The 117,686-nt window shown below is 39.4% G+C and overlaps 1 protein-coding gene across 5 annotated transcripts; it reads left to right on the top strand.

Moving 5' to 3' along the window:
* Nucleotides 1-11,606: 11,606 nt before the first annotated feature.
* Nucleotides 11,607-117,332, top strand: DNAAF11 (dynein axonemal assembly factor 11). 5 transcript variants are annotated; one of them, XM_063606908.1, is made up of 13 exons: nt 11,607-11,731; nt 25,712-25,879; nt 30,339-30,416; nt 49,070-49,242; nt 54,182-54,405; nt 61,704-61,886; nt 64,453-64,530; nt 72,042-72,101; nt 73,998-74,114; nt 75,775-75,844; nt 76,857-76,952; nt 103,947-104,032; nt 115,271-117,332. In XM_063606908.1, the coding sequence occupies exons 1-13, from the start codon at nt 11,722-11,724 to the stop codon at nt 115,443-115,445; spliced, it is 1,518 nt and encodes a 505-aa protein (XP_063462978.1). In that variant the 5' UTR covers nt 11,607-11,721; the 3' UTR covers nt 115,446-117,332. The 5 variants fall into 5 exon arrangements, with proteins under 5 accessions (XP_063462978.1, XP_008953714.1, XP_003830141.1 ...); XM_008955466.4 differs by lacking the exon at nt 73,998-74,114 and adding an exon at nt 109,262-109,356 and having other exon boundaries at nt 115,271-115,324; XM_003830093.6 differs by lacking the exon at nt 73,998-74,114.
* The last annotated feature ends 354 nt before the right edge of the window (nt 117,333-117,686 follow it).

Genomic DNA, 117,686 nt, shown 5'->3' with positions numbered 1-117,686 from the left:
CCAAAATCTAAATATATTGTCAGTATATTATCCTTTGTAATTTTTATTAGCTTTCCCTTCTTGACATCTGCTTTGCAACAGTTAGACTACAACTGGGAGTAGACTCCTTCATGTATTCTTTTATTTAATTATTCATTCAGCAAATGTTTCCTGGTTCATTGAGTGTCTTCTATGGGTGAGGCACTGTGCATGGTGCTGGGAAAGTGAAAATGGAAAAAGCAAAGTTTTCTGTCATCATGAAGTTCACAGTTCAGCAGAGACAGACTAGTGATGGGATAGTTAATAAGCCAAATGTGATCAATGCTACATATAATAGTAGCAATACAGGAGCCAGTGGGAGGACAGAGGCAGGCATCAAAAACTTAACATGTTCCAAATCTTTATTTACACACCTTCAAATCCATTCCTTCTCCATTCTTCCCCTTCAATCTTCATTTCAGGAAACACAGTCAGCAAGAAAGTAGGAGGCTTCATTGATTCCTCCTCTTTTCTCAAAGTAAGTTCCAGGGTCTCTTCTCTCAAAACTGTCCTAAACATCCCCACTTCCCTCTATCACCACTGCTATCCTCCTAGTCCGGCTGACTCATGATCTACCTGGGTGTCTGCTGCAGAAGCTTCTTTCTTGCTCTCACTCCTCCCAGCCTTTCCACTCATACCCACCACCATAGCATAATCCAGTTTCCACAATGCAGTAGTGTTGGAATACTGCACTCCACAATCCAGTATTGTGGAAATACTGCATTGTGTAGTAAAACAATATTTTAAAGATGTGAATGAGAACAAATCATCTCTAAACCATGTAAAGATGTCCCATCCCATTTGGAATGACACCTTGTCTCCTTACAAACATGATTATTTGCTTCCTGCCCAACCCTTCCATTCCTCCCTGCTCCCCTGCCTCACCATGTTGGGCTCCTTTTTCTGTTCTTTGAGCAAACCAGGCTCTCCCAGTCTAATAATTTTTTGCATTTTTCTCTCTCTGGGAAAAGTCTTCCTTTGTTCTTCACATAACTGTTTCCTTCTCCTTCTCAGGTCTCACTCCAATTGTCATCCGTTCAGAGATGACATTTGATGACCTTCTTTGACTACCCAAATAAGCTCTTCACTCTCGTTCTATCATCACTCCACTTTTCTTTCATAGCCCATATCATCATCTTCAGTCTTTTCTTGTGGTATTTATTTGTTGACTCGTTCATTTTATGTTCACTCTGAATGAGTATAGAAATTTCAGGATGATCAAAATCTTTTCAATCTTGGCTACCACTTTATTCCCAGCCCCCAGGGACTCAATACTATTTGCTGGGGAAAAAAATGGGTCATTGGATTAATGGGACCCTTATGCCCACCCAAATTAGAAATCTTTACACTAACTACACCATGTTCTTGAAACACAATTATTTGGACACACACACATATTCAAGTAGGAGAGATACAGCGCAGGTGGAAAATTAGATTAAAAGTAGAGCTCAGAATAAATATTGTCAGTCTTCTTCATTAAGGCAATGAAAGCCTTGAAAATACGATTCTCTCTAAGCTGGAAGGGGCAAGTGTGAACTGTAGAAGATTCTGGCTAAGACCTCTCTCTGCTTTTGGACAAATGGTGCCTAACAGAGCTGTGTGACAGAAAAAGGTGAGATCATTTTTAGCAGATGCCAGCCAACGTGAGAAGGGTTGACTGATATGACAAAGTCTTTTCATAAAAAACTCAAATCAAAGAAGACAACTGACAGTGAAGTAAACATTTTAAAACTAGAGTAATTAGAAATATATTAGCAATTAAAATAAACTCATTATCATTAGCAAAATTGGCAGTTACTGGTAATTTCCCCAGGGGCCTCATTTCAAGTTTATCTTGGTTGATTATATTAAAATGGATTAATGTGTTCAGAGATATGGTTTTAATTTTTGTGGATTTCATGTACTCACATCCCTATGTATAATTAGTTGAACTTAATGGTTCTGAAATAATAATCTTGTGGATACCACGTTTTCTATGAGCTGGACCCAGGTGTTCTAACACTAAAACTGAATAAAGCTATTGTTTACTCACTTCTCAGAGAAAATTAAATTAGTGGATATGTTTCTTAGTTTTTTTCTGTTATAATTTCTTTAGGCCTTTAGCACCTGCTACCACTTGTCTGCTAGGAAGTACCAGAAAATGACAAAAACCTCGGACTTGAAGCAAATAAACTAACTAAGTAAAAACTCTGAACACCACCCTTCTCGGATTAATAGGGTCTTCATCATGTGGAAATGTGTGTAATGGATGAGACACCACATAGTAAGAGGGAAAGGATTGAACTCTCCATTTCCTTCACCCTTTGGTTCTTCTCTTCTCACAATGGGGGTGCTACTTTTTAGCATCATAGGACATCAATGTTTTATCACTTAGCATTCTTTGTTGTTAGCAATGAAAATGACCCTGGCAACAGAATCAAAAGGATTAGAAGAATACTGGGGAGCTCATATGAATTATGGAAATCTGAGTAGGTTTGTAACAAAGAATTTGTCCTTCACCAAAGAGAAAGACTGGCCTTTGTCATCAGTTTCTAGGAGGCAATCTCTAGTGTCTTTATTTATCTGGGTACATTGGGTCACAGTGGTTAGTCCAACAATGTGATCTAGGGCAGGTGCTAAGCAGACTCATGTAGTCTTAGGTTGGGGATTTTCCATGCCAGAAAGACCAATCATGTAACTTAGTGTGGGGGGGGTGAGGGCTTTGGATCACATGATATCAATCAACCAAGAGATTGAGATTAACTACATGGACTATCAATCAGTCAATCAATTATGCCTATGTGATGAAACCCCAGTAAAAAGTCTGGACAATGAAACTCAGGTATGCTCTCTTGGTTGGCAGTGCTCCATACATGTGATCAAACATTGGTGCTAGGAGAGTAATGTGGACTCTATCCCATGTATCTCTTCATTTGGCTGATTTAATCTACATCCTTTTTCTTTAATAAACTGTAGCTGTTTCTGTAACAACTTCCAGGAAGTTCTGTGAGTTCATCTAGTGAACTGATGAAACTGAGGGTGGCTTTTCAAAACCCCTGAAACTGCAGTTGGTGTCAGAAGTGAGGGAAGTGTTGTATGGAGAAAGTGCCCTCTAAAACTTTGTAGTTGGTCTTAAAAATTTGCTGTAGCTGCACCAAACCTTGCAATAGGCAAAAACAGGGGGTGCCATGGAGTGCCAAGAAGGTAGAATCAAGAGGCATATCAACCAGGTAAAACAGTCTGGCCAGGATGCCATGGGGATGACTCCACTAATCTTTCTGTCTACAGGTGTTCCCTAAAGAGAAGACCTACATGACCTCACCATATGAGCAAAGTAAGGTCATGTATTCTCACACTGGCCATTCTTCCAGGGGTGGGAGGAAAATAGGAGGGGTCACTTGAGCTTCTCCAGCAGAAAACTGGCACCTGGACTTGCCCTCCAAAGAGATCCAGGAGAAAAGATGCTGGGTACCAAACATGGCAAATTTCTACTTCAAAAGTAACACATGAGAAACTATCAATAGCAGCAAGATTTCATTTTGTGTTAGAGATACTCTATGCAGAAGAACCTGAAGGCTTGGTCTCCTCCCACTGAGGCTGTGTAGAGGCCAGAAACAACAGCTGCCTTGACCCCCAGGGGCACTGGCAGGATGGAGCTGGGAGGCAAAGGAGAAGGCTAAACTGAGGGGCAAATAAGAAAACAGGCCAGGAGACCAAAAAGGAAGAGGGAGGGCATGTTATTCCAGGTGCCCATACAAGAGCAGCTGACCTGGTGGGAGGCTGTGCTGGCTGGGTCGTTCTGGTCACATTGAGGACGTGCCTCAATGGGCTCAGAGGGGGCCAAGGGGAGTCTTTAGCTCAATGATTTTCCAACCCTATTTTTGTGGAGTATCTCATGGGCTGGGTTCATGTGTTCCCCCTTCAACATCAAACAAAATCCAATACTTCTCTTTTCCCAGGTCTACATAGACAAGTCATTGATTAGATTGTCTCAGTTCTCCTCAGGTTGGTCCTCATGGTCATTGACCCCTGCTTTAACTGGAAAAGATCCTTTTTTATTTGTCCTATATATTAGGATTTGAATAGAAGACTTAGGCTGCTAAATCAAAGCTCAAATACCATGGAATCCAGCTGCTATTATGTGGATTTGATTTTTTCCCCTCCAAACCTCATTTTTAAAATTTGATTCCCATTGTTGGAGGTGGGGCCTAATGGGTGGTGTTTGAGTTATGGGAGCAGATCCCTCATAAATAGGTGAGTGCCTTCCCTTGGGGGTGAGTGAGTTCTTACTCTGTTAATACCAGAGAGAGCTGGTTGTTAAAAAAAGCCTTGTCTCTCTTGCTTCCTCTCTTGCCTTGTGGTCACTGCACATGCTAGCTCCCCGTCATCTTCTGCCATAAGTGGAAGCGGCCTGAAGCCCTCACCAGATGCAGATGCCCAACCCTGAACTTTTCAGCCATCAGAATCATGAACCAAACAAGTATTTTTTCTTTATAAATTACACAGCCTCATGTATTACTTTATAGCAACACAAAATAACTAAGACACTAGTTTGTTACCTAAAGTGTCACCTTCTACTGGAAGAGTAATGTGTCCACACTACTGACCCATCCTATTAAACACAGTAGTGAAAGGTGCTTGTTCACTTCCCAAGTCAGTGAGTGTATTAAAATTAGTCCCATATTTAAAACAGATATTTGACTACATCTCATGATTCTGTGGGTCAGAAATACTAGCAGGAATCAGCTGGATGATTTTTCTGTTCCTTGTGGCATTGACAGTGGTCAGTCATTCAGGGATATTCAGCTGATGGATGAAATGGTTCAGAGAGTCCAAGACAGCATCACTGATGTGTCTGGTGCCTTGGCAGGAAGGGCTGAAAGGCTGGGGCTGGGCTGGAGGGGGCATCTACATTGGCTTCTCCAGCACGGCGGCCTCAGGGTGGTTAGACTTTAACATGGAGGCTCAGGGGTCCAAGAACCAGAGTTAATTAAAGTGGAAGCTGCAAGGATTTTTATGAACTAGTTTGGCAGATGACTTGGTGTTTCTTCCCTTGTACTCTATTGGTCAAAGTGGTCAGAAGCACATCCAGATTCAAGGGAAGGGGAACAGGCACCATCTTTCAATTGAAAAGAATGTATAATAATTTGCTGTCATGTTTTAAAACCTTCACATCTCAAACTGAGATGTATCAAGCACTTACTAAGGGCAAACATTTTACACACCATCCCTTTAAATCTTGGTAAAATTCAATCAACTAAACACTTTAGTGTTACCCATTTTATAGATGAGGAAACTGAAAAACAATGAGGGTAAGCAATTTGCTTGAGACTCCTATACTTAAGCCCTCAGTGGTGGAGTAGGATATCCTAGTTACTCTCTTCTGAGTATATTCAAATCAGTAAAGTCCTAACTAAAACATCAACTCTTGCCTTTCTTAAACTAATGGAGATGGGCAGAAGTTTGCACAAATAAATTAAGACAATCATTTAAAATTAATTTCATCTTCGATTTTGAGACATGCTTTTCTACTTCCACTTGATTACTAGAATGTCTGATGTTTGGAGAATTCATATCCAACAATACAAATTTATACCTATAGATATGGGTAAAGAAAGCACTGGAATTTTCCAGTGCTTTCTTTATATTCCACTTCTCTTCCAGATGGAAAAAGAAGTTACCCCTTATGTTGGATGCAGTAGATCAACTTAAGTATTGCTGCCCTCCTCCAGTCTTCTCTGTCACAAGCGATACAGTTAAGTTTGATTTTTTCAGATCTTTTTCACTAGGTTGGTAGAAAGCAGACTGAATTTCTTTATCTGTAAGATGGAGACAGTAATTGTACCCACTTTTTAGGGTAACCATCTATGGATTGCTTTGTTTGCAAAAAAAAAAAAAAAAAAAAGGAATGGTTGGCTGGGTGTGATGGCTCACGCCTGTAATCCCAGCACTTTGGGAGACCAAGGCAGGTGGATAACCTGAGGTCAGGAGTTCAAGACCAGCCTAACCAACATGGAGAAACCCCATATCTACTAAAAATACAAAATTAGCCAGGCGTGGTCATGCATGCCTGTAATCCCAGCTACTTGGGAGGCTGAGGCAGGAGAATCACTTGAACCCAGAAAGTGGAGGTTCCAGTGAGCCGAGATTGCACCATTATACTCCAGCCTGGGCAACAAGAGTGAAATTCTGTCTCAAAAAAAAAAAAAAAAAAAAAGGAATAGTTATTGGGTGCAAAAGTAATTGCGGTTTTTGCCATTACTTTTAAATGGCAAAAACTGCAATTACTTTTGCACCAACCTAATAGCTCATACTGAGTACTTTCTACATGTCAAATACTCTTCTAAGGGTTTTACATGTAACGTGTCAATTAGTCCTCAAGGTGCCTGGTATATGGAAGGTACTCAATAAATACATGCTGATGGAAATAAAGAAGGAAGGAGGGAAGAAATGAACCAAGGAGAGAAGGAAAGAAGGGAGGGTAAAAACGAAAGGAAGGAAGGGAAGAGAGGAGGGGGAAAGGGGTAAGGAAAAAGGGACAAGGGAACAGGACAATGAAAGGAAGGAACTGAGACTTGCAGTGGTGCTGGTAAACTTGGCAGCTTGGTTTACCTTTCATAAAGTTGCAATGTAGAAACTTTTCTGAAGAAAAATAAATGCAAAGTATGGTGGAATTCTAGTCACAATATTGGTTACATATCATAAAAAAATACGAAATTATATCAGTTAAAATGAAAATAAAAAGAACTAAATTGCTTTCTAGGCAAATGTCCCTAGAATTTATCCAGCATAAAAGAAGTAGGAGGACTATTTTGCTGTTACTGGAATAAAAAGAACACACACACACTCTCTTTAAGATTTATTTTTTCTACTTGTATACACAAAATGTCACACCTGTTTTTTCAGGAAGCATAGCTCATCTTGCTATAGTTCCAGCAGCCAAAGAAATAAGTCTATTTGGAACAATGATTTGCATAAACAGACACACACCACAACTCTTTAAACTCTTTCATTCACTTTGAGTGAAATGAACTTGACTTTACTTAGAGCTGTCACATAGTGATTTCCCAATTGTCCTCCCTGTCAGTGGACTGTGACAATCACAGCACATTGTACACATGTCCTTCATACCCCCTGGGTCCTCTGTTTCTAAGAAACACAGTGACTGTGATGTTGGGTTGAGGAAGGACACATCATAACCAGCCAGCCTGGCCTATGATAAACTGCAAAGAAGATATTGCTGATTTCCCTGCTTTATCATCCAAAGCTTTTCTCTGCTTGTATTAGTCTGTTTTCATGCTGCTGACAAAGACATACCTGAGACTGGGCAATGTGCAAAAGAAAGAGGTTTAACTGGACTTACAGCTCCACGTGGCTGGGGAGGCCTCACAATCATGGCAGAAGGCAAGGAAGAGCAAGTCATGTCTTACCTGGATGTCAGCAGGCAAAGAGAAAAGCTTGTGCAGAGAAACTCCCACTTTTAAAACCATCTGGTCTTGTGAGATCCATTTACTATCACGAGAACAGCAAGGGAAAGACCCACCCCCTGGTTTAATTACCTCCCACCAGGTCCCTCCCACAACACGTGGGAATTATGGGCACTACAAGATGAGAATTGGGTGGGAACACAGAGCCAAACACTGCTCCACCAGAGTGTCAGGACAATCTGTCAAGACCTTGCCCCTGGAACCAGATCTTATCCTAGATTTTGGTGAAAAGATCCCAAGAAAAAGAACAGTCCAATAACCAGAGAATGAGGTACACTTCCTGGTAAGCCTGCTAGATTCCTTTACAACAAGGACACCTCTGTGGTTGGTGATCCTACTGAAGTGACAAGATGTAGGCCTTACACCCAAGACAGCCAAGCTCTTGAAGAAATTGGCTCACTGACTCCTCCATTCAATCATTCAACAAATATTTACTGAGCACCCAATAAGTGTCAGGAATTTTGCTGAGAGCTAGGATTCAGGGATGGAAACAAACAAACAACAATAACAAAATTCCCTCTCTGCCCTCGAGTAGCTCTCGGTCTAAAAAAATGATGCAGTATAGAATTAAGGTTTAGGCACAAAATTCTGATTCACTATGCTTTAGTAAAATAATATCACTGGGCTTCAGTTTCCTAATCTGTAATATATTCATGACAATATGACCTGCTTGAGGGTTACTGTGAGAATTGAGTTAGTAATTTCAAAGTACATGGGCAGTGTTGAGCGCACAGTGCTTAAAAATATCTTAGAGATTTTTCTCCAGTAGAATGACGGCCCAATTGTTTATTCACTTATGAATGAATGAACAGAATACTTGAGTCCCACAGATATAACATTTCACAGGAAATATCCAAGGCACATGTCCTAGTCTGTTGGTACTTCTATAATGAAATATCTAAGACTAAGTCATTTATCAAGAATAAAAATTTATTTTTATTCTTATAAATTCTTATAAATATTAATAAATTATAAATTTATTCTTATAAAAATTTATTTTTATTCTTGATAAAAGTCCAGTATTGGAAGTTCAATATAAGGGCACTAGGCACCAGTCGCGGTAGCTCACACCTGTAATCTCAGCACTTTAAGATGCCCAGGCAAGAGGATCTCTTGAGGCCAGGAGTTCAAGACCAGCCTGGGCAACACAGTGAGACCTTATCTCTATAAAAAAATCTAAAAAAAAATTAGCCAGGCATGATGGTGCACACACATAGTCCCAAGGTTGAGGACTGAAACCTGGGAAACGCTGGGAAGTGCTCTGGAGAACAAAGTTGAGGTTCCAGTTTTAAAGAAAAAAGGACTAATCAGGAAACGGGTGACTACGAAAGTTGCTTGTTAGGAATTCTCACTGGTTTACAGAAATAACATTGATTAGTTATTGGTTGTACATTGTTAAACTATAGGGAATGAGTTATGATGTCCAGTGTACAGCATTGTTAGGTTTATTTATAGCCATTGGTGGCAACACGCAGTCTAGGGTCCATACGGCAGGCAGCTTTGAAACGATTACTTAGCTTAAGGGGATGGGGGACTGGAACTTGACTGCTGTCACATTTCAGTGCCTCTCTGGGCCTGATAATTTAAAGGGTGCTCCCATTCCTCAGATAGAAAGTTTCTTTTCTTTCTCATCACTCTTAAACTCTCAATCTTACTCTTGAACTCTCTAGTTGTCAAAGGGGCTGCTGTGGTTTGAATGTTTTTGTCCCCTCCAAAATTCATGTTGAAATTTAATCCCCAATGTAGCAGTATTAAGAGGCATAGCCTTAAGGAGGTGATTGAGTCATAGGGGCTCCACCCTCATGAATAGGATTAGATGCCCTTATAAAAGGGATTGCCAGATGGAGTTCACCCCTTTTCACCTTTTCTATCCCTTCTGTCATGTGAGGACAGAGGGCTCCTTTCCTCAGAAGAATGCAGCAATGAGGCACCATCTTGGAAGTGGAGACCAGGCTCTCATCAGGCACCCAACGCACCAGCACCCCGATTTTTTTAGACACAGAGTCTCACTATGTCGCCCAGGATGGAGTGCAGTGATCATGGCTCACTGCAGCCTCGAACTCCTGGGCTCAAGCAGTACTCCCACCTCAGCCTCCCAAGTAGCTGGGACTATATATATTAATTTTACCTCAGTTTCTTTTTTTAAGTCAACAGTGAGTAGGTCTGAGAGTGAGGATAGAAGCTTAGAGCCAACATGTCAAATACCTGGGTTGCAATTGCTCTTGAGAACTTTCTGCGGTTCTGGAGTGGCTCCCTTTGTCTCCTGATCCAGAGGCTGAGATCCTTTATTATTTTTTTTTAATTTTTATTAAGAGACATCGTTTCTTTGTGTCACCTAGGCTAGAGAGCAATGGCGCAATCCTAGTTCACTGCAAGCTGAGATCCTTTATAGTAGGCCTGACCTCATGCTTTTGTCAGCTTAGAAACTAATCTTTCTGCCCAGTAGTAGCTTCCTTCTAGAAGCTAGATCCTTTTTAGCCTTGATGAACCCCTTGTTGTTAAAATGCACAATTCAAGCACAGGCGAATTTGCTAAACTTGCCTGCTGCTAATAGCATTTCATCTCCTTTGTGAGTAATCAGACATCAGCGCTCAGTGTCACGTGTCAGTGTCAGCGTGTCAGTGGCACGACCACAGATGTTTACCCATATTGTCATCATCATGTGGAAATAGAGAAGTTTCAGCTTTCAAAGGTGAAGTCATCTGTCTGATGCCACACAGTAATAAGTCTGTGTATTTAATCTATGTTTCCAATGCCAGAGCTAATACTGTTCACCTCACACTAACCTGCTTTCAGAAAAATAATAGTGGATGTCAGGTAAGTTTATAGTTTGAGTGCCTTTTGAGAGGCCTCCTTGGAAATCCAAATATTCAGGGAAATAGTGCCTGAAATCCCACTCTTCCAGTTCAGTTCCTTTGGCCTGGCATTTAAGGCCCCCATTACCCCCGATCTAATCTCTCATTCTTACTGTTCGAAGATCCCTTCTATCTAGCTCTCTTTATTGCCGAACTGATGTTTCTGCTTCCCCCCATCACCTCACTCTGTTAGACTTTCCTGCCTCTATCCAAGTTCATGACCTTGTCTCTACCTGGCAAAATCTAATAATTGCCAGCTGTAAATGCTTAACAGCTATTTGCTAGAAAAATTAATTTCTTTGCACTCAGCATTGCTCTAGGAATCTTCTTTTAAAATGCAAACATAATACACACATTAAGATAAGAAGCACGCACTCCATACTGTTTAAAACGACTGGGATGGGAGAAGGTTTTACCTTTTACATATTGCCCCCCTCCTTTTTCTGCAAATGGAGTAAAGAATAATAATTACTTTCATAATAATGGTACCTTTTAAAAATTCTTGGGAAGCTAACGCATTAAAGTGCTAACACTAAGATCTGAGGATGAATGAGCTTGCTGATGTGCTTCCTAGTTTAGAATGGGAGAAGGCGCGTTGCACACTTTTGGAGAAGGGTCTGGGGAAACGTGAGGGGAGTGTGGGGCTGTAGGAGATATACTTCCTACATTTTACAATTAAGAGAGTGGAGAATAGGGAAATTGATGGAGGGGGTAATGGGTGGCGTTTTTGGAAAGCTTGTTAGCCGGAAACGAGTGTTGGGGAGTGACTTTAAAAAGCTGGAATATGACAACGACAACGAACCTTTATAGTGAGCCTGTTGTTTTCATAGTGTCTTTCATTCACTCAAATTATCTAATTAAAGCTTCACAGTGATCCTCTTAGGTTATTTCTCATCTTACAGATGTGCAAACTGAGGAGAAGGAAGTGTAAGGTCACGCCGCTGGTAGAGTTGGGGGCCAAATCCAGATCTGTTGGCTCTGGAAGCTGTAAATCAAACACAAAAAGGAAAAAGTCAAGGCGGTCTGGAAGGCAAGCCTGGAAGGCACAGAAAAGAGAAGCGTCCTCATACTTTGTTCAGTCTAAACCATTGATTCAGGGAGAGGGAAGCAGTCTGTGGCAAGTCGGAAGTGCGACGAGGACGAAGACTGGGTTTGGGTTGGGGAACCCCTGTCTGCTGAGCCCCTTCACTGCGGTCTCCTCTGCTTGCTCCGCGGAGCTCAGGAAACGCGGCTTGTTTTGGTCCCGCGCGGCCGCCGTAGAGTCCCCGTTGCCATGGCTCCTGAATTCCGACGGGGACGCGCTGAGGAGCAGGGGTGAAGGGTGAAAAGCGTCATTCGAGGTCCGGGTCCGGCTTGCGGGGTCAGCGAACTGGAGAGGCGCCATGGGCTGGAGTAAGCCCCCCTCCACCTTCCGTCCTCGATCGTTCCTCTTGTGGAAGTAGTCCCGGGTCTCGTGGGATCCTCGCCGCCCGCTCCCGCCCTGCGCTGTCGGTTCCCCAGCGCCTGGGCGGACCCCAACCCCACCCGGCCCTCCGCCCCGCAGCCCCGGCTGCACCAGGTCCTCTGCAGACGGGCCGGACAGCCTGGCCTTTTCCAGCTCAGGTTCCTAATCTGTAAAATGGGCGGGGCCGTGGGAAGGGGAGGAAGAGGCAGAAAGGCACTGGACTCCAGGAAAGGGGTCGGGGAACGTGCAGGGGTTTTGGCGCCAGACACACCAGGTTCCGGCCAAGTGGCTCCTTACTGGCTGTGAACGTGGGCCAGTCACTGTCTCCAAGCCGCAATCTTCGGACTCATTCCGGAAGGCAGTGTAGCCTAATGGTGGAAGGTTCCGACTCTGGAGCCAGGGTTGAAGTCCTCCCTCTTCCTGTGACTTTGAGCGAGTGACTTCACCCCTTGGGCCTCAGCTTCTTCATCTCCAAAATAATGGCAATCATACTACTGTTTTAGACACAGTAAATGTTATAAACGTGTTTTTGTTTGTTTGTTTGTTTGTTTGAGACAAGAGTTTTGCTCTGTCGCCCAGGCTGGAGTGCAGCGGCGCGATCTCGGCCCACTGCAGCCTCCGCCTCCCGGGTTCAAGCAATTCTCCTGCCTCAGCCTCCTGAGTAGCTGGGATTACAGCGTGCACCACCACGCCAGGCTAATTTTTGTATTCTTAGTAGAGACGGGGTTTTGCCATGTTGGCCAGGCTGGTCTCGAACTCCTGACCTCAAGTGATCTGCCTGCCTCGGCCTCCCAAAGTGCTGCGATTACAGGCGTGAGCCACTGCGCCTGGTAGTAAACGTGTTTCTTTAAAAATATACTAACAATCACATGGACACAGGAAGGGGAATACCATACTCTGGGGACTGTGGTGGGGAGGGGGGAGGGGGGAGGGATAGCATTGGGAGATATACCTAATGCTAGATGACGAGTTAGTGGGTGCAGCGCACCAGCATGGCACATGTATACATATGTAACTAACCTGCACAATGTGCACATGTACCCTAAAACTTAAAGTATAATAAAAAAAATATATATATATACTAACAAACTGCAAGGTGATGCGGGTAAGTTATTTATATTCTATGAACCATTTTGATATCGACAACGTTTTTGAGCTCCCCATATGGCAGTTTTGTACAGCTCTACCTAATTGATCACTTATCATTGTAAAAATGTCATAATTAACTTTTTTTAAATCAAGAGACTGCTCCAGATGATGAGCTTTCTGCCCTGGAAGACCTGACAGCCTGCAAGTGGGAGAGGTGGGGGTCGGGGGGGAGTGATTTGTAAATGTTGAAACTCCTTTCCTAAATCAGCTACTGATATTTCTTCCTCTCTTCTCAGGGCTGTTTCCCCATCCCCTGGTCTCACCCTAGTTGGTTTTTTTCTTCTTCTCCTTCTCCTTCTCCTTCTCCTCCTTCTCTTCCTCCTCCTTCTCCTCCTCCTCCTGCTCCTGCTCCTCCTGCTCCTTCTCCTCCTTCTCCTTCTCCTTCACTTTTTTATGTCGTGAATTTTCCTTTGCCCTCTTTCTCTGAGTCGTGCCCACTTTGATTTGTTAAATCATTAACTTGTCAGACTTGCATCGGAGTGTCTACCTTGAATCAGGTATTGAATGCAGGATACAGTGAGGAAGGAGGCAGATGTGGGCCTACCCTCCTAGGGAGGGAGAAGACAAACAGAAGTATAGTGGTTACAGCCAGGAGAGAGAGGGGTGCCTGTGCCCTGAGGGTGTGGGCAGGGGACCTAACCCCAAGGTGGGTGGAGGTTTCTCTGAGGAAGCAGTGCTGTCTGGAAAGGAAACAGGAAAGCTCAGTGAATTGTCCAGAGGTGAGAAAGAGCAGGGCTTCTTGGTGGCTAATTGTCACTGACAGGAACTGGTGTGAGACAGAAAGAAGGAGTGGAGAGCAAAGAGATAAGGAAGGCCTGACAGGTAGGCAGGGATCCGCTCATACAGGTTTTGTACTTAGGATTTAGAAATTTATCAAAAGAGCCACAGAGAAACCAAAAGGTTTTGTTCACGGGCATAGCTTGGCCCTGTAGGAGTTCGAGTGGGAGATAGTAGGCTGAACTGAGGTCGTGGCAGCAGGACAGATGACAAGCACTCCTCCAATGAGTAGCTCTGATGTGCCAGGCTTGGTTAACATGCTTTACCTGCATTCTCTTGTTTGATCTTCCCAGCAGCCTTTTAAGGCAGGGAAGGATTACTGACATCTCCATTTCTTTGGTGAGGCACAGAGAGTAAATCACACAGTAACTATCAGGGCTGGGAACAGAACCCACGAAGATTTCCTCTGGGTCCTGCATTACACCGCACTGCCGCCCATAGGACTGAGGCGAGTGGACAGATTTGAAAGATGTGGGTGGAGAAAGTGGTCCTCTTCTGCTGTGCCACAAACCCTTTTTACATGTTCTCTCTCCCCCGTGCTTCCCAATAAATGGCCTTCTGCCTCTTGCTAACATCTCCTGACTGCTCCTGTGTGCCCTTTTTTCCTCTGCCTTTCCTGTGTTTTCCAAAAAAAGACGCAGGGATGTCATTAGTACAGGTTTTAGAGAGACCGTGCTCGAGAGTTCATCCAGTGTACCTGTTCATTTTAGAGATGACGAGGGGAACATTGATTCAGCCAGTGTCACATCCCGTCAGTCAGGAGAGACGTCGAACCTAGGATACGAGCTTCCCGGCTTTCGCGGCTCTTTCCACAATTCTCAACCTCCTACAACTAAAGGAGAAATTTGGGCTCCTGAGAAAGGATGATAATAATAGCTCACTCACACTTATTGAGCTGCTTGTTGCCTTCTAGTCAGTGTTCTGAAAGTTTCTCTGTGTGTGTACTCATTGAATTCTCACAAAAATCTTTTGAGGTAGACACTAGTATCATCACCTCCATTTTGCAGATGAGGAATCTGGAGCACAAAGAGGTTAAGCAGCGTGCCCAGTGCCACACAGTAAGTGGTATGTCTGGGATGGTAAGCAGAGCCCGCACTCTTGTGTATGTTTGCTATATTGTCTGTTAGGAGTAAGAGACAGTTTGGTGAGAAAAGGAGAGGTCATGGTGCAAATTCTCATGTAAAGTTGAAGAGACCACTATTTTTGATGTTTGTGTCTGCTCAGGAGGACCAATATTGAGCCTGGGGATGGTGGCAAGAGGAAAATGAATTAGTTCCTCTCTGTGCATTTAATCTGGTGTATGTTGTGATTTAGAGAAGATCTAGTGTCTTTATTCTTAAATTTTATACTATTGAATGCATTTTGTATTACTGGGACACATTTGTCATCTATAGATCTTCTTTGGTGAAATGTCTTCAGATATTTTGCCCATTTTATACATTGATTTGTTTTCTTATCTTTGAGTTTTAAGAGTCTTCTATATATTCTGGATATAGGTCATCAGATACATGATTTGCAAGTATTTTCTCCCCATCTATGGCTTATATTTTCCTTCTCTTAATTATTTTGAAAGAGAAGTTTTAAATTTTGAAGTTTAATTTATTATTTTATAGATCTTGCTTTTGATGTCATATCCAAGAAATCTTTGCTAAGTTTACATAGATTTTTCTCTTTTTTTCTAGAAATTTTATAATTTTTGGTTTTATGCTATTCCATCATTCATTTGACTCAATTTTTGTATATGATGTGAGATGTAGATTACATTGTTGTTGTGTGTGTGTTTTTTTTTTTTTTAATATGGAAATCCAGTAGTACCAGCCTCACTTGTTGAGGACTATGCTCTCTCCATTGAATTGAACCTTTGGATAAACCAGTGGCATGTATATGTATGTTCTCGACTTTCTTTTCTGATTCATTGATTTATTTGTCTTCCTCTGTGCCAATTTCACACTCTCTTGATTACTGGAGCTTTGTAATAAGTAGTCTTGAAATCCGGTAGTGTTTTTCCTCTAAATTTTTTAATCTTTTAAAGTTGTATTCAGATCCTTTACATTTCTATATGAATTTCAGTAGTATCTTGTCAATTTGTACAAAAATAAGTCTGCTGGGATTTTGACCTGAATTGTGTTAAATCTGTAGCTCGATTTGGGGAGAATGAGTATCTTAACAATATTGAATCTTCTGACCCAAAAACAAGGGATACATCTTCATTTATTTAGATCTTACAAAATGTCTACAATATTTTTGAAGTTTTCAATGGACAGACTTTGCACATATTTTTCTGATTTATCTCTAAGTACTTCATATTTTTGATGCCATTATAAGTGTTTAGCATATAGAAGTATACTTGATTTTTTCATATAGATCTTATATTCTGCAATCTTTTCAAACTTTCTTATTCAATTAGCTTTTTATGTGAATTCCATTTGATATTCTCTGTAGACAGTCATATCATCTGCAAATAGAAATAATTCTACTTCTCCACCACCTGGATGCCTTTTTTTTCCTTGCCTATTGCTAGAACCTTCAGTATAATGTTGAAGTGGTGAGAACAGATTTCCTGGCCTTTTTTTCTGATTCTTACGGGAAGAGTCTTTCTCTGCTCGATATAATGTTGATTATAGGTGTTTTGTGGATACTCCTTGTCAAGTTGAGTTCCTTTTTATTTCTGGTTTTCCGAGTTGTTGTCTTTTTAAAATTGGGAATGGATGGTGGATTTTGTCAACTGCCTCTACTGACATTATCACTTTGTTAGTTTATTAATATTGTATGTTACTTGGATTTCTGAGCATTATATCAACCTTGTATACATTGGATATATCAACCTTGTATACATTGGATAACCCCCCCCCCTTAGTTATAATGTATAATCTTTTTATTATGTTGTTGGATTTGATTTGCTAAATTTTTTGCTTAGGATTTTTACATATGTGTTCATGAGGTACATGGATCTGTAGTTTTCTTTTCTTGTAATGCATTTGATTGGTTGTAATTCTGACCTTATAGAATATAATGGGAAGTATTATTTCCTCTTCAATTTTCTACAAGAGTTTGTGTATATGGGGTATTATTTTCCCTTACGTTTTTGGTAGAATTAATCAAAGGAGACATCTGTGCCATAGTTTTATTTGTGGAAAGAAAGGTTTTTAACTACATATCCAGTAGATATAGGGCTGTTCAGCTCATCTATATATTCTTGAGTGAGCTTTTGTAATTTGTGTCTTTTAAGGGATTCACCCGTTTAATTGACGTTCTTGAATTTATTGGCATAAAGTTACTTATAATATCTGTAGAATACATATGATGTCACCTCTCTCACTCCTAATATTGGCAGTTTGTGTCTTCTCTCTTTTTTGCTGGTAAGTCTGACTGAAAGTTTACCAATTTTATTTTCTTAAAGAGCCAGCTTTAATTTTTATTAATTTTTCTCTATTTTTTTCTGCTTTTCATTTCATTGATTTCTGTTATAATCTTCATTATTTACTTTCTTCTGCTTATTTTGGGTTTAATTTGTTCTTTTTCTAGATCCTTAAAGTGGAAGCCAATATTTGAGACCTTTCTTTATTCCTACTATAAGTATTTAATGCTATAAATTTACCTCTAAGTAATGTTTTAGCTGTATCCTGCAAATTTTGATATGTTGCTTTTCTGTGTAATTTTTTTTTTTTTTTTTTTTGAGACTGAGTCTTGCTCTGTCGCCCAGGCTGGAGTGCAGTGGCACGATCTCGGCTTACTGCAAGCTCTGCCTCCCGGGTTCACGCCATTCTCCTGCCTCAGCCTCCTTGTAATTTTTAACTCTGTTCAAAATGCTTTCTAATTTTCCTTTTTATTTTCTTATGCCCAAGTTTAAAAAATTACTTTTGTATGTTTTGTATAGATTTTTAGGCTAGAGGGTAAACCCTGTTTTATTACTCTATTATGTCCAGAACCTGATGTCACTGCTAATCTTATGATGAAGTACTGGTCCTAGCCCTCAGCTTTCTCTGTCCTCTGGTTTCAGGAAATGAAAACCTCTTCATAGTGCTCCCAGTCCAGTCCTCTGGTTTCACACTTCCTCTCTCAGCCTTTCCTGATCAGTTGTGTTTAGCAGCAGCCTTTATACAATACAATATAATTGTCCTTTAAGTTACAGTTTCTCTCACATTTCTCTAACACCTGACATGTTACACTTACTAGTACATTCCCTTCCACTTGTATCCTATCTCTGTTCAACACCAGTGCAAGTCTTTACAATTGCATAACTGCCTTGGGCCAGGCACTATCTATGTTCTGCCTACCAGGAATAACAGTGTCCTTGCCACTGTGGCAACATGTAGTCTGACTCCAAAATCCTATCTTAGCTAGCATCTGCTTTCATGCACCACTTCTGGTATCAACTCTTCCAGGTTAGGCTCCTCAGGAAGCTGATATCTAGGTGGGAATTAGCATGCAGGAGGTTTATTAGGGAGCATTGTTGGGGTGGGTAGGAAAGAAATCAAAATTGAGCAGAGGGGGAAGTTGGGCTGTGATGTGTCTAACAAAGGCCTTAGGAAACCAACCAGGAGATCTAAACTTGGAATGAACCTTCTGAGTTGCCCAAGTTGGGGTGAAGAACTGGGCCTTTATGGCCCCTACATCAACCAGTCATTGAATGTGGACTTTCCCAGGAAAGGAAAGGCCATGACCTTGGCTGAACAATCTCTTCGCTGAGACAGCTCATGAAGAAGGTGGGCAGCGGAGGGCTGTCTGTCAACAGAGCCCCCAGCAGCTAGAGGAATTAATCCTTCAGTTTTGAAGAGAGACCTGAGAAGTGCATCATGTCATCCACGATGGCCTAAGGTGCCCTTTCCTGGTTTATCTAACAAACATCTACTCACATTTCAAGATTCAGCTCAGTGCCGGGTGCGGTGGCTCAAGCCTGTAATTCCAGCCCTTTGGGAGGCTGAGGCGGGTGGAACATGAGGTCAAGAGATCGAGACCATCCTGGCTAACACGGTGAAACCCCGTCTCTACTAAAAATACAAAAAAAAAAAAATTAGCCAGGCGTGGTGGCAGGTGCTTGTAGTCCCAGCTACTGGGGAGTCTGAGGCAGGAGAATGGCGTGAACCCGGGAGGCGGAGCTTGCAGTGAGCCGAGATCGCGCCACTGGGCGACAGAGCGAGACTCTGTCTCAAAGAAAAAAAAAAAAGATTCAGCTCAGACTCCTCCTCCATGAAGCTTCTTCTGACTTCCCTTTTCTCAGTAGCACCGATCACTGTCTCCTGTCCGCCCATCATACTTTCTATGTGCTTCTCTCAGTGCCCCATAGCACTTAGTGCTTTTCAGTAGCACACTCCACTAAGTAGTCCCTAAACATATCAGTAGATTGGGGTATAATACGGCTGTTGCCGCTCATTGTGATGAGCCTGGGTCAGCAAGAAAAGACAGGCAAGTGTACAATCCTGCTTTTAAGAGTTTCCATTGAAAATGATTAAAAAATATTTTAGATGCTGCAAGAGGTGACCTTCACCTGTTCGTAACCCCTTTATTTCTATTAACTCTCAATTTCATATACATATCTGATAGGTCTTTCAAGATGTCTGAAAATGCTACAAAATCTTCAATAAATACATATTAGTTGATTTTATTCTAATCTAGTAGGAAAAAAAGAGTTGTTTACAAAACATGATGTAAAGCCTGAAGGAATGAACACTAAATTATTGGCTTTGGGAGTTTTGAGAACTTTGCTCAATGTAATGAAAAACTTTAGAAACAAACACAGCAGGACAGCCTCCAGTATCCCAGAAACCTCCTCACCATGCCCTCTGTCCCTGCTCCCTGCAAAGTCATTTTGCTGATACACCCTCAAATTTTGGAGAACTCATTCATATTAAGGAATTGGAAAGAAACTTAGGTAAGCTGATGTGTTTTGATTAAACCCTCGGATTCCTCCACAGCATCTTTTAGTGAGGGGAGTATGTATCTGTGGTTGAAGCTGTCAGTATCCTTCATCAAGAGCTTATTTCTCCAGTCAGACAGATATTGGTTAGCACTCAACCATCTGCATCTTGTATTTTGCTATTTGAAATTTCCTAAAATAAGGAAGTGAAAGCAATATGTTTTATATTGTGCCTTGGCATATTTTTCTTCTATACCGCATAGTAGGTACTATAATACCATTTCTCTTGAAATAGTCTTATGATAACATATTAATGCTTCCAAAGCATTTTATTATTTATTTCTTTACTTATTTATAGAAGGAAGGGAACTGACATTTATTGACCAATGACTGTATACCAGGCACTGTGCTAAGGGCTTTACTTAATTATTTAATCCTCAAAAAAATTTTAAGAAGTAATGCTAACATTATCTCCAGTTTACAGATGAGAAACTGAAAATAGATGAACAGTTTTGCCCAAATCTATGTATCATAAACAGGTAGAGAATGGTGGGGCAAAGATTTGACATCGTCTTTTCATGACAACACTACACATCCCATCCCTTAGGTTATGTTCCAGTTCTAAATAATAGTACAAGTTCATTCTAAGTCCTTAGCTCTCCAGGACTCTTTACAATGGACTCAAACTTGCCTAGCTTTTTTATATCTCCCAATTCCTTCAATGCTGTGCTGTAGCCATAATGAATGCCGCATAATTTATAGAATCTTCTATGGCCTCTCTCCTTCTGAGCTTGCTTCTTGGAATTGTCTTTTATCTGCTCCATTCTCTTGAATAATCTTAATCATCCTCTGTGTCTCAGCTGAAGATAGGAAGCTTTCCATCTTCTCCGAAGTCTTGATTAGAAGCTCTGGGTATCCCTGACCACCCACATGACCCGAGTGGTATGCACACTGTGCTTCTTTCCTGCCTCTTCTACCAGGCAACCTCCATGAAAGCAAGGACTGTCTGCCGTTGTGTCTACAACATCATTACTATATTGTTGCTGCAAAGTGAAAGAAGATACACTTGCTTCCTGGCCTTTGCACTGTGCTGTTTCTTCTGCTCCATTCTCTTCTTTTTTTTCTGGTTAATTCTCATGTGTGCTCTGTATCTCTGTCGACATTGCCTGCTTCTGAAGCCGCAGCTGGGTTGGGTGCTTCTCCTAGATGCTTCATGGTATCCAGCTCTTCTCTCAAGGTCATCATGCACTGTTGTCACTGCCTCTCCTTAATTCTGGACTGAAAATTCCTTGAGGGCAGAGTTTGTATCTTTTTTTTTTACTTTTTAATTTAATTTTGTTTTTATTTGACATAATTGTACATATTTATGGGATACATAGTGATGTTTCAATACATATACTCTATAGTAATCAGATCAGGGTAATTAGCATATCCATTATCTAAAACATTTATCATTTCTTTGTGTTGGAAACTTTCAATATCGTCCTTCTAGCTATTTCAAACTATATATTATTGTTTTTAATTTTATATTCAGAGGGTACATGTGCAGGTTTGTTACATGGGTATATTGGATGATGCTGGGGTCTGAGCTTCAAGTGAACCCCTAACCCAAATAGTGAGCATAGTAGCCAGTAGGTCGTTTTTCAACCCTTGCCTCCCCTCCTTCCCCCATTTTGGAGTCCTCAGGGTCTATTGTTTCCATCTTTATGTCCTTGTGTACCCACAGTTTAGCTCCCACTTATAAGTGAGAACATGCAGTATTTGATTTTCTGTTCGTGCATGAATTCACTTGGGATAATGGCCTCCAGCTGCATCCATGTTACTGCAAAGGACATGATTTTTTTTCTTTTTATGGCTGCATAGTATTCCATGGTATATGTGTACCAAATTTTCTCTATCCAATCCGCTGTTGATGGGGACTTGGGTTGAATACATTACTTTGATATTGTGAATAGTGCTGCAGTAGCACACGAGTACAGGTGTCTTTTTGATTGAATGATTTATTTTCCTTTGGGTAGATACCCAGTAGTGAGATTGCTAGGTTGATTGTTCATTCTATTTTTAATTCTTTGAGAAATCTCTATTCTGTTTTCCATAGGGATTGAACTAATTTGCATTCCCACCAACAGAGTATAAGTGTTCCCTTTTCTCTGCATCCTTGCCAACATCTATTATTTTATGACTTTCATAATAATAGCCATTCTGACTGATATGAGATGGTATCTCATTGTAGTTTTAATTTGCATTTCTCTGATGACTAGTGATGTGGAGCTTTTTTTTTTTAAGTTTGCTGGGCACTTGTATGCCTTCCCAAAGCATTTTAAAATCTCTAGAATAATCTCACGTAAGTGCAGTGCTATATTATTTGGAGTAGAAATTTCTAAAGGTGAATAATGCTCCTTGGACTTAAAGAATGTTTGCTCTAAATTAGACAGTATATAAAACCGAAAATGCTTTCCTGTTCAAAAGCATGAAACACTATAATCTCCATGCACCATGAAGATATCTTTACACATTTCTTCTTGGGGGCTCTGGTTTTTGTTCTGATGTTTGCCATTACAGGTGAAGCAGCACTGTGTAACAACAATTTCCTCAGCGCTATAAAATGGTAAGCCACACGGCAGTTTGCTTGTCATAGGAGAGTTTAGAAAAGATCTGCTGGGAAATTCCACATCTTCACAGTTCTATCCTCCTCTGCGATTATGCATTGTCTTTTAATGTATCCTAATTGTATATAATCATTGCTGTCCAGGCAAACTTCTCTGTTGTGTCCCTTCTTTCCTTTGTGTGTGTGTGTAATTTAGTTATTCATGCTAAGGGAGGCTCCCTAAACTCCACCTCTTTAAATTAATAGGGATTTTTCTCATCTTAATTCTCATGGTTAGAAGATATGAATCAATATAATTCTTTCCTAATACTTACATGCCTTCGAAAGAGAAGATTTGACAGTTGCATGAAGTGATTGGTTTTACACACGTAATACCTTGATGAAGAGAGTTTCTTGGTTGGTCGCAGTGGCTCACACCTGTAATCCCAGTACTTTGGGAAGCCAAGGTGGGTGGATCGCTTGAGTCCAGGAGTCTGAGACCAATGTGGGCACCATGGTGAAACCCTGTCTTTACAAAAAAAAAAAAAATTAGCTGGGTGTGGTGGCGCATGCTTGTAGTTCCAGCTACTCAGAAGGCTGACGTAGGAGGATCCCTTGATCCTGGGCTGCAGCAAACTGTAATCGTGCCACTGCACTCCAGCCTGGGTGACAGAGTGAGACCGTGTCTCAAAGGAAGAAAGAGTTTCTTAAATGTTCAGAGGTATAGCAAAATAATACTACAAGGATATTTGGTACCAGTAGAAACTTTGTCAACCCTGGAAATCTTTAAGAGTGGGCAATTTAGAAAAGCCTTTCACAGTGTAGACTAGAGGCACCTGTGATACCTTGAGCAGCCCTGAGAGTCAGAAAGTCCCACATGGCAGTATGAGGCCAGAGACCAAGTGATGCTTAAGATTCTATCAGAAGTCCCCTGAACACATTCAACTTAACCATGGATGGCATCTCCTTTGGAGTTCAAATTATATCTTCAATATGGATACAAAACTAAGCCTTCAACTAGAATCTGGGGCAAGAGTATAAGTAAAGGCCTATGTATCAAGTTATAAACCAAACTGCTAAATAAAATACATCTTCTTCCCTTGACAAGTATACTTTCCTAACAACCTGAGGGCTGCATTTCCTATGCTGGAGTTCTATGACAGAGCATGGTGGATTGGGGAAATCTTGCCCTCTGGCCCACTCTTCCCTTTTCTTCCCATCTCTGACTCTATGCTGGCCCCTAACACCCATGTATGAGCATGGACACTCCAGCCTATACATCCATGCCATCCACCTCCCTGACAAACAGCTGACCCTTGGACATCCCTTAGGCGTTGGGATATGTACCTGATGTCATGGTCTGTCTTCAGGAACGAACCTGGAGAAGCTGCCATTGCAAGGTTTAGAGTAAGGCTTGGAGCCCCTTGAACAGAGAATCCCATTGTTCCCTCCATGGGCCATGGTCTAGAGAGGAAGACTTGGGCTCTGGATGGGCACGTACTCCTGGCCCCATGGACTCCAGTTCTAATAGTAGCAAGGCCTCCAACAATCCACCCCCTTGCTCTATGGATTTTGAGTAGCTTAAGTTACAGATATACCATTAGTCATTGAGGGTCTTATTACTAGTGGTCAGTAATTTCCACATTTTGTTAAATGTACAGATAACAAGGTTGTGCAATCTCAACCCCTTGACCCATGTTGCATCCTTGCTAAGGTAATTCTTATAGGTAAATTACAGATCTAGATCATACATTTAGTTTACACAGGAGCATTGCTCTATCCTCTGGCTGTACCCATTTATTCATTATCAGTTGATTTAAGCTGTTAGAACCAACTTTGGTTAGGAGGATAGAGAGTAGTTTTAATGCTCTTCTCTTACAGGTTTGGTTTTTCTCTTTTCCTTGATTATAGCACCCTATTTAAGCTGGTTCACAAGCCATTATTGGAATTCCAGGGACAGCTGAATGGTGCTGGCAGCATTCAGGGGTCCCAGTGAGCCAGGCTGGTGGTGGTGTACTGTTAGCCTCCTTCCTGGACGCTTTGGGCTGTCCCTTACCAGGATCTGGTTTGTGACCATCTCTGCCTGTTAGTTGAGCCAAAGCTTAGAGCAGCAAGGACTTTCCCCATGTATGGTATTTTAATCTCTCAACCTCTACATTACTCTGGTCCTTCTTATAAAGAACTGTCATTGCAAGCACCCGTATCTCCTACCACTAGAAGTAGCAGAGAGTTTAGCTAACTCCACATGAATGATAAGTTCGTACATGTTTTTACATTTAATAAAAAGGCAAATTCCACTTTTAAGGATGTGACATAGAGGTGTGGTAGCAGAAGTTGCTGTGAAGAACTCTGTCTCAGCTAGAGGAGTCTGCACCTTCAGGAAACCTGGAATTTCTAGAGGCTGTTATTTGCTTATGCTTGAGACAGTGGAGCATAGTGGTTAAGAGCAGGTGGTCTGGCACTGAACCGTGAATTTAAAACCTGGCTCTAGCACTTATCACCAAGACCCAGGTAAGTTATTTAAACTCTCTGTGCTTTACTTCCTCATCTGACAAATGGCAGTAATAACTCCAGATAGTCATATATTAATACATGCAAAGCATTTAGAATACTACCTGGCACCTTGTAAGTGACAGTGAGTCTTTATTATCTCCTGGGGTAGACATACAATATTTCCACATCCTACAGAAGATGTGAGGGTTCAACAAATACCAGTTTTAGTGGCAGTGGGAAATGCCTGATTCCTCCTTGTCATTACCTTTTTGGTTTCAATGCGTCTTTACAAAGATGATTCATGGTCTTGTGCTTGGCTCTGACTGTGGACCATAGATAGTGCTATGTCCAGTCTCCTGGCGCCATCTTCCTCACGTACTGCTGACCTTCTGTGGCAGGTGAACCCAGCACTACACATCACTCTTGTCAGAGGGATGGGAGCTCCCATTACACCTCCTTCTGTGAGCAGCTTTCAAAAATACTTCTCCTGGAAACAAAACAAGTGGTGGCTGCTTTATAAGAATGCAGTGCAAGATCTAAAGTGTTCCTTTTCTTTCTTTTAAGCTTTAGTTAAATTAATAAACATTGGTTAAATGAATGACCTGTGACCTTTATTTTCTGAATGGTGGAAGATGCTTTCATATTTCTGCCCTCTGACAGCCCAACTGTGCCTCTCAGTAGCAAGTTGCTCTGTCTCAGATTAGTTAGTGGATCTCATCCATTTTAACATGGTACCACCATAAGATTCCATGTAAACGTTTTTATAGCCATTAACTCTCAACTCCATCTCCATCCATACAGCAAAATGTATGTAGACCCTTCACATTCAAAGGCAAATACAATATCATCATGTCTTCTTCTTCCCTCCAGCTCACATCATGGCATCACAAAAACTCCAGGAGGAGGTACCATTTTCTCTCTCACTTTGAAAATCGCTTGGGCCTGGAAAATTGACATTCAACTGCAGAAACAAACAAACAAAAAAAAACAAATGCGTTAACAACACAATAATCTTATATTGAACAATGGGGACAGAAATGTAATATGTAACACATTTTCTTCCAGTCACAGAAGATCTTATTAGACGGAATGCTGAGCACAACGACTGTGTCATTTTTTCCCTGGAGGAACTCTCGTTGCATCAGCAAGAAATAGAAAGACTAGAACACATTGATAAATGGTGCCGGGATTTAAAAATTCTCTATCTTCAAAATAATCTTATTGGGAAAATTGGTAAGTTTCAGTACTTAGTTCTCATGGTTTCTTTAACATTGTGAATGAGAGAACTTTGGAAAGTGCTGTGTTATTTTTAGAAGACAATCACTGAAAAATAATTCCATGGGAAAACAGACACAGCCATCTCTCAGTGGTTGTGTGGGGGGCATTTCCCTGAACATTTCTGTGTGTAGTGAAAATAATTTCCAGCAAGGAGTTGGGAGAGCAGGTAAAGGTGAGGAACACATTAGTTGACCTGATCATCTAAAAAGACAGAGAACACATCAGACCTGATTTTTTTTTTTTAAGTTTGAAAGGGAGGAGGCATTTGTCATCATTTTACATCACACTGCAAAACAAATTTATATGAGAATTGAGGGAGTCCTTGTCAGGTTACTGCAGAATTCAATAGCTAGTTTTGCTATATTTATTGTGACCATATATGTGCAAGGCATTGGGCTCAGTATTGGGTATTGAGGGGCTTCCGATTTGGAATGGAAATTAGAGGTAAATGCAGGAATCAGGTCAATGAAGATAAAAATATCAGTATTATAACTGATAAAGCTCTTCTAAGAAAGTGGCATAGACTTGCAGCCAAGTGGGCTTGCTAATATTGCCCTCAGAATTAACCTGCCCACCCAGTTACATGCAGAATTGAACAACCGCAAGTTTCTCTTCCCCAGGTGGGCCTTTGCTTTATGTCGGGAGGTAGGTTGAGACCATGTGCTCTCTGCTGGCAGGAAGATCCCAGAAACCAGGAAAGAGGGTAGGACTGGGCATGCTCAGTTTCTTCTCCTGATTAACCTATCAGATAAATTGGTCTTCCTTCCCCCACCACACTTGACTTCTCTCACAGAAGAATGATGAATTAAAGGGAAGAGGGAAGGGAGGCCTGTGGAGTTACTCTAATGGAGGTCCTGCCACATGGACACAGAAGGAGAATCCCCAGCACCCGGAAAGAGAAAGCACAGGCTCTGGCATCAGGTAGACCTGGGTCAGAACACTGCCTCTCCCGCCTCCCTCTATGCAGTGTGATATTTGACAAGTCAGTTACTTGCCCAAGTCTTAGTTTTGCCATCTGTAAAATGGCTAATAATGCCTAATATGTAAATTGGCATAGGGATTACATGAAATGATATGCTTAGTGCTTGCTCACCATAAGATAAGTACTCATTACAGGATAGCTGCTGTGCTGCTGCTGTTACCAATTTGATCATTTACCTCCTTGTGCCCCAGGCTAGCCAAATGAAGGTAGGAGCAGAAAGAAGCCAGTGGAGTTGGAGGAAAAGGGATGGAGTCAGGGCTGAGGAGGCAGAGTGAGTGCCAACCCCTGTGTGCCCTGGCACGAGAACCCAGAGGTCAGCTTGCAGGATTATATTTAACTTCCCGTGGTGATGTGCAGTGGTTCACAACAGGGGCATTTGGCAATGTCTGGAGATATTTTTGGTTGTCGCATGTGTATGGGAGGATGGGGAGAGGATGCTGTTGGCATCTAGTGTATAGAGGCCAGGAATACTGCAAACCATCCTACAGTGCTCAGGATGCCCCCCAACCCCCCGCAAGAAAGAATATCCAGCCCAAAATGTTAGTATTGCTGAGGTTGAGAAACCCTGGTGATGTGGTTGCTTCTAGTTTCGTGGATAATTGAAAATTAGCCTCAGGCTTGCAAAAAGCCTAGGTTTGCATCATTTTTGGAAGATATACTAAAATTCTCTGTATTTTTTCAGTTAATTATTTTTGGCATCTTTAACTTGACCAGAAATTAGAAACTCTGGCACATTGTTCAATTAAAAAGGCTATTACAGAAAACCACCAGCTTTTATGCATGGGGGCATGAAAGAATGGTTCTAATTGTACAGATCTAAAAGAGTTCCCAAAATTTTAATCTCCACAGCTGGGTCCATCACAATTACTAATTAGGAGCATGGTATTTCGGTCCTTTTCAAAACTGTGAGAAAGCTTAAATTTTTGCTTCCAAAGTACTCTTAAATTAAACACTCTTTTAAATCCTAATAATGGGATTTTTCAGTGCTACTCCACCCATGGGCATTTAGGCACTTATTTAGCAAGTAAAACCACCCCTCTAGGATTCAGACTTGCTCTTGTGCCATTGAGGTAGAAGTTTGTGAAGCAATTGCCTTTCCTAAAGCCCTGTTGCCCATGGGAAGACACAGATGGTCTGCAGAGGAAGGCACTGCTTAGAGGTGACCCAAGAGGGAGCCCAGGGGCTGTGTGGGGTCTTGTCAAGTGCCCCGTCCCCAGACCTACTGAATCAGAACCTGTGGGCTCCTGGAATCAACCCTTTCAACAGCTTCCCAGTGGGCTGCATGCCTGGGCCAAGCTGAGGGCTACAGAGCTGCTTAAATCCGAGAAGGCAGAGGGTCTACTCCAAGTCGGTGGGCCTGCTTAGTTGATGAGAACTGTTACTAGAATGGTCTGGCTAGAACTCAGACTCCCTTTTCCCTACCCAAGAGGCTCTTCCATTTTGACTTACAGAGGCTTTTTTTTAACCCGCTGTGTCCAAGTTGGGCCCTGGGGTTTTGAGGAGTTAGCTTAGGAAACCGTCCCTGAGCAAATTCTTACTTTCCTATCATATGACTCCTTTAGCGTTTAGAGGGTGATGCGTATAACAAAGGTGGGGAAGGGAAATCCTGTTTTGAAGAGGTATTTTATTGTGGGCTGGCCATTTTAACAATAATAAAGTATTTTGTTCAGGATGTGGACGAGACTCTCATAGTTCTTAGCACATAGAAACCTCCTAATCTGCTGGGAGCGGTGGCTCATGCCTGTAATCCCAACATTTTGGGAGGCTGAGGCGGGTGGATCACGAGGTCAGGAGATCGAGACCATCCTGGCTAACACAGTGAAACCCCATCTCTACTAAAAATACAAAAATTAGCCAGGCATGGTGGCGGGCGCCTGTAGTCCCAGCTACTCAGGAGGCTGAGGCAGGAGAATGGTGTGAACCCGGGAGGCGGAGCTTGCAGTGAGCTGAGATTGGGCCACTGCACTGCAGCCTGGGCGACAGAGTGAGACTCTGTCTCTTAAAAAAAGAAAAAAGAAACCTCCAAATATTTGACTATTGAATGCTCAGATGTTTCTAAAGAGCTTTTTCAAACATTAGGATTACTTAGAATAATTTAAATTCTGAGAGAAATGTTTGTAATTTTTTCCCCCAAATCCTCCATTTAAACAATGCATAAATTGAGATTCAGAGATGTGAACTGTTATGTTCAGGTCTATGGAAACAAATATATGATGTTTTGTACATTTTAGATTAACTATTAGTGGTGATAAGGGTGATGATTATAAATCACCATCTTTGAGCTTCATGGTGTACCTGAGAAATGGGCAGAGGAGGCACTAATTGAATGAGGCTGCCCCCAGTGCACATTCCTTAGCAAAGTTTTCTACATTCCTGTCATCTTAGAAAGGACTGTTCTTTTAAGGTGTACTATAATGATTTAGTTCCAGGTTCTGGAGTCAACTTTCCTAGCTCTACCACTTAACCTTGGACAAGTGAATTAATTCTCTGTACCTTGGTATTCTGATTTGTAAAAAGGAGACAATAGTTTTGACCTCATAGGGTTATTATGAGGATTAAATAAGGTAATATATACTAAATGCTGAGAACATTGTGTGACATGTGATAAGCACTCAGCAATAGTTGCTATGGTATTATTAACTATTTTTCAAAGGCCCCATTCTGCAGCAATTCTGTGACTTGTTTATGCTTGTTGTTTTGCGTGTATTGGCTTTCATGTTTATTAAATAAGATAATCCTGTATCAGGTTGATTTTGGCTTCAAGTCAAAGAAACCCAACTAAATGTGGTAGAACAGTAAGGAAATCAATTATCTTACCCAACTTTAAGTCTACAGGTGGAGCAGACTGCAGAATCAGTCAGGGTTGGTTGATTCCTTCTCTCTGCTCTACCAGCTCTCAGGCTTTGTCCTGCAGCTGTTTCCCTTATGATTGAGTATAAGTATCAATAGAGATAGTAATTCCTTAGTAACATCCAGCAGGAAAAAGAGATAAGAACCCCTCAAGCATGGAATATAGATCCTTCCCTTTTATCTGATTAGGAGGACTGGGTGTGCATGTCCTCTCCTGTATCACACGGTTGCCAAAAGACTGCCATGGCTTTTTGGCTTAAACCTAGGTTCCTGAGCCACCACTAGCAAGAGAGATTGGATTGTCATGCACTGGCCCAGCTTGGCTAAACCTAACTGCCTGGAGTTAGGGCTAGGTAAAGACATGAGCAAAACTGGGTGTCATTAGGAAGGATGGAGGGAGAAATGGGTCCTCCTTAGGCAGCCACCATGTCTGATGTACAGGTATAGATTTGGAAAAGCGACATGGTTTTGATAACCATAATAATAATCTTTAGATTTTCTTTATTATTTTAGTAATAGATTACATAAAAGTGTCTTTATTTTGAAGATTAATTATCTTAACTACATTATCTTATATTTCAGAAAATGTTAGCAAACTCAAGAAACTTGAATATTTGAATTTAGCTTTAAACAACATTGAAAAAATAGAAAACTTGGAAGGTAAGACTGTTTCTTCTATTATGCTATTATGAATTAAAATTGAGATTTTAAGTTAGAAGGCCAGGTGCGGTGGCTCACGCCTGTAATCCCAGCACTTTGGGAGGCCAAGGCGGGCAGATCACCTGAGGTCAGGAGTTCAAGACCAGCCTGACCAATATGATTAAACCCCGTCTCTACTAAAAATACAAAAATTAGCCAGGCGTGGTGGCATGCACCTGTAATCCCAGCTACTCAGGAGGCTGAGACAGGAGAATCACTTGAACCCAGGAGGCGGAGGTTGCAGTGAGCTGAGATTGCGCCATTGCACTCCAGCCTGAGCAACAAGAGCGAAACTCCGTCCTCCCAAAAAAGAAAAAAGTTAGATTTAAACAGTCTTGTATAAAAATAGCTATGCTTTTAAAATTCACATTTTACATACATCTTATAGTTATTCTTCTTATAAAAATTCAAGCAATAAGGTGATACATAAATTCAAAAATGGAAGTCCATTTCACTCTTTCCTAACCTAGCCTCCTCAGAGGTAGCCAGAATTAACACTTGGGTATATACAAAGTGGTTTTGTTTCATTTTGCTTTCTATTAATGGAATCATACTATGAGTATTGTTTTGAAAATTAGTTTCTTCCCTACAATTACCTTGCTTTTTTGATATCCAGGAAAGGGGGCGTGGGGCTACGTACTGGAATCATTGTAGACTGATTTATCTAACCATCTGTCTGCAGGTGGACATTTGGGTGCGTCCCGGCATTTTGCTATAATAAGCATGGCTACAGTAAGCCTCCTTCTGCATTTTACTTTGTGTACATGTGCCCAGTTTTTTCTAGGACAGACACTTAGAAATGGAATTCCTGCATTTAAATCACCATATTTGGAAAGATACTGCCAAGTTGTTCTCCAAAATATTTATTGTATCGATTTGTACTTATACTGATAGTCCATGTGAGTACTGATTTCTACACAACTTCACTAATACTTTCTATAAACAATATTTTTTAAGATAGGAAGATATTTTTGTTTGTTTATTTTTATAGTAGCCATCCTACCCTAATAGGTGTGAAGTGGTATGTTATTGTGCTTCTGATTTGCGTTTACCTAATGATTAATGATGTTGAGCATTTTTTATGTGCCTACTGGCCACTTGCATATCTTCTTTGGAAAAATGTTTATTCAAAGGTTTGGCCCATTTTTAAATTAGTTATATTATTTGTCTTTTTACTGTTAAGTTGCAAGTGTTCTTTATATATTCTAGATGCTAGACTTCGATCAGATATTTGATTTGCAGATATATTCTTCCAATTTGTGGGTTTTCTTTTCAACTTTCATGATGGTGGCCTCTGAGGCACAGTTGTTCTTAGTTTTGTCTATAGTTTGTTTGTTTGTTTTCCCTATAGGTGTCTTTGGTTTTACTGTCTGGATAGTAGGGGCCTTTATAGAATGAATTGAGAAGTGCTTCTTGTTCGATTTTTTTCAGAGAGCTTGTAAAAAATTTGTGTTAATTCTTCTTTAAATATTTGTTAGAATACACCAGGAAAGCCATCTGGTCCTGGATTTTCTTTGGGAAAGTTTATTGATTATTAATTTAATCTCTTTACTTATTATAGGTCTATTCAGATTTTCTATTTCTTCTTGACTCAGTTTTGGAAGGTTATGTCTTTCTAGAATTTATCTATTTCACTTAGGTTATATCATTCTTTACCATACAGTTGTTTTTACTGATCCCTTATTATCTTTTTCATTTTTTTAAATGTCAATAGTAAAGTCTCATCTTTCATTCCTGATTTACTAAATTTGAGTGTTGTTTTTTTTCTGGTTAATGTGCAGCTAACGGTTTGTCAATTTGGTCAATCTTTTCAAAGAACCAACTTTTGATTTTGTTGATTTTGTCTATTGTGTTTGTTTCCCCTGTAATCCTTATTATTTCTTTCTCTTTGTGTTTTCTCTTTTTTCTAGTTTCTTAAGACAGACAATTAGGTTATTGATATGAGTCGTTGTTTTTTATGGAGGCATAAATAAAATTCTATGAGTTTTCCTATGAGCATTACTTTTTTGCATCTAAGTTTTGATATGTTGTGCTTTTGTTTTAATTCATCTCAAAGTATTTTCTGATTTTTTTTTGCAATTTTTTTCTTTAACGTATTGCTTATATAGCAGTGTTGTTTAATTTCCACATCTTTGTGACTTTCCCACATTTTCTCATTTTACTGATTTCTAGTTTCACTCCATTGAAGTCAAAGAAAGAAATACTTTCTTTGATTTTAATTACTTTAAGCTTATTGAGACTTGTTTTATGGCCCAACATTTGATCTATCCTAGAGGCTGTTCCATGTACATTTGGGAAGATTGTACATGCTGCCATTCTTGGGTTTATTGTTCTGAATATGCCTGTTAGGTCTAGCCTTTTGTTTCTTTCTTTCCTACTCTTCTATTTCCTTGCTGATATTCTAATTGTTTTATCTATTATTAAAAGCAGGTTATTGCTGTCTCCAAGTATTATTGTTGAATTGTCCCTAGCTCCCGTCAATAATGTCAGTTTTTGCTTTAGATATTTTGGGACTCTGCTCTTAGGTGCATATATGTTTATAATATTTTATCTTTTTGATGAATTGATGTTATTATTATTATAAAATGTCCTTTTTTGTCTATAGTTACAATGTTTGCCTTAAAGTCTATTTTGTCCGGTATTAATATAGTCACTCCAGCTCTCTCTTTTTCTTTTTGGTTACCATTTGTATGGTATAACTTTTCCTGTCTTTTACCTTTCCAACTATTTCTATCTTTGAATCTAAAATGCTTCTCTTTAAAAGGCATATAGATGAATCGTGTTTTGATTTTTAATCTATCCTGTCAATCTCTGCCTTTTAATTTGGGAGATTAACCCATTTACACCTAATGTAATTAGCAATAAGGCAGAATTTGTGTCTGTTATCTGCAATGTGTTTTCTATATATCTTATGTCTACCTTGTTCTGTTTTTGGATTACTCTTTTCATTTTTGTTATTTTTGTGTGTACTGTTTTAATTCCCCTATTATTTTACTGTATATTTTTGAGTTATTTTCTTAGTGGTTTCCCTGGGAATTACAATTAATATCTTAATTTATAACAATCTAGTTCAAATTCATACCAACTTCATTTCAATAGTATACAGACTTTGCTCCTGTATAGTTTAGTTTTCCTCCCTTCGTTTATGCTGTTATTGTCACATATCACATCTTTATATATTATGTGCCTATTTACATAGATTTATAATTATTTCTTTTTGCAGCCATCTTTTAAATAATTTAGGAGAAGAAAATAGGTACAAACAAAAATAAATTTATATTGTCTTTTATATTTACCTATATAGTTACCTTTAGTAATTGTTCCTATTTTATCAAATGCATTTGAGTTTCTCCCTAGTGTCTTTTCATTTCAGCCTAAAAAACACTCTTTACTATTTCTTGTAGCATAGATCTGTTAGTGAAAAACTCTCATTTTTGTCTATCTAAAAAATCTTAATTTATTTTCCATTTTTGAAGGAGAGTTTTCCCAGATAGAGAATTATTCGTTGACAACTACATTTTTACCATTTCTTCTTTCCTTCCTCCCTTCCTTCTTCCATCTATCCATCCATCTATCTACCTGTTATCTTTTCCAATAACTTTCTTTTGTGTTTTTTAAATCTCCCCAAGAACTTCTTTCAATTGGATTTTAGTAGTATTATACTGATCTTTTGTGCCTTTTAACCTGCATCTTTTATTTAAATCCATTTTTCTTGATATTGTACATTTTGAAATATTTCACCAGATTCAAATTCCAAATAATCATTTTCTTTTCATCCCTGTTCATTTTATAGTTCAGTCCATCTACAATTAACTCTTTATTTTGGCTGTACTTTTTTTTAATTATACTTGAAGTTCTGGGTACATGCACAGAACATGCAGGCTTGTTACCTAGGTATACATGTGCCATGGTGGTTTGCTGCACCCATCAACCCGTCATCTACATTAGGTACTTCTCCTAATGCTATCCCTCCCCTAGCTCCCCAACCCCCGACAGGCCCTGGTGTGTGATGTTTCCCTCCCTGTGTCCATGTGTTCTTATTGTTCAATTCCCACTTATGAGTGAGAACGTGTGGTGTTTGGTTTTCTGTTCTTGTGTTAATTTGCTGAGAATGATGGTTTCCAGCGTCATCCATGTCCCTGCAAAGGACATGAACTCACCCTTTTTTATGGATGCATAGTATTCCATGGTGTATGTGTGAATTTTGGCCATACTTTTTATTCTTCTAAACTTCTATGTTCTGATTGCTTCATTCCTGTGGTGTGTATTCTTATTTTATGGATGAGATATCTTCGAAATCTCTTTGGAGATAATTGTTAGAACTTTTTGCTGTCAATTTTTTTCATCCCCTGAATTATCTTCTTCATCTGAGGTTTCTGTTTTATTTTGCAGGCTTCTATCGTGTGCTATTTTTCTCTAAATGTCTGGTAACACTTGGTGTCTGATTACAGTCACAAAGGATTTGGTGTATTAGGTGGCTTGTGTGACTTATTCCACAGTTGTGAGGTTCTGCTTGCCTATCCAGCCTCAGCCTGCCTGGCAGAGCCACTGTGTACTCTGCGAGTGGGTGGGGCGTGCTGACTAGCAGACTTCACTTTAGAGTGCAGGGCCATGGAATAGAGGCAGACAAGCTGCTCTCCCCACCCCAATGCCATCTGCTAATAGCTGAAATTAGGAGGACTTTACTTAGGTCATGGTGGATTTTAGCCTATTTGCCTACTAGGGTAAAAATGGATATTCCAGTGACTATTAAGATTCTTTATTAACAATTACATAACTCTACATCATGTATTTTTATTTTTCATTCTCAAAAATTACCATTACCAAAGTCATCAAACCTGGCCTCAGTCCTGGGATCAAGATGATGCTTTTCATCATTGGCATTTTTCTGCATTAGAAATGGAGTCATTACTCTCTCCCAGCTAACATTTTACGGCCCTGTTCTCCTGTGAACAAATGGAATAATAAAATTTACTGTATGTCCATGTTTTGTGGTAATGAAGTTTCTATCTAAAATGCCAAAGAAATAATTAAAACTGGGACTCTTGGCTGGGTTGTCCAGCGCTTGTTAATTTTGTGAAGTAAGTATTCTTACACCGTATGAGTTCTGTTTGTGTGATTTGTTTTATTTATGTACCACTAGAGGGCAGCATCGTCACTATTGTCTTTTTGAGCTTGGCAAACTGCAGGCCAACCCCCCTCCTGCCTTTTACCTGAACAGGTCTTTTTTTGCTCTGCTTTCCAGCTTTAACACGGATGAACTGGGTGTAGGGTAGCCTGAGAATTGTTTGGTAAGGGCGGTGGTGGGGGATAGTGGGAATGGAGAATGCATCCTATCTGCTGGCAAATATGTACTTTTGTTTAATTTTAAGGGATTGAGGTGACAGAGGAGGAAGATGGGGGTACACCTTCAACCCACCTGCTTAAGTAAAAATAAATCGTTTTGCTTTTTACTGTTTTTCCTTGGATGGCAAAAAAAAAAATAGCTAGTATCCTTTTTTTTTTCTTTTTCTCCTGTTGAAGATTCACCAGGGTAGAATAAAGTGCTTTTGTTTTCCATCCCTTACCCTAACCTGGAAGGAGAGGTGGAATTTCCCATAGCATGAACTCCCCTACCCGCCTTTGGCAGTCAGTGTTGGTGATTTCCAAGATTTTTAGACCCCAGAGGGTCACTGAGCTGGATCTCCACAGAACAGGAGATAGAGGCTGGGACTCCACTGAAGGAAGCAGTGCCAAACTCCAGAGATGAGATTTTCTCAAGCTTGGCCAGTTTGGCAAGAATTGTTCATATTTGGGATGACAAATGTAGTTTAATTTCTTAATTGTAGGCCAAGTAGACATTAAGATTTGACACTTTGAAAAATATAATGAACATTTGGAGGGTTTTTTATCTACAAAATTATAGCAACATCCAAAGATATATGACATTTTCACCTCATTGGAGGCTTTCAAATGTCAGTCTTTTCTTATATGAAAGAAAAATGTAATTAAAATGTCTTCCGGAGCCTCCTAAATTAAACTTAAGAAATGCCACCTAACCTATCTTAAGTCAGATTACCCCAAATATATCTTCTACGTTTATAAAATTCATCTGTCATTTTTGCCAATGTAAAATAAACATAGAAACATAGAGATATAGACTGTTTTATTTGTAGACGTAGTTTTGTACACATCCTTCATATAGTGCCTGAGCCTACATTTTTATAATTTAACAACTGCATTGTCAAGTTTATTAATGTGTTTTATTTTTTATTTTTATTTTTTATTGTACTTTAAGTTCTAGGGTACATGTGCACAATGTGCAGGTTTGTTACATATGTATACATGTGCCATGTTGGTGTGCTGCACCCATTAACTCATCATTTACATTAGCTATATCTCCTAATGCTATCCCTCCGCCCTCCCCCCACCTCATGACAGGCCCTGGTGTGTGATGTTCCCCACCCTGTGTCCATGTGTTCTCATTGTTCAATTCCCACCTGTGAGTGAGAACATGCGGTGTTTGGTTTTCTGTCTTTGCAGTAGTTTGCTCAGAATGATGGTTTCCAGCTTCATCCATGTCCCTACAAAAGACATGAACTCATCCATTTTTATGGCTACATAGTATTCCATGGTGTCGATGTGCCACATTTTCTTAATCCAGTCTATCATTGATGGACATTTGGGTTGGTTCCAAGTCTTTGCTATTGTGAATAGTGCTGCAATAAATATACGTATGCATGTGTCTTTATAGCAGCATGATTTATAATCCTTTGGGTATATACCCAGTAATGGGATGGCTGGGTCAAATGGTATTTCTAGTTCTAGATCCTTGAGGAATCACCACACTGTCTTCCACAATGGTTGAACTAGTTTACCGTCCCACTAACAGTGTAGAAGTGTTCCTATTTCTCCACATCCTCTCCAGCACCTGTTGTTTCTTGATGTTTTAATGATTGCCATTCTAACTGGTTTGAGATGGTATCTCATTGTGGTTTTGATTTGCATTTCTCTGATGGCCAGTGATGATGAGCATTTTTTCATGCATCTGTTGGCTGCACAAATGTCTTCTTTTGAGAAGTGTCTGTTCATATCCTTCACCCACTTGTTGATGGGGTTATTTGATTTTTTCTTGTAAATTTCTTTAAGTTCTTTGTAGATTCTGGATATTATCCCTTTGTCAGATGGGTAGATTGTAAAAATTTTCTCCCATTTTGTAGGTTGCCTGTTCACTCTGATGGTAGTTTCTTTTGCTGTGCAAAAGCTCTTTAGTTTAATTAGATCCCATTTGTCAATTTTGGCTTTGGTTGCCATTGCTTTTGGTGTTTTAGTCATAAAGTCCTTGCCCATTCCTATGTCCTGAATGGTATTGCCTAGGTTTTCTTCTAGGGTTTTTATGGTTTTAGGTCTAACATTTAAGTCTTTAATCCATCTCAAATTAATTTTTGTTAAGGTGTAAGGAAGGGATCCAGTTTCAGCTTTCTACATATGGCTAGCCAGTTTTCCCAGCAGCATTTATTAAACAGGGAATCCTTTCACCATTTCTTGTTTTTGTCAGGTTTGTCAAAGATCAGATGGTTGTAGATGTGTGGTGTTATTTCTGAGGACTCTGTTGTGTTCCATTGGTCTATATCTCTGTTTTGGTACCAGTACCATGCTGTTTTGGTTACTGTAGCCTTGTAGTATAGTTTGAAGTCAGGTAGCATGATGCCTCCAGCTTTGTTCTTTTTGCTTAGGCTTGTCTTGGCAATGCGGGCTCTTTTTTGGTTCCATTAAAAAGTTCCATAAAAAAGTAGTTTTTTCCAATTCTGTGAAGAAAGTCATTGGTAGCTTGATGGGGATGGCATTGAATCTATAAATTGCCTTGGGCAGTATGGCCATTTTCATGATATCGACTCTTCCTATCCATGAGCATGGAATGTTCTTCCATTTGTTTATGTCCTCTTTTATTTCGTTGAGCAGTGGTTTGTAGTTCTCCTTGAAGAGGTCCTTCACATCCCTTGTAAGTTGGATTCCTAGGTATTTTATTCTCTTTGAAGCAATTGTGAATGGGAGTTCACTCATGATTTGGCTCTCTGTTTGTCTGTTATTGGTGTATAAGAATGCTTGTGATTTTTGCGCATTGATTTTTTATCCTGACACTTTGCTGAAGTTGCTTACCAGCTTAAGGAGATTTTTGGCTGAGACAATGGGGTTTTCTAAATATACAATCATGTCATCTGCACACAGGGACAATTTGACTTCCTCTTTTCCTAATTGAATACCCTTTATTTCTTTCTCCTACCTGATGCCCTGGCCAGAACTTCTAACACTATATTGAATAGGAGTGGTGAGAGAGGACATCCCTGTCTTGTGCCAGTTTTCAAAGGGAATGCTTCCAGTTTTTGCCCATTCAGTATGATATTGGCTGTGCGTGTGTCATAAATAGCTCTTATTATTTTGAGATACGTCTCATCAATACCTAGTTTATTGAGAGTTTTTCGCGTGAAGGGCTGTTGAATTTTGTCAAAGGCCTTTTCTGCATCTATTGAGATAATCATGTGGTTTTTGTCTTTGGTTGTGTTTATATGCTGGATTATATTTATTGACTTGCATATGTTGAACCAGGCTTGCATCCCAGGGATGAAGCCCACTTGATCATGGTGGATAAGCTTTTTGATGTGCTGCTGGATTCGGTTTGCCAGTATTTTATTGAGGATTTTTGCATCGGTATTAATCAAGGATATTGGCCTGAAACTCTCTTTTTTTGTTGTGTCTCTGCCAGGCTTTGGTATCAGGATGATTCTGGCCTCATAAAATGAGTTAGGGAGGATTCCCTCTTTTTCTGTTGATTGGAATAGTTTCAGAAGGAACGGTACCAGCTCCTCTTTGTACCTCTGGTAGAATTCAGCTGTGAATCCATCTGGTCCTGGACTTTTTTTGGTTTTTAGGCTATTATTGCCTCAATTTCAGAGCCTGTTATTGGTCTATTCAGGGATTCAACTTCTTCCTGGGTTAGTCTTGGGATGGTGTATATGTCCAGGAATTCATCCATTTCTTCTAGATTTTCTAGTTTATTTGCGTAGAGGTGTTTATAGTATTCTCTGATGGTAGTTTGAATTTCTGTGGGATCGGTGGTGATATCCCCTTTATCATTTTTTATTGCATCTGTTTGATTCTTCTCTCTTTTCTTCTGTATTAGTGTTGCTAGCGGTCTATCAATGTTGTTGATCTTTTCAAAAAACCAGCTCCTGGATTCATTGATTTTTTGAAGGGTTTTTTGTGTTTCTGTCTCCTTCAGTTCTGCTCTGATCTAAGTTATTTCTTGCCTTCTGCTAGCTTTTGAATTTGCTCTTGCTTCTCTAGTTCTTTTAATTGTGATGTTAGGGTGTCAATTTTAGATCTTCCTGCTTTCTCTTGTGGTCATTTAGTGCTATAAATTTCCCTCTACACACTGCTTTAAATGTGTCCCAGAGATTCTGTTATGTTGTGTCTTTGTTCTCATTGGTTTTTTTGTTCTCATTGGTTCTCATTGGTTTCTCATCTTTATTTCTGCCTTCATTTCGTTATGTACCCAGTAGTCATTCAGGAGCAGGTTGTTCAGTTTCCATGTAGTTGAGCTGTTTTGAGTGAGTTTCTTAATCTTGAGTTCGAGTTTGATTGCACTGTGGTCTGAGAGACAGTTTGTTATAATTTCTGTTCTTTTACATTTGCTGAGGAGTGCTTTACTTCCAACTATGTGGTCAATTTTGGAATAAGGGTGATGTGGTGCTGAGAAGAATGTATATTCTGTCGATTTGGGGTGGAGAGTTGTGTAGATGTCTATTAGGTCCACTTGGTGCAGAGCTGAGTTGAATTCCTGGATATCCTTGTTAACTTTCTGTCTCATTGATCTGTCTAATGTTGACAGTGGGGTGTTAAAGTCTCCCATTATTATTGTGTGGGAGTCTAAGTCTCTTTGTAGGTCTCTAAGGACTTGCTTTGTGAGTCTGGGTGCTCCTGTATTGGGTGCATATATATTTAGGATAGTTAGCTCTTCTTGTTGAATTGATCCCTTTACCATTATGTAATGGCCTTCTTTGTCTCTTTTGATCTTTGTTGGTTTAAAGTCTGTTTTATCAGAGACTAGGATTGCAACCCTTGCTTTTTGTTTTGTTTTGTTTTCCATTTGCTTGGTAGATCTTCCTCCATCCCTTTATTTTGAGCCAATGTGTGTCTCTGCACGTGAGATGGGTCTCCTGAATACAGCACACTGATGGGTCTTGACTCTTTATCCAATTTGCCAGTCTGTGTCTTTTAGTTGGAGAATTTAGCCTATTTACATTTAAGGCTAATATTGTTGTGTGAGAATTTGATCCTGTCATTATAATGTTAGCTGGTTATTTTGCTTGTTAGTTGACATAGTTTCTTCCTAGCATTGGTTGTCTTTACAATTTGGCATGTTTTTGCAGTGGCTGGTACCGGTTGTTCCTTTCCATGTTTAGTGCTTCCTTCAGGAGCTCTTGTAAGGCAGGCCTGGTGGTGACAAAATCTCTCAGCATTTGCTTGTCTGTAAAGGATTTTATTTCTCCTTCACTTATGAAGCTTAGTTTGGCTGGATATGAAATTCTGGGTTGAAAATTCTTTTCTTTAAGAATGTTGAATATTGGCCCCCACTCTTTTCTGGCTTGTAGAGTTTCTACTGAGAGATCTGCTGTTAGTCTGATGGGTTCCCTTTGTGGGTAACCCAACCTTTCTCTCTGGCTGCCCTTAACAATTTTTCCTTCATTTCTACTTTGGTGAATCTGACAATTATGTATCCTGGAGTTGCTCTTCTCAAGGAGTATCTTTGTGGCATTCTCTGTATTTCCTGGATTTGAATGTTGTCCTACCTTGCTAGGTTGGGGAAGTTCTCCCGGATAATATTCTGAAAAGTGTTTTCCAACTTGGTTCCATTCTCCCCATTACTTTCAGGTACACCAATCAGATGTAGATTTGGTCTTTTCACATAGTCCCATATTTCTTGGAGGATTTGTTCATTTCTTTTTACTCTTTTTTTTCGAAACTTCTCGCTTCATTTCATTCATTTGATCTTCAGTCACTGATACCCCTTCTTCCACTTGATCGGCTACTGAAGCTTGTACATGCATCACTTAGTTCTCATGCCATGGTTGTCAGCTCCATCAGCATTTAAGGTCTTCTCTACGCTGTTTATTCTAGTTAGCCATTTGTCTAATTTTTTTCAAGGTTTTTAGCTTCTTTGCGATAGGTTCAAACATCCTCCTTTAGCTCAGAGAAGTTTGTTATTACCGATCATCTGAAGCCTTCTTCTCTCCACTTTGCCTAAAATCATTCTCCGTCCAGCTTTGTTCCGTTGCTGGCGACGAGCTGCGTTCCTTTGGAGGAGAAGAGGTGCTCTGATTTTTAGAATTTTCAGCTTTTCTGCCCTGGTTTCTCCCCATCTTTGTGGTTTTATCTACCTTTGGTCTTTGATGATGGTAACGTACAGATGGGGTTTTGGTGTGGATGTCCTTTCTGTTTGTTAGCTTTCCTTCTAACAGTCAGGACCCTCAGCTGCAGGTCTGTTGGAGTTTGCTGGAGGTCCACTCCAGACCCTGTTTGCCTGGGTATCACCAGCAGAGGCTGCAAAACAGCAAATACTGCAGAACAGCAAATGTTGCTGCCTGATCCTACCTCTGGAAGCTTTGTCTCAGAGGGGCACCTGGCTGTATGAGGTGTCAGTCGGCCCCCACTGGGAGGTGCCTCCCAGTTGGGCTCCCCGGGGGTCAGGGACCCACTTGAGGAGGCAGATTGTCCATTCTCAGATCTCAAACTCCATGCTGGGAGGACCACTACTCTCTTCAAAGCTGTCAGACAGGGACGTTTAAGTCCACAGAAGTTTCTCCTGCCTTTTGTTCAACTATGCCCTGCCCCCAGAGGTGGAGTCTACAGAGGCAGGCAGGCCTCCTTGAGCTGTGGTGGGCTCCACCCAGTTGGAGCTTCCCGGCTGCTTTGTTTACCTACTCAAGCCTCAGCAATGGCGGACGTCCCTCCCCCAGCCTTGCTGCAGCCTTGCAGTTCGATCTCAGACTGCTGTGCTAGCAGTGAGGGAGGCTCCATCGGCGTGGGACCCTCCAAGTCAGGCATGGGATATAATCTCCTGGTGTGCTGTTTGCTAAGACTGTTGGAATAGCACAGTATTAGGGTGGGATTGTCCCAATTTTCCAGGTACCATTGGTCATGGCTTCCCTTGCCTAGGAAAGGGAATTCCCTGACCCCTTGTGCTTCCTGAGTGAGGTGATGGCCCCCCTTGCTTTGGCTAATGCTCCGTGGGCTGCACCCATTGTCCAACAAGCCCCAGTGAGATGAACCCGGTACCTCAGTTGGAAATGCAGAAATCACCTGTCTTCTGTGTCGCTCACGCTGGGAGCTGTAGACTGGAGCTGTTCCTATTTGGCCATCTTGAAACCTCCTCCTATTGATGTGTTTTAAATGCAACCTTATTGTTTGGTGCTGGAGGTGTTTTTAATTATGTTTGTTATTATGAATATAACTGTTCTGAGCAGATTTGTATGAGTTACCTCTGTTTCCAGTTGAGATATTTGGCTGGGACTTTTTTTTCCCCAGATGAAATTCTAGCAATGGAGGAAAGAAGAATTTAAAAGCCTATTTTATGTATTGACAGACTGCATGCTGAAAGGTATAACTCTTATGTCACAGGCTTGCTGATATATGTATTTAATATTATCCATGTTTTTATTAATTTAATAGAAATAATTATTTTGTTTCCCCTTTTCATTTATATAATTATTTTTAAAGATGTGAGGTTAATGAATTTCTTTCACCTATATAGTAAAATCTAGAATATATAAAAGCATTTATTTGTTCTTGTAAATTCTGGATATTTATCTGTTACACAATTTATATTTTTAGCATAGTAATATAATAGTTCAAAAGGTCACAGTGCTATACTTATGTCCCTTGTCAATCCCCTCAGACCTCTAAGTCCTACTGCCTAGAGGTAGCTACTCACAATTCCCTTTGCTTCTTCTATTACAAGTGCCTAACGAATGCACTCAATATTATGCTTGTCTCCAAGTATTGCACTTACATCATGCTTATCTGCTGTTTCTTGATATTCCTATTTTAGATGTCATCTATTGACTTCCTGATGTGGACGATGCAGATTTTGTTCTCTCACACCATCTGCAAGGTTCTCAATTTTCTCCTACCCACCCTCCGTGTATTTTCATATGACATTGACAGGATATCATAATGAAATATGGCATATGGACCCATTTACGGGGACTGGTCTTTTGAATTAACTGTGTTGGGAGAGGATATTACACTTGCTCCCCAACTCTCCCACATCTAATCTCTGGCCTTTCTTATCCTACCTGCCTCCTCCTGCCTTCTTCCAAGCTGGTCTCTCCATCTCCACCTGTGTCATGAATTCCAGGCAGGTCAGTCCTGGGCTACACCTCTGCTGGGTGGTGACAACTACTTTTACTTACAGACTCAAGTATGTGTTCCATAGAATTGTAGCGTGAGAATTTTAAGGTGAAGATGATGATGATATTTTAATAATAAATGGCTAACGCTGGCAAAGAGACTCTCTAGCACAGGGGTCCCCAAACCCTGGGTAGAGGACCGATACCTCTGGCCTGTTAGGAACCGGCTGACAGCAGGAGGTGAGCAGTGGGCCAAGAGGGTGTTAGTGCCTAAGCTCTGCCTCCTGTCCAAACAGCTGCTGCTTTAGATCCTCATAGGAGCGGAGCCCTATTGTGAACTGATCTTGCGAGGGATGTAGGTTGCGTGCTCGTATGAGAACTAATGCCTGATGATCTGAGGTGAAACAGTTTCATCCCGAAACCATCCCACCCCACCATCCGTGGAAAAATGGTCTTCCATGAAACCAGTCCCTGGTGCCAAAAAGGTTGGAGACCGCTGCTCTAACATATCAGTTCAGAGAATCTTTTCAGGTGGGCCAACCTGGGTCAAAATCCCAACTCATCCATTTAGGAGCTGTGTAAACTTTGGTAATTCCTTAGCTCATTTGCGTTGCAGTTGCAAGTATCTATTGCCAGATAGATTCCGGAAGCAGCCGTTGCTGGAGGATCCACCTCCAAGATGGTTGCTTCAGTTACCATCTGGAGCTGCTTCTGGGCGTGTTTCTTTCCACAGAAGCAGATTTTGTTCTCTCTCACTGCCTTTACGATTCTCCAGGTGGCTTAGGGTCTCTGAGCGTGGTGGAGTCAAGGTAGCCAGACACTTGATCTGGCTTCTGACATGTCCCAGAGCAATTATTTGCAGGGCAATCCTTCCAGTGTGAGCATTTCAGACATCTAGGCAGCCCCAGAGCTTCACTGGTTCCACAGTCTGTTGGTCAGGCAAGTCCCTGGGGCCAGCCCCAATGCAGAGAGAAGGAGAAGGATTCAATGCCATCTCTCCATGAGAAATAGCATGAGTGCACATGATGGGCATCTCAGAGCCAAGTGCCCACGCTGAGCTATCTGACCTTCAAATAAAGATAGTAATTGTGATATTTCTCTCATAAGCATGATGTTAGGATTGAATAAAATAATGTGTATGGAAGAGCTGAATATAGTAAACAGCAAATAAATTTTAGCCGTGTAGTTAATAAGCATATTATATACCTGGAGCATACTTATGACATTTGAGAAAACTATGCTAACTTATTTCTTAGTTTTCTATCAGTTTCATGTATTTTCTCTATTTGTATACTTTAAAAAATTCTCAACTCTAACCATGTTGCAAAATTTTGAAAAATAGAATGATGTTTAATCTTAATTCCACCATTGCTATTATCATTTTGCTATATTTATTTTTTCTGTCTTTTACATTGTCGTAATTTTAGCACATGGGTGATGTTATATCTTACTTTTTCCATTTTCATTATATCATAAGCTCTCCTCCTCCATGCTGTGATCGTTTTCATAACCATCATTTTAAATGTCCTTATAACATTAAACATTGAATAGATGTATTAGAGTTTGCTTAACCATTTTTCTACATTGAGTCTCTTCCTACATGTGCTTATTTATTTTATATCATGTAATTATACTTACTAGAATTTAATGTCCAACTATAATAGTCACCTATACTCAGTCTTGTCAATTCCATTTTTTCCCTCAGTTGCTCAATTATCTTTAAAGTTGTCTGTCCTTTAGTTTTCACCTGAGCCAACTAACTAATCTACCTGTTGACTTATCTGCTGCACTTACCCATTTTCCTTCTTTGTCTTTCTCCCTCATTCTTTCTTTTCTCCTTCCCTCTCTTCCTCCTCCCATCTCTTCATTTCTTCAACAAGTATTTCTTGACCTTCTATCTTACGCCAAGGAATCTTTTACGTGTGGGAGATAAAGTAATTAACAAGCCAATCTTCCCCTCTTCATGGAGCTTAAGTTCTAATGGGGAAGACAGGTCATAAACACTCAAACAAAAAAAGAAAAACATCAAGTATGACAAAGGATGTACACAAAATTAAAATGAAACAGTATGTATGTTAGAGAGTATCTGATGACCGTAAAAGGAATCAAAGAAAAGACAGTGTCTACCAGGTTTCTCTACTGTAACATTACTATATTTCACTTTTAACTAATGAGTAATTTGTGGGAAGATACTTGAACATTATGTAAATATCCTATTCCTCATCATACTTCCATGCACTGGTTTTAACATTCTAATGACTTGTTTTCATTCCATCATTCTTTTTATATTTATTAGATGACATTCTACTTTAAGAAAAAACTTTGCCTTCTCCCCCAATTTATTTGTATTTCTTATATTGGCATGAACTCATGGATTCTTGTTTTATTCAATGAATAATGTTACCACTATTATTTAGTTTAATGATCAAAGTGTCCCAGGTTTGGCTACAGAAGCCCTTCCAAGTAGACTCTTCCGATGTTTTAAAATGTTCTTATCTTTCTTTGAGTACTTTCTTGCTTAGTGGTACATCAAGAAGTTCCAGACTCCTCTTTTCTTTTCCTACTTTTATCTATTCTTTCCTTCTTTCAAACTGTTTATATTCTTGGATATCAGTTTATAAGGAGATTATTAATGTATTTTGTTGCAAAAGGTGATAAGAACCTGGGGTATGGATAATAGGATTATAGTAGACAGGAAGTATATGATAAAATTTAGGAGTTAAGGTCTCTGGGGCTTGGTTAATGACATGAAGAAGTTAAGAGAGTAATTTAACTTTTAAATTTATGACTTCACCCTTAGATGTATCAAATTCATGTCTAAAACCAAAATAATGATGGTATTGAGAGAGTTTAGACATAAACAAGGCAGAGAAGCTGTGTTGAGGAATGGAGAATAAGAGGAAATAGGGAGAATTCCATTTTGAACATGTTGAATGTAATATGGCTTGCAGACATTTGGAAATAGGAGTACGATATTCAGATAGTGGGTTATCATTTGGAAATCATCAGAATCTGGGGTTAGTTAAACCAATAACCATGACTGTTGTCATCAAGAAGATGATGACAGAAAATACTGGGCCAAGGGTGGAACTCTGGGATATATCACCATTGAAGGGATAGAGAAGTTTATAAAAAGATGAAGAGGAACAGACTACAGTATAAGGAGAACAAGGAGAGAGTAGTATCACTGTTACCAAGATGGCTGAGAATTTTAAGAGATAGTTCATGATAAATTGTGCCATATGCAGCAGATTGCTAATATCATGGTTTTTGGTAACCTTTAGAGAAGCAAATCTTGTAGAATGCCAGAAACAATGGGTTGAATGAATATAGGTTTAGGGTAGCTTACAGTGTCTAATGGGCATTGCCTACTTCTGGATTCTGTGTTTGCACATTTAATTTTCTTTTCCTTGTATTTTTTTCTCGTTTTATCTTTTCTCTATGTTAGACATAAATGTGAACTCAGGGACCATGATTTTTTTTTTTTTATCAGTTTATCCTAAAGAGCTTGCTCAGCAACATCTGTGTAGCAGGCAACCTGTAACTCCTATGTGGGTGGATGAATGGATGGATGGATATAGAGAGGTCCTATATCTGGAAGTTCTAAGATAGAGGTAACTTATTTGGAGGAGATTGGCTTGGGATCTGACTTAATAAGAAGAAAACGTGGAATTCTGGACAAGATTGAGTCAGGTGATAGGATCTAGGAACACGGAGAGAACACCATCATTTAGTGAAGTTGGTTCCATTATACAGCCTTCAGAATTGAGGAAACCTCACCAAAGGTGATACAGTTGCATAGCTATGAACCAATCTGAATCAAATTCATATTGGTGACGTTAATCTATCAGGAACCGAAATTCACTCTAAATTTATATAGCCACAGAAAAATTACAAAAAAGTATATAATAAGAAATGATAATGGAAGGGTGTGTAGAACTTTGAAGAAATAAATGCAGAACAAGGTGGACCTGGGGTATTAGCTGGGGAAGGCTTTCTAGACATTGGAGGTTGCAAAATCTGCCATGTTAATCCCACAAGCATGAGGCAGTCATAGGGAGAGATAATCTTATATTGAACCAAGCCCCGAAAGGCTGCTGCATAAACTAGGTCAACTCTTCTTAGTTCACAGAAAGAAACTGCAAGGTTTCTGCTCATGAGACAGCTGTGCTTACTTCTTTCCACGTAGGTACATTGTCCGAGGAGAAGTCATATGATAATTAGAGTGCTCATTGAGCTATTCTAATCATAGCTCATGTTTACCGACACTCTAGGTGGCAAGCATTATGCTAAGCGCTTTACATGAGTCATCGTATATTATCTTCGCAACTTCTGATACCAATACTATTATAATTCTATAGATGAGCAGGCTGAAGCTTGTAACTTACCCAAGGTCACATTAGCAAGGATGAGGTAGAGGAAGCACTTGAACTCATATCTGTCTAATTCCCAAGTCTGGACTCCTAGCCTCCAAATTTGCATGGAATGTGAATGAGGGGATTAATTCAAATTCAAATTTAGATTCAATTCAAGTTTCTATAGCATCTGGCTATCTCTGTAATGAAGGTGGATGGGTCAGATTTACTATAAAACCCTACTTCAGTGACTCACCCTTTTTCTATTATTCCTTTGAACATCAAAACGTCTTATTCTTCACTTTTGTTAATACCTTCAGTTCAGTTCTTGGTGGCCTTAGAGCCATTCTCTCTCTGCTAGGTGACTTTGCAAATATTGGTTTGGATGCACTGGTTTTATGAAATGCCTTTCTTTTTGGAGAATCTTTCCACTATCACCCTCCAAGATGAAATATGTCCTACCGACCTGCTAAAACTCAAGAGGACAGGTTCCAGGTGCCCTCTGTAGTAGGAGTTTTGTTCTGAGGTAGCATCCACTGTAGTAGCAGCTTATACTTTTCCTTTTTTCATACCAGATAGTGACCAAATCAAAAAAAATTAACCAGCCTTGTAAGTGTGAGCAGGAAAAGTGATTTCCCCTGGCTGGAAGGACTCAGAGGGTGAAAATAAGGAGAGACAGAGATAGAAAAATGAGTTAAGATGAAGCCTTTGAGTTGACATTTCTGAAGAATCACTTCATGGTGAGCAATGCAATAAATCAGCAGACTGAAAATACTACAACTGTTACTTCTGTTATGTGATGTTACACACGTTTTGTTACCAGTGTGATTTTTCTTTGTTTGCTTTGTTTTCACTTTATTTTTCTCAACAGGATGTGAAGAGCTGGCAAAACTTGACTTGACTGTAAATTTCATTGGAGAGCTGAGCAGCATTAAAACCTTGCAGCACAATATCCATCTGAAGGAGCTCTTTCTCATGGGGAACCCATGTGCTTCCTTTGACCACTATAGGGAGTTCGTGGTAGCAACTCTTCCACAATTAAAGGTATGGTTCTTTTAATGGTGCAGAAATCACAGATAAATGAGAATGAGCAACTACAATAATTCCTGCTTTACTGGCAGCAACAGTGAATGTGTTGCTTCAGATAATGGAATATTCCACAGAGCCCAAAGTAATTATTTGAATGGCTAGACCTTTAATATTGTTTGAATAGTTTTAATAAATCCCTGAAAAATAAATTGCATACTTTTCACCTTTCTCATCCAAAACACACAGAACTTAATTTGACTTTTTCTCAATGAGTTCAAATCACAGTTACGAAGAACATTCATCATTACTGATAAGAATTCATTATTACTTGTTTTTTTTTTTTTTTTGAGACAGAGTCTTGCTCTGTCACCCAGGCTGGAGTGCAGTGGCACGATCTCGGCTCACTGCAAACTCTGCTTCCCAGGTTCAAGTGATTCTCCTGCCTCAGCTTCCCAAGTAGCTGGGATTACAGGCATGTGCCACCATGTCCGCCTACTTTTGTATTTTTAGTAGAGATGAGGTTTCACCATGTTGGACAGGCTGGTCTTGAACTCCTGACCTCAGGTGATCCACCTGCCTCGGCCTCCCAAAGTGCTGGGATTACAGGCATGAGCCACCGCGCCCGGCAGGTTCACAGTCTTTGGTGTGCATCAGAACACGTGGAGGCCTTTTCAAAACACAGACTGCTGTGCTCCTCCCCCAGGGTTTCTGGGTCAGGTCTGACATGGGGCCTGAGATTTCACATTTCTAACAAAATCTGGTAATTCTGCTGCTGGTGCAGGAACCTCATTTGACAACCACTACTGCGTATGTTACTCTTATACCATATCCCCCCAATCGAGTAATTTTAGAACTGAGGAAAAAATATTATTTCTTGAGAAATCATACAACAGAGAATATTAAGATAGCAATGTTCAGTTTCATGTAATTCTAAGAGTTCCCAGCCTGCATGTGGCTCCATGTTCCTGGAAAGAGAATGCACGGATACATCGCCTGTGCAATAGGCATTTTTTCAGTTCTCAAAGGACGTTTGTTTCTTAGACTTCTGTGTTCTCTGCAGTCAAGAGACTGCTGACTGCTGGATTAATGGAACACATTTCTTCTAATGTAAAATTTCTCAGATTAAGAGAATGAGTGATTCAGGTAATTGAATATAGAATAAATGATAAATTGTCTCATACATAACCTAAACTGATCATTATTATACAGTGATTTCCTAGAAAATGAACTGATGAGACCCAGACTATCATAGAACTAGATCTTGTAGTGTAATGCTGTGAGCCATTCCCTTGGAAGGGCTAAGGGTCCAGGAGTCCTCATGGCCACCGCAGCTGAGCCTGGTCAGGCTAGAGGTGTGAGAGCCATCATATGGCTGCAGCAGACAGGGTCAGAGGTTGTGCCAGGTACTTTGGGCACAGTGTTTTTGATCCTCCCAGACCCATTCAGGGAGACAATTAGGTACATTCAGAGATGAGGAAGTCAGGGCTCAGGGAATGAACGCTGCTTGTTTAGGCTGACATATCTGGCAAGTGACACAGGTGGGATCTGAACCTATGTGAGTTGGACCTTGATGCCTCCACCATTCACACTATACCCACACTCACTGCTTCTCTCCGGGTTAAATTATAGGCTTTGGATCAAGTCTTTCCTTTCAGAAAGACTTCTCCAAATTAACTGCTTCAATAGAAAACAGCCCCTTTTTGAAAAATTGTATTCATATGTTTACTACTATGTAAAAATAGGTTGATATGCTTTAGAGTCTTAATTACCATTTCATTGAAAGCTTGTGAGCTGCTTGAAAGGAATTGTGTTAATAAATGTATTATTTTCCTAGGGCTGCTGTAACAAAGTACTGCAAACTAGATGGCTTAGACAACAGAAATGTATCATCTTGTAGTTCTGAAGGCCAGACGTTCAAGTTCAAGATGTTGACAGGACTGGTTCCTTCCAGGGGCTGCGAGGGAGAATCTGCTTCATGCCCTCCCTCCTAGCTTCTGCTGATTTGCTGGCCAATCTTTGGCATTCTTGAGCTTGTAGACACATTACCCTGAGGGTCTCTGCCTTCCTCTTCACAAGACTGTCTCTTTATAAAGACACCAGTCATAGTGGCTTGGGGCCCGCCTGCTCCAGGATAATTTAGTCTCAGTGAATTATATCCATAATGACCCTGTTTCCAAAAAGTCCCTGATTTGAGCTACTGGGGGTTAGGACTTCAACATCTTTTTTTGTCAGGGGACATCTATAATAACCCTATTTCCCAAAAGTCCATGATTTGAGCTACTGGGGATTAGGACTTCAACATCTTTTTTTTGTCAATTCAACCCAAAACAACAGAGTAGTTATTTTAGATAGTCACATAGAAGAGGTGTGAGGAGAGTCAGCCCTTTTCAAGGTTTTTCTTCCCAGTGTCTGAGCCACTCCAGAAGTAGGTAGGCCCTGCAGTATAGTGGGAAACAGATTTGTTAGCAGACAAACCAAGGTCTGACACCTGCTTCCACTGCCTGTGAATTGTGTGCCTCATTTTACTCATGTATAGTAGGATCATAATTCCTACTTCAAGGGAGTTCTGTGAGGCCTTCAGTACATCTTAGTGTCCCTCTTTCTGCTTCAGCACTTGCACAGTTATTATCAATAAGTGTGGACACTCCACCTTTGTGCTGCAGGAATCCTGGGTGAAGAAAGATCAAGAAACGCTTAGCTTAAAACTGGATCTCTGATTCTTAGGCCTTCTAAACTCAGACATGATTTTGGATTGAAGGAAATGTGGGCCAATTTCAAAGACTGACAGAAATCACTAAAAAAGTGAGGTTCCTAGAATAGGTGCTGGGGTACAGTCCCAAATTTGTCATCAGTTATTAATATGAGGTCTTTTGCCTCCTGTCAGTAAAGTGACAGAGGGTTCAGTTGTCATAGCCTTTTAGGAATGTAGTTCTAATTAAATCAAAATAGACTTACATCATTTATAAGACAGAAATCAATCAATCAATCAATCAATGTACTTCAATTACAAGGAAGAAAAGATCACCTTGCTCCCCAGGGTTCTGTTGGGAAGAAATCCCAGTTGAAAGAAATTATCTTTATCTAGAGTTTTCTAGCTTGTTATAATATACAGTTATATATAATGTATTTATGTTAATATATATTTATATATAAATTATACTATATAAATTAATATAACAAAGTACCGCAAACTGGATGACTTAACAGAAATTTATGAAAGTGCTTTATTTATATAGTATTAGTTATATATAAATATATTTACTTTTATGTTGATTCATATATTTATATCAGTGTATTTACTTATATATACTTACAAAATAAGTAAATTTCATTTATCCAAAAATTTCCAAATTGATTTGATCCCAATCCTGTATTAAATTAGATCAAATTAAGTATGTGGACCACAATTACTTAACGCCTTAAATAATAGGTTTTATTGCATTGAATTTATCATTATGGTCTCATAAGTAATGGTATGAAGATACCTTTATTGAAGGATACTACAAGAAACAGCCTTATGAAACCTGTGACTGTATGGCCATATTTCTACAGAAACAATGCTTGACATCTCTCAATATCTCCATTATGAAACTCTGCGCTAGAAATGTGTTTTAGAGCTGCATGTTAGAGGAAAGCTACAAACTGTATTTTTTCCTTAAAGACCATGAAAATTGTGTAACTAATTATGTTCTTCTATTTCGCTTTGGCTGCCAAGAAGCTCAGAACCAAATCTGCAGCCCATCTATAGCAACCATATGAGTCCTTATGACCAGAGCATATGTGGCATTATCTTTTTTCCAAATCTCTACATAATTTTGTCTTATAATTCAGCTGATTCTAATAATTTTTTAATTTATATTTGACTAAATCTTTGTGTGTTTTTTTTTTCCTTTTTTATGTTTCTTATTGCTGCTGTAACAAATTGAGACAAACTTAGTGACTTCAAACAACACAAATGTATCACCTTATGATTCTGGAGATCAAAAGCCTGAAATGGTTTCACTGGGCTAAAATGAAGGTGTTGGCAGGGTTATTCTTTCTTCAGGCTCTAGGAGAGAATCCCTTACTTTGCCCCTTTCAGCTTCTAGAGGATACCTGCATTTTTAGGCTCATGGCCTCAACTTTACCTCTCTCCCTAATGCTGACACTCATGTCTTTCTCTTTTACTTATAAGGACCTCGGTGGTCCTTATAAGAATCATCCTGATCATTCAAGATCCTTAACCTAATCACACCTGTAAAGCCCCTTTTGCCATGTAAGGTAACATTCATGGAGATTAGAACATGGACATTCTTGGGGAACCATTATCTTCCAACCACCCCTTCCTAAATACCTCGCCTCATTTTGCAGAATAAGGCAGGGTAGATAAATAGGTATCTTTAAACTGTTAGCTTTAACATTTTAGAACTTTAGTTGATGCTTTTATTTTAATATTTTACTTTGGAAAATCATAATTGAAGTATCAGATGTAAACAATGCTGTAACAATAGCCTGTTTGTCTTGTTGTTAAGGGTGAAACATGGGCTCATTTGTATTAGAGCCCAATCATGTGTAATATTCAAGGCCTTTTTTTTCTGTAGAGAGCTTTTGGGAAGTGCCATTGTTGTACTTTGAAGCTATGATTTGACTTAAGCATTGACATTTTTGACATAGTGAGCAATTATAAAATTAATATAAAATATTTTGAGAGCTTGTATTAATTATCAGTTTTAACAGACCTAATTATTATTATTACTAGTAAAGGTATTTTTTAAACTGTGTAAATTGTATGAAATAAACATTGATTTAGAACAATGTTCTGATATTTCCCATTAATTATATTGTTTTAATTCTCTATCACTATCGGGTATATTATTATTTCTAAGTTTAAAAAGTTCTAATCAAAATCAACCTGGGGCTGATTCACACTGCTACTTTTGAACAATTGTACTATATTTATTGTTTTTTGTTTAAGTGGTTGGATGGTAAAGAAATAGAGCCTTCAGAAAGGATTAAGGCATTGCAGGACTATTCAGTAATTGAACCACAAATCAGAGAGCAGGAAAAAGATCACTGTCTTAAACGAGCCAAACTCAAGGAAGAGGCTCAGAGGAAACACCAAGAAGAGGATAAAAATGAAGACAAGAGAAGTAACGCAGGCTTTGATGGACGTTGGTACACAGACATCAATGCTACTCTGTATGTAAATTATTAGTTTACTTTCTAGTTAACTTTTGTTAAAAGCAGCAAACTATATTCTCTTTCCAAGTTGTTTGCAATACACTTATATTCCAGATTAATTTGAAGAATGAAATATGATGTGAATTTTGGATGGAAGAATATGAGCATCCCATTGCTTGTGACAATTCTGTAAGGCTTTCTTTCCTTGGGGGAAAAATTCCTTTTTAAACTAGCAACTTTAATTTGCATCTAAAATTATTCTCAGAGAAATCCATAAAATGTGTACAGAAAAGATGAATTAACAGGTGTACTTTGATTTACGAACTAGGAATATTTTAGAAAAGTTAAATACAAATCACATTATTATAATTTGAATAATTCTAATTGCATCATAAAACATTCTATTTTCTGAATTGGAATAGATTTCGGAAAAATACTGAATACATTTTTAATGTGATTAATAACTCTCTAATTGGCTTTTTAAAAATTAAATTTTTCATGTTTGTTTATTTTAAGTGAATTGCAACTATAGTCAGTTGATTTGATTCCATACAGTGAAAGTATTAAGTATTTAGATAACAGAATCCCTTAAAATTGAGAAAATAATAATTATAAAATATTTCAGACATACATAAATGTTTGAAAATAGTTATATAGGCAGCTTGTAGTTCTACCACCTAGATTTAATAAATGACAATAGTTTGTATGTTTGCTTTGGATCTTTTTTTTTTTTTTTACTTTTTTTTAAATTATACTTTAAGTTTTAGAGTACATGTGCACAACGTGCAGGTTTGTTACATATGTATACATGTGCCATGTTGGTGTGCTGCACCCATTAACTCTTCATTTAACATTAGGTATATCTCCTAATGCTATCCCTCCTCCCTCCCCCCACCCCACAACAGGCCCCGGTGTGTGATGTTCCCCTTCCTGTGTCCATGTGTTCTCATTGTTCAATTCCCACCTATGAGTGAGAACATGCGGTGTTTGGTTTTTTGTCCTTGCAATAGTTTGCTGAGAATGATGGATCTTTTTTTAAATAAGAAATAAAATATCATTAAGAGAGCAGACACTCCTTAAAGACTTCCCCTTCATCCCATTCCTCTCTTCATCCCAGTGGCGTCTGCTATCCTGAAGCTGGTGTGCGTTTGATATATGTTGATCCCATCCATATTTTTAATACCCTTATTTCACAAGTATGCCTCCTTAAACAATAGTAGTTTGAGTATGTGTGTTTAGCATGAATGATACCTTTCTATAGCTTTGCTTTTCATGCAACATTATGTTTTTGAGATTTACGCACATGAAGACATGCAAAACTAATTCATTGTAAGTATAGAATAATATCCTGTTGGATGAATATATTACAATTTATCCCAGAGGTAATATTCAAAGTAGTTAATGACCAGTGTTTCATTTGCCCTGACCCATCAGAATGTGCAGCGGCTCTAACAACACATGTGGTCTTCCTAGTGGTGCCAGCTGGTCAGCCTGGACACAGCCATCCCTCTTTGGATGGCCATGCACGTTGTTTTCCCTATTCCCATTTCCTATTCTCACAGGAATAGAATCTCCTGAAAGTAGCATCATGGTCTCTCTTGGCCAGGGCTGTATCTCTGGTGCCTGGCACAACAGAAGATGCCCAATAAATATTTATTGAATCCATGTTGAACATTTGTTGAGATATTCAAGCAATGTTGCCCTTGTCTCCTTGTTCAGGTATGAAAGTTTCTCCAGGGTATTTAGCAATGGCATTGCTACAATCATGACATCTTTTCAACTTTTTACATATTGCCAAATTGTTTTCTAGAGTAGTTGTAATAATTTATACTCATATATCAACAATATACAAGAGTTTTCAGTCTTTGCCAATACTGGATAATATGATATTTAAAAATATTGGCCAATCAAGTGTGTTGTGTAGTATATAGTATCCTCTATTTTAAAAAAAATTAATTTGCATTTCTGTAGTTACTAGTGAATTTGAATATTTTAAATATCTTTTATATGTTTATTGGTTATTCAGATATCCTCTATTCAAGTCCCCTACTTATTTTAAATAAGTAGTTAAGTTTTTTTTCTTATTGATAGTTCTTTTAGATTCTGGATACAAATAAAAAAATACATTCTTTGGTGGTTTTGTGCTTTACAAGTGTCTTCTACCAGTCTGTGACTTGTCTTTAATTATAAATGCTTATGTTTTATGAAGTTTAAAAATATTAATGTAGTTAAACTTATTTGTACATTTTTGTCTTGTTTATGGAATTCTTCTTTATCCCAGTGCCATATCTGTTTGTATCTTTTCATCTGGAATTAACCTTTGCCAATGTATAGGGTAGGGTACTAATTGTTTTTTCATATGGGTAGCTAATTGTCTGCACCATTGATTAAGGTGCTATTCTTTTCCCACTGATCTGAAATGCTACCCTTACTATATCCCTTCTAACCATGTATTCATGGGTTCATCTCTGAGTTCTCTAGACTGTTTCATAGGAGTACATCTGCCTGGTTTTAATTTATATAGATTTATAGCATATCTTGATATTTGGTAGGAGATATTCTCATTTTTCAAAGTTGTCTTGGCTATTTTTAGTTCTTTACTTGTCTGTATGAGTTTTAGAATCCGCTGCTAATCAAATTCCTTAAAAATCCCTAGTGGAATTTTGATTGAAATTACATTTAATTTATATGTTAATTGGGGGAAAGTTGACATCTTCATGACATTGATTCTTTCCTTGCTGAACCTTGGAAGAGCTCTATTTATTTAGATCTTCTTCTGAGTCCTTCAATGAGGTTTTAAATTTTCTCTATAAAAGTCTTAAACCATCTTTCATTGTATTTATTTCTAAGTATCTTGTAGAATGAGATTTTAAAAATAGATGTAATTGGTTTTGCTGATATTTAAAGGGACAAATTATTTCTGTATACTGATATTGTGTTAATCTTGCTAACCTTTATAAAAGAGGCAATCCTGCATTTTCTAGTTGGAAAAACAATTGTTTGTAAGGAGTAACTTGAAAAATTTTTTCCTATCCCTCTCCTTCTACTTTATTTTCTTCATGGTGCCTGCAAAGGCCTCCAGTATGGAGTGGAATAGTAGCGTTAAGAATGGGTATCTGGGCCGGGCGCAGTGGCTCATGCCTGTAATCTCAGCACTTTGGGAGGCTGAGACGGGCAGATCACGAGGTCAGGAGATCGAGACCATCCTGGCTAACATGGTGAAACCCCATCTCTACTAAAAATACAAAAAATTAGCCGGGTGTGGTGGCAGGCGCCTGTAGTCCCAGCTACTCGGGAGGCTGAGGCCGGAGAATGGCGTGAACCCAGGAAGTGGAGCTTGCAGTGAGCCGAGATTGGGCCACTGCACTCCAGCCTGGGCAACAGGGCGAGACTCCGTCTTAAAAAAAAAAAAAAAAAAAGGAATGGGTACCTGTATCTTGTTATCTTCTTTCTGACTTTAAAAAGAATGTTTGCAATTTCTCATCATTAAGTATAATGTTTGCTATGGGATTTTGGGTCATGTTAAGTAAGCTTCCTTCTATTCTCAGTTGATGAAGAGCTTTTATCATCACATGCATTATATTGATTTTTATTAAATGCTTTCCTTTAATCTATGGAGACAATAGTGTTTTTCTGTTACTGTGTTGAATTACATTAATAGAATTTCTAATATTAAACCATCCTTGAGTTTCTAGGATAAGCATCCTTTGTCCATGATTATTTGCTAATGCATTGCTCCATTGATTTTGCTAATATCTTATTTATAATATTTGAACCTGTGTTCATCAGTGAGTTTATGCTATAATATCCTTGTCTGATTGTATTTTTTCCTGGTGTTTTGCATCAAAGTTATGTAATAGGCACATACAATATCTTGGAGATAATTTACTATCCTTGGTTTATAAAAATTTACAAAAGTTAAAATGGTCTGTTCCTTGTACTTTAGTAGAAGCTTACAGTGGGGTTTCTTGCAGGTGCCTTCTTGCCTCCCCTATAGGCCTGGCTGATCCTTGAGTCTTCATCATTCTCACTCTATTTAGCCTATTTGAACAGAAAGGTAGACATTCTGGAGGAGAATCATTGAAATCCTGAATCATTGAATTAGTTGGGGAGGAGTAGGAGGTTATTCCCCTCTCAAGGCTTCAAGAAGAAACACTACAGAGAATTAGAGGCTGCAAGAAAGGGAGATGAACATCTACCTCTTGACTAGGTAGAGCCTGCCTCCAGCCTGGAGAATTGAAAAGATAGAAAGTGGCCTGGAGCAGCCTAAAGCAGAGGGATCAGGGAAGAAGGTATTAATGGAAACAGCTCACACTTCACATGGCAAGGATTTGTGAATATCTTTTTTTTTTTGAGACGGAGTCTCACTCTGTCACCCAGGCTGGAGTGCAATGGCGCGATCTCGGCTCACCGCAATCTCTGCCCCCTGGGTTCAAGCGATTCTTCTGCCTCAGCCTCCTGAGTAGCTGGGATTACAGGTGTGTGCCACCATGCCCGAGTAATTTTTGTATCTTTAGTAGAGATGGGGTTTCACCATGTTGGTCAGGCTGGTCTCTAACTTCTGACCTCATGATTTGCCCACCTCAGCCTCCCAAAGTGCTGGGATTACAGGCATGAGCCACCCCACCCAGCCAGATTTGTGAATATTTTATAGACCAAGTAGACATGGTAGAAGGGGCTGGGTTTGAGCTGTCTTGAAGAGATGCTGTCCAAGAGGACAGCAGCAATAAGACACTAGGGGGTGGATTATCAGTGGCAGAAGCTGGGGATTTATCACAAAAGGAGCCAGGAAGTATATTGACCACCTCTACAGTGAACAGTACACTTGGAGGGCTCTTGTAGTGTCTCCAAGAATGACAAAGGTGCTTGCAGGAAGAGAAACCAGTATCTGGATATTGGTCCCAGTGAGGGTAGCAGCAGCCAGGTTATAATAGGAGTGGTCATATAAGCATGTTCACATTCTTCTCCTCATTCATCTTCCCAAGCCCCAAATTCTCAAGGCAGGAAGACTCTGAACCTAAGAGGCCCAGTGGTATGGGATTCAGAGGAAGGAATGGATGACAATGAAAAGTAGAACGAGAGGGTGTCCCTCTTCCCGTGCACACCCCAATCTGGAACAGGGCCAGGAGAGAGAATGGGTTGGAGAGGGAGGGAATGGCTTCGATTTGAAATTTAGGTCTGAACTTTTATTTAAACTTTAGACCCTTTAGTACCTGAAAATGAATGTTTAGCTGAGATCATGCTGTTCTTAAAAGTGACTACAGAGCTGTGGGATCTGCTCATGGATGGGAAGAGAGTTCTGAGAGAGCAGGTTTGAAGGCAATGGTTGAAGAGAAAGTTTTTTTGATCATACACTAATGAGCTCACTCTGTTTCATCAACCAGTTACACACATTTATATGCATTTTTCCTTGGAGACTTATGTTATTTAGCTCATATCTCTGATAAATTTCTTAAGTACTGTTATTTTTATGTTTTTATAATTATTATTTTGGATTACAAAAGGCCAGATTGAACCAATTAGTCACTTTCCAGGAAAAATATAATTTAAATGGTTAAATGAGAATGGAACCAATTATTTCAGTGGCAATTATCTAGAATATTGTAGAATATTATAGATACCCTTCATAGATTATTCTTTCAATACCATAAAGAACTGTAGCTGTATAGCAAAGCAATTTATTTATTTTCAGCAATTTGCATTATTTTGCTTATTAAAATATTTAGTTGCATTGTATCTGTAAAGAATCTAAGCAGAATTTTACTCTATATTCTATTGATGCTACTTAAATTTCATGTTCTAGTATTTTCAGTTCATCCCTTTGAAAAGTATCTTTCACAATATTTTCAAAATAAAGAAAATATATTTGAAAAGATACTTTCAAAATGAAGAAAATATCTTTAGTTTGAAGATCAACTAAAGAAGCCTTTCTTGTCACCTCATTCATTAACAAAACCCAACATGTATTGAGTACCTATTATTTGCTGTAGTTGTATTAAAGGCTTCATGTAATTTTTTCATTTAATGTCATCTAATAAAGTGTCTATTCTAGGGAGAGGTGAGGGGAGAGAGACTGTACCTAATGTTTATTGCTTAAATGATGTCATTTTCTTGCCACAAGAATAGAATCTCCTGAAAGTAGCATCGTGGTTTATGTAGGCCAGGGTTGTATCTCTGGTGTCTGGCACAACAGAAGATGCTTAATAAATATATTTTGGATCCATGTTGAACAAATACTGAATATCTCATATAATACCCATTTGATGACATACAGAGACGTTGTTTAATTCTCTGACAGTCCACAAAACATGAATAAAAGGGAAGAGAGAACTGTTACCATGTAAAGCTACATAATCAGAAGTTATCCATGAAAAATAAACTAGACACAGGCCATACTATAAAAAGTGCCGGCCGGGTGTGGTGGCTCATGCCTGTAATCCCAGCGCTTTGGGAGGCCGAGGTGGGTGGATCATGAGGTCAGGAGATCGAGACCATCCTGGCTAACACGGTGAAACCTCATCTCTACTAAAAATGCAAAAAATTAGCCGGGTGTGGTGGCGGGCACCTGTAGTCCCAGCTACTCGGGAGGCTGAGGCAGGAGAATGGCGTGAACCCGAGAGGCGGAGCTTGCAGTGAGCAGAGACCGCTCGCCACTGCACAACAGCCTGGACGACAGAGGGAGACTCCGTCTCAAAAAAAAAAGAAAAAAAAGAAGCTGCCATAGGTCCCACAAGCGAATTTTGGAGATAAGAGAATCATTTAAAAACCTGGAAATAACATGATCCAATTTGCCTGCTAGAAAAGTCCCTCTGGGAGTAGTGTGGAGAGTGTAATTGACAGGTACAAGATTAGAAGTGGGGTGATTTCTTGTCTGATCATCAGAATCTCTTGCAAAATATTATAAAACACAGATTCCCAGGCTTCAGATCTACTACTTCAGATCTACTTCAGATCTACTGAATAGGCTTTCTGATGAGAGCTCAGGAATCTGTACTTTTTATAAAGCTCCCCAGGTGATTCTTAGCAGTCAGGTCTGTGAACCCTGGAATCTGATTACAGCAATATTCCTGATGATAGAAGATGAAGGCCTGCCCTATTCAACCTTTCAATGTAATGAATGCTAACAGCCTTGGGTTGATCTCACTACATATCCATGCAGGGTAACCAGGCCTGGTTAAACTGTCTTTCAGAGTCACTTTGTCATTCGAAGGTAAGAAGATAACATAAGAAAAGTGTATAGATATTAAAGGGCCAGCATTAAGGATGAAGCTCATGAATCCATTATTGTTCTTAAGTGCTCTATTTGTTTTTCCTAGTTCCTCTTTAGAGAGCAAAGACCACCTACAGGCACCAGACATAGAGGAACACAACACAAAGAAATTAGACAACAGTGAAGATGACTTGGAATTCTGGAATAAGCCCTGTTTGTTTACTCCTGAATCAAGATTGGAAACTCTTAGACACATGGAAAAACAACGGAAAAATCAGGAAAAATTAAGGTATTTCATTCTTTCCTAGGAGAGGGAAGCAGTAGCCACTTATGAACTATATTTTCATGATTGCCCATTTTTTGACCCATTATTTGTGTTAAACCTTTAGCACTCATATATAGATTTTGTTTTTTCTAAGTATAGCTTTTTGTTGAATTGTATTGGCTAACATTCATTAATATCAAAGTACCTTCTTTAGAACATCATGAATTATGACATTTTAGGTAGAGCTTTGTTTGTATATCTTTAGCTTTTTACCACTTTTAATATGCCTAATAACAGTGTATTAGGTTACACTAATACATTAGTATTTCTAGCCTAGAAAAAGGTCATTTTGTGGAATGGATGGGCTCCTTTTTGAGTCTGTTCTATTAATTTGCAAAGTGAAGAATTGGAAACTAGTTTCATTAGACATTTTATTTTCCTAATACAACTTTCTTGGACATTTAACAGTGTGATTTCACTTTTGAGTTGTTTACATATAATTTGATGATTTGTTAGAAGCTAGGATTTTTATGCTATTATCTTCAGAGTAGCTTTTTCAGAAATAGATTTTGTGTCATTCCATTTCATGTCATTGCTTAAGTCTAGTATGTAAAATATATAACTTATGGGAATACTTATTATTCATGAGCTTGAGAATGTGATAAATTAGCCCTGAAATATAGTAATCTACATGGCAATGACTCAAGTGAAACAAAACACAATATCTCTCCTTGTGATTAACAACTAAAAGCAAGAAACTAGAAGTAAAAAAGATTTGAAATCTCAGCTGCTTTCATGAAGTTTTAGGGAGGTATAACAATCAATGCTAAGGGAGTTCCCTTAGCATTTGCACACTAAGGGACCACACAGTCCATTGGGAAGAGCATTGAATAAGATTATGTATGCATGTCTTGACTCCACTATTACCCTCTGTGTGATGTTGGCAAGTACCTAACTTCTCCTCATCTGTTTCTTCATCTGCTAAACAGGGATTATCATACCTGTCTTACCTACCCCACTGTACTGTTAAGAAAATCAGATGAGCCTATACATGTGAAAGTGCTTTGCAGACTCAAGAGCCCTTTGAAATGGAAGTTCTACATGTTTATAGAATGTAAAATATTTCTTACATATATACCCATACACACATATGTTATATTTATATATCTGTGGGTATGTATAAATAATATCTAATCTATTATGAATTGAGCCTGAAATAAGGAGAAATTTTTTTTTTACTCCCTGTTACCTAATAAAGTAAGGCTGAATTGGATGGAGATCTGAGTCACTATGTTTTGGACACCTTAGATTTCCCAATCCAGTGAGTCCGTGAGATGTTTGCCTCTGATTGTGTTGCCATTTTTATTAACTCGGTGTAAGCAGGGACAAAAGAAATCTTTTGTTCCTAACTCTGATCTGCTTTACACTGAGTAGGGTGAAGCCAAGGGCTTGTGGATGCCCCTTAATTGTCCTGGGTCATTGAAATATTAACTCCATTGGATCTGGAGGCCCAGTTTAAAATGCAGAAGAGTATGAATGATTTTTTCCAAAGTAAAGTTAACTGACACAAAATCTGTATTAAAAGTACAATAGAAATTTAAGGCAAAGAATTGCCAACAGTTCCATCATCTAAACAGATTTGTTCATCTGATCTAGATATTGGCCATATTTGCCTATTTAAGGTTCTATATACTTTCAGTAATCTTTTAAATAGAATTTACATACTGAATTTTAATTTCCTATTACTCCATTAATCTTCTATTATTTGCTTCCTTTATTCACCTCCTATCCAACCCTTCAATGTAATGAGTGTTAACAGGCTTGGGTTGATCTCACTACCTTTTTTTTTTTTTTGCCCTTTGTAATTGTATAACTTATCTCTGCAAATGTAGGATTTGGGGTCTTTTTGTAAAACAAAAATGGATTTATATTTTATATATTTTTTCTCACTAAATACATCATCAACACTTTTCTAAATCAATAGGTAATGAGCAAACACATTTTTTAATAGCTGCAAAATATTTTATAGCATGAATGAAGCACAGTTGATCCAACCATTTTTCCACTGATGGACATTCACAACAGTTCCAGGGGTTTGCCACTGTAAATAATGCTGTGAGAAATATCCTTTTATATAGATTCTTCTGTGCTGGTATTTTTATTTCTATTGAATAGATTCTACTTGGTATGCTAAATGTTGTACTTTAGCTAAAGCAGAAGCTCTGTACACAAATGGAGAGTTGACAGTTATCTGGGTAAATCATGTATAAAGTAGACTTATTTAAATATTAATAGACAGTCATGAAAAGGAATTTTCTTCCCTCATTCAAATTATCTGGCAAATTGTCTTGGTCATTTTTTTGCTGTACAGATACAGATACAACCATATAAAAAATCTGGCTTGATTATCAGTTCCCAGCATAGAATTAAAGGAATGGACTTAAGAACAAGGAATTGTTGATGTGTTCATAAAAGTCCAATTAATTTTTTTAAAACTGTTTCACAAAAATGTATTAATTGCTTTTATATTCTCTTTGCTTGTTTTTTCTTTCCATGCTGCCCATTGTTCTCATCCACCACCAATCTTAAGTGAAAAAAAGAAGAAAGTGAAACCACCCAGGACTTTGATCGCTGAAGATGGGAAAGCCCTAAATGTGAATGAGCCCAAGTATGTGAGGCCAAATAGAGCGTTAAAGACCCAAAAGTGTCAATCAATGGTGTTGGTCAATCATTGTTTCAATTCCAGGTTTGCTCTGCAAAGAATATTTCTGACTGCTCTTAACAAGTTTGATGAGTCTAAAAATAATGTCATTTGGTGCATATTTAAAGGCAAAACATCTATTATGTTTTCAAATGCATAATTTTCTTGGCATCTAGCAAATGATCTTGACATATGGAGATCTTAGTTATTTATGTACCCCATGAAACTTTGGACCATATACAGTTTTATGCCTGAAAATTGCCATCACATTATTGTTGTATTTATGAATTTTTAAAACTCTGCCATGAGCAAGCTGCTTGAGAATACTGATGTACCTTCTATACATCTACTTTATACTCTGGAGCACATCTACAAAGCACTGGAGAGCTAGGGAAGGAAATCAATATAATACCCTCAATGAATTTAATGAGAGGACGGATACTCAAACTGGAAATCTTCAAGTATAATAACATCTGATCTACCCTCTTTGTCTGTCTTAAAATTTGAAATTAGAAAGCAGGACAGAAAAGCCTTTTGTAGCCAAAATACAGCCCAGAGAACCTACAGACTAAATCTCATTTACTTCATTTTATTACTCAAACGTATTTTCTGTCATCATTTCATTTGCTCTGTCATGACCATGGTGAAGGTACAATCTAGAATTATTCCTGGGCATCATTTATCTTCACAGCAATCACAGGTGGTAAACAGTATTTCTTTTTTACATGTCCAGAACCTGGGCCTGAGAGAGGTGGAGTGACTTGCCCGAGGTCACACAGCTAATAGGTGGTGTTTCTGAGTTGCTCATGCTAACCTAGTTCTAGTGACTTCCATGATAAACTTTATAATTCCTTCCCCTTACCCACATTCAGCAGACAGGAATGCAAGACAGAACACTAGGCTAGGCCCTGGGGATAGAGCAATGACTGTAACAGGTTTCTTTCTCACCTCATGGAGTTCAGAAATCGACTTTAGGCGGTCTCTATTTAGCCTACAACAGAACTCAAGGGAAACTCTCAGAACTCCATGTGTCTCTGGTAAGACCACCACTCTTCCCACACACTGCAGCCTCACCTGCCCCGAAAACCAGTTCTACTGAGATTGATTGTATGAAGAACTGATTACCCACCACCTCCTCACTAGCACTGCCTCCCGACATGTGATCATCCCCTGTTCCTCCCCTCCCAGGTCATGCACCACTGGCCAGAATCTTATACCCAAATGGCGCTGATCCACTTCAACTCATTGTCACCCCTTTTGGACCCCTGTGCCCTCTGGAGCTTGAGCTTGGACAGCAAAGCCTGAAGCTTCCACCGTTTCTCCTCTTTCACTAACTGAAGTGGAGGGTTCACTTCTGTGGCTGACCGCTGTTCTTCCTCACCACATACACCACAGGGGCAGTTACAGCCCATCGCCACTTTCAGGCCATCTTTCTCCCTTTCTCTGTTGAAGCACAAGCCATCTAGATATAGCACCCCTGCTCCTTCTTCCCACAGTCATCTACATCACCCTGATCAACCCTCAACCCCAGCCCTGTCAGTTCATTGAAGATCTTTCACCCACACCCGTGTCTCTCTCTGTCTCTCCTGCTATTATCAGTCTTGGTGATGACTTTATCAAACATGTAGGTGATCCACCAGAAGCCCTGGCCTCTCAGTTCCCCAACCGGCTCACTTCTCCAGCTCAGCTCAGCCACACGATTTCATTTTCATTCCTAGATTTGCCACTGTCAATATCTCTTCCACCTCAGAAACTTCACCTCGAGTGTCTCACTAGACACCATTTCTTATGTTCCTGGGGGAACTCCCTCCACTCCAACAACCAAGTGCCCCAATGAAGACCATAAGATAATTCACTCTCCTATTTTTCTTACTGTCCCCTAACCCCTCATCTTCTCTTGCTGTGCTTTAGTTTTATGGTTCATCACAGGAGTCAGTCCTTGGGCCAGGTGTAGTGGCTCACGCCTATAATCCCAGCACTTTGGGAGACCGAGGCAGGCAGATCACTTGAGGTCAGTAGGTCGAGACCAGCCTGGCCAACGTGGTGAAACCCCATCTCTACTGAAAATACAAAAATTAGCCAGGAGTGGTGGCACACACCTGTAATCCCAGCTACTCAGAAGGCTGGGACACGAGAATTGCTTGAACCCAGGAGGCAGAGGTTGCAGTGAGCCGAGATCACACCACTGCACTCCTGCCTGGGCGACAGAGTAAGATCCTGTCTCAAGAAAAAAGGAAAAGAAAAATGAAATCAGTCCTTGTCGTTTGTCTTCAGCTTTCTTGTTTTTTTCTCTTTCCATCATCCTCACCTCACAAAACCCCAACCTATTGAAAATCCAGCACACTACCCACTCTTGGGCTGGTCCTCCTGTGTGGCTGGAGGAGACCATTCACCTCTACTTGCTGGTCTTACCTTAAATTCATAACCACAGGTCTCAGATGGACTCTGGCAATCTTCCTGTATTTTCTTGGGCCATCCATTCTCCTACTGTCCTACAAGCTGCTCTCCTACCTTCTCTCTCCTTACTTCCAACATCATCTGACACTTCCACAGTCTTAACTGAGGACCTTGTTTCCTATTTCGTTGAGAAAAAAAGCAATCAGGAGATTTCTTTTCCTCCCAACATCCAATTTACCAGTGTATCTGGACCTGTCCCATGTACTCCCCTCTCTCCTGCTGCTGACGGTGAACTTCCCATCCAAAATCAGTCTGTGTAAGCACCCTGACTCCATCCCCTCTGCCTATCAAGGACTTAGTTCCTCAGTTATCCTTGGTCTTCTGCACTAGTTCTCTCCACTCTGCTAGATCAATCTCACACATGTGCAAACAAATTCTAAAAATGTTTGTCTTAAACAAAATTAAAGCAACAACCTCCCTTCCCCTGGTTTTCCTTCCAGCCGCAGCTCTTTTTCTCTGCCCCCATTTAATGGAATTGTCTGCACTTGGTCTCCAGTTTCTAACTTCACATTCCTTCTTGAAACCACTTCTGTGCATTCCATCATCCTGAAATTTCCTTAGCCATATTATTTCCACATTCAGTGTTCGATTCTTAGTCTTTGTCTTACTGGACATAGCAGATTTGGATCACATTGTTCAGTACCATCCTTCTTTTTTTTTTAATTTATTATTATTATACTTTAAGTTTTAGGGTACATGTGCACAATGTGCAGGTTAGTTACATATGTATACATGTGCCATGCTGGTGTGCTTCACCCATTAACTCGTCATCTAGCATTAGGTATATCTCCCAGTGCTATCCCTCCCCCCTCCCCCCACCCCACAACAGTCCCCAGAGTGTGATGTTCCCCTTCCTGTGTCCATGTGTTCTCATTGTTCAATTCCCACCTATGAGTGAGAATATGTGGTGTTTGGTTTTTTGTTCTTGCAATAGTTTACTGAGAATGATGATTTCCAGTTTCATCCATGTCCCTACAAAGGACATGAACTCATCATTTTTTATGGCTGCATAGTATTCCATGGTGTATATGTGCCATATTTTCTTAATCCAGTCTATCATTGTTGGACATTTGGGTTGGTTCCAAGTCTTTGCTATTGTGAATAGTGCTGCAATAAACATATGTGTGCATGTGTCTTTATAGCAGCATGATTTACAGTCCTTTGGGTATATACCCAGTAATGGGATGGCTGGGTCAAATGGTATTTCTAGTTCTAGATCCCTGAGGAGTCGCCACACTGACTTCCACGATGGTTGAACTAGTTTACAGTCCCACCAACAGTGTAAAAGTGTTCCTATTTCTCCACATCCTCTCCAGCACTTGTTGTTTCCTGACTTTTTAATGATTGCCATTCTAACTGGTGTGAGATGGTATCTCATTGTGGTTTTGATTTGCATTTATCTGATGGCCAGTTATGGTGAGCATTTTTTCATGTGTTTTTTGGTTGCATAAATGTCTTCTTTTGAGAAGTGTCTGTTCATGTCCTTCGCCCACTTTCTGATGGGGTTGTTTGTTTTTTTCTTGTAAATTTGTTTGAGTTCATTGTAGATTCTGGATATTAGCCCTTTGTCAGATGAGTAGGTTGCAAAAATTTTCTCCCATTTTGTAGGTTGCCTGTTCACTCTGATGGTAGTTTCTTTTGCTGTGCAGAAGCTCTTTAGTTTAAGTAGATCCCATTTGTCAATTTTGGCTTTTGTTGCCATTGCTTTTGGTGTTTTGGACATGAAGTCCTTGCCCATGCCTATGTCCTGAATGGTAATGCCTAGGTTTTCTTCTAGGGTTTTTATGGTTTTAGGTCTAACATTTAAGTCTTTAATCCATCTTGAATTGATTTTTGTATAAGGTGTAAGGAAGGGATCCAGTTTCAGCTTTCTCCATATGGCTAGCCAGTTTTCCCAGCACCATTTATTAAATAGGGAATCCTTTCCCCATTGCTTGTTTTTCTCAGGTTTGTCAAAGATCAGATAGTTGTAGATATGCGGCATTGTTTCTGAGACCTCTGTTCTGTTCCATTGATCTATATCTCTGTTTTGGTACCAGTACCATGCTGTTTTGGTTACTGTAGCCTTGTAGTGTAGTTTGAAGTCAGGTAGTGTGATGCCTCCAGCTTTGTTCTTTTGGCTTAGGATTGACTTGGCGATGCGGGCTCTTTTTTGGTTCCATATGAACTTTAAAGTAGTTTTTTCCAATTCTGTGAAGAAAGTCATTTGTAGCTTGATGGGGATGACATTGAATCTATAAATTACCTTGGGCAGTATGGCCATTTTCACGATATTGATTCTTCCTACCCATGAGCATGGAATGTTCTTCCATTTGTTTGTATCCTCTTTTATTTCCTTGAGCAGTGGTTTGTAGTTCTCCTTGAAGAGGTCCTTCACATCCCTTGTAAGTTGGATTCCTAGGTATTTTATTCTCTTTGAAGCAAAAAGACAGGGATCCCTCTCTCACCACTCCTATTCAACATAGTGTTGGAAGTTCTGGCCAGGGCAATTAGGCAGGAGAAGGAAATAAAGGGTATTCAATTAGGAAAATTTGCAGACGACATGATTGTATATCTAGAAAACGCCATTGTCTCAGCCTAAAGTCTCCTTAAGCTGATAAGCAACTTCAGCAAAGTCTCAGGATACAAAATCAATGTACAAAAATCACAAGCATTCTTATACACCAACAACAGACAGAGAGCCAAATCATGAGTGAACTCCCATTCACAATTGCTTCAGTACCATCCTTCTTAAAGCAATTTCTTCCCTTTGCTTCTGATTTTTCTTCTATCTTACTGACTGCTCATCTTCCTAAGCTTTGACAGATCCTTTTGGTTTTGTTTTTTGGGTGCCCTATAACAAACTCCTCAGCTGTCTTCCCTTTTCACATTCGCTCTTCATGGCTCTCACCAAATCCCATGGCTGTAAACATTCCCTTTACATTTCTCCCAACTCGATCCAACCTCTTCTCTGAGCTCAAGACTTGTCTATTCAGTTATGTTGTTAAGAATATATAGTTCCTCTTCAGAGGGTTTCGGTTCCTGGTTCTTTGTTCTATTCTAAAAGAAAATTGTACCCATTCATCTGTCAGCCCTCCCTATCTCTGCTGTGCCCAAACACCCCAAGATATACCGTACCTTTCCTTCCTGTGAAATGCCCACCCTTGCCTCCTTTGATGATGTCAACAGTAGCCAATCAGAATTAGCCTAGATTGAGCGGTCCAACCCCAGCCTGCAGTGGGAGGACATAGGAATAGGGTCTGTGTTAGGGAAAAAAAACTCCTGCTCTCCTTTGTTTTGCTCACTCTCCCTTGCCTCTGCCTTGCATGCAGGAAGTGCCCTTCTATAGAAGTATATTGCCTTGCTGAGAAAACTTTTGCCTGAGTGCTGGTTTCACTTTGTGGCATCGAAAATTTGTTTCTAACAATTAGCTGTTTGACATCACTGGGTGGATATAAGAGAGTCATTGCACACTTATGATGGCTAAAAGAGAACCCCTGATTTCCAGCCTCACTAACACTCTCCAGCATCGTGTGCTTGTGTCCCTGTGTTCTCCATCTCAGTAACACACAGTCACCCCTTGGCTAAGACCAGAAACCTTGGATTGTCCCTTAATTCTTCTCTCTCTCATTTTATCAGTGAGTCCTATGAACTCTTCCTTCGATATTATCAGAATCCAGCCACATCTCACTGACCCCACCACCACCACTAGTGGACACTAACTCTTGCTTGGACAGTTGCAATTGCTTATTAAGCAGTCTCCATGGTTTATCTGTTGGCCTCCTACATTCTGTTCTACTCAGCTAAATAAGAAAAAAGGGAAGAAAGGATACATGCTCCTTTTCTTAAGGGACATTCTTAGAAAGTGCCATACAATGACTGTCCCTCACATGACCTCACCCACCTGCAAGGGAGGCCAGAGAATGCAACCTTTATTGTACATAGCTATGCACCTAGTTAAAACCATGGTTCCTGTCACTAGGAATAAAGGGGAAGCAGATAGCAACTAAATAGCAATCTCTGCCATAGGAAAATTCTCTGAAATTACTTTACAAGTAATAAGCAATCGAGGCAGAGCAGGAGCACATAAAAAGGCTCCTGAGATGAGGTTCTACAAATGTATGGGTCATTTGAGACACTGAAGAAGTCCCACAGGCCTGACTATTGAAAGCAATGAGACAGTGCCTGCCACAAGCAGAAATGGGGCGAACAGCCAAATCTATCGCTAACTTCACATTTTCCTAAACAGTTTAGCTTATGTTCTTTAATATTGTTGAGTTGTATGTTTTATAGAGTAATACAATAAGTGAAATGTTCAAAAGAAAATTGACCAGGCAATTCTGATAGTATGTTGTTCAGTGTGGAAGCTAGACCTAGGACTCAGCCTCGGGGTACAGTTGAAAGATGGTGGAGCTTTGAAATCCTGCCTAGCCAGGCTCGTGCAAAGAAAGTGTAAAGGCATTTATTATAATTCAGCTATGCCAACCTCTTTGAACCTCTGTTTCTTCATCTATAAAACAGAGGTAATAGATAATGAGCAGTGTCTCAACCTTTTTCAGGGCAATGGAAAGGTCAGCGATGAAAGGAGAAGAAAAAAGATAGCAAGAAAAAAGAAGGAAGACAGGACTCTTTAAAACTTAAGGAATAGAATGCAGGATAAAGGGGAGGCAAAAGCAACCTTTAGTTCTCCATAAATAATTCCAATGTTTTAGTTTGCTTCTGGCAAACTCATATGAGATGGAAAAGAAAACTTTAGCCACCAGATGTCTCTATCTCTGCACCAAAGCTAATTTTTTGTATGTAATTTACCTTAAGATTCTCACATTTAAACACTGTAAACACAAATAATTTATTAATATGTTGTAGGTTTTGCTGAAATTTTAAAATTACCATTGATATTTGATTGTCCAACCACTAAAATAAGTTGTCTTTGGATATTATTGTAGAATTATTATCTAATCTGCTTATGAATTTGTGATGGGATTTTCTATACAGTATCCTAAAGACATCTCTTTTTTTTCCCCCAAATGTGTTATTCTTAGAATTGACTTCTCTTTGAAAGATAATGAAAAGCAGATCATCCTGGACCTTGCTGTCTATAGGTAAAGACATTTTCTACGTATTTATTTATGACATTTCTGTCTGTTTTCATTCTCAGTAGTAATTTTTTAGTTTGAAAAAATTGAAATGGAATTGACTTAGACCTATAGTTAAATGAAGCTTATTTGTTAAGACAGAGAAGTTACTATAATTTTTAAAAGCATGAAAATGAAAGGAAAGGTAAATAAAGCCACAATTTCATGGATATGAACTCAGGAATATCTAAGGCAGAGTTTAAATAATTCTCAGACCTGTGCTGTTTTCGGATGCTGACACTACAAGGACCCCACTCTGTCTTTGCTGGCATAGTCCTCTGTTTCTGTCTAAAATGCCTGCCTATAGTAGTAGGTATCAGGTGGTCGGCTCCCCTCCCTCAGTCCCATCTCAGAGGCCTGGGGGAACACCTAGCAGCCTCTGTCACCAGTGGACCCTTCTTCCCTGCTGCCCTCTCACATCCTGCCTGTTTTCTCACCCATGGGTAGGAGTGGCACAGACCTCCTGCCTGCCCTCATCACTACACCCAAACTGTTGTCCTTTTCTCCTCCCTAAAGCTCCATGGCTTTGACACTCAAACCTTCAGCCTGTATCACCTTCTTCTCTTCTTTGTGGAAGCATCTAAAGGCAGCAGGTCACTCTGCCTCATTCCCTGAAGATTTTAGGCCCTGGTTCACTGTGCTGATACATCCTTCTGATGACCTCAGTGTCCCCTGGCACCATCTCAGAGGCTGCTTGCCTGTGCTTCCCTCTGCCTGTATCACCCTCGGTGTCCTTGTGGCTTGCTGCCTCGTGTCCTTCAGGCCTCTGCTCAGATGTCACCTCATTAGAGGGGCTTCTCTGCCCCACCATCTGACATAAAGCAGTACCTACCCCTGCCCAGCACTTCCTTCCACTCTTTCTACTTTTTGACTTCCTGCTGACAAAGTGTAAATTTACTTGTATTCTTAAAAGTTTGTGGTCAGAGCAGGAAGCTTGTTTTGTTTGTTCTTTCCTCTCTACATCTCCACACCTAAAACAATACCTGGCACCTGTTAGGTGCTCAATAAACCCAAGAATGAATGAATGAATGAATGAACAAATACTGATGATGGGAGTATGACATTGACATGCATGAATGAATGGATGAATGTTTACATGCATGAATTATAATAAGTGCCTTTCTCTTTTTAATGGCTTTTGATGTGCTCCATTTTATTTAATCTCTCAGTAACCCTGGGAGGTAGGAGGGATTATTACCCAAGAGGGGGTAAATTTTCCAAGAGTGAGTCTTGTCAAAGTAAACAGGGACCAAAGGAGCCAGAACATCAGTCCTCAGGACTTCAACCAACTTTGCTGCTTTGATTGTGGTAAAATACACATAACTTAAAATCGACCATTTCAACCATTTCAAAATGGACAACACCATGGCATTTAATAAATTCACAATATTATACAACCATTACCATTGTCTAGTTCCAGAAAATGTTTATCACCCCAGAAGGAAACCCCATGGTCCTTAAGCAGTCACTGCCTATTCTCTGTCTTCATGGCAACCACTAATCTGTTTTCTGTCTCTATAGATTTGCCTATTTGGGATATTTCATATTAATGGAATCATACAACATGTGGCCTTTGTGTCTGGCTTCTTTCACTTACCATAATGTCTTCAAGCCTCATCCATGTTGTTGCACGTGTCAGAATTTCCTTCCTTTTTATGGCCAAATACTATTCCATTGCATAGATATACCACATTTTGTTTATCCGTTCACCAGATGGTAGGCATTTGGGTTGTTTCCACCTTGGCTCTTGTGTACCAGGGCTAGCCTTAGTGTGGTCCCTTCCTCTCCACACCAAGCTGTCTCAGATCAGCTGTGTGCCTCTCCACAGAATTCCTGTCAATTCTTCTGCCTGCTTGCTGCCAGGTTATCTGCCTTTACAAAGACCCCAGCTCTTCTCCAGCTAGCTTCATATCCTCTGCTCCTCCAGCTTCCCAAGCTGCCGTTTCTACTGTTTTTCAGACAAATCACTGTTTCATCCTTGTAAGTCCTTTCCATTTTTAAGCCCTATGTCTGGTGTTTAATGAATGTATAACCCTTTCTTTTTCAGCTCTGTTGGCTGCTTCCTGTTCAGTCCTCAAATGGAAACATTCCTCATTCCCATGCATGTGCATTTTAAGGGGTGGTAATATTTCTCCAGTCTATGTAGTAAAACTCTTTCATTCCCATGATTCTGTCTAAATGAATTATGCTATAATTCCTGGTTATCTTTATGGGCACATGGGTGTCTACTTGAAAGTTAAATTCATTCGTTCACACCTGCTTCCTGCCTTTATTCAACAAGCATCTATAGAATACCTACTATGTGCCAGGCATGGGGAGACTGTAACTGTCTCCCCAGTCATGATCTCCTATCACTTAGAGCCCTGTGAGGGAGGGCAACAGACAATAAATAGACATCTGATGAGTTACAGAGGAAGAAGCCTGCTGTCAAGGAAAGGGACAGTGTTCAGGGATGGGAATAATGCTGTGCGGGGAGTGGTCAGGGAAAGGGGGAGACATGAGCAATGATAATTGAAAGATAAGAAGCAGCTTGCTCTGCAAAGAACTGTCAGACAATTATTTCTGCCAGAGAAAGGCCATGTAGGTAAGGACAGATGAACATTTTAGGGGGCCCAAGCATGGAAAATACTACATAATCCATTAAGGGTAGATATCACACGTGAAGCTGTAGAAAACCTCATCTCTATTATTATTATAAAAATTGTTTTTAAATGGCATATAATAATGCTTTATTAACACTAGCTATGTACTGGGCACTATACATGTTCCTTCCTAACAATCTTAGGGCTAGATGTTAGTAATATCCCCATTTTACAGAAGAGGAAACTGAGGCCTAGAGAGGTTAAGGAATGTGGTCCCAGGTAATAAAGCAGGAAGGCATGGAGCCAGTTCCCCACAAGCCTGTGTGACTCCAAACCTATGCCTGTAACCCTTGTATTAGCTTACCTGCCTTAACATTTGTGATTTTTAAAGCAGCTCTGCAGTTTCTAATGTTCACAATTAGTATTTTGAAGTATGTGAACATAATTATTTGGCCAAGCTTCTGATTTAATGAGTGATATGAAATCTAAATCTTTAATTTGCTCATGAGTGGAGGAGAATAATTGCCACCTGATCTTGGGGTCACTGCCATAAACAGAAGGGTTTGCTTATTCAGCAGGATGTGCCTTTGAGGGGAGAAGCAATCTAGTCTTCCAGGAGAGATAGTATTAGGGCAGCTGCAGAACAGCTGCAGGGGATCCAGAGCCGCCAAGGAAGCAGGAGCTGGTGGTTGCAGGCCTCAAGCAGAGTAGAATCAGCATTCCTGGCTATTCAAGTCTTAGGGGCTTAAAATAAAATATTCATGAAAGAGCATGGCAAGCTGTTTTTTGCAAACCTCTGGTGTTTCAGACCTCAGATATTTTTGGGTTAGGGGCAATCAATGCCAAGTGTACTTGTGGGTCTAAAAATGAAATTGCTGATATATTGAATTTCCTTTGGTCTGGGAATTAATTTAAAACTAATTTTTTAAAGACCCATTTTGCATGGATATTTTAAACGTCCTTCATTTAAATGGTCCTGTAAGTGTGAATTTATATTTGCACTTATTCAAACTTGATATTTTTTAAAATTGTAAGATTTTGTGTGTTTAATTTTGAAGGTATATGGATACCTCTTTAATCGATGTTGATGTGCAACCAACTTATGTGCGAGTAATGATCAAAGGAAAGGTAAGTAGAACCCTGTAGACTATTACAATTTCAAAAGCTAAGCTTTGAACTAAGCTGTGGTGCCTCAAATTTTTTTAAGTATTATTAAAATAGACAAAGGGCCTGGGCGCAGTGGCTCATGCCTGTAATCCCAGCACTTTGGGAGGCCAAGGCGGGTGGATCACCTGAGGTCAGGAGCTGGAGACCAGTCTGGGCAACATGGTGAAACCCTGTCTTTACTAAAACATGTGGCTCATGCCCGTAATCCCAGCTCCTCGGGAGATTGAAGCAGGAGAATTGCTTGAGCCTGGGAGGCGGAGGTTGCAGTGAGTTAAGATCACCCCACTGCACTCCAGCCTGGGCTACTGGAGTGAGACTCTGACTCAAAAATAAATAAATAAATAAATAAAAATAAAACAAAACAAAATAGAAAAAGGGAAAGCAAACAGAGTGCTATTTTTTAGCACATGGTTTTATATCATGGGAGTGGTATAAGGTGGGAATGGCTGCTGACCATATGTAGTTGGATATCATTAATATTTTAAACCTGTGTCTATTGTGTTACACTTTTTTCAAAACTAATAACATAATTATATGTGTGGGAGCCTATGCATGAAATTAAATTGTACACCCATTCTAAGTTGTCAATGATTTCATTCATAACAACTATAATTTTATTATTTCTAAAATACCATTTTTTGCTAATTTGGGCTAATATGGGCTTGAAGATTAGCTTAAAGATTTTTAAATGGAAATATGTTGATGGTTTTTTGACAGGGCTTTCTCTATAAATTACATGAACCCATGAGCATGTCACTGTTTGTGATTGATAACTGTTCTTTAGACTACTTGTTAAAATAGGTAAAATAGTTTGTGCATAGAAAGCATAGCTCATATCAATATTTTTAATAAGCTTAAGCACATTTCTTAATTGAATGGTGTATCTTGAATTTGTAATGAAAATGCCCCTTGTAGTAACCCTGTCATGTAACGTCCTTGCTCTCAATGATACTTTCTTTCTACTTATTTTCAGCCATTTCAGCTTGTCCTTCCTGCAGAAGTGAAACCCGATAGCAGTTCTGCTAAAAGATCTCAGACAACGGGTCATTTGGTCATCTGCATGCCCAAGGTAGGTCATGTCATTTGGGTCAATTTCAAGTCTGGATATGAGGGTTCCTGAAGGAACTTGACCTGTCAGGACTAATGATGACTTCTGATTAAAGTACATTTTAGTTGGGAGCACCAGGAAATCTCACAGCAGCTGAGGTAGGAGAACAACGGTCTGTGAGAACAAAGAACTCAGACTGGGATGTGTTTGGGGCCTAAGGTGGTTTATCCTTTCCTGAAAGAACTTAAGGAAATTAAACTTAAAAAAATTAATTTGTCCATAGAAAGAACTTGGATTCATCATTACAGGCCATATGAATGAGTTGGGATATTTCCTGCTGTAAGCTGCAGAAACCCCAAATAAAACTGGCTTTTATCATAAATAAATGGTTCATTTCTTGTATCAAGATAGGAGAAGGTGGGGAATAGGGGATCGAGGAACATTGGGTCAGGATCTTTCTGATGTGTCAACTCTGTCCTCAGACTGGTTTTCTTCCATAAGATGTGCACTAGCAGTGACTTGGGCAGCATACTTTCATGTTCCTATCTTGCATGAGATAAAAAGACAGAGGATCAGAGAAAGAAACACAGAGAATCTGTCCCACCACAATGAAACAGAAGTTCCTCTGGAACTTCTTAGGTCAGTTTAGCTGAAGAGCCCACCAAGTCTTGATTAGCATAATCCTGAACCATTAAAACCAATCTCTAGCCAAAAAGATGGTAGTACTATCAGCCTTCCATGGGTTCACCATCCATGGATTCAACCAACCAGGGATCAAAAATATTCAGGAAAAGAAGTGTGTCTGTACTGAACATGTACAGGCTTTTTCTTTTTCTTGGTTCCCGAGACAATACAGTATAATAACTACTTACATAACATTTACATTGTATTCGGTGTTGTAAGTAATCTGGAGGTGATTTAAAGTGTACAGATGTTTGTGGGTTATATACAAATACTATGCCATTTTTTATTGGAGACTTGAGCATCTGAAGATTTTGGTGTCCAAGGGATATCCTGGAACCAGTTCCCCACAGACGTATTTCGATTGGTTTCTATTAATCATACCTCATCCCATAAGCTAGGGGTAGGGTCAACTTTGCCCAAGTCATTTAGATTTCAAAGGGGAATTGTAGATAAACCAGTCAAAATTGGGTTCTGCTGATGAGGAAAAAGAGTAGAATGAGGGAATGTCAGCTATGAAGAGTACAAACTTGATTAACCAAAAAGATTTCTGTAATAATTTAATAATTCTGCGTTTCCTGTAGCCAATTTCCAACGGATTCATTATAGGTAATCAATTATGTATTTTTACTCGGAGGCAATAAAATAGCAAATACAATTTGTTGTCAAGTAATAAAATAACAAACACAGCTGTAAGAATTGTATTGTTCTTGATGACTATAACAAATTAAAGAAATGCTTCTATAGTAACCAGAATATTCTATAGGGAAATCTAAGATATAAGTTAATTACCTCAGTACTTTGATACAGACATTTGTATAACACTATGATTAGCAGCCTGTTGTTTTTGTGTCTGTGTGAAACTTCTAACTGGAAAGCCAAAGATTAAATAGAGACTCTGCTAATTCCTAAAGGGAAATCAAGACAGATGATTTGTGTATCTTTTGCAGGGTACCAACCAATTGATGAGAAAAGCTCTACTGTCACTGTTTATGAGTCTTAAACAACTGCAGCATTCTTTTCCCCTTTTCCTTTATGTTTTTAATCTGTCTAAATTTTTCACATCAAAAACACATGAAAATAATAATAAATGGCTTATTGAGGAAAAAGCATTTTAGAAGTGCTTGATTGGAGATGAAATAATTTATATATATATGGACTAGGAATAGTTCTATTTTCATCATTAATAAATTATGAATAATATTTTCCCTTGAGGGATATATTTTTTAAGATTTTCGACTACTATGTTAAAGTAATATTGATGTATAAGTTCTTCGTTTTCTATCATTATTCTTTTTAAAAGGTAGATAGTAAAAACAAACTTTGGGGAATAATTTCTTGCTGAAAATTTGTCGTCTTTTTCATCCATAAGTAGTTATTTGCAAGGATCTTAAAAACCACCAAAAGTTTAAAAAATTCTAATTTCATTTATACTTAATATTAAAAATGTATATTTCTGAAAGTTAACATCTTTCCAATTATTATTGATTGAAACATTTTAAGTACCAAAGTTTAACCCATGGAGCTATTCTGTATTAGTCTGGACTTATGAACTTACTGTGGAATTGTGTGAGTCTGACCTGCATTATAATTACTGAGGGAAATTCTTGGAGTTATGAAACATACTGTAAGAATCAACATTTGTCCATCATCAGACAAGTTGATGAAGAAACTGTGATATGTGTGTGTGTGTGTGACCGTTTAATATGATAAAATATCATTTAGCCCTAAAGAGAGTGAGATTTTGCCATTTGCCACAACATGGATGAACCTGCATATTATGCCAAGTGAATTAAGCTAGACACAGAAATAGAAATATTGCTTGATGTCATTTATATATGGAATATTAAAAATAAATTCAAATATACAGAGATAGAGAACAAAACAGTGGTTACTCAGCATTTTTTCATGATGTCAAATTAATATTTTACTCTTTTCTTACTCCTAAATGAGGCTGGATCTATACACTCTGGGTATTGACCAATATGCAAGTTTCATCAGTTTGTCTCTTCCCTGTCATGTGGGTCATGGTTATGTTTTGTGTTGCTGCCATGTCAGTGGATGTTCCCAGCTCAGCCCGTTGTTCCAAGAGGCTTCACTTTGTGCTAGCTCTGCAATCCTAGGTGCTTCCCAACACTCACCACTGGGTCGATGGCATACTACAGATTGCTGTAATACACAAATGTCACAGTCCCTAGTGTACAGCCACATTTCCCAGAAAGTCAGTTGTCACTGTACTTCCTCTACCATTTTAACAAGGGTCACTGTCTAGGCTAGAAGTGGCAAGTGAAGTAGTGGAAGAGGTGTACTCTGGCCATCTCATAAAGATAGCATCCAGCAACGGGGGAATCATAAAAAATGGTACACCTGCATAGAGCACTTACCAGGAATGGAGGCTGCAGGACTGGAAGTTGCTCTGGGTGAGTCAGCAAGTGAGTGGTGAGTGAATGGGAAGATCCAGGATGACTATACACTACTGTGGCTTCAAAACACTGTACCCTTAGGCTACACTAAATTTATTTTTGAAGTGTTTCTTTCTACAACAATAAACAACTGTAACATTTTTACTTCATAAGCTTTGTAGTTTTTTTCCTAAGTTTTGACTCTTATAACACTTAGCTTAAAACCCAAATACATTATACAGCTATACAAAAATATTTCCTTTCTTTATACTCATATTCTGTATGCTTTTTTCCATTTCTAAAAATTTTTGGCCAGATGCAATGGCTCATGCCTGTAATCTCAGCGCTTTGGAAGGTTGGGGCAGGAGCCCAGGAGCTTGAGACCAGCCTGGGCAACATAGTGAAGCCCAATTTCTACAAAAATAAAAATAAAAATTAGCCAGGAACTGTGGCTCATGCCTCTAGTCCCAGCTACTCAGGAGGCTAAGGCAGAAGGATGGCTTGAACCTGGGAGGTAGAGGCTACATTGAGCCTAGGAGGTCCAGAGGCTACATCGAGGCTGCATTGATTGTGCCACTGCACTCCAGCCTTGATGACAGAGCAAGACCCTGTCTCGAAAAATAAAAATAGTTTAATATTTTATTTGTTTACTTTTTAAAATTTTTTGTTAAAGACTCAAACACACACATTAGCCTAGATCTACACAGGGTCAGGATCATCAGTATCACTGTCTTCTGCCTCCACATCTTGTCTCATGGGAAGGTCTTCAGGGACAACATTATTTTTTTAAATATAAGTAGAGGGAGCACACTCTAATATAATGATAAAAAGTATAGTACAATTAAACATATAAACCAGTGACATAGTCATTTATCATCACTATCAAGTATTACGTACTGGACATAATTGTATATGCTATACTTTTATACGACTGGCAGTGCAGTAGGTTTGTTTATGCCAGGATCACCACAAACATGCGAGTAATTCATTGTTCTACAACATTAAGATACTTACAGTGTCAGTAGGCAATAGGAATTTTTCAGATCCATTATAATCTAATGGGACCACCATTGTATATGACTGTATATGTAAATCAGACCAAGTCACTCTTCCCATTTTATTCAGAGTGAGAAACCTTAGAAAAATATAACCATTAAAATAGAAAAACACTTTAGAGAAACATTCTAGAAAAACACTTTGGGAAAACAAGTCAGAAAAACATTTACCAGATGGACAGTACCCCACCCGGGTGTGTCAACAGATGGACAGGAGTCCGGGTCCGGGTGTGGTTATCAGGGACACCAGATGTCCAGGGTAGTGTCCCCTACATTCCCAGAACCAAAGTAGAAAAACATTTCCAGGAAATACCCCTTCCCGCCTGTGAGCCCCCAGACCAACCAGTGTGGGACAGCTGGGTCAGGCCATAATTGAAAACCAATCAGTTGCTTCCAAACCTCGCGCCTTGAACCTTTTCAAATGTGTGAACCAATCAACTTATTGTACCCCACCCTGTTCTAATTTGTAACCTCCCCCTGTGTGACTTTGTGGTTTTTTGCCTTTATAAGCAGTGTGTAACAGCCGTTCGGGGTCTCTCGGCCTCTTGTGCTGGGGACCCTAGCGCGCTAGCAATAAAGGGTATCTCTTTGCTGTGACCCCCATGTCGAGTGGTCTCTCGCGGCGACCCCTCTCGAACTTGGAATCTTGAGCAAGGTTCCAACAAGAGTTAAAGGCAGAGTCCCCTGATAAGCTGTCCCCCCCACCCCATTATCTCCCTGACATCATCTTCTACCACTTCCTTCCTAGTCATTGCAGCCACATTGGCTTCCTTGCTATTTCACAAACATGACAAGCATCTTTCTACTTCAGGACTCTTGCACTTGCTGTTCTTTCTGCCAGAATGTCCTTCCCCAAGATGTCCTCATAATTTGCTTTCTGCTCAAGTGTCATTATATCACTGAGGCCCTTCCTGATACCCATATTTACAAAACATCTCCTCCCAACCTCAGCATTCTGTATCCCCTGTTCCTGCTGTATTCTAAATCTCCTGTTCCTGCTGTACAGTCTAAATATTTAATTGTTTATTTCTTTTTCTATTTTCCCCAACAAGAATTTAAGCTTCCTGAGAACAGGGAATGTTGTCTGTCCTTGTCAATGGCATCTAGAACAGATCCTGGCAAAGAGTAGGTCTTCAATAAATTTTTGTTGAATGAGTGAATACCTTAAATGTATCTTTAAAATACATTTTAATATTTAGAACATGCATCTCCCCTAAACTACTCTCCCTCTCAACTATTTCCTGATTATTTTTCCATATGTATTTTTCTGGGTTAACTTTCAAATGAGTTTCTCAAATTCCGCCTCTGAAAAGACCATTGGAATTTTTATTGCCATGGATTTAGAGGCAGTGGGAAGAAATGATTAAGGGAATGGGCTCTGGAGCCAGAAAACCTGAATTAAATTCTGATATTTCACTCAGCAACTGTGTGACCTTGGCAAATTATTCATCTCTCTGTGCCTCAGATTCCTCATTCATAAAATGATATCAGTAGTAATTCAGACCTCAAAAGGTTATTTTGAGGATTATGCAAGTGAATATAAATAAAGTACCTAGGACAGCGCTTGGGACATAATACACACTACATTAATGTTTACTGTTAATATTATTCATTGCTAGTAATGCATATTATTAAATAATATCAATTGCTACTAGCTAGTATTTTATAATTATTAAGATTGCATTGAATTTACAGATTGTAATAGGAATGAATTGATGTATTTACATTATCAAAATTGGATATTCAATAATGTGTCTCTCCATTATTACTCTTATTTTATGTCCATTAGAAGGTTTTCTTTGTGGGTAGTTTTCTCTCTATAGTTGCTACACATGTCCTAAGTTTATTTATAGATATTATATGTATGATTTTAGTTTCTATTTTGGTTGGGGTTATTCCTCATCACATTTTCTAGGAGTTTATGTCTGGCCTTCATTCCAAGTTCTTTAAAATGTGTAATCAAACTAAGTTCTATGTACATAATCTTTTCATCATCATCCGGAGGATATCTAGCATATGATTTTACCACAGTCCAACTTAAAATTTAACTGGAATTTTGCATGCACTGAGAGACTTGTTCACTTGCATCAAGTCATTAAATTAAACTGCCATCTCAATTCTTAAATGACAAGTTACAGGAACACTCCAAGAATATGCTTCATGATTTCCTTTGGGTGTTTCTTCAGAATAATTAACTGAGATTAAGGAAGTTGCCATGTGAACTGAACAGCAAAATATATTTACTACTTCAGTGGGTGAATATCTTGCTTAATTCTGTTTATACTGAGCATAAGAACTGAAGATCACATATTAAGGTCAATAATACAGACCATACTTCTAACAAACACAATCTCAAACCAACCTCCTCCTTATTAGTTGCACACATTCCACTTTTTCTCTGCTCAGATATACTGGTGATATACCCAACACAAATGCACTTTTATTCGCTGATTGTCAAGTGGGTCTATAGTGTTACCTGGGCATCTTGCTAGGTTTTCTTGTTTCATCCGTACTTCTGCTCTTTTATTTCTCATTCTCAGCTCATTTATAAAACTTCCAACTGAAGCTCATTCCTGAAATTTCTAACTGAAAAAAGTGGAAGCCTCAAAAGATAATTTCCACAAACTTTAACCATAATGGCTACCCACCTATCTGCATTTATATCCTCTTGTGCAACCTGGCCTTCCTTCCTTCCTAATTCTATGAATGAACTGTCTGTGGTGTATGCAATCCCTCTAGATGTGTATTGGATCCTATTTCCACTTGCTTTTAAAAGACTTCCCATTCCGCCCCCGCCTTTGGCAGTTCTCTGCTCTCTATACTTTTTCTTTGAATGTCACCTCTCTGAATCTTACATTAGAAAACATTCTGAAAGGTCTCCCCTCTTAAAAAACAAAGACAGAGCAAAATAAAAACATCCCCCTCTATTTACCGCCCTGGTCTACTTCATTGCAAAATTTTTAAAAAGACGCCTCTATTTGCTGTTTCAAATCTTTTCTGATTATCTCTCAAATCAACTCCAATTAGGCATTATCTCCTCCCCACACCCCCACCCCCCACTAAAACATCTCTCTTTGATGTCTCCAATAACCTCCAGATTACTAAACCTGGTGATCATCCCTTGTCCTCCTATTTAACCTTTTAGTAAGCTTTTTACCCCTTATACAGTTCCTCCATATTTAAATCCTTGCTCACTTGGCTTTCAATACACAGCTTTCACTCTGCCACCAGATACTTCTGTCTGCTGGAGTCCTTTGCCACCAGGTGCTTCATTGCTGGTTGTTTCTTATATCTAGGCTTCTGCAAGTTGGTGTGTGCAATAATTCAATTCTGAGACCTCTGTTCTTCTCTATTTGTACTCCTTCCTACATACTACCATCTTCTCATAATACCTCTAGAGCTCTGTCATCTGCTAAAGGCCAACTAAGTCATAAGGAACAACAATCACACTGAGAACTTAAGAAGATGGACTACATATTTTAAAAACATCTTAACAGTACCAGTACCTACCAAGATAGTGAATAGCCACTGTCCTCTGAACAAAAAGAATCCTTCAGTGACCACACAGGTGGGAAGAAAACAACTAATGTCCAGAGCCTGCGAAAAAGGGAACTCTAATAAATCGCTCTCACTTTGGGGTGTGATTCTGAAGGATTGTAACCTTTTAGTAAGGTGAATAAGATGTAAACCAGTCATCAGAAGGCCTCACAGCCTGTCTTCACACTATCTAACTTGGACTTGAGTTTGAGTGAAGGTTGTCTTGGATAAGTAACACCCACACATGCCTGGCAAACCCAGTGAAAATCCTTTCTAGAAGAGGCAGGCTCAAATTATATATGTTACAAACATACACACATATGTATGTATGTGTGCTGTGTGTGTGTGTGTATATATATATATATTTCAAATTAAGTATCCAGTATGCAAAGATAAACTAGATACACACAGGGACATGAGTAGGATTCAGTAGAAACCCAGTCCAGTTTTGGAATTTGATTATGGCAGGTTGTTGCTCTTCTTCCTTGAGGGCAACCTTGAGGGTCCCACAGTTGCTGTAGGCATTAAATTGTTAGAAACAGACTGTAATACACTGTTTTAATTTGGTGTCTTTCAGAAGCAGAAATTTACACAGGGATTGCAGTAGAGTAGTTTATTTGGGAAGTATGGGAATGCTGGAAGGGAAGGCGGCCAATAGAGAGTTCTCTGTTAAACCACCTTCCCTGGTGGGAAAACTCTAGAAGACAGTGCTAAACACATACCTCAGCACAACCCTACATAAGGGGCGATGGAACTGGGACATTTTTGCACCAGCTCCTGAGGATCCTTGGTTGATGGCTGCTCCCTGTTGTGGGGTGGTAGTGACATTGATGTTGATGCTGATTATGTTAGGAGGCAATAGTCAAGCATGAAATGTTTTATAAGGAAACAGAAAATACAAAAGTGGTTTAATACTTGAAAATGAATGAAATAAAAATGTTTTAGAATTGAAATATGATAAATTTAAAATTTAATGAGTAGATTTAACAGCAGATTAGACATAGCTGAAGAGAGCACTGCTACACTGGAAAGTAAGAAGATAAGATCCAGAATGAAGCATAGAGAAAGAAAATATTAACAAAGACAGTAAGAACATGTAGAATAGAGTGAGAAGGTCTAACATGTTTAGTTAGTGTCATATGGAGAATAAAGGAAGAATTTAGCAGAGATAGTTTATTATTATTATTATTATTATTATTATTATTATACTTTAAGTTCTAGGGCACATGTGCACAACGTGCAGGTTTGTTTCATATGTATATATGCACCATGTTGGTGTGCTGCACCCATTAACTCATCATCTACATTAGGTATATCTCCTAATGCTATCCCTCCACCCTCCCCGCACCCCATGACAGGCCCCGGTGTGTGATGTTCCGCTTCCTGTGTCCAGGTGTTCTCATTGTTCAATTCCCACCTATGAGTGAGAACATGCGGTGTTTGGTTTTTTTGTCCTTGTGATAGTTTGCTGAGAATAATGGTTTCCAGCTTCATCCATGTCCCTACAAAGGACATGAACTCATCATTTTTTATGGCTGCATAGTATTCCATGGTGTATATGTGTCACATTTTCTTAATCCGGTCTATCATTAATGGATATTTGGGTTGGTTCCAAGTCTTTGCTATTGTGAATAGTGCTGCAATAAACATACATGTGCATGTGTCTTTGTAGCAGCATGATTTATAATCCTTTGGGTATATACCCAGTAATAGGATGACTGGGTCAAATGGTATTTCTGGTTCTAGATCCTTGAAGAATCATCACACTGTCTTCCACAATGGTTGAACTAGTTTACAGTCCCACCAACAGTGTAAAAGTCTTCCTATTTCTCCACATCCTCTCCAGCACCTGTTGTTTCCTGACTTTTTAATGATCGCCATTCTAACTGGTGTGAGATGGTATCTCATTGTGGTTTTGATTTGCATTTCTCTGATGGCCAGTGATGATGAGCATTTTTTCATGTGTCTGTTGGCTGCATAATGTCTTCTTTTGAGAAGTGTCTGTTCATATCCTTCACCCACTTTTTGATGGAGTTGTTTGATTTTTTCTTGTAAATTTGTTTGAGTTCTTTGTAGATTCTGGATATTAGCCCTTTGTCAGATGAGTAGATTGCAAAACTTTTTTCCCATTCTGTAGGTTGCCTGTTCACTCTGATGGTAGTTTCTTTTGCTGTGCAGAAGCTCTTTAGTTTAATTAGATCCCATTTGTCAATTTTGGCTTTGGTTGCCATTGCTTTTGGTGTTTTACACATGAAGTCCTTGCCCATGCCTATGTCCTGAATGGTATTGCCTAGGTTTTCTTCTAGGGTTTTTATGGTTTTAGGTCTAACATTTAAGTCTTTAATCCATCTTGAATTAATTTTTGTTAAGGTGTAAGGAAGGGATCCAGTTTCAGCTTTCTCCATATGGCTAGCCAGTTTTCCCAGCACCATTTATTAAATAGGGAATCCTTTCCCCATTTCTTGTTTTTGTCAGGTTTGTCAAAGATCAGATGGTTGTAGATGTGTGGTGTTATTTCTGAGGGCTCTGTTCTGTTCCATTGGTCTATATCTCTGTTTTGGTACCAGTACCATGCTGTTTTGGTTACTATAGCCTTGTAGTGTAGTTTGAAGTCAGGTAGCGTGATGCCTCCAGCTTTGTTCTTTTTGCTTAGGATTTTCTTGGCAATGCGGGCCCTTTTTTGGTTACATATGAACTTGAAAGTAGTTTTTTCCAATTCTGTGAAGAAAGTCATTGGTAGCTTGATGGGGATGGCATTGAATCTATAAATTACCTTGGGCAGTATGGCCATTTTTACAATATTGATTCTTTCTATCCATGAGCATGGAATGTTCTTCCATTTGTTTGTGTCCTCTTTTATTTCGTTGAGCAGTGGTTTGTAGTTCTCCTTGAAGAGGTCCTTCACATCCCTTGTAAGTTGGATTCCTAGGTATTTTATTCTCTTTGAAGCAATTGTGAATGAGAGTTCACTCATGATTTGGCTCTCTGTCATCTGTTATTGGTGTATAGGAATGCTTGTGATTTTTGCACATTGATTTTGTATCCTGAGACTTTGCTGAAGTTGCTTATCAGCTTAAGGAGATTTTGGGCTGAGATGATGGGGTTTTCTAAATATACAATCATGTCATCTGCATACAGGGACAATTTGACTTCCTCTTTTCCTAATTGAATACCCTTTATTTCTTTCTCCTGCCTGATTGTCCTGGCTAGAACTTCCAACACTATGTTGAAGGAGTGGTGAGAGAGGGCATCCCTGTCTTGTGCCAGTTTTCAAAGGGAATGCTTCCAGTTTTTGCCCATTCAGTATGATATTGGCTGTGGGTTTGTCATAAATAGCTCTTATTATTTTGAGATACGTCCCATCAATACCTAATTTATTCAGAGTTTTTAGCATGAAGGGCTGTTGAATTTTGTCAAAGGCCTTTTCTGCATCTATTGAGATAATCATGTGGTTTTTGTCTTTGGTTGTGTTTATATGCTGGATTACATTTATTGGTTTGCATATGTTGAACCAGCCTTGCATCCCAGGGATGAAGCCCACTTGATCATGGTGGATAAGCTTTTTGATGTGCTGCTGGATTCGGTTTGCCAGTATTTTATTGAGGATTTTTGCACCGATGTTCATCAGGGATATTGGCCTGAAACTCTTTTTGTTGTTGTGCCTCTGCAGGCTTTGGTATCAGGATGATGCTGGCCTCATAAAATGAGTTAGGGAGGATTCCCTCTTTTTCTATTGATTGGAATAGTTTCAGAAGGAATAGTACCAGCTCCTCTTTGTACCTCTGGTAGAAATCGGCTGTGAATCTATCTGGTCCTGGACTTTTTTTGGTTGGTAGGCTATTAATTATTGCTTCAATTTCAGAGCCTGTTATTGGTCCATTCAGGGATTCAGCTTCTTCCTGGTTTAGTCTTGGGGTGGTGTATATGTCCAGGAATTTATCCATTTCTTCTAGATTTTCTAGTTTATTTGCATAGAGGTGTTTATAGTATTCTCTGATGGTAGTTTGTATTTCTGTGGGATCAGTGGTGATATCCCCTTTATCATTTTTTATTGCATCTATTTGATTCTTCTCTCTTTTCTTCTGTATTAGTGTTGCTAGCGGTCTATCAATTTTGTTGATCTTTTCAAAAAACCAGCTCCTGGATTCATTGATTTTTTTGAAGGATTTTTTGTGTTTCTGTCTCCTTCAGTTCTGCTCTCATCTTAGTTATTTGTCGCCTTCTGCTAGCTTTTGAATGCATTTGCTCTTGCTTCTCTAGTTCTTTTAATTGTGATGTTAGGGTGTCAATTTTAGATCTTCCTGCTTTCTCTTGTGGGCATTCAGTGCTATAAATTTCCCTCTACACACTGCTTTAAATGTGTCCCACAGATTCTGGTATGTTGTGTCTTTGTTCCATTGGTTTCAAAGAACATCTTTATTTCTAGCAGACATAATATTTAAAGAGATAATGGCTAACTGCAGGATTTATACTTAGGGTTTTTACATGTATACCCACTGTACAAACTGAAAACATTTTATATACCTTCAGTCTGGGAGATACTGTGCTATACTTTTTATGAATAGAAAAATAAAATTGGCTTGGCCCCTGCCCTGAAAGACTTTACCACCTACATTCATATATCTACAATTATGACTATTTAGAAAAAATTGTATATGCTCTGTGATAAACAGTTTAAACAACTCACTTTCTGCAATAACCCTGTAACCTGGGGATTTTTATTATCCAGATTATTTAATGAGGCTTGCTGAGGTTATATACATTTCCCAAGGTCATAATTTAATAAATAGATGTGTCATGTCATAGAAAACACTAGATTGGGGTCATTAGTTCTCTTCTTTCAGAATCCTGTAATAAATGTGATAAGTAGACACACCATTTAGGCTCTTGCTTTTATCCTTATACCAGTTAATAATAACGACAAAGACATAGCTACTATTTATTGAACATTTACCATGTGCCACACACAGTGTTGAATACTTTGAACATCTTATGGAGTAGGGGTGATTATCATTTTGCAGAACAGGAAATGAAATTCTGATGTTGCCTTAAATCATAGGGTATGTTTCCAAATGAACACAAACAATGCCTCATAATTTTCATCTACAGCCAGATTACTTTTGGATCATTAGCAGCTTAATATAGGAAAGTGCTTCACCTTTAAAATTTTGTTCCCAATATTTCTACTCTAAAATAAGGAAGTGGTTTAGGATATTTCATGAGTATCAGTATCTTAGCAGTCTTTATTCTCCTGTGAAATTCCTCCCCAACCCCACTAAGAAAATTGTTGAGGATCAAAAGTAGATACAATGAAATGTATCCTTTCTTCCATGATTCCTCATACGACTTTAATTGGAAGATAACCTGCATAGTTACCCAGCTTGTTGTCAACTGGGGGACAAGGAAATACACATTATTTGCAGATAATTGTTTTCTTCAAGGTTATAGAGAAGCCTCTTTTCCAAATCATGGGCATCCTCTCTAAAACCTTGCCTGGCCTCCTCCCAGAACAAGGGGTTGTCTTTTCTCTTTTCTGTGTTTCCTGGAAGTGAAATAAACAAATGCCACTTAAATAATGAAATCTATTGCTGCCAACTTCATACATTCTTGTCAAAATAAACATATAGTAGATACCAGATGAAGGTCAGGCCCTAGCTGCTCAGAAGGTAAGTCAGATCTCACCAGGAGCTCCCTGCACAGCTGACCTTGATCCAAGAATGGAATCAGCTTTGCGGGCACTGGAAAGTCACAGGCCCCCCGTTGCGAGGTAAGGCTCCTAGGTATGAGGGAGAAGGCTCCTCAGGGCTACACACAGGGCAGGTGGTGCTCTCAAGAATGGCAGTGCTCGGTGGGCTCTGGGGAACAGCCACGTCTTGAAACAGACCCATCAACTGCATCTTTCTTGTATTCTTTATATCCATGAATCTGTATACGGTTATTTTAAAAATAAAATAAGAGGTGACCCAAGGCTAGCTCTCCACTGGTCAAGTGATGTCTCTGTCCCTGACTGCAAAGGCTCCCAACACAGTCTTTCTGTGACTTGGTTTCATAGCTTCTGCAGAACTGCAAAGTTGCCACTTAAAATGGGCTTTGTCCCTTTTTCCCATTGGCCAGTTGGGGTGGGTGACAGGTCATTCTTCTAATTGCCAGCAGTGAGGAGGAAAACATAAGACAACATCAGACAACAATTCAAGACAACTGGGAGAAGCCATAGACTGTGGCAATTCCCTGCACAGCTGTCCCTAGTCGGACAGATCTCATCACAGTCCCTTCGAGGCTGGGAACCAGGCTGATGCCCTCATCACTCTGGATCCTTACAGGGGGCAACAGGAGAGGGAGTGTCGCTCTTTGTTTCATTCCAGTGTTCCTGATATTGAAGCTTTCTCCTAGGCAGTGAGGCTAAAGTAGCCTAGGCAAGTCAGCCTGGTTATTTGCTCACTTTATCACCTACTGTGAACACCACTACTGTGAGTGGGAGAAGCCTCAGGTCCTGGGTACTTAGCCTGCAGGTCAGACAGAAGGGTTGAATTCAGGATGTCATTTTTTTCCTAAGGCACAAAACCCTCTCCAGCATGTTTAGAGACTGTCTCTAGCAAGATTGTAAAAGAAAATTTTATTTTCATTTTATATATTATTCTCAGTCTTAATGTTTGTCCTAACTTAATAAAATATTTTCAGTTTTAGACTGCAGTGTGTGGATGATCTTCTATGGGGAACTGTCAGAAGAATGACCTTCCAAGTAGAAAATAATTTTGAAGGAATCAGTTGATAGTTAGATTTGCTCTCTGGTTACTCAAGGCCACATAACTGCCTTATGTAACTGTCAGTGTTGATTTTACATATACATATCAGTAACTACATCTTTAAAAATTTTCCTCATAATATAAATATTAGCAAATTATGGGCCTGAGAATCAATGACATTTTGTATGCACCTGCCAATTGACGGGCCACATGAATTCATGGTCAGCATGGACTTCCTATCCTGCCATCTTGCTGATATCCAGCCTCAATAATTTAAAATAGCCAAATGAACCCATGATTTCCTTCTGCAGACCTGCTCCTCCCATAGTCATCCTTGTCTCAGGAAATGGCGCCATCAACTGATACACAGTTGTTCAAGTCAATGATTAGGAGTCATGCTTAACTACATCTTGCGGGTACCACTACCGAAATACATCCTGAATTCAGTTTCTTAGCACCACCTCCCACCATCACCTCCCATCAAGCCAGTGTCCTCCCCCAACTGGACTACCTTGGACAGCCTTCTCATGGTTTGCCCTGCTCTGTTCTTTCCCCTCTTTGATACTTTCTCCATAGAGAAGCCAGAATGCCCTTTTATTTACTTTTTTGTTTATAGTTGTGTTTTAAAATATTTTTTCTTTCCTCTTATGAAATTATGACTGTAGAAATAGAACACAATGTAAAGAAAAAAATAACTCATGGTCCCACTATCTGGATAAACATTTTGTTTTGTTTCTTTTCAGTCTTTTGTCTGTGCTCAGGTGTAATTATTTCAAAGTGGTTGTTATTTATTTTTTTTAAAGAAGTAAATTTTGTAAAATAAAAATATACATCTTGCAAATAATAGCTTTATTCCTGTGTTGAAACCTACCAATGGCTTTCCATGGCACTTGAAATATATTCAGACTTCTTGTTGTGGCCCAGAATGCTGTGTACAAGGTAGTTTCTGCCTATGTTTCTGATACCTTCTTCCACTTTTCTCCTCTCATATTCTGGACACAGCTTTTTTTTTTTTTTCTCTGTCTCTCTCTCTTTCTGGAACACAGAAGATTCCAAAAAGGTTCTGAAACACAGGAGGTTCCTATAACGTTCTGGAATACAGAAGGTTCCAATAAGTTTCTGGAACCTTGTTCCCACCGGCAGGACTTTTGTGTTTTCTGTGCTTTTTCTGCCAAGAGCATTTCTTCCCCTTTCTCTGTTTACATCTGTATTAGTCTGTTTTCACACTGCTATAAATAAATACCCAAGACTGGGTAATTTATAAAGGAAAGAGGTTTAATTGACTCACAGTTCCACATAGCTGGGGAGACCTCCAGATCGTGGTGGAAGGTGAAGGGGAAGCAAACGTGGACCATGGCAGCAGGAGAGTGTGTGAGGGAGCCAGAAAGACTACCATTTATCAAACCATCAGATCTCGTGAGAATTCACTCATTATCACAAGAACATCATGGGGGAAACCACCCCCATTCTTGGTACCAATTTCCTTTGTTAGTCTGTTCTCACACTGCTATAAAGAACTGCCCCAGACTGGGTAATTTATAAGGAAAAGAGGTTTAATTGACTCAAAGTTCTGCATGGCTTGGGAGGCCTCAGGAAACTTACACTCATGGTGGAAGGGGAAGCAGGCACATCTTACATGACAGCAGGTGAGAGAGCCTGTGAAGGAAGTGAAGGGGGAAGAGCCCCTTATAAAACCATCAGGTCTCCTGAGAACTCCCTCACTATGAAGAGAACAGCATGGGGGAAACTGCCCCCATGATCTAATCACCTCCCTCCCTCCACACAGGGGGATTACAGGTCCCTCCTTGACACATGGTGATTACAATTCCAGATGATATTTGGGTGGGGACACAGAGTCAAACCATATCAACATCTGTCTCCTTTGTATTATGCAGGTTTGGGCTCAAATGTTACATTTTTAGAAGGACTTTTCTTTTTAATACCAGAGCTAATAGAGCCAGTCACAATCTCTCAGTCATCTTTCTCAGCCATATTACTTGGTTTATTTGATCACAGTATTGATTACTGTATGAAATGGCCTTATTTGTTAAATTTTGTATGATTTGTCTTTACCTATCTAAATGTGGGGATTATGAGAGTAGAGACCTTGATACAGCCAATGACTGGAATAGTACTTGCCTTCTGGTAAATAAATATTACAACAAATAAATATTAGTTGAAGAATGAAACCCCCAAATGTCCTTATTCATTCCTTATCTGATTTTTTTAATATTTTCTGTCAGCCAGCCAGTCATTTGCTTATTATTTTATTCTGCTTATTATTTGTATAATAAGCAGAAGTTTTGGCTTTGGTGAATTCTCATATGTTATTTTATTTCTATTTTGGTGATTACTTCCTTTTTCCTATTTATGAAATCTTTAGCTTTAAAGATATCCTCCCACATTTTCTTTTAGAAGCTTTACCCTTTTAGCTTTTACCTTTAAGTCTGGGATTCATTTCAGTTGGATTTTTATGGGTGGTATATAGTAGTGGTTAAGGGTCATTTTTTTCTCTTATGGATTTGAAGATCTGGCCCAAAAGATTTTACTTTCCCCATTGAGTTGCTTTGGCACCTTTGTCAAAAATCAATGGCCTCATAAAGAAGGGTCTATTTTTAGACCTGTGTTTTTTCCATTGATCTCTTTATTATTATGCCAATACTACCCTATGCTAATAATTTTAGCTTTATAATAAACCTTCAAGGCTGCAATTCTTACGACTTTGTTTCTTTTTGATGATCATTTTGTCTATTATTTGTATTTGTATATAAATTTAGGAATCAGCTTATCAATTTTCATACAAAAACATGGTTGGGATGCTAATTAGGATCCTATTGAATCTGTAGGTCAATCTGGGAAGATCTGACATCTTAACATTATTAAGTTTGCCAGTGTATGGTCATGAGATTTCTCTCTATGGGTGTTCTAAGATTTGTCTCTCAACAGCAATTTGTCATTTTCAAGGTAAAAGTCATTGGGCATTGCATATATATATATATATGTGTGTGTGTGTGTGTGTGTATATATATATGTGAACATATATATGTATGTATATGTTCTTTGAAGTTTATTATTTTTATCTGTCAGAAACTTCTATCATACTGAACAAATATCTTTTTTTACTGAGCTCAATAGGAAGTTTGGAACACTTACTTTACTTGATTTCTCCATCGTATGAGATACTGTTGGATTCTCCTCCTCCTTTTAATCTTGCTCTTAGTTTTATATAATCACGTACTACTTTCTTCTACCTTTCTGTCCATTCTTTTGCAGTCTTTTTTTGTAAGTACGTCTTCCTTTGCTCATTCCTTAAATGTTCACTTTCTTTTGTGTTTCTTACTCAACTCTCCTCATTCTTACCCTCTCCTGATTGATCTTATCCATTGAATTGGCTTCTGTTACTTCCTAAATATGACAGACTTTTAAATATGTATCTGCAGGATTTTCAGTTAAAATCTGAACTCTATTTCCCTTCCAAACTTACTATACCTCCCAAATCCCTTTCATCCGCCCACTTGAAATCATCTTTGTCCTCTCCCTCTATCTTCACTCTTTACATTCAAGTCTGCTAGATTTTACCTCCTTCATACCTCAAATTCATTCTTTCTCTTTATTGCCACTGTCTTTGTCTTGGCAGAGATAACAATCATCTCTTACCTTATTACTACAATGGTATTATAAATAGACTTCCTCTTTTCATATTTTATTTCAATATATACTTTGCTTTCCAGCAACCTTCCAAAAATGCAGACTTTATGGTGCCAGTTTCTCCTTTTATAAAGCCTGTTAGTGGGGACCCTCTCATCTTTAGAATAAAGTCCTAATTGCTAAAACAGCCTACAATTCCTGCATGCTGTAGACCCTGCTTACATCCACAACCTCAGCTCCTACTGTCTCCCCTTCTAAAGCCCATACACTAGGAATATAGAACAACTCACAGTTCCAGGAACTTGCTATTCTCTCTTACCTTTGTGCAAGTTTTCCTTCTCTGTGAGAGGCACTTTTCCTCCTTTCAACTGGATATTCCTTTTCTAGCTCAGATAACACTCCCTCGGGAAATTTCCCTGAGCCCCCAAAGCTAGGATATGTCTGTCCACAATGCTCCTACAGCATGCTGCGTTTATCCTCTTGGTATTGATCTCACTGCCCTAAAGCTGTGTGCTGACTTGTTTTCTCTTCTACTAAACCATAAGCTCCCTGAAACAAGAACTGTATCTAGTTCAGTGGCGTGTTGTAAGAACTCAAAAAAATACCTGTTGATTGAAATTGAGTGAATACATAAATGCATATTTTATAATAAAATTGGAGGATATTGGCTATTTGGAAAACCTTAGTTCATCAAATACACCAGACACCAAAATAAATTTCATATGGATTTTAAAGAATTGAGTATTATTTTAAAAGCATTAAGAAAATAAATAAAGATAAATATCTACTTTCATTCTTTAAAGGATTTTCTAAACATAAAATATTTTTAAAAATCACCAAGGAAAAGCAATAGTTTTAATTATTTACAATCTACAATAATTAAATAATTATTTCATTATTTACAATCTAAGAGTTGTATGTCAAAACCTACCATTCAGTAAATACTTTTTGTTCACTTGCATTTCATCTATGTATTTATTTATTCAACAAATAATTGTTGAGGGCTTACCACGTGCTCAACAGAGAACTTCCTGTCCTCATGGAGTTTACATTTTAGTGAGGTAAAATAAACAAGTTAAGATACAATTTTTAAAATGGTGATATGTCCCATTGCCAGAAAAATAAACCACAAAAGACTAAAAAAGGATAATATGTGTAAATTCATAAAAGTATTTCAGAAAACAATTAAAACTCTAATAGAAAGGTGGGAAACAATTACAAAACAAACACAAAAGATATGAGAAATTTCCATTACATATTATAATAAAATATTATATTTTTCATCTTATTATCAAACATTTAAAAAAATTTTATGGCTTATTTATTTTTAAATAGATAATATATATTTACAGGACAGAATCCAAAAGTATTAAGTAACTTACAGTACAAAGCAAGCCTTCCTTTCATCTCTCTTCTTCAACCATCTAGTTCTTTCTAGAAGTAACCACTCCTGCCAAATTCCTATTTAAAAAAAAAGTTTTTTAGTTTAATGCTAATGAGGGTTCATTGAAAGAGTACTCTCATAAACTGCTAGAGAAAATAGGAAATGATTTAATCTTTTTGGGAATAAAATTATTGACACATATCAAGCCTTAAAATGTACATTATGACTTAATAATTCTAAATTTTGATTCTCTCCTAACAAAATAGTTACATATATCATACAATATACAATTTATGTACATGGGTAGACACCATGATAAAAGAAATTGGAAACAATCTAACTATTCAAAACCAGTCCATTAAATGATAGTGCACACATAAAATGGAGTGTTATACAATTATTAACTCTCATCTGTAGATCAAAGTATATAATTTTGAATAGCAATGTAAAATATTTCAGCATTGCAGTGACCACATTTTTCTGGTTCATCCACAGCATCCCAGCTCCTAGAACAATTTCTGGGACACTATAGGCATCTTGTAAATGTGGGTTGTATAAGTTAAATTGCATTCAGAAAAGCCTAGAAGCTGCAGTATCAGCTAGGACTGTTTTCAAAACTCACCTAATCTAAGAATCACCTGGAGAGAGCTTGCTAAAAACTAGATTCCCAGGCCACTATCTACAGATTCTAACTAGAAGGTGTGGGAATCTTGTTTTAATGAGCAGCCCAAGGTGTGAGAAACACAACATAAATAAGAAAGTGTCTAATGAGAAATCAGGAAACACTTGAGTATCGAAATGTATACAGTACAGGATTTATAAGGGAATTTATTGTTTAGGAGTAATTCAGGAAACATATTACACAGGTAATAGGAGATTTGAGAAGTCAAAGAAAGGAAAAAATGTGTACCATCAGGAAGTTACCACTATTCCTGGGACAGAGGGAGAAGTTGGTGTCGGCAGAAAGCAAACACCAAGGTCACCTAGAAAGGTCACCTGAAAGAAACCAAAACTGCAGTAACCCTCTTGGGCAGGGCCTGGAGCCACAGAGTAGACGCTACCACTGCTGGAGAAGTTGCTGATGCAGACAGGGGTTGTGAAAGCATGTAGGGTTCTTGGCCCTCCAGCTTCCCTCCATTACCTCCCATTGGCCAGGCCCAGGTGGAAGCCAGTTAACATGGAAGGCCAGCAGGGTTCTGTGGATAGTGATAGTGAAGCCAGCAGGGTTCTATCTTCCTGTGATTTACAGAGCAGAGCAAAGACAGGGCAGGCAATGGATATGAGGACAAACAGGTTCAGCACCTGTACTATGCGTTAAGACACCGTGTCACACCCACATGAAAATACTGCAAAGCTCTGCACTGAAGAGTGTAAAAATCATTTATTAATGTTCAGTTCATTTTAAGAAACCATCCCCTTAACCTTCATGTTAACTTTCATGATCTTCCACTCTGGGGCACTTGTGGATAATGGATTGTATTTCATGCAAATGACCCCTTTTAAGAGGATCTATAAATGCTAAGTGATCTTAAATGCAGAGTCCAAGACCTACCTCCTATGAGACAGTGGTCTTCTAGAGAAATGGTGGTCTGTAGGCAAATAAAGCCCAACAGAACAGCACAATTAGCCAATGATTCGAATGTGTGAATTTGTAGAATCTCTGTGGCAGTCATTATGCACATTTAGACAGTTTCCCAATAGGATTGTGTGTCATGAGTATTTTCAGAGTGAGGTTGGGTGCAGGAACAGAAATTTGACTAAAATAGTCTAAACAGAAAGGAAAGTATTTTTATCTATCTAGGCAAGAGAAAAAGACACTTTTCAAAAGCTATCACTCCACTGGAGTTAGTATTTTTGTTAACATCACACACCTTGTCTAAGGAAAATAAGGACGTGTGTAAAATACTACTCTTGAGCTGAGGTGAGTAACTGTGTGACTTGGGAAGAAGGCACTGCAAAGTTCTCATCACCACTTACGCAAAGTCCAAGTGCCATGAAATAAATTCCCCCAAATCTCTCTTTTGTCTGTTTTTCAGCCTTCTCTCCAGCTACAGTCTGCCACATATTTCGTGCTAGTTTGTGTGGTCATTTACTTTCCTGTCTCTGCTCGTGCTTGTTTTCTCTTTCTAGAATATTCCTTATCTACTTCATGACTTACATCTTCTGGAAAATTCCTGCTTATCCTTTAAAATTCATATCAAACCTCACAGCCCCCAGTAAGTCATCTAATGGCCATTAAGCACATTTGGACAGCATCACAACAGGATTGATTGGGATTTGTTTCCCCACCCAAATCTCATGTTGAAATGTAGTGCCCAATGCTGGAGATGGGGCCTGGTGGGAGATGGTTGGATCACGGGGGCAGTTTCTAATGGTTTAGCACCATCCCCCTAGTGCTGTGTGATAGAGTTCTCTTGAGATCTGGTGGTCTAAAAGTGTGTGGCACCTCCTTCCTCTCTCTCTTGCTCCTACTCCTGCCATATGAGACATGCCTGCTTCCCCTTCACCTTCTGCCATGATTGTAAGTTTCCTGAGGCCTTCCCAGAAGCTGATGCCACCATGTTTCCTACATGGTCTGCAGAGCCATGAGTCAATTAAACCTCTTTTATTTATAAATTACCCAGTCTCAGGTATTTCTTTATAGCAATGTGAGAACAGATTAAAATACCTTATTTGATTTCTGCTCTCTATCCTTTCTAGCACGGCTCCCTCCCTTGGGCTTCCATAGTAGTCTATGCATATATCTAGCAATTCTACTTTTTTCAAAGTATTTTAACTGTTTGTATATCTTTCTCCCTCATGAGATCATCAGGAATAATTTTTAATCCATCATTCCATATCTGCCTCTCAGTCCTATGCTTGGCATATAACAGATGCTCAGTAAATATTTCTTGGAGCAGATTTAATGGAGGTAATAGTTGAAACTGTGGGAGAAAGTGAAATATCCAAGAGAAAGATAAACTTATTGTGATTTTCATGTACACTTTTATTTAAGAAGCCAGGCTAAACTCACAGGAAAATGTTAAAGTAGATTGATTTATGTTTTCTTTCTTAACAAGTATTCCTGATTACATTCATTTCCTTTGTTCATTCCCTCTTAATTTACAAGTAGCATGTCTTCATCTGAAATGGAGTTATTGTTTGCTCATTTTTATTTAAATTCACTTAAATATTAAGTTGAACCATAAGAAATTATTTTTTATGGGTCAAACATAGATATTGGCAATTTTTATGGTTCAACCCAAAGTATAAGGATTCAGAGCTAAGTAGCTTCATTGCATCAGTTTACTGTATTTTTACACAGCTCACATAGTCTATGTTTCTTGGTATGAGTAACTTTTATAGTTGATATAGATCGTCTCAATGCAGGTGCTGCCTCGGGATGTAATGAAACTTCAACCCAGGTACTATTTAAGCAAAAGTTGGAAAGTCATGCATCAGAAAAGCCTCAGAATGGACTTTTGTATTCTGTAGAAAAGTGAACTCTCGTACTGCCTCTATGTTCGCTCCCAACTTTCAATTGCATGGCTCTATGAGAGTTAAAATAATGTAACATTATTAAAATGTTAATTTGTTCCTTTATGCCTATCCCACAATTGAATTTTCAAGTAGTTGATTACATTTCTCTCTGTGGATTCAGGAAACTGTTAGTCTCACATTATCTAATTTACTAAACATATTTTGGCCCTTACAACTTTTCCATTAGTCATTCCTAAACACACTTAGCACAAATGAATAAGACGATGTTTGATATTAATGAGCATTGCTTCCTGGAGGAAGAGCAACCCAGGACTGCAGGTACAGTGGGAAACCAAATGTTACGATTCCAAAACCTTGGAACACTGAACCTATAGTCCTCTGCTTGGGCAAATTCGATCTTATCAGAAAAGGTAACCTACTATTAATATGAATGTTGGCATTAAGATGAATTTCAGTGTTATTATGAATGTTGGCATTAAGATGAATTTCAGTGTTATTATGAATGTTGGTGTTAATATTTTGCTTACAGCTGACTCCTTAATTCCTTCTAACTTTTAAGCTTAAAACAATCTTTGAAACTAAATGAGCTGAAAATACCTTTTAAAAAGAAGAAACACATTTAGATTCTGGTGCACAGCAAATTCCCTGTGAATAAAAGTTCCAAATTTGTGATTCTATTTGCATTTCCATAAACACAGAGTCTTTGTGCTTATTATGTGACAAATAACAGTGTTAGAAATGGGGTGTTTTAAGGCTCTAATTATGCATATGCTCCCATTCTCATTGGTGCATGTATTGCAATGTAAAGCTGTACAAAACTTGTACTTTGGGTTCAAGAGCTTTCTTTTTTTAAGCTGATATTTTAATGAATTTTAACTAACATTGACCTCATTTAAAGGAGTTAAAATATTAAGAAATTTAAAAGGTGCTAAGGTGCCATTGCTCCTTGGGAAGCAGATTCTGAAATGCAGACGAGCATGCAAAATATTTATTAAGAAGTGCCCTGGGGGTCAACACCTGGAAAGGGAAGGAAGAAGCCAAGAGTGGGGAAAGGGAGAAGTTGAGCTGTGATGCAGGCCCAACAAAGGTCTCAGTCAACATCTCGGTGAGCTCCCTGGCCGACCTGAGTCTTTTCAATTGGCCAAATCAGGCACAGGGGAGTATCCTCTAGATCTCACATTGATCAGAGAGATTGGATTGTAGACCCCCAAGTTCTCACACTTACATGAGAGTTACAGGTCCCAGGCATGGTAAAGAAGGAGCAAAGAGTTCCAGAACTGAAAAGACCACGTGGTCTAGACCACAGAGGAATTACGGGTAGTTGGTATGGACAAGGTCATTCACACCTGAAGAAGAATCCCGGTAGCCCATCACATGACCAACACACACGGGTTTGAGGCTGACTGTGGTTATGTTCCTATCTCTCTTGCTAAATAAACAAATTCAAATTAATTAAAATTTAATAAAATCAAAACTTTAGTTTCTAAGTTGCACTAACCACATTTCAAGTGCTTAGTAGCCACAGGCAGCTGGTAGCTATTGTGTTGGATAGCACAGAGCATTTCCACCAGACATATTGAGATACTAGGAAATATTGAAAAACAGAATTGCAGAAAATTTTGCTGGACAGCACTGCTCCACATGTATTACACAGCCACATCTCTTGGAGGTCTTGCTGCCTCCCTGGGATACTTCCAGCAGGAGGCCCCTTCCCCCCATTCTCTCTCTCCTTCTCTAAATCTAGGGAGAGTCTCTTTTTAGTCTCCATAAAACATTAAAAAAATCTTCTTAATTCTATTTTTTAAATTTATAATTGACATGAATCTGATTTGGTTAACTATAACTGGAATCAATAGCAACTGAAAAGTGTTGTCATTCCCTTAAGGGAAGGCCAGGATATCAGGAAATATTTAGATTCATCCCACTCATTCAGTTAAAGAAAAAGAAGAAAACAAGTTGTTTTCATATTTAAACCATATAGACATTCATACCCTGCCAAAGTAACATCCACAAATATAACATTGGTCAGCAAAAAATTAATGGAAAGCAATAAAATTACATTAAGTCTATTTTAAAACCTAGAAAATACAACATTTTAGACTTAGCCTACTCCAAAATAAACCATGTTTGATAATGCAAACCTTTCCATGAGTCACCTTCTATTGAAGAAGTAAACATTGTTTTGGTAGCTTTAGTTGCCAATTCTTCCATAGCATTCTTCTATGAGTTTTGTAGTGCAGACTGCATCGCTTTTGAAACATTTCTGAACAAACCCTTCTAGCCTTGGTATTTAATGTCTTTAGTAGCATTCATTATTTTTTTCTTCTGGAGCTTCAGCAAAAGTCTTGCCGTCCACTTGTGACGTTAAGGGTATTATTTTCCCCCAGTCTAGTGTTCAAAGCTTATATTGAAAGGGTGGAGCTGAAGATCTTCCCACAATGCACATACACCCTCCCAAGAGACCCATGGGAAGAGGAAGATGTACTTCTTATGTTCATGGTCTCCAGTGAAAGGGAGCTGCATGGCATCACACATCCATACACGTGTTGCATTTTTACAAAATATATTGAAAATTATACAGCTGCACCATGTAAAAGACTAGTCTTGCACCACTGTATGATGTTGACACAGGAAAAGGACTGCCATCTAGGAGTGGGCATCCATCAGAGCCCAAACCTCCCCGAGTTTGATGCTGGGGTCTCAGATGGGGAATCATTTCTTCATTGGTTCATTCGTCATTTATTTATTGAAGCATACACATGATAAACAATGGGCTAGGCTTTGGGGATTTATTGGAGCCTATAACCAAGAATCTCTAATTAAATAAGAAACAAATTACCCCATGTATTAATATGATTAAGTGCCCAACACTTCTGTCTAGTAAAGCTTAGATAGGAGAATGTGGCTTAATGTTAAGGCTAAATTGGGACTCCCAATGCCCTTCCCAAATATATACTGTAAGTCGAGATACATGCCTGAGCCAGTAGATGGGAGGCAGATGATGATAGACCCTTGAAGTCCAAGCCTAGTCTTTTCCTTAATCAGTTGCATGAACCAGGATCACAGCTGTGCAGCACATCAAGTCTCAGGCAGAACAGAGAAAGGCAGATAGCCCTCACCCTTGAGATAATGACCCTGCCCATCAGAGAGATGTGGCAGGTGAATGAGTCATTCCCCTGCCATAGAGAAGGACCTGGTGAGGGTGGAGAGGGGAATGGACACTCACTGCAGGTCACTCCTTGAAAACAAAAGGCAGACCCCATATTGGGAAGACCCAGGCAACATGAGAAGAGAGTTTTTAAACTTCTCCTGCTAGCAATCCCTGTCTCATAGGAATGTTGAGGGGTGGAGAAATTAAGTGAAATACAGTGTTGATATTGGTAGGTGTGTGCCTAGCACGTAGTGGAGTCTGACAAGTAGCAGCAGGTTCTCTTTTCCTTCCCCTCTCTGATGTCTTAGGAGTTCCTTGAGAGGAGGTACTGGGTCTCAATAATTTTTGCAGTATGTTTGTTGAATGGAATCATTTTATTTATTGAGACTTCAACATGCTTAGCATTGAGCTTATTTAGTTTTAAAAATATTAGAATTATAGGACTTTTTAGACCAAAAAGGGGCCTTTCAGATCATAAACCGATTCCTTCATTTTGCAGAGGAAGAAACCAGGGCGCAGTGAGCCGGGAGAATGAGGATTCAAGCTCCCATCTCAGAGTGCTTTCCACTTTTCACTAGGAGCACCCCAAAGGCAGTGTTTCCATCACATCTGTATCCCCAACACCCCACAAAAGTATCTGGCATGTTGTTGTCTTGTAGATAATATTTGTTAAATACATTAATTCACCATATCTCCTGCTTGGCCTTTGGCAGTTGTAGATAGCTTGTGGCTTCGCGAGACTCTTACAACAGATACAATTCGTGATATAACCTTCTCTACACTGCATATAGGGGCTTCAAGTTTGAGTCTTTCATGGAATATGTAGAGAAAAAATTAAAATGTTTTAGTATCTTTTAAAATACATATATGTATATTTTTTAAGGTACATCAAGGAGTAATGCACCACTTGGTGTGTGTTTCATTTTTATTTTAGGTAGGAGAAGTAATCACAGGTGGTCAGCGAGCATTCAAATCTATGAAAACTACCTCGGACAGGAGCAGAGAACAAACAAATACAAGGTACCACCTTCCCAGACTGTCCTTAGCTGTATTATATTGTTCTCTTCATTGTCATTTGTTGGTTGGAATGCAGCTTCCAAAATTGTACAATTATTTAAAGTTCTGAGATGATTCATACCATGAATGTTAATGTTTATTTCCCAAACCGTAGACTCTTGCTTTGTAGGGCTCCTCATCCCTAAAATCAAATCTGTGTATATACAGGTCCCAATGTCTCGTCATAATATAACGACTAGTAATGTCAACACCAATGACGGCTAACATTTACCAAGTGCTTGCTTCGTGTCAGGTGCTATTCTGTGTGCTTTACCGATATTAAATACATTCAATCCTCAAAATTTTTATGCTCAGTTTCCAGTTAGGGGAGCTGAGGGAGGAGGAAACTTAGAGTGTACTGAAGGTCATGTAGCTATGACATGCTGGGACAACCTTGCTGGTACCGTTGCTGTCACTGCCTCCCTTTTATGATCCGTGTGTCACTCCACAGATGCCTCAACTCTCAGGGGTACTAGCGCCCCTCCTGTCAATCTCCTGACTGTTGGTCATTTTCTGGCTTTTGCTTAAATTCCTTTCCCAACAGGACCCTCACCCTCTCAAGGGAGTAGTCATTCCCTTCTTGGTATCCTCTACTGTTAGACAGCCTCTCTCTGTCTCTCTTTGATTCCTAAATGAAGGTCCAGGCTCTGCTTCCTGGAGACCGTCAGAACCAAGCCAATCTCCCTTAAGCAATGACATCCCTTAAAGTAATTTGCACAAAGCTCTCCCCTTTCTCAGTTCTTCTCTAGAATGAGATCCCAGTTCTTCCAACTGTCCTTCTGCTTCTTATGATTTTCAGACTCTTATCATCCAGATGGTAAAATCTATTTTGAAGTAAGGCAAACTATCTTTGTGATACAAATGTATATGCTAGAATTACCATCATAAAAATACCTGAACAAGAGCTATATATATGTGTTGCATAATAAAGCAGTCAGGCATTGGTATATTCAAAGACAACTGCTGAAGTTTTGTAGAGATTTTTAAACATGGGGTTTGTTTGAACAACAGGTATGCAATTGAATTCCTACCGAAAAATGGGTTGCTGTTTTTAACCTTGGAAATCCACTCTATTTCCCAGCTTAGTGATTTCCATTGCACATACAAGATTCATGGGTATTATGTCTATTATGAATATTCACAGTCATAATTAACCCCCAGCAGCATCAACACATGGAAAGAGTCTGAATCTAATTTGTGAGGAATCAGCAATGGAAAGCCAAATCATTGCAAACAGTTCGGAGCTGGTTTTCAGACCCCAGGAAAACTATCATTACTGTGATTACACTTGAGGATTCAAGATGTCTTAGCACGATTCTTCATAGCAGTCCCTCCTGTGGTATTTTTGCAAAGCCTTTCTTTTTCATTTTGATTACTGAGAAAGGATCACACCACAATCACATGTAAAATGCCTGTGTGAAGGTAGTTTATGGTGCTCCTTAATCATTGGCAAACTCTATTGTGCACGTTATCCCAGCTTCAGGCTGGGCAACCCCATTAACCAAGCAGCTGCCCATTAAAGCTGCTCACAGGGACTGGGGTCAGGCAGGATTGTTGGTTTTAGGCAAAGGACTGTAGATGCAGCCGTCCACCGGGAGGGCCACAAGAGGCCCCTTGCCCATCTCTTGGCAGAGTGGTTTGTTTCTCATGCTGGGGAGAAAGTGAATGGAGGGGGAGGAGCAACTGGAGTAGGGTTTTATTCATCAGGTCATCAGTGACCTCTTGTGGTCCCACAACACTGTAAAATGAAGGAAGATGCACAAATTCCTCCAAACGAAGGGATTTATTGAGTGCTGACTCTGCTACATGATGCTATGTGTTGTCTGTCTTTCATCTTCAAGAATAACACTGCAGATAAGTGCTATTATTTCTAATTTACTGAGATTGAGAGATGGCATTTGCCCAAGATGTCAAAGTTGGTAAGTGGTAGAACCAGGATTATAAAACTTCAGGCTTGTTCTTCTTCTTCTTTTTTTTTTTTTTTTTTTTTTTTTTGAGGCAGAGTCTCGCTCTTGTCAAGTGCAGTGGCAAGAGGCTGGAGTGCAGTGGCAGGATCTCGGGTCACTGCAACCTCTGCCTCCTGGATTCAAGCGATTCTCCAGCCTCAGCCTCCCGAGTAGCTGGGACTACTGGTGCCTGCCACCATGCCTGGTTAATTTTTGTATTTTTAGTAGAGACAGGGTTTCACAATGTTGGCCAGGCTGGTCTCAAATTCCTGACCTCCTGTGATCCCCCTGCCTTGGCCTCCCAAAGTGCTGGGATTACAGGTGTGAGCCACCGCACCCAGCCAGACTTGCCTTCTTAATCTCTTCCTGGTGTCATTTGATGAACAGAAGATTTTGATTTTAAAACAATCAAAATTATTAAACTTTTTTATGGTTAATTATTTTATGTTTGTTCTTTTCTAGAAATTCCATCCTGCCCTGAGGTCATAAAGGTAGTCCTTTATGTTGTAAGGCTTTATACTTTTGCTTTTCACATTTAGGTATAATTTGAGGAAACGTCTAATCCATCAGGAATTAAGTTTGTTTAAAGTATGACAATTTAATTTGTTTAAAGTATAACAATTTAATTTTTCCCATTGTGGGCACCCTACTGTCCCTGTGTTTCTTATTAAGTTGGTTATTCTTTCTACATTTGTTACTAAGGCCACCTCTGTCGTAGACCGGGTGTCCACATCTGTATGGGTTTGCCTCTGGTCTCTATTCTGCTCTACTTCCTTAATTTCCATAGTCTTATAATGAGTTTTATAACTGGTAGGAAATGTCTTCTCACCTTATTCTTGAAGAGTGAGTTGGCTAATTTTATCCCTTTGCACTTACACATATATTTCAGAATCAACCAAGCAATTTTTACTCACATACAAACACACACACAGGTATATATTGGGATTTTCTTTGGAATTGTATTGGCCATATAGATCAATTTAGAGAGAACAGTTCTTAATAGTATTAGTATCTCTCTGTCCTTTTTTTGATCTTATTTGGTATCTGTTTGTAACTTTTGCATAAGCATACCAATGTTTTATTAATTTTTAGGTGTATGATATTTTGATGCTATCACAAATGTATTATTTATTTTATTTTTTTCTCTGTTGCTGGTATAGAGATTGCAGTTTACTTTTTCATTGTGGTAAAGTACACATTACCTCAAATTGACCATTGTAATCATTTAAAAGTGTACAATTCGGTGGCAGTTGGTATATTCACAATGTTGTACGACCATCACCACTAAGTAGTCTACTTTTGTGTTTGATTTTGTAGCCAGCAACTTTACTAATCTCTCTTATTATTTTATTAATGTATCTGTGGGTTCTTTCAGATTTTCTGTATGCCTGCAAAGAACCACAGCTTGCTTGCTTGCTTTCCGATTGATCCTTATCTCTTGTATTTCCTCTTCATGCCTCACTGCACAGGGAAAGGCTCCAGGACAGTGTTGAGTAGTGGAGTGAGGGCAGCATCTTTGTTGTTCTGCTAAGTCCAGAGGGAAGCGTTCCAGTTTTCCATCTTTTGCTAGGAAGTCTGAGACATGTTATTTAAACATAGTAATTGTAGTGGTTTTATAGTTCATGTTTTCATATTCCAGTATCTGAAGTTTTTATATTTCTATTTCTGTTCTTGTTCTATTGGTTCTCGTGCTTTTTTTTTTTTTCCTTGAGTAGTCGTCTTTTTTGTTCATTTATTTGTTTTTTTGAAACAGAGTTTCGCCTTTGTTGCCCAGGCTGGAATGTGATGGCATGATCTTGGCTCACTGCAACTTCCGCCTCCCAGTTCAAGCGATTCTTGTGCCTCAGCCCCCTGAGTAGCTGGGACTACAGGCACCTGCCACCACGCCCAGCTAATTTTTTGGTATTTTTAGTAGAGACAGGTTTTTGCCATGTCGGCCAGGGTGGTCTCAAACTCCTGGCCTCAAGTGATCCGCCCGCCGCAGCCTCCCAAATTGTTGGGATTACAGGCACGAGACACTACGCCTGGCCTAGTTGTTTATTTTTTACTGTGAGCTACTGCATATAGAACCATCTGAGTGACCTTGGACCAACCCTTTCCCCCCACTTTCTTAGTTGTAGTTGACAAGAATAACTGTGGAATGTGCTGGGAATACAACATCTTGAGATAAGAGGGAGCTGGCTAAAATAGCCTCAGTTCTGTTTCAGTTGCCTTCCCCACTCCGGAAACATACATCCTTCAACGCTTTAACCCACTGATCACGTGGTCCAGGGGTATACAATCTAGGATGGGCTGCTTCCTGGGGTCCTTGTGCTGTGGTACAAGTGGGGCATGTGCAGAAGAGCTGCCATCTCCTTCCCAGGCAGCTTCCCTGAGCCTTGGGGTGTAGCTCCCAATGCACCTGCGGTTTCTGTTGTCCTCTGCTGCCTGTCTATAAGTAATAAATCTGCTTCATGTAGCCTGTTGTGTATGGGGGTGTTCTGTTTTACTGGACTCTGGCAAGTTGGTAACCAGTGCACAGGGAACTTGCTTCACACTCCACTGCCTAGGAAAATATTCTGGTGGTTCCTTAGAGGCCTGGGAGGTACTTGGCCAGGGAACATTGGCATGTGCTGCAGAGAAAAACACTGCCAATTTGGAACCACTTTCATCTAAATTCAAGATTGAGGATTTTTAACCAACAGCTGCTGTAAACTTTCTAGCTTGTGGTGACAACTCAGTTTTCCTCTGCCCCACTGAAGCAGCTTTCCTCGAAGTGCCTTGCGGAGGTGAGCAGTGGGCATTTACTTCTCAGAGAAGCTCTTTGGCACTGCACCCTTATTATGGAGAGGGTGTCCCGTTAGACTGCCCACCTGGCATGCTCAGGGCCTTGGCCTCTGTCTTCAGACTCTGTAAGGTCAGATTGACCAAAGCACAACTTCAAGGGCTCCCCAAGTGCTCTCAGGGCAAAGGTGACTTCAGGCCTCTGCTCCTCCTTCTGAGTTCCGACTTTCCTTGATTTGTGACATTGCAGTTCCTTGTGATTTTATCGAGTCTTTCATGATCTCAAGAAAGTTTTCAGTGGGAGGTGGGAGTCTTTGGTCCAAATATGCTAGCTTACTAGGAAACCAGAAAAAAGTTCTTTCTTTATGTTTTTTGATAAAAGGAATGAATCTCTGATGTGTTTTGCACTTAGTGATTAATTTTAGGCAATTTCTTTTTTCTTGCTTACTTCCATGATGCTAAATCTGTTGATTTTGTCTTCCAGCTATTCTTACTGGATTCTAGAGGTGATGTTTCTGACAGTCAGGTCGTGGGTAAGACCAGTGATGGGCGTCTGTCCTAGAGGCCTCTGACATTAAGGTGGGGAAAGCAACGGTGAAAAGGCCCCTCCCCCCTTTGTTTTGGAGATTATTGTGATCTTCAAGTGCCCCAGGCTTAGCTGCTTACTGTTTTTGACTCCAGAGATCCATGAGTAATTAAAATCCTCTATTATGATTTAGTTCATTCCTCACAACATCTGAATTAGTTGTGCCACAGATAACAATATACTAGCTAAGTTCATGGCTTATTACTGAGACCAGAAATCATGGCCCAGGATATATACTGGGAAATGAGGTAGGCTATTCTTCCTCAAAGTCAAGGACAAAATAATTATACTAGATGAACTTAGATATATACTTAAAACACAAATATCATAGCCTTTTAAGTAAGAACATAATAATTAAAAAGTAGGGCTTTATTTAATAATGACTATAATGAAGGTGTTTGAACTTCCTACGTTTGTTTTGGAATAAATTTTCCAAAGTAGAAAGTGCCTGGCCAGGCATGGTGGCTCACATCCTTAATCCCGGCACTTTGGGAGGCTGAGGCAGGTGGATCACCTGAGGTCGGAAGTTCAAGCAGCCTGGCCATCTTTTGGCAAAACCCCGTTTCTACTAAAAAAAAATACAAAAATTAGGCAGGTATGGTGGCATGCACCTGTAGCCCCAGCTACTTGGGAGTCTGAGGTGGGAGGATCACTTGAACACAGGAAGTGGAGGTTGCAGTGAGCCAAAATTGCACCACCGCACTCCAGCCTGGGCAATGGAGCAAGGCTCCATCTGAAAAAATAAAAATAAAAAAGTGCCATGTCAATGTCAGTGGCTATTGTTATTAACATCATTATTAATTATTTGTACAACTGAGTAACTGTACTAAATGATAACTATAATTATAAAAACTTAGTCATAACTGGTCTAATTTACCTATGTAAAGATTTACGTTAGGTTATGGGATTCCTGGTTCCCAGGGAGATGTTGGCATTCTTTTCCCTATATTTCTGTATGTACTGATAGATGACATTTGGACCTGACTTGTATAAGGATATATTTGGCTACGAGTAATAGAATACCTAAGATAGACTTAAAAATGTAGGATGTTTTATTACCTCAAATAACAATTATTCTGGAAGAAGGTGTTTTTGTAGGTGGTTCGGCAGCTTAGCAGTTAAGACCCCAGGTTAGCATCTTTGTATTCTGTTGGCCTTTCCTTGAGTGTCACAGATGAACTCTAGAGTTTCAAATAGCAAATCCTTATACTGGCACCCCCCATAAGAAGGAAGACTTGGTAGGCAAAGTGGTAGCCTCCAGGATGGTGGTTTCAGTGGGGCATCATGGCTGGAAGGGCACAGTAGGAGCTCCTAGAATGCTGATAATGTTCTGCTTCTTAATCCACGGTGCATTCAATTAATGAAAGTTTCACTCTTATGATTTGGGCATTTTGCTATACATGTATTGCACTCAATAAAAAGGCTTAAAAAGTTATTAAAATCACCACATAATAAACGAAATATCTGTGCTTGCCCCAATACTGAGCCTGACCCTCAGCTTCAGCCTCTAATGGACCCCTGCCCCTCTCCCTTCTTCCACTTCTGCATCAGTGAGGTGGGGAAGGGATGCGGGGGCTCAGTGATGGGTGTGAGCACCAGATAAGACTGTGAACATACAGGTTGAGTATCCCTTATCCAAAATGCTTAGGACCAGACTTGTTTTTTATTTTGGATTTTTTTTCAGATTGTGGAATATTTGCATGATACCAGTTCAACATTCCTAACTGGAAAATCTGAAGTGCTCCAATGAGCATTTCCTTTGAGCATTATGTCAGTGCTCAAAAAGGTTTAGATTTGGGGGCATTTTGGATTTTGGAACTTCAGATTAGGGATACCCAACTTATATTGAGAGATGATTAAAAACAACAACACATCCCTTTCAGTTCACCAAAACAACTGGGTCAATTTGGTCAGTCAAATCGTCTCACCTGGGCACATATCATATAGCTTCTTTAAGTACAATAATGATTATATAACATCTCTTTTTGCTAATAACAATAATATTATTTTATCTACTTAGTAAGGTTATTGAGGATAGGAAGACAGCTTTTCATTTTCAGTCTCCAGGACACACACAAACCTGGGTGCATAGTAGGTACTCAGTAAACACTTATTGAATGAACAGATTCATGAATTGTGAGCAGCCAATGAAAGAGAAGGTAAATTATCTTGTTTGTGACAAATAGCAATTAAAGAAAAATTGGAAATTTAGACAACAGGGCAGTAACAAGGAGTAGTGTCAGTGTTCTGTTTTCTAACTACATTTACATGACACTAAATATAGTAAATAGGTTGTTAAACATCATTCCCTTACTTGAAAAAGAAATCAGTCTCTAACTTTCCTAAAAATAAACACACTCCCTACTGCTTGAGTATCTCAAAGCGAAAAGAAAAATGTAGTGGGCGAGGTACCCCAGTTCCCAAGAGTCGTGGCACCGGCACTTGCCACAAAGCCAAAGACTTTCAGCGTCTTACCTTAAACAGTTCTCCAGGCGGCCTCCCCAACAGATTACCTTACCCAGCCATCCAAGCTTCCCTCACTTACCCAGCCCTACCCTCACTGGACTGGGCCAGACACTCCCGCTCCTTCCCCCATCCCCACCTTGGGTACCTCACTCTCTGAAGATAACAGGTTAAGAGTAAGCAGAACAAATGTTTTCTTACCTTTTGTCAGTGTTACCTCTCTGGAATGTTCTTCCTCCTCAAAATCTTGGAAAATACCAGCCCCACCCCGCGCCCAGTGCCAGGTGCCAAGTTCCCTTACTCTATGATTCCTACCGTAATTCTTTCTGGGCCTTGGTGATGGTTGTCTCCTTGTGCTTCAACCTGGCTTGTTTATCCTACTTGCAGAGCCCTTGCCACACTGGTGCAAAATAGCCCAGTATATGTGTGTCCTCCTCATTTGATTGTGGGCATACACCATGTCTTACTCATCTTTAAATTCCTAGCACTGATTACAGCACTGGGCACCTAAAAGATGTGTGCTGAAAAGCATACTGAATTTCATAACGAACTCTTATCCATATCCTAGTACATATTGACTGATGCCACCCTTTTCCTACATGGCACTGACACTTACGGAATGCCTGCTGTGTTTCTGGCACTTCTCTACGTCCTTTACATGGATGAACTCATTTGATCTTGACAACGGCCTTATGTTCATTGTCATCCCTATTTTAAAGATGAGGTCTTTGAGGCACAAAGTGGCTGAGTAACTCACAAGGGCCAACAGCTTAGCAGGTAGGAGCCAGGATCTTGCAAGCTACCCTAGACACTCTACTGCCTCTTGACTTGCAGTAATGAACTTTGTTTCTTGATTACCAGGAAATAAATGAGATGAAAGAGGGCCTAGCAGGTTGTGGGTTTACTGTGTCATAACACAATTGGTTTCAATATTCATGCTGACCTGGAGAACTGTTTGTTTTGATGGATATAGGCTTATGTGCCAAATGTCAAGAATAGAAAACCCCTCTTTATGCTGTGTGTTTGGTACCTAATATTCTATGAGGAACAGTATGGGTGATGTTAATACCAGAGATTTGGATTCAGTTCCCAGCTAGTTCTGCCTATGTTTATCTGTGGGAACTTGGCTGACTATTCCTCTTGTCCTCCCACTGGGTCTGAGGATTTGATGACACAAGTAAAGGCCTTAGCATGGGGCTCAACAAAAGGCAGTGTGTCGAGGGTCCCCAAGATGACCCCAGGTTCAGAGATTAATTAGAGGAACTCACAGGACTTAGCATATAATCACACTCATGGCTAAGATTTATTGCAGCAAAAGAATAGGAGGCAAAATCAGCAAAAGGCTAAGTCCAGAAAAAGCCAGGTCCAAGTTTCTAAAAGTCCTTTCCCTGTGGAGTCACACAAGACATGCTTAATTCCTCCCACAATGGGTTGCAACAACACATATGAAATGTCCATCAGGGAAGCTCATTAGAGATTCAATGCTCAGGGTTTTGTTGGGTGCTGGTAGGCACCCTCTGCCTAGTGGGTGCCAATGCTATGCAGTCCCAGAAGGAAAGCATAAACCAAATTGACTGCACACATTGCAAGGCACAGTGAGCTACCCTGATTGTTTAGGGAAAGTGTCATGTGGCTGTAGGGAACAGCTTACCAGCCAATGCCCAACCTTGCAGGCCTACCTTCTAAAGATAGTCATCTCTGGCCTGCCATGTTTACTGTTTTCTGCACAGTCAGCCACCAACCTTATGATGACTGACTATGCAGAAAAGAATAAGCAGCATCATAGCTGATGCCACAAAACTCTATTCTTTTAAAGGCAGGTGGTTCAGTGAATACTGTGGCACCGAGGCATCTGAGAGGAAGGTGTGTTCAGGATATGACCATTCATTTCTCTGGAGCATTAATTCTCCCTTTATTGCTCACCCACATTCCTTCACATCTTTCAGGGCATCTTCGGATTCCCACCTCTTTCACCCCTTCAGAGGCTACACAAGCCCCTTTTCCATTTCTTCTCCTTCCTGTGGCATATGGAGTTTATGGTATGCTGTTTGGGCTTCTGAATATACTATTTTATATTCTTTGTATATTTTGTATTTTTTATTCAGCAGGTCCTTGTGTATTAGTCAAAATAGTGTGAAGGATCAAAAACTAAAATGACTTCAAGGACTAGGCAGATTACACAAATGAAGGGAGATGGTTGCAAGGAAAATAGAGAGTTGACACTTTCAGAAGAACACCCTGACAAAGGGTGTTCATGGAATGAGCTTAGTCTGAGGACATCAGTTTAGAGCTCCTGAATTTGACTGACTGTGATTTTCTTTAGGTCAGAGATAATTTCTTATATAATTTCATTATTTCCCCAATAGAAAAATAATATTTTTCATCTATTCAACAATATTTATTCAATACAGCCATATGCCTAGGATAAAAGATGAAAAAGACAAAACCTTTGCTTCAAAGATACCAGTATTGTATGAAAACAGACAAAATGAAACAGGTGTATGAGAGTGTCATTAATTCTGTGTTCAAGCACTACACTGTGCTATTAGATATTATCAGGAACATTGTCTATTTGCACAGACCGTGGTTTCCCTGGTGCCTATACAGCACCTGGAATATCGTAGATATTTAACACGTATCTGTTCAATGAACATTTGAATGAACGGTGCAGTGATTCCAAAACAATTTGACTGATTATCAATATCATTTGAGGGAACATTATAAAAATACAGGTTACTGGCCCCAACACCAGACTTATTGAATCAAAATTGCGGAGAACGCAGCCCAGAGACCTGATAATCTACATCTATATCTATATCTATATCTATATCTGACCATGATATTGGGAACATTGGCCAACCGAGGTGCCCCCTTCTCCTGTTTCATGCTTGCTATTGCTGAGAAAACTGAGTGAGTGCAGAAGGCTCAGGTTCTTGTGAGAGGAGAGGTTGGTGGGTCTACACTTTACTATGCACCTGAACTTGCCGTGTAGATGCCCCTGCCAAACCCCTACAAGTTAGATTGTCTGAAGCAGGAGGGTCCAGAAGCCTGATGAGCTGCATTCAGGAATAAGAGCTGCCTGGAAGGATTCAGTTATTGATCTTGGCTGTAGGGCTTTGCCTGCTGTATCATTTCAGTTATCAAATACAAATTCTTAACGAGGTAGAGTTTCACAGGTGACATCTCCTCCAACTGCCTGTGCATTAGTAGAAACCCAGTGACTTTTTTTTTTTTTTTTTAGAACTTTTCTTCTCCACAGGTCAGAATCTTGATTCTACAAGGCTCTAAGCTTCTTGATGCTAGGGACATTCTCTCCTTTTATTTCTGTGCTCCAGGCATATTACTTGCCAATGTTTGCTGAATAAATGGATGGGTGAGTTGAATCTATTTGAAATTTTAAATGATGTAGTATCAGTTTCTGTTTGTCTTTTTTTGTTGTTATAGAAGCAAGCACATGGAGAAACTAGAAGTAGACCCTAGCAAGCACTCATTCCCTGATGTGACTAACATAGTTCAAGAGAAAAAACACACACCCAGAAGACGACCTGAACCCAAAATTATACCAAGTGAGGAAGACCCAACCTTTGAAGACAACCCTGAAGTGCCTCCGCTGATTTGAAACATCTGGCTGCGTTGCCATTGGCTGAGACCCACCAGGTCCAGTTTTGGTTGGTGTAGAGACCATATGCATGTTATTCCTGGGATAAACACAGAGTTATTTGTCAATATCGCTGCTCCAGTGTTTTAACTCTTACTTTGCATAGTAATATCCTTAAGATAGCTTAAAATTAAAATGTATGTCTTAAATGCTATAACTCATCATTTACCTATAATAAAGGGTTGGTATTGAAAATGTTTAGTAAGATCATAGAACTATTGCATAAAACACTGATTATAAATACTGTCTACTTATGCAAAGTATTAATTCATAGATAAAAGGACTGAGTATTAAATTGGTACTTCAGCAAAGTGGTCAAGCTTAGAAGTTAAAACTGTAATTTCAGACCCAATTGGAATACTTTAATATGATTTTAAACAGCATTTCCATTTTCCTTCCCATGATGTGTCTGCTTTCTCTGGTGGCATGGTATAATGGCAAGAATATGAGTTTTGAAACCAGACACTCTATATTTGGATTCCAGCTCAATCACTTTGTAAAGACCTTCAGCAAGTCCTTTAATTCTCTGAGCCTTAGTGGCTTCATGTATAATCTGGGAATAATAACACTTGCCTCACAGGTTTGTCTCAAGATAAACTGCAGAAAGCACTTAGTACAGTGTCAGCCATACATTTAGAGCCTCTTCTCTCTCTCCTTCTTCCCTTTCTCCTCTCTCTTCTCCTCCCTTTCTCCTGTCTCTCCTCCTCCCTGCTCCTTCTTCCCCTCCCTCCCCAATTACTTTTCTCCCCTTATTCTTTTTCTTCACCTCTTTACTCTCCATCCCACTCCTTCTCCTCTATTTCCTTTTTTACTTTTTTAATATCCTACCACTTCTTTATCTAGAACATTATGAATTCAATATTTCACATACATTGTAGGACAAATTACTGTTACTCTGATCATGATATAGCAACATTTAAGTCAGTTTCCCCAAATATTCATTCAACAAATACTTATTGAGCAACTATTGAGTGCTAGCCCCCTCTCTGTTCATCAGGGATTTAGTAGTAACAAAGCAGACAAATACATACACACAGACTATGTCAGGTGGTGTTCAGAGCTGTGAAGGAGAGTCAAAGTGAGGGAATCAAGGGTGATGGGTGCTTTTTCAGACAGGGCCTTTCTCTATTAAACAGGCTTCCAATGGAAGACTCTGCTAATGTTTAGCAGATAACCAAAATGCATCAGTTAGAAAAAAATATGATGAGAATGAGGGACTGGTTATAGGAATGCAATTGGGCACAAATGTGGGAAGAGCTGAGTAGTGAAGCTCTAGAAGGGAGAGGTAGAGAATTGGAAGAAGCAGCACTGGTACAGGTAGACAATTCAGAACTTGCACAGAATCTGAGAAGCTGAAGTAGGACTGTGATTGGGAGCTTGTGGAGAGGTCTATGGAAATTATCATGCTGCTGAAATTGTTGCCTCTATTTATCTGCTACCCTTCTGGTCTGTGGCCAAGATCCTGGTGGGTGGGCTTGGAGCCAGCCTTCGTCAGCAGGCCTGCGGTAAGAAAGATGGGATGGACACACAGTGGTGGAGATCAAGGATCAGCTGCAGCAGGCTGGGTCCCTCTGCATCTGTCCATCACTGCGACTGATGGCAATGACTGAGTATAACACCTTTCTTCATGGTCAACTCTACCCAGGAACCACGTAGGGAAGGAAATTCTGGAAAACAGCTCCCAGCCTTAGCCAACTTGACATATCATAATCCAACAGAACTCAACCTCTACCAACTTGGAAATCATGTACATTTGTCAGGACTGTATTTAATTTCCACATAGAGAGAAAGCAAAATTATACTTTTGACCAAACTAATACAATTATCCATTAAACAAACAAAACTGTGCTATCTGTTATGGACTGAATAATTGTGCACTCACAAAATCCATATGTGGAAGCCCTAACCCCCAGTGTGATGGTATTTGGAGGTGGGCCTTTGGGAGATAATTAGGATTAAATAATATCATGAGGGTTGGTTCCTCATGATGGTATTTGTGTTTTTAAGAGGAAGAGACACTGGAGACCACTCTCTCTCAGCCATCTGGCCATCTGAAGACATAGCACTAAGTCAGGAGGAGATCTTGGACTTCTGGCCTCCAGAACTGGGAGAAATACATTTCTGTTGTTTTAAGCACCCAGTCTATGGTACTTTTTTGTGGCACCCCAAGCAGACGAGGACATTATCCCTCTCCCAAAAAAG

This window comes from Pan paniscus, chromosome 7 (assembly GCF_029289425.2).
Source record: "Pan paniscus chromosome 7, NHGRI_mPanPan1-v2.0_pri, whole genome shotgun sequence".
Taxonomy (NCBI): Eukaryota; Metazoa; Chordata; class Mammalia; order Primates; family Hominidae; genus Pan; species Pan paniscus.
The sequence above is the reverse complement of the archived record's forward strand: the minus strand, read 5'-3'. Positions and strand labels throughout refer to the sequence as shown.

Coding starts and splice junctions, on each gene's coding strand:
- DNAAF11 (XM_063606908.1), top strand. Junction 72,102..73,997: donor CTGGACCTTGCTGTCTATAG/GTAAAGACATTT, acceptor GCTTGCTGCCAG/GTTATCTGCCTTTACAAAGA. Junction 104,033..115,270: donor AGAGAACAAACAAATACAAG/GTACCACCTTCC, acceptor TTGTTGTTATAG/AAGCAAGCACATGGAGAAAC.